This window comes from Mya arenaria, chromosome 11 (assembly GCF_026914265.1).
Source record: "Mya arenaria isolate MELC-2E11 chromosome 11, ASM2691426v1".
Classification (NCBI taxonomy): domain Eukaryota; kingdom Metazoa; phylum Mollusca; class Bivalvia; order Myida; family Myidae; genus Mya; species Mya arenaria.
In genome coordinates, this window is record NC_069132.1 from 64,109,516 (window position 1) to 64,243,054 (window position 133,539).

Here is a 133,539-nt window from a genome sequence, read left to right on the forward strand (position 1 = left end):
TGTACCTGCGAGCAGTCACATCACCTGCGTACGGTCTACGAAGAAAATGCATTTTTTTTAGTTTACTTGAGTAGTACCTGGCGCGCAGGTGCTACGCAGGCAAGACAAAGGGGGCAGTGGTGATCAAGTGGTCAGTGCGTTGGAAGTACGTGGTTGCTACGTGGGTTGCACTCGGTTCTCTCCAGCTTATACCCAGCAAATAACGGAAAAAACTACGTACCCCACGTACCACTCACACACCAGCCACGCGATAGTCCTGACAAAACATCGCTGACCAAGACTTAACATTGCATGTCCATTTTTTTCTAAATGTCAGAAAATTAATGCTAATAAAAAGAGGGGGGTCAGGTAGCTAAAAATCACTAGCGTAGTGCGCGCGGCCAACCTGCGGATGGCCATGTTCAACCCCTATATCTGCATGGACCCCTCGCTGCGCATACGCGGGTCGGATGAGACCACGGCCTTAAGCGCCAACCTTGGCCTAGCTAGAAACCAGGAAAAAAATAGATCATGTTTCAAATGTTAATTAAAAAAGCCCTCTTAGTACAAATTTTCGTAAATATTATGTGCCGTCCCAGGCCAACAGTGCATAATATGTGTACCTCAGTGCATGTATATAATGTTTCACAAGAATGTGCAGTATCATTCAGTCAACGTTCTACCCCTCTAAAATGGCTCAAGTTTACATTTTGGTATTTAAAGTTTAAAAAGGTGTTGATTTTAAATTCAAATAGTAAGCGCACGTGTTAAAAACGCTGGGAAAAACATGTCAGAAATCCCGTAGCGTTACGCCCAAGAGGTTTCGAAAACTCTGTCATTTTGAAGATATTTGATCACATTTCCGTTTTAAAGCTTTCGTCTCCCATGCAACGAGTAGAATGTATAACTTCATGCAACAATGTTTGGGTAAGCAGTATGACAATGTAATATTAAAGGGTATAGACCAGAGTATTGCAAGCAGTTGCCGATGTTTTTCTGTTCGTTAAGTTGATCAGGGGAAACAACTTAACATGTTTTCCAGTCAGAGTTAGGTGCCTTGTAAGTTTCTTCATGGTCTTCCTTGCGTGATTGGTGAACAGGAATAATGTATGATAAAGACATAGCAATGTAGTAATGTATTTACTACAAACAAAACACGCCAAGCGGGTGCAAAACCATTTTTCTATTTAACAGCTGATCAAGGGTCATAACTAAACATTGTATTTCAGTCAGAGTTGTGTGTTTTGTGAGTGGCTGGTAGGCTTAATCAAGGGAAATAACTGGACTTCTATTTCAGTCAGAGTAGGATGTCATGTAAGTTGCCTCACGATTTTCATTGCATGATTTGCGAGCAAGAATAATCTATATTAAAGCAATCGAAATGTAGTTATTAATATATGATAAACAAGTGCAGTTCAAGTGGGTGCAAAACGCTTTATCCCGTTTAACACAGATCAAGGGAATAACTCAACATGTTTTTCAGTCAGAGTTTTGTGTCTTGTAATTTGCTACATGATCTTCATTGCATGATTTTTGAGCAGCTAGAATAATGTATGATAAATAATAGCAATGTAGTAATTTATATACTATTGACAAGTGCACTCCAAGCGGGTGCAAAACCATTCTTCTATTTAACAGCAGATCAAGGGTCATAACTCAACATTGTATTTCAGTCAAAGTATTATGCCATGTGAGTTGCTACAAGATATTCATGGCATGATTCGCGAGCGTAAATAATGTATTATAAAGCCATAATAATGTAGTAGTTTATATAGTAGAAACAAGTGCATTTCTCTATTTAACAGCTGATCAAGGGTCATATCTCAATATGTATTTCGGTAAGAGTTATTTTTCTTGTGAGTGGCTGGTAGGGTTTATACGTTGAAAGCATTTGTTTGACTTCAAAGCCAGTATAACCGAATACGTTGTATCTGGCGAGTGTGTGCATATTGCCAATTTCATGTGCGATATAAGTTAAATGTTAATACCTTCAAAATGATCAACTAGCTACAACATGTTTTCAAGTCATGGTCAACTCTGATTCCAACCCATGCTATTAAATTACATTTGTTCATAAACTGAAACAATAAGAACTGTTTTCTTTTATATTCTTTGTAGCGATACATCAACAGTTGCAAGTCACAAATAAGCTAATAAATGTAAAAGTAAGAACAATCGTTATATAGAAAGTCATATACAGTAATAAACAAACGAATACATGTACAAATAAGGAAGCAATGTACAATGCAAAGAATTACAACAATAATGTTCCTACCTTATACAAAGAAAACAATGTAAAATTTGACACTATGCATTTTTTGTGTATATATCGAAGTTATACTACCGAAAAATAATTCTTATAAGCCAAATGGTTGATATCAAGCAGGTATTCTGCTATTCTGAATTGCTATTTTCAGGGTTTGGGCATGTTGTTTAATATGTTTCAGTTATTCACAATAACAAACGAATAATATTAACATGTTTATACACAAGTGTGCATCCAATCTTCAATTAAACTAATAAGATACACATTATTGAAACACTTACTTAAGTGTACATTTATATTAAATTAAATACTTGTCACACATGGGTGCCGCCATTCTATTTTTAGCCACAGAAAACTGGGACTCGGTGTTTTCCACTTACATCATAATTATCATGTGACTTATTACATGTTTATACTAGCAATTGTCTTTGGCTTTATCAAAAATATACATGTAGTAAATAGTGTTACTTAGACAATGTAGATTAAGAAAACTTTTGAATAACGACTTTTGATTGCCCATATTATTTGAATGTACAGGTAGCTTATATCATAACTCAAGGTAAATAATCAAAAAGCTTTTGAATTACGGTTTGACTTTTGATTGCAAAAAATACTAGAATATACAGATAGTTAATATCACATATATTAGTATAATTATATATAGTATATACATGTAATAGTATACAGGTACCTTATAGTGTACCTCAAAGTACAGGTTGAGAAAGCTTTACAAATTATGACTTATCAATCCAAAGAGGCTCAGTTATTTTACTTAAGTATTATATACATACTCTTCATTGTTTTTTACACAAAGGCATGTCATAGCTTGTATAAAAAGAAGTTTACATACAAAATTCTCACTTATGTCATGGCGAATGACATTAGATGGGAAAGATAAAACTAGTGTTGATATTGAGGTCCCAGCTATTGTTCACAGAGGGACCAGAATTTGGGCCCAGCTATTGTTCACAGAGGGACGATAATTTTGGCCCAGTTATTGTTCACAAAGGGACAATAATTTGGGCCCATCTATTGTTCACAGTGAGAATTGTTCCTTCACAACTTCAAACTTGATGTTGTTTTTGATGAGTCTTTCAATCAGACTTGTTTCTCGGAAAAGCATGGCTGTTGTGTACACACCACCCCTGAAAGATATTTAAAATACATAACAAACTAATCTCTTGTAAGGTCTTAATGGCATCTATTAGCCTGTATATAAAAATAGTATGTATAGAAATTACAGGATTTTATTACTTTTTACTTTTTGCTTTGTCTTAGAAAATAAAATATTAAAAAATACAACAATATTTGGACTTCCCCCTTAATTGAAAACAAGATTGTAACGGTGTATTTAATAGCTAAAATGCACAAATGTTAAGTGACTGGTGGGTCCTCAAATATTTACAGCGATCAACGATAGTCTCATAAGGTAGACAAATCGTGTCATATGCACCTTTCTTTCAAATGAATCTCTGTATCCTTTATAAGAACCATTGATTTCGATACTTTTTATCATTTCTAATATATTTAAACAGTTGCATAAATTGTGGTACTGCTCATTTGGTAGTTAGAACACAGTTTTAATCATACCTAAATTTGTCTTGGGAGATTTCCTTCAGCAGAGTACAGGCACACTGAACCATTACAATGGGCGTGGCAACATATCCCGCTTCCGGGCCCGACACCCGCACAATCATCTGGGTGTCAGGGGCTGTGTCATGCTCTGTGTCGGCATCAGGAAGCTTTTCCTTCCAACCCTTGCCGACCACTGTGATGCTAAATGTTCCTGTCTCCATCTGTTGGGGAATCACCAATCAGTTTTTTATTACAAGAGAACACCAGAGAGATAACAACTCTTGTCCAACAATCTTATTTTAATAGTAAAAAAAAATGTTATAAATTTCGACAACCAGATCAGCCAATATAAGGGACATTGCTGCACATTCTAATGAAGTTACAGCCGTGGTCCTTCTGATATAAGGCAAACTCTATGAGCATTATATATTGATAAGCATGACAGACCAGAAAGCTACGATTAATGTGAGGTCATGTTCTACATTCAAAATTGACCCTCACAACAATACAACATTAATCAATCTTTGGAAACTGTTCAAGGATCGGTGTTAAATGTTGATAAATCATGGTGTAATATTTTTTTCACCAAATAAAATTGAAGATAAATGCCACAGACAGACTGTCCAAAGAAGGGAAACATCTCTGGTTACCCATGCTAACTAACTTACCTGATAGATTTACTACATGTACATTTCTCACCAACAGACATGAAACAGATTATCATCATCATCATCATCATCATCATCATCATCATCATCATCATCATTATCATAATCATCAATGAATAATGTCCTGTTATCCGACCAACATGAAAAATGTAAAAAATATGACCACAGGAGAAGCTTAAAAACAGGTTCATGACGCCATTTTTATAAGATAGTTCATTTGAACTCTTTATTAATTGTGGCATAATAAACGTTATAGTTAGGCAGGCTCTGATTTCATTAGACGGAATCTAGGCCCAAACCTTCACTCTATAACTTGCATATTATACACGTGAGGCCTTGTAAATGGATGTATTTTATAATGAATTTGAACTCAACTATTAATTTTCTACCTTCGTAATGCACAAGATAAGGAAACATTTAATTTATTGGATATATAGTCATATTCACTATGACCCTTTGTTTCTATAACTATATCACTGAAATGATCTTATCCCTCATTGGCTACCAATATCACATCTTACCTGTTTCTTTGAAGGTCCTCCTTGTTTGAACACACCAAAGGTAAATATGTGTGGATACTGTGGAAAGAAAATGAATTAATTAATGACCAGCCTTAATCATAACATATTTTTACATGAGTACTATCTATACATACATAGGATAGGATATAAATACAGCTGACTAACCAAGTATTTTTCTTTCAGTAAAAACAGGGATCTGACTCAATAGTTATAAAAGCTGGAGATCATTATGGGCTTTGCTATACAAGTGCATATGTCTCTGGCAACATGGGTATACAAATTTTAAAAACTAATTTAAGATCTTCGACAACAATTCCAACGATGATAAAACCAATATTACATAATAGTTTGATGACATGCATATAAATCTTAATGAAAAAATTGGTCAGAGTGAACGTTGCAAATTCAGGTCATCTAAAGAACTTAGAATACAACCTCATTTGCCGACACATTGTCCACACAAAATCGGATTTTAAACACCTGTGATAGTTAAAGGTTGAGCCTGAAACTTAATGATTGCCTATCTGCAATTTCATTCGCTGTAAATTTAGGTTGTATTCTAAGACAACATCTTAACCCTTTCCTTTAAAACACACACAAGGTAAGAAATGAATTGCTTAATATCTACCTTAGACAGGGAATGTTGACAGTGCTGTATTTCAAAAAATGTGTCAAATAGAACTCCTCTAATCGTTCATGATTAATTTGAGCTAATCCAACACAAAGTTGCAGCTTTACGCCATGCTGCACAGTGTACTTACAGCTTAAGACTACTTACTTTCAGAATGAGAGCTCGTCCAAAGCTGAACTTTGCCAAGATGCCAACGATGAGTCCAAACAGCAGGGTGACCGCCAGATAGAAGAAATTCGGAACACAGGCATAAGCTGCCACTTCAAACTGGAAAAAAAACGAACAGTAACGAACAGTATACCTTAATGTATACATATAATCTGTTTTAAGTTGTCATAAAATACACATATTTATGTAACAAGTTCAAGAAATATTTATTAAGTGAGCCTTTAGCATGAAAACTAACAAAGGGCAATAACTCTAAAACTAAGAAAGCAAGAGTTACTGTTAATATGCACTGCACTTGCACTCCATGAAATCTATCTACATATCGCGGGCTTAGCGCAAAACGGTTGTAACTGACATTTTTAAAATTGTTCAGGAGAGCATAAAAACTGATTTATTTTCCTAGTTCCTATCATTTTCACTTTGTTTTTTTTATTAAAGCTTTATATTTGTGTACTTTTCATGAATAAATCACAATAACATTTTGCATTCAATTTCTAAAAGAGATATTTGTAAAACAGTCAGTTACAACCATTTTGCACAAAAAAATGAGGAATTTTCTAAATTTATTTTTGCGCAAAAGGGTTGTAACAGTCAGTTACAACTGTTTTGCCTGAAAAATTGAAGATATTTCTAAATACATTTTGCGCAAAAGGGTTGTAACTGAATCTTTTTTATTAAAATTTCTTTGACAGCTTTAAGATATTTGACTTTAAAGCACAATTACTTGCAATGTAAATTATACTTAAATACATCAACTGAGGATAATAGCTATGATATTTTCCACTTTTTTTTGAAAATTTAGTTGTGTATAGAACATCTTATATTCTATGAATATTTTTGTTAATATACTTAGCACAAACAGGGGTTTGGGTAAAATTTTAGTTTAATATCACATTTATAATACATAAAAAACAATTAAATTATTATATATATGAAAGACAATTAAATAATAAATTTATTTAAACAACAACAATATATACTGCAGTTATCTTCAACATCATATTTTAAGTTAATAATCAGCTTAATTCAAACTGTTAATGATGAATATCAGCATTTTGTAAGTACAATTGTGAAGAAAATAGCAATTTCATTCACTAATTAAGATATGCATGTATATTTCTTATTTCTAGTTTTTAAGTTAAAATGATATCCAGAAACATTTTTATAAGTCATCATAGCATTCTCATGACATATCAGCTCTTATAATGACCATCAATCTGTACAAAATATACAAGAACTTGAAATTTAAAATAATCATTTAGTAAAATCATAGGTAATAAATGAAAGCTATTTTAAAATTGACAATGACCAAATCCGGTACCAAAACATCATATCCCGATGAAATCATTTAAGGGCTAAGATATTTCCAAAGCTCATAAATATCAGACTTCCATCTTCCAGTACTGCTTTACTCAGCACAAATTCCATCTACTTGCCCCATGAATATCAGAACTTTCCATCTACTCTTAACAAATCCTTAACCCTAGCATGATTTCCATCTTCTTGGCTCATGAATATCAGAATACTTTCCATCTACACTAAACATCATTAACACCAGCATGATTTCTATCTATTTGGCTCATGGTAATCAGAATGACTTCAATCTACTTTCAACAAATCTATTAACCCAGCATGATTTCCATCTAAATGGCTAATGAATATCAGAATTACTTCCATCTTCTCGAAAGAAATTATTAACCCCAGCATGATTTCCATCTAATTGGCTTATGAATATCAGAATACTTGTCATCTACTCTTAAACCAGTCATCAACCCCAGCACAATTTCCATGTTAGCTCATGAATATCATAATTACTTCCATCTGGTACTCTAAACAAATTAACCCCAGCACAATTTCATTCTAACTGGCTCATGAATATCAAAATGTCTTCTATCTTCTCGAAACAAATCTTTAACCCCAGCATAATTTCCATCTACTTGGCTCATGAATATCAGAATGTCTTCAATCTTCTCAAATAATTAACCCAATCATGATTTCCATCTACTTGGCTTATGAATATCAGAATACTTTCCATCTACTCTTAAACAAATCATTAACCCCAGCATGTTTTCCATCTAATTGGCTCATGAATTTCAGAATAACTTCCATCCATTCGAAAAAAATCATTAACCCCAGCATGATTTCCATTAACTTAGTTTATGAAAATTAGAATGATTTCCATCAGATCTGATTTCTATCTATTTTTTATCCAGTAGTTACTTGTAGTAGTGACCAGTAGTAACCATCATGACAACCATGACAATGATTATTTTATGACGCTATTTCGGTGTCGGACTACAACCCGACGACGGCACAGCGAAGATTGCTAGAGGGGGTCGTCCCTGTGATATTATAAGATGACAAGTACCCAAATCAGACTTCCGATGTTTATTGTCCAAGGTTAAATGACAACCTGGACTGGAAAGTCATGGGTTTAAATACTAAATTTGAGTTTAAGTTGCCAACAACTGGCACTGTCATCTTAAGAGTTTTACTCGGCTAAGGATTAAGAGTTTCCTTTAGATAATCTTTGTTTCTTTGATCTAATATATGCTTATCACAACTTGCATAGGTGTTAAAGCCTTATTCTTATGATTAGCAAAACTATAGAACAAAAAAGGTGCTAAAATGTAGTGACAACAGTCAAAAATAAGAATTAAGTGTTTGCTTAAGAAATTACTGAAGTTATGCAAGTTGCAAATATGATGACAAAAATACAAAATATAATATATAATGTTTATAATATCAAGTTATGATATTGTAAGTTATCTGAGTCAATTCTATATCAATAGACAATCATTTCTATACTAAATATGATAGGCCAATTTTAAGTTTAAATTTTTATTTTTTATTGTACTTAAAACATTATTATTTAATATTTTGCAACAAAATATAATGCAAAAAGAATGATCATAATAGTTACACCAAATACCTACTATTTTACAACTATTCATACTGCCTACCCAGTCAGTTAGAAACACCAGCATGGCTTAACTGACATCGCTTATGAATACCAAAATGACTTAAATTGAGTTACTTCTTCGCCAGTCATAAACACACCAGCATGACTTCAAACTGTATAGCTCATGAATATCAGAATTACTTTACATAGGTACTTCTCGAAATTTATAAACACCAGCATGAACTTGACTACGGAGTTCATGAATATTCAAATGATCAATAGATCTACTTCTTCCTAGTCAAAATCATCAGCATGACTTCAAACACCAGAGTTCTTGAATATCAAAATGACTTCACTAGATCTTCGCTAGTCATAAACACCACAATGGCTTGAAACTATATAGCTCATGAACTTCAGAATGGCTTGAAACTATATAGCTCATGAACATCAGAATGGCTTGAAACTATATAGCTCATGAACATCAGAATGGCTTGAAACTATAAAGCTCATGAACATCAGAATGGCTTGAAACTATATAGCTCATGAACATCAGAATGGCTTGAAACTATATAGCTCATGAACATCAGAATGGCTTGAAACTATATAGCTCATGAACATCAGAATGGCTTGAAACTATATAGCTCATGAACATCAGAATGGCTTGAAACTATATAGCTCATGAACATCAGAATGGCATGAAACTATATAGCTCATGAACATCAGAATTTCATCCATAAGATTTGATTCAATCTTCAGAACTCACGAATGTCGAAATGACTTCAATAGATCTACTTTTTTGCTATTGAAGATCATTCAATCAAGCGAAAGCTCATGAATATCACATGAACAAAAAGAAAGAAGGAACTTATTTTTGACTCAGAGAGTGTCAAGAAATGCAAAAAATCGGTTGCAAAATAGCTTCCATTGGATTAAGTTTTCTGCTGGAAATAAGCGTGTTATAGGATACGAAATATTCAGTTAAAGTATATAACATTCTTCTAGAATTGGTAGGGGAATTAATTTGTGTTTTCACCAATAATGATGTACCTTAATAATTAGATCAATTGCCTTTGGTTTTCATTAGTTTATAAAAGTTATGATTCTGTGTACAAAACATGTCAATATTGCCAAAATATAAAATTTTAACATGCAAATTTATTTTACCATAAAAAGCCCACGAAATATAAATAAATAATTAATATTTACAAATAAAAACTACTAAGAGAAACAATATTCTTGTAAAACACACACATTCTTTTCCTGTTTTAAAATCATATCCGAACTTTACACAGAAAACTAAATAAAATTTTAAAAAGGGATATTTAATTTTAAACTTAAATTTACTTTCCTAATCATATTTTTTTCATAAGCAAGAGCCTAAAGATACTATCAAATTCTTCAATTCTTTTTCCTAAATATATGACTTTTTAATCTTATCGGACAATATATCATACACATTATTAATATAAATGAATAAATAGGACTAAAGGAATAAAACATGAGATATTGTTCGTAATTGTGATGTTTAAACATGCATTTTTTTCATTTTATTGGGAGTTTATTTTAAAAACAAATCATTTTTCATCAATATGACTGTCTCTCCTCAAAAACAATGTTAAATAATCATGATGTAATCAATGATGTCATCATGATATTGGAGTTACATCCCATCCCAATGGTTTATTGATTCAAAGTTTTCTGTGCAAAACAGTTGTAAGTGCAGTTACAACTGTTTTGCGCTAAAATAAATTGCCATTTTCAGATCGAGGGCTCAACGCAATACTGTCGTAACTCCATTTTTCAAAATTGTTCAGGAGAAGGAAAAAACTTTCTTAATTTATTTCTGTTGGATATATTTGAAGTATTTAAACATAACAATGCTGTACTGTATGTTAGTTTGAAACCAAAAAATATCTTATCTTCAAACATTGAACACAAAAGATGAATTTGATGAAAATTTGACTTACTACAGTTTTCCACCTCAAAAGTCAGATTTCATCAAAGTATATATTTATGCAACAGTGTCGTAACTTGACTTACGACAGTTTTCCACCTGATATTATTTCAATTTGAGAAAATATATTTATGCAACACTGTAGCACTTTGTGTCTTTGTCATTATTAATGAGAAATATGGTTTATAATTAAACAGATAATAGACAACTAAGGCTGACCCTTTACCACTAGGCCACGAAGACAGTTTAAGCTTTAACAAAGCATATAGATTCATGATTTAAACATAAATTCAAAACAGCTATAGTTAACATCATTTTCGCAAAGCTGTAAAGCACATTTTCAATACTTATAATCATTCAATTTTGAAATAATGTACATTTATTTTATATTTTTTACTTTATAACAATCATTCCCTTATTTAACTGACAAAATTGGCAAATTTCTTGATAATTCCATCTGACTGCCCAATTAAATTTCATTAAAAAAAATGTCAGCAAAAATGTTTTTAAAACTATCAGAAAAAATGACCTTCAAAGGAAACTAATAATTACAATATTGACCATTGTTTTCAAATAGTTGGTTTGTTTCCACGAAGGGGAAATTCTTATTAATACACACAAGTTCACTTGTCCTTATAGCTCTACTCAACTGGTTCAGAAACACTTCAGGTCATTACCAGAAAATATGTTTTAGCCAAAGCAGCATTCCACCAAGTCAAACAAGAAAAACAAATTAACTTTTTTTTTCGGATAACTTTTAAAAAAAACTATTTTCAGACTATACAATGTGCAGAATGCGTGTGTTTTAAGCATCAATACAAAACAATCAAGTTTTCTTATTTGCGATGACTACCCGGACCATTGTCACTGTAGTGTCATATGGGAGTAGGAGGAAAAAGGGGTTGTGGACATCTAAAATGATTTGCTTTATGCACAAGCTTAACAAATCTGTTTATTACATTGGTCGGTTTTTAAATTGGGCTTTGACTTTCATTAGCTAATGAAATTTCTCCTTTGTCAACAAGATAAACTAATGGTATATCATCATCTTCTTAAAAAAAAAACCCACTTCATCATCAACATCAGCATCATTGCCAACCACATCAGCATCATAACCATTAACATCTCCCCCATCAACATCATTGCCATCAACCACATCAGCATCATAACAATTAACACCTCCCCCATCATCATCATTGTTGCCATCAACCCCATCAACAGCATTCCCACCAACCACATCAGCATCATAACCATTAACATCAACCCCATCAACATCTTTGCCTTCAACCACATCAGCATCATAACCATTAACACCAACCCCATCAACAACATTTCCATCAATCACATCAGCATCATAACCATTAACATCTCCCCCATCATCAGCATCATAACCATTAACATCTCCCCCATCATCAGCATCATAACCATTAACATCAACCCCATCAACATCATTGCCATCAACCACATCAGCATCATAACCATTAACATCTCCCCAATCAACCACATCAGCATCATAACCATGAACATCAACCCCATCAACAGCATTGCCATCAACCACATCAGCATCATAACCACGTACATCAACCCCATCAACAGCATTGCCTTCAACCACATCAGCATCATAACCATTAACATCTCCCCCATCAACCATATCAGCATCATAACCATTAACATCAACCCCATCAACAGCATTGCCATCAACCACATCAGCATCATAACCATTAACATCTCCCCCATCAACCATATCAGCATCATAACCATTAACATCAACCCCATCAACAGCATTGCCATCAATCACATCAGCAGCATAACCATTAACACCTCCCCTATCAACATCATTGCCATCAAACCCATCAACAGCATTCCCACCAACATTATTTCAATCAACAACATTACTATTCATACCATTTCCTTCAACATCACAAATCTCAACATCACCCCAATCAACATCACCATCATAACCATCTACATCAGCTCCCTCAATATCATGCCCATCAATGCTGTCATTCATGATGTAAACTGTAACATCATCATTGAACCAGCTCTCACAAACATCTACATTATTTTCACAAGCATCTCTATTCAAATCAAATGTTTGAAAGAATTCTGAACTGTTATTTAAGTCTGTCATTGCTTCATTTCGAAGCAACGCATCTAAAATGTAGCTGTCTGTGTCCTCATCATCTATAAAACCTCATTCTTCACTGCTGACGTCTGATACATCTGACACTTCCTGAGCCATGCCTTAGCAAACATGCTCATGAGCTAAATAGGGTTTGCAAGTTATTTCTCCCTCCTTCATCTCACTAAACCCCGACCAATCTGAATCAGTATCTTCTTCAGTATCCATTTCATTTTGACATTAAGTACTTCAAACAGTACATTTCCACTTGTCCCAGGCTCAAGAGACTCGGCTAACTGGTCAATAAACTATGTCATGCTCTCAATATCTGCATGGCCTATCAGGACAGCTGACCCATCACATACTGGCATTCCTTTATTGGACCTACTATGGGGATCAAAAAAGAAGATGCTTTGTCTTTTTTTTTATGATTGCACATGTGTATGCTGGACTGGAACACCCCATGGTAAATATGCATTTGGAAAAATCGAATTCTAATGTATCTGCTAGGGCATCTTATAGAGACCAAAAGGGAACTGTGGAACTTTTTCTATCTCAACTTCCATGCAGTGAATGTTCCTTTACAATGTTAACAAAGGCCAGAACATCAGGAATGTCATCAGTTAACCACTATAGCCTTTTCAAATTGACATCCCTATAAAGTTTGTCACCACCACGTGTTTGTGTGGTTTATTTTATTCACCCATAATTAAAATTTCATCCATCGTTTTCTCATTCCAGTTTGTTGGTTGAATTGTATAGGATGTTACTAATGCGCACACCAAATTTGCTACACATTGTGTACCTCTGCTACAAAACACTTTGCTTCCTTGATGCCTTGTAGCTTTTGCTAAGAGCACGATGTGAAATCTAAAGATTGATAACAAAAAAATGACAAAAACTTATTTGAATTAGCATTATTTGATTCCCAACCATTTTTACTTATCAAATTCAGGGAGCAAAAATTCTTATCCAAATCACAATATTTTGCCTTAAAGCTGCACTCTCACCGATTAAACATTTTGACAACTTTTTTATTTTTTGTCTTGGAACGAGCCATTTTTTTGCAAAAATCCATGGCAACAAGTAATATGAGACTACTGACAAAAATATAAATCACAGATTTTTATATTTCAGTTAAAAAAAAAGGTTTTATGCAGTTTTCTTAAACCGTTAGTAACGGTTTAAGCCATTAAACATTAATTTTTGAACGGAAATATGCAAATCTGCGATCTGATCCTTTGCCAGCAATCTTTTATCATCGGGTTTGCAGATATTAACGCAAAAATTTGCTCTTTCCAAGACAAAAAATAAAAAAAGTTGTAAAAATGGGAAATCTGTGAAAGTGCAGCTTTAAGTATTTTTTTCTACAAATATTAGTTTTCCAATACCACATTAAAAATGCAAGCTAATTGAACTACTATGGTATAGAAGTATAGTAAGACTCATTTATTTATCAAAATGCTACCATAAATATCCTTTAAGTTTGATAAATAAGTTATGGAAAAAGTCAGTTTTATTAGGATAAGACTTCATTCACTTAAGATGCTAATGCAATAACTTAAATCGCCTCAGAATATCAAATATTAAGGTAATCATTTAACTTCTTTAAGCACAAGTTACAATACATAACTAGGATAAGGAATAGTTCATAAGTACTTAAAAAACAAAAACAAATAAAAACACTTTAAAACTGTTATCTTCAGATGTGGCCTAAATAAATCTTCAAAATTCTTTGGATTTCATAATTTTTAACATGTACATGTATATATTTACTGTTGTTGTTTTCTTTTCTGAGAAAAGTGACATCACAGCACTATTACATCATTAGTATGACATCATTTTGTTGAAATTCATTGAGTTACTACAGTGTTGCACAGTTTTTTAAATCAAACTTGGCATAGTTTTCAGTGCAACACTGTATGTAACTCAAGTTACGACAGTGTTGCATAAATGAAAATAGTCAATTTAAGATACGACTTTTGGACAACTTTTCATTTTAAGTACTTAAAAATCAATATTTTTCAAAAATATTTTTATTACAGATGGAAAACTGTTAAAGCATGTAAAAAAATGCAAAAACATCATTTTGTGAAAAAAAATGGAGTTACGACACTATTGCGTTGAGCCCTCGAGATACAAACTTTTGACAAATATGGCTTTATATACATTTATCCTTATTACAGAGCTATTTTTTTGGGATATTATGGAGGCTTGTAAAAAAGGTTAAAAAATATGAAAATATCACCTTTGGAAAAAAAGTCAGTTACAACCGTTTTGCGCTAAGCCCGCGATATGAAGTTTCAAGTTGATAACTCTTATATTCTACAAGATATGGCCTGGACAAAACTTAAAACATGAAAATTAACCAAGGGCAATAACTCTGAAAATATGAAAGCAAGAGTAACAGTTCTTAAGCAATGCTCTTGCCCTCCATGAGATCTATCTACATATATAATTTGAAGATGACACCACTCATAGTTTACGAGATATGCCCCGGACGAGTGAAAACGGGACTCGACCACCACTGCCGCGGACAAAAGTAACCCCTTAACCCCTATATGTCGCCTAGTCAGGCGACTCAAAAATTAATGTACTTGATCATTGCTTCACTTAGTATGCTGCAATTATTAACATGGACCTTGTGCAACTAACAATGAAAACTATATACATGTTTGCATTATATTTCATCGGGTGACTTAGCGTCATTCCAATTGTCATAAGTCAATCTGTTTTAAGTGAGAATTATGTAAGAATAACCTTTTTGTTTTACATTAGACGCTTTATTCAAGGTGGAGTATGACCAGTTTTAGCAAACAATGCAAATTATCGATCAAGAATTCTTTAATGTGATTTAGAACAAATGAATGTATTAGTATAAGAATTTAGTATATCACCGTGTGAATCAAACATTATGTTTAAATGTATGGCAGTCATTTTTGAAAACAGCAACACCCTTTGTTTGAAAGCAATGTGATACAATGTAGATCTATGGAAAATCGAAGCATAATCTTACACCAAGATTAAAACAAATACAGGCTAGATTACATTAAGCGGGGAAAATTATGTCACTTTACGGTGCAGTTGGCTATTATACAAGTAGCAATCTAAACTTGGGGTTATATACTGAGTGCTTTAAAATTGGTTATCAGATAGCTTTAAATGCTTATTATGAATTAGTTGTAAATTAGTCATCATTGCTGTGTCATTAACTTATGAAAAGTTTTGTCTTTTTAATGATTTACTAATATTACTACAGGATTGATCATAAGTTCAGATACTACACAAAAATTCTATTCAAGAGACATTTTGTACTTATTGACCAATCATACAGTATCAAAAGAAATCAATGTACAGGTGTTATTTCATTTTCAAATCAAACCTGTGATAACATTTGGCCATTGACAATTTAAAACATCTAGACAAAACAATTGCATTATAAGTGCCTCATATGTGAAGGTCAGTGAAAGGCAAAAGTGTGTGTGTGCGTGTGTGCGTGTCTGTGTGTGTTTGGGGGGGGGGGGCGTTCGCGCGTGTGGGTGCGCATTACCGCACGTGTGGGTGGGCGTGTTTATCTGTTTGGCAGTTAGCATTTCAGTTTGTCGGCCTTACGTTGTTGCAAACATTTGTTGAGCAAACTACTTCTGCGAACAGATTGAATGGATTGTTGCAACAAATTACAAAGAAGCAAGTGCCTTGAACATTTGTGTTAGTTGCATGATCAATTCGTTTTATCGCCATGGCGATAGGTGTTTTAGGTTTAATTCTACAGATTATAAGAGATGGTCTGAAACTTAGTACACAGGCTCACCATGAAGTATATTAGTGTCTGACATTGGTCTCATAAATTGCGGCAATGTGGTTTAAATTAACTTGCCCTTGTAGTTGATCTACACATTTACGGCTATAATATGAGTGGCGCAAACTACTTCCACAGTTTAGAAGAGTTGTTTCTATGCTTTGTACACTTGCTCACCTTGGGTTCGAGTGCTAAATAAAGTTTCAATCAGTTTCAGCAAAGCCATGTAAGAGAAATGTGCCCCTTAACTTAGATTAATTCACAGATTACTATTGAAGTTTCTGGAGCAAGCAACTTCTACAATTAAAGAGAGATTGTTCTAAAACTTGATACATCTTGTCACATGACAGGGTGTACTAGTACACTCTACTACTGCTTGGTGTATTTTCAATGAAATCTTGTACTAATAATTTTTGATTATCAATATTTAGTCTACGCACAAGAGAGTGTTTACCACTTTACAATATTAACGTCATCTACCCACAAGATTATATTGTCTGTTTAAAGACTTCTTTTTGTGGCAACATTTTTTTCTTAGAAATAAGTGAACAATTTTCTAAAATGTTGTTCTTCATCTTTCACTATTAAGTGGGGTTTCATACAATTAAAACACACAAACAAAATAAAGTTTTACATCTGTAAACATGTATAACCGGTAAGTGGTGAAATAACACATTAAGGCAATGCATTAACACGTTTAAAAGTAGCAGTTATGTTTGAATGTAAAAACTTTTTGAGTGTTCTGGCTACATGCCAAATTGAGACATTGTTAGGTATCTTCAATGATCTGCTGTAGCACATCTAAGCATTGCATGTTATGAAACTCATGTCTAAGAATGGTTAAGGCTGTGTCAATGTGGATATCAGCTTTGTAAAAACTGATGTAGGATCCTGGCTGCATGCCAGATGGAGACATTTTCTCTGTCATAGATTTCCATTGATCTGTTGTAGCACATCCATGCCAGGTCCAGCCTGTTCTGAAGTTCATAGCAGTGGCCCAGCATGTTGTGGGCTGTGTCAATGTGGCCATGTGGTGGTCCCATTGTATACTCATGTAGGTTATGTAGGGCTGTTTGTGCTCTCCTAGGTTGGTGTAGCTCCCAATATGTGAGATGTTGTAAGTAACAAAGGAATGGGACACAGTCAGTGACTACATTGTTCTTCCACTTCTCATGTCCTAATCTGTCTTCACCTTCTATCCTTCTCAGCATTTCAAATGCAAGATGTTGTGGAATACAGTTTATTTCTTCCTTTGTGAAGGATATACACATCATTGTGTATTTCTTCCGCATCTCTGTGTTTGAGTTGACTATCAACTTTTTCTTATACTCAGTGCTTGGTTCTCGGCATTTCCTTCCAAAATGTCCACAGTACTGAAACACTTCTGGTCCCAGCAGTCCTTCACAGAAAGTCAGTACTTCTGCAGCTTCCTCATACTGCCCTCTGCAGTACAACATGGAGGCAAATTTCAACCTACTGGACATAAGGTCTGAGTCAAGAGACCGCTGGTACCAGTTGAAGATATCCTGTGTGATTGGTTGTCCCAGATAGATGCACCTTGAAGCCAGCATGGAAGCAAGGGTGCTACATAGGAATGGGGTCAGCATAGAAACTACTTCCTGTTCAAGGTCACTTGATGAATCAGACATACTCTGTAGGATAAAAAAGTGCCTTTCAATGTCATCAGCTGAACAATCAGTTATCAATTCATCTAAACCAACAGTCAAAACACCTAATTCATCAAACAGTAGTTTCTGTAGAACAACACTATAGTTTTGGGTTCTTGTGCCCACATGCTCATATGATACATTTTCAAGATTTGACCATTGAAGCAATCTCATATCAATATTGTCAATATGAATGCAAAACAAACACTGCAGTTTTGTGTTGATGAGATGTGAAATAATGCTGCATATGTTTGGAAGTTCCCAATTATGCAACTTTCCAACAAACAGATTAACTCCAGATATTGTGAAATGGGGACAGTATTTTTGTTTAAACCATCTTTTCAGTGTTGTCAGAAGTAGACACACACATTTCACAATCTTGTTTTCCCTCCATATTTCTGTAGGATAGTTTTCTATTGTAAATAGCATTGCTGTTTTAATATGAAATGTGCTGAATCTGTCATCAAACAAAGGTTTGAAACACGTTTTTCTCAATATTTTTGTCAGTGTATATACCTTCACTTGAACAGTATTAAAATCAAACATTAATAACCGTTCCATTAACGAAGTTGAAAACCTCCACTGCCATTTTGAATAAGGGTAACTGGTTAAATTTGAAGGGATCATTAATGCATTAGATCTACACAATGATTGTTTAGATGGGCTCTCCGTGTAGCCCTGTGGCAGTAAGAATACTCCAGTCTCCCTGGCACTGGCCAATGTTTCAGGTCTTGGCCAGTGTCCAGGGCGTGTTCTGTGGAACATGAACTTGCATTCTTCTGGCAGTTTGCTACAATGGTATCCATCGACTATGTCAATCCTTTCATCATGTGACATTGATGGGCCATGTCTTATTATTTCACCAGATTCACTTTGTTGCTGTACCAAGTCCTGGTATTTGACTCTCATATTAGTCAATATTATTCTCCCTTCCCCATCTAGCACATCATCAGGACCTTTTGGGTGAACTGCTGGCAGTGGGCAGTCACCTCTCAGTCTCTGTAAGTAGCAGTGTTGAGGAGGAGTGAGCTCATTCTTTAACACCAGCAGATTTGGCTTTCCATACTGCCAGGTTGCCAAGTCAAGAGCCACATGTTCTCTGTTATCACAACGCAAGAAGTCAGTATCAGATTCCATCCCAGGCGTTGTGGTGCCTTCACTCTGACTGCCAAATATGTATGAAGTTGTATCTATATCACTTAACAAGAAATCAACACTGTGCATAGTCTCAATCCTCAATTGTGTTCTCCTCCTCCTTCTTATCATCCATCTGTTGACCCCTATATCACCCATCACCCGGGACAGCCGCAGTGAAAACAGTCTCTCACTCTCCCTATCACTATCCATAGCTTGATGTTTTAAACTTAGTTTATTAGAGTCCAGCAGCAAGGCACATACAATCAAAATCTTTATTATTTCATGTCCATCATGTTGCTGACAAAATGTAAACTATTAATTCAGGAAGGTCTACTTTCTTTTTTAAACACAATATTTAACCCATCCCACTTCATTGGCTGTTAACCATATACTGGAGAGGATCAAGTATTTACATCGAAATTATAGTTTCTTATCTGCAATTGAAATTTACTTTACGGTTCAGAATTTAAACAATCTTGTACATGTCTATATATACATCTGTCAAAAAGGAAGCATTTAAGCATAGTAACTGTTATGTATATTATCATTTATAGTGCATGTGTGTGGGTCTTTCTTTACATACAAATCATATTTCTTATTTGCCATTCAAATTTATTAGACCTTGTACCATATATTTTCAGTATATTGTAAAATAATTACTTATTGGTCATCTTTATCTCAAATTCAGCTTTTCTTCTTTAAAGTATATGACCTACAATTACTTATATGACACCCCATATTATTTTTAAACACATATGTCATTTCATATATGTCCAACTTTAGTTGAAATCATTGGCAAAAATACCAATTACAATATGTAAAAATTAATTATATTAAAATGATTTTTAGTCATGTATCTAATATAAAATACACCAGCAAGCAATAATAGCTTTTCAATTAATTAAAAATTAAAATGGCAAAATAAATTAACATTGTTTATAAAAAAAACTAGCTTATATGTTGGTCAGAATATAAAGAACATAATTTCATCGCAAGTATTAAATGTAAAATTATTAATTTACTAAATTTAAAGAATCATGTACATTTATCAACTTTCCAAATATTTAAAATCCAAAAATCACTGATTTGTATTGGTGTTTACCCATATATACCCCATCATACTGGGCAGCGACAGCGAAAACAATCATTTCTATCCAAATACACCCATCATACCGGGTAGCGACAGTGAAAACAGTCATCCATACCCCAATACCCCCATCATACCGGGCAGCAACAGCAAAAACAGTAATACCTATCGCAATACCCCCATCACACCGGGCAGCGACAGCGAAAACAGTCATTCCTACCCCAATACCCCCATCATACCAGGCAGCAACAGCGAAAACAGTCATCCCTACACCAATACTCCCATCATACCGGGCAGCAACAGCGAAAACAGTCATCCTTACACCAATACTCCCATCATACCAGGCAGCTACAGCTAAAACAGTCATCCCTACACCAAAACCCCCGTCATACCGGGCAGCTACAGCTTAAACAGTCATCCCTACACCAATACCTCCATCATACCAGGCAGCGACAGCGAACAGTCATCCCTACACCAATACTCCCATCATACCAGGCAGCTACAGCTAAAACAGTCATCCCTACACCAAATCCCCCATCATACCGGGCAGCTACAGCTAAAACAGTCATCCCTACACCAATACCCCCATCATACCGGGCAGCTACAGCTAAAACAGTCATCCCTACACCAATACCTCCATCATACCATGCAGCTACAGCTAAAACAGTCATCCCTACACCAATACCCCCATCATACCGGGCATCGACAGCTAACAGTCATCCCTACCCCAATACCCCCATCATACCAGGCAGCTACAGCTAAAACAGTCATCCATACACCAATACCCCCATCATACCGGGCAGCTACAGCTAAGACAGTCATCCCTACACCAAAACCCCCATCATACCGGGCAGCTACAGCTAAAACAGTCATCCCTACACCAATACCCCCATCATACCGGGCAGCTACAGCTAAAACAGTCATCCCTACACCAAAGCCCCCATCATACCAGGCAGCTACAGCTAAAACAGTCATCCCTACACCAATACCCCCATCATACCGGGCAGCTTCAGCTAAAACAGTCATCCCTACACCAATACCCCATCATACCGGGCAGCTACAGCGAAAACAGTCATCCCTACACCAAAACCCCCATCATACCGGGCAGCGACAGCTAACAGTCATCCCTACACCAAAACCCCCATCATACCAGGCAGCAACAGTAAAAACAGTCACCCATACCCCAATACGCCCATCATACCAGGCAGCTACAGGTAAAACAGTCACCCATACCCCAATACCCCCATCATACCAGGCAGCAACAGTGAAAACAGTCATCCCTATCCAAATACCCCCATCATATCAGACAGCAACAGCGAAAACAGTAATTCCTACCCCAATATACCGGGCAGCAAAAGCGAAAACTGTCATCCCTACCGCAATACCCCCATCATACCGGGCAGCAACAGCAAAAACTGTCAACCCTACCCCCATACCCCCATCATACTGGGCAGCTACAGCAAAAACAGTCATCCCTACCCCAATACTCCCATCATACCGGGCAGCTACAACAAAAACAGTCATCCCTACCCCAATACCCCCATCATACTGGGCAGCTACAGTAAAACAGTCATCCCTACCCCCATATCACCATTATAACAGGCAGAAACAATCATCGAAATCAGTCATTCCCTACCCACATACCCCCATCATACCAGGCAGCATCAGTGAAAATATTCACCTATACCCCATTACCACCATTATAACAGGCAGAAACAGGGAAAACAGGCACCCATACCCCATTACCACCATTATAACAGGCAGAAACAGGGAAAACAGGCACCTATACCCCATTACCACCATAATAACAGGCAGGAACAGGGAAAACAGGCACCTATACCCCATTACCACCATTATAACAGGCAGAAACAGGGAAAACAGGCACCCATACCCCATTACCACCATAATAACAGGCAGAAACAGGGAAAACAGGCACCCATACCCCATTACCACCATAATAACAGGCAGAAACAGGGAAAACAGGCACCTATACCCCATTACCACCATAATAACAGGCAGAAACAGGGAAAACAGGCACCCATACCCCATTACCACCATAATAACAGGCAGAAACAGGGAAAACAGGCACCCATACCCCATTACCACCATAATAACAGGGAGAAACAGGGAAAACAGGCACCCATACCCCATTACCACCATTTTAACAGGCAGAAACAGGGAAAACAATCATCCTTACCCCCATCATACCAGCCAGCGACAGCACAAACAGTCATCCCTATCCATGATTTTTTTTTTAAAATGGGTTAAATTTATGGAATTAATAGTTCCTTTAAGATGTATATTGCATGTATATATCTTGTAGTGGATTATTGTTTACTTTCTTATTCAAAATATACACATGTTTAAATCAAGCATTTATTTGACTTCATTTCTGATACATAAACTACTTGTGTGTAAGATCATGAGTTTCAAAAGGTAATTGTTAAATGAGATCAAATTTCAAATCTTGTATTCAAATTATTTTAAGTATAATAGGCATGCCCATAATGTATATAATGATCTGGTTTCAAAGGGAATTCCCCATACTTGTTGTCTATGTAATGAGTTGAAATGAATGCAAGATTTTAGAATGCTGGCTTATTTCTCAACTTTGTACGTATACAAAATTGCTTTTCGTTTGTGCTCTTTCAATCTTTGGAAAAACAAAGATTTCGGCCTTAATGATTCACCGAGTGGTTTTCAACATTTTTAAACGTGACTGGGATCAGATAGAAATTAAGACCTCTTCCAAAAATACAATGATGATTTTTTTAAATACATTTTCCCAATTAAAGGGTTATAATTATGCAGTGCCAAAGAGGAGGTTTATCATACTTACGGATATTATGCCTTTTTAGAGAGTTTCTATAGTCAAAGGGTGATAACTCTCGAGTAACTTGAGCAATATGGCTGTGTGCCAAATTTTTCAAGTTATGATGTCCATACACATTCTGATCAAATTTGGTGATGATTTAACAAAGACTTCTAAAGTTATTGATCGTACAAGACTGAAATTAGGTTATTTCTATAATCAAATGGCCATCATCTTCAATTGCAGACATGTGAACTCTACCAGCAGTATGTAAAATCAACAGTATGTGAGACCCACTACCGCTCTACTGCTCATCCGACGGAAACTACCGCTCTTGATAAAAATAATCTGATCAATTTTTGGCCTTAAAATTTCATTTGAAAACTCTCAATATATATCAACCATGCCTAAATACCGCATAATCTGTCATTTTAAGAAAATGGTGCAATAAACAACCTGTCAAATAACTTGACACCTAGGCCGAGATCGTTGCTGAGTTACATCCACCGGCATCCTACTATTCAGCATTCTTTGTTAATTGGCATCCTACTATTCGAAAATTAACATACACAATTTTGCAGTCGTCTACTCTAGACCTGTTTGGCAGTCTGATTGAATTATCAAGAGCTCTACTTAATATAAACTTGAGATTTCACTAGCCAGACGTAAAACATTGATATTTGACAAGACCCTGAACAAATTTAGTCATGACGTATTTAAAGCGTATTTTCGTAATATCTAAAAATATTAACAACCATCAAGTTTTTGTTAACATTATGTCCATCATTGTTTTTGACTTAAAAATTAGAAAGGGATTAAGAAACTCTATCGCTTTTGAACCCAATCTACCGACTTGTAGACCCAAATGTACCTCTCTGTCATTGCCAGAGGTTCAAATGTCTGCAACTGACCTAGGCAATATGGCTTGATTTAACTTATGCCATATATTATGGCCATCCACATTCTGACCTAATTTGGTGATAAGTGGACAAATGCTCCTCAAGACACAAAACATACTGGACTCTAATGATTCAACGCCCTTACACTGCAGGTGAAACTATATGTCCTGTTCTATGAATGCAGGTGAAACTATATGTCCTGTTCTATGGATGCAGGTGAAACTATATGTCCTGTTCTATGAATGCAGGTGAAACTATGTGTCCTGTTCTATGAATGCAGGTGAAACCATATGTCCTGTTCTATGAATGCAGGTGAAACCATATGTCCTGTTCTATGAATGCAGGTGAAACTATATGTCCTGTTCTATGAATGCAGGTGAAACTATATGTCCTGTTCTATGAATGCAGGTGAAACTATATGTCCTGTTCTATGAATGCAGGAGAAACTATATGTCCTGTTCTATGAATGCAGGTGAAACTATATGTCCAATTCTATGAATGCAGGTGAAACTATATGTCCCATTCTATGAAAGCAGGTGAAACTATATGTCCCATTCTATGAATACAGGTGAAACTATATGTCCCGTTCTATGAATACAGGTGAAACTATATGTCCAATTCTATGAATGCAGGTGAAACTATATGTCCCGTTCTATGAATGCAGGTGAAACTATATGTCCCGTTCTATGAAAGCAGGTGAAACAATATGTCCCGTTCTATGAATACACGTGAAACTATAGGTCCAATTCTATGAATGCAGGTGAAACTATATGTCCCATTCTATGAATACAGGTGAAACTATATGTCCAATTCTATGAATACAGGTGATACTATATGTCCCGTTCAATGAAAGCAGGTGAAACTATATGTCCCGTTCTATGAATACAGGTGAAACTATATGTCCAATTCTATGAATACAGGTGAAACTATATGTCCAATTCTATGAATGCAGGTGAAACTATATGTCCCATTCTATGAATGCAGGTGAAACTATATGTCCCGTTCTATGAAAGTAGGTGAAACTATATGTCCCGTTCTATGAAAGTAGGTGAAACTATATGTCCAGTTCTATTAAAGTAGGTGAAACTATATGTCCCGTTCTATGAATACAGGTGAAACTATATGTTCAATTCTATGAATGCAGGTGAAACTATATGTCCCAAGCTATGAATGCAGATAAAACTATATGTCCCATTCTAAGAACAGGCATAGAAAAGTTCCATGAACAGACCTATGAAAATGCTAAAACATATTATACATATTCAAAGAGAACAAAATGTTGTTGTACTTTTTGTTATAATTCTATTCCAGAATTTTATATTGCTCTTTTCATAAACACAATAAAAGTCCAAAAGCGCTTAATTATTTATGAATCTCATGCATAAACATGCCACTCATTTCATCTAGTCAGTTATCCTTTACTATTTTTTAAATAATATGAATGGATAAAGCTTGATGTAACCGAAGCGAACCACAAAGCGTGTCTTTTCTCCCTCGACAATAAAGGGCATAATTGACACATATAGAAGCAAGAATTGTGGGCCTGCTACACATAGGCACATTCTCACTGGTAAGTGTGTACAAAGTTCCATGTGAATATCTTGAATGGTCATTAACTTACAGCCAAGTTTTTGCAATGCTATCTCAGCTTTTACAAGACAATAATAAAACAAACAACTTTTTTGGGCCTTTATGTTCATAAAGAGTTATGTAACCTTATTGTGTGAAAGCCTTGAACAACTGTGTGTCCATGGAGTCAATGATTTTTGAGATCAGAGTTAAAACCCAAAAATATTGTAAAACCAAATCAAATGCCAAAATTTATTCACGATTATATGGAGTTATGTAACCTAATTGAGTTATAGTCTTGAACAACTGCGTGATGTATGAAGTCCATTCACGGCATTGAATGAACAGTATGTGTGATCCGAGTTAAAATCCCTATTTGCCCCAAAATTTTAACCAACCTATCTTAGACAGTCAATGGCCTTGATTCGTATAAAGGATGATATGGAGTTATGTAACCTAGTTGTGTGATGGTTGTGAATAACTGTGTGAAGTATGAAGTTCATTGAATTAACTGTATTTGAGATCTCAGTAAAAATCCCTACTTGCCCTTAAACTTTAACCAAACTTTCTTAGTCCATCAAGGGAAATAATTTTTGTTTAGGTTTACATGGAGTTATGATACCTATAATTCTTTGATGGCAGTCAACAATTGTGTAAAGTATAAAGTCAATTGAATAAGGGTATATAAGTTATAAATAAAAAAAAATCCCTAAAATTTTAAGCAGACTAGATGTTCCCATAAACCTTAACTGAAGTTCTGAAGTCAATCAGGGACCATAACTTGAATGTAGAAGGATATGGAGTTATGTAACCTTATTGTTAAATGGTCATGAACATCTGTGTGAAGTATGAAGTACAAAGTAACTTAGATTACATCTTGAACAGTAAAACATAAACATACCGGTCTTTGCAGATTAACTTCATAGTTGTATCTGACGCTTCTGTTCACGATTGCTCGATCGCTGCCTTGGAATATCAGACACCATTTCTGAATATCTGGCATGAAACCAGCCATCCTGTTAATAAATGCACATGTATTTTTACAGTATATATCATAAAAATTATAAAACTGTGTCCAAGATTAACCTCATTATGTAGCCTTGGGCTGGATTTAAGAGTTAGTTTTGTATGGGTCCACGTTAACATATGGGCTAACGATTAAACTAACATTTATTGCAATGTACAGTTTTTCAGTTTGACACAGTCATTCAATAATGGTCGTCTTTCTTTGAGTTGACAAAATTTGAAAAACCTGAAAGCTTTACACAGAGGGATACATGTTTTACGAATCTGCAACAGTTTAAGTGAGGATTTTGTGTCTGAGCTGCAAGATTGGCGCAAAATGTTTTGAAAAATAGATATTTTGGAATCTGTTTTCACCTGGTAGGTAGTATATATTACATAATATGTTCACCTCCCAGAGTGTAAGGCTTGCAAGCTATAAATTGTGATAATGGTCAATTAAGCCTTAAACTCTCCTATGCCAAAATGGAGATCTCACCTATTTTTAAGCAGGAACTTGCTTGGTATTTTAATTATCAGTCGCTTTCTTAGCTGTAACTTTTAGCCGCCATTTTGCAGCTCAGACAAAAAAACTCAATTAAACTGATGCAAACTGTAATATGTTTACTCCCTTGACAGTGGTAAAATGCCTTTGCAAACAAATTATGTATGTCATATAGGAGAGCTAGTTAACAACAAATGCCAAGCTCTAATTTAAATTAAGGCATGTTCATCCAATGATGGTCACCATTGTAAGTTGACAAAATGGGGTTTTATTTACATTTACATTCACCTTGGCTTACAAATGAATGTCAAAATGAAAATGGTGATAATTTTCAATGAAGTCTGAAGCACTCCTGTGCCAACATGCACTATTATTAGTTGATATCTCACCTAGTTTTTAGCGGGTATTTGCTCCTTGGCAGACGGTTTGGGTAGAGAGATTTGCGCAGTGGTTTCAGCTCGGCCGCGTGGGCAAAACCATGCAGGGCACTTTCCAGGGTTGTCACATTGCCGGCCAGACCCTGAATGGATGATATACTTGTATAGTGAGTATGAATCTCTTAACAAGTTTTAAGGTGGAAACAAGAGCTATGACGAAAAAAAACCTGACTGGGGCTAGTCTGTCTTGATGTAGAACAAATATTATAAATTACGGGGTTAGTAGGTGACCCGATATGGGATAATCGGGGCAAAGGAACCCATATCGGGTGGTAGTGAAGCTTGAACACAAATATGGTTTTCTGTGCCCCGTATATCCCCTATAACATATATATCACGTTGACAACCTGTTTACATGTTTAAATGTTTCATATATTCATCGGAATCAGAAAATAGACGCCATTTTGGTTCCATATAATTTTGGTGAGCCAATATGGAAAAATATGGGTTCGCTGTGTGACCAGTCCTGGACCAATGGCATTGCGTCATTTATGTTGGAAACATGATACATTTATATGTATAGAGAGATATAAAATCATATTCTTCTTTTAATATTTGTTTAAGCAATATTATATCTTAATTCTTTACCATACATTATTATTGGAGACATTATGCATGCAACCTTTTGATTTTTAAGCAAATTATCAGCAATCTTTATTCAAACCAAAATTCAAAATGCCTTAAGCCTTACATCTGGCCCAGCTTCCAAAGAAATGAACAGTTCAACAGAATTCAGATCTCCTGCAAAAAAAGCATGCAAAAATGTACATAATGCAATATAAAGCAAAATTTATATTTTTAAAATTGCTGGCAGAGCAAAATCGAAGGTTTCAGGTTCCGGGGTAATTGTCAAACTGATTGGAAAACCCATAATATAGAAAACAAGCAGAACCAAACAACACAATTGTAATCAGAGTGATCACTTACTAAATTTTAGCAACTATTACCTTTAAACTGTTCAGTTGCAAAGGCTACACCCATATCTGCGGGCACGCTGTCAAACCCACATGCCCCTACGATGTAAACACCTGCCTCCCGGGCTTTTCCACTGTACAGTAGCTGCATCTTCTCAAGGTACTGAAGCATTATTCAATTATTTCACATCTATGAAACAGTTGCTTTTAAAAGGACTCCCTCATTGAGTTTAGGTTAACAGTTTGTGCAGAAATAAAGCATTTCCATCATATTTTCAAAATAAATAAAAGAAGGTCTGATATGAACTTTTGATGGTGTTTTATCATTGAAACATGTTTTCTTCAAAATTCACGCATTATTTTTTCCAATGTCTGACACTAAAATTACTGAACAAGTCCCTTTAAATAGGCAAAAAAAATCAGATACATTTCAATTTTCACATTCATCTAGTCCTTTGTGTAGACAAAAGTTTACATTCATATTGTATAACAGTAAAGGGGTTATGACGTCTTTTTTATTTCAATTTTGTGTTCTGATTGGATAAGCACGACATCATTAAACCCCTAAAATATGACATGACTAATATCAGCTACTCAAGAAAAAATGTGATACATCCTTTATTGACAACAATCATACGAATTATCAAGCCCCAAGGTAATTTTTGTACATGTACCTTGCAATAAACAATGGACTTCAGCTGCAGTTGAGAAAGTTGTAAATAAAACACATTTGAAAAAGAGCGCTAGAGCAGTTTACCTGAGGCTCCCCACTGATATCAACATGATGGGCACCATTTTCTATGCAGGCTTTAACTACGTCTTCACCATAGAAACGATACTGAAAGAATTATTATAAATAAACATACATGTACTGCTACCAGTTCATGTGGTTAAAAGACCAATAAAATATTTGATCATTTGAGTTCCAAATAAATCAATGATAGCTTCTTGTAGGTAGCATAATGTGTCTAAATCATGCAATCTCACTTGATTCCTGTTTCATGAAATAACAACTTAACACTAGTCAAACATTAGACATACAAAAGCATTATTGGGTTGAATAAACTTTGAATCAGTTGTTTCAAACTACATGCTAATCAATGGAAAGCAAGTGCCATATTATAATAATGCACCAGTCAATTGTAACCACTGCCCCCCTAGGTCTGGGGAATACCAGGAACTTTGACTTTCAGTCCACCTTCTCCCTGGTAAAATCACCGCGCTGCGGGAAAAAACTGCTGGTAAAAATCCCCGCCAAATGCCCCTGCACCCCGGACACATCCTAGATAAGGCCCATTCCATGCTATTTTCACCGGGAAAAACAAAACCACCGCATTCACTAGGCATTGCAGGGTCATCTGAAGGTAAACGCACGGCCCATTTCCCCCCAATATAACCCCTGACCATACATGCCATATTTCTGAGAGGCTTCCCAGGGGATTTTGGTCTGAATTCCAGGGGATTTTGATATTACACCAGGGGATTTTTACGCGACGAAATTTGCTCTATATCTGCATTTATGCTATAAGAATAAATACAAAAATACACTCAAATTACAATAATTTTTGGACCTGGTCATCATGGTCCTTCATGGAATTTCACACTCATAATATTATTGATGCTTTCCATTGTCAACCTTAAGCAAGTTTTTTTTTTTTTTTTAATTCCAAGGGACATAAATCCCCCGGCGGGGGACCAGGGGATGGGTCGAAATTCCGGGGGATTTTTCCCCCCGCCGGGGGATATGGCATGTATGCCCCTGACCTTGGGGGGCCACGGTTACAATTGACTAGTGCATACATGTAATACAGAGACTTACAGGGCCTACACAGTTGAGAACCACTTTTGCTTTTTTGCACATTTCTTCCAAGGAAGAAACATTCTTCACATCAGCAATAATGATGGGGGTTTCCTCTAATTCTTTGCCTAAAACATAAAGAATAAGGAAAATAACAAATGGTTAATAAAGGTATGCCAATATGCCATTGTAACATACATGTAACCATGTCAGTTTTGCGCAAAATTCTACAGAAAAGTTTGACAATTAAGACTGATCTTAAAATTAAAAGAATTGCAAATTGGATTAAAATATTTAAAAATAATTAGATTAAAATATTTAAAAATAATTAGAGTAGTAGTTTATGGTTGCCCAATGATGTGACATGTCTTTACTCTTAGCATGTAACATTTAATGACTGATCTGTTCTCTCTTATTCTTTTAAGGATATTTATTTAGAAACATGCATAATTCATGCAGTTTAACAGGGACACTAGACAAAACACTTGTGATCTGCTTTACCTGTCCTTTGTGACGATTCCGTCAAGACCTTCTGCAGTTTTTCCATGGACCTCCCTGCAACTGCAAACTTGAGTTTTTCTTGGTCTGCAACTCTTGCTACTTCGTCGACAACAAACTGCCCCGTAAACCCGGTGGCACCCAAAACCACAAAGTCATATCTCTCGTCAGACATGTTTTTCGTTTATCCGCTACCTGGTCAAGGCTACACAATTGCGCGTTTAAATGTTTGCTTGCTATTTTATTGAATGACTCACGTATACGGCCCACGGATACAGACGTGTAGCTTGCCGGCTGGAACCTGGAGAGATCGCTTACGTTCACAAGTTGACGTAAAAAAGATGTCCAGATAAATCGGTAAACCACAACAAAACACAAATTCTGCTGATGATCAATGAAATAATAATTATATATCGTGATACTTTCTTCATCTGTGGGTGCCTGTTCCACAAAGTTGAATTATTAATTAACGTTTTTATCGTAAGCGACAGTATTTACCCGGAAGTGGACATTTCTGTTTTGTTTTGGAGAAAGAAGAACACCTAATTGTAGTTAAAAATGGATCTATATGATCAACACGATGATGGTCCTGGATTCGTTGGAATCAAGTTTTGTAAAGAATGGTATTCATTTAGTTTCTGTCACATATTTGTGAAGATTATTAGCCACCGATTGCCATGTCACACAATTTCGCGATACGTCATATCCAATGGGTTAACTTGTCTATTAATCAATTGTAAAGTAATATTTATGGGCAGAATAGTAATTTTTGCATATAAAATATATAAATGTTTTTTTGATTGACATATAGTTTTGACTTCTGCTTTGGTTGTTTTATGTGAACATTTATATACTAAATGAAAATGTATTGTTCTTAATAAAGTATTGCACAACACTCTCATTTAGTGAAATTAGTCATTGTATTTTAATCTATAAATATTTAGGTTTGTACATTTTATTTTAGCAATAACATGCTGTATCCAAAGGAAGATAAAGAGAGCCGAAATCTTCTGTATGCTGTAAGTATTTTAATTAAGAATTATCAAGTTATCCCCTGACCCCAGATACATGTATGTACATATATGTATAACCTAAAAATCTCTTGGCAGGATACACAAGAGAAATACAGTCTAATATTCAATCACGTTTTATTTGGTAATCCCCTAACAGAGTGTCATGATGTATATTTACTCAATCCAAAAACAATTCTACTCTCAAAACATAGTCCTCTCCTTTTATATATATCGTAACATCCAATAAGTCCATAATAATCCAACAATCCCTTAGTTCCACCTAATCCAATATATCCGAAACATCCATTTCCGTTAAATATATATAAATATAAAAAAACACAATAAGTTGTAAACAGGTTAACTTTTGGTATGTTAACAGATCTATTTAAATGTTTGGATTGGTTCATTTTAGGTTATTTGACGATACATATTGACCATTAAAGGTTCAATCAATAAACATTTTGGCTAACTTGCACTGATCCATATAACTAACCAGTTTTATGCAATTCATTGCCAATGTACAATTAAGCTTTTTCATTTTATTTAGCCATTGTAAATAACATTGAATTTTACATAAACATTGCTGATTTACAATATGCAAGCGTGTACCTGCCTATACGCGAGTACGCAGCTGAATCCATATGATTCAGACAAAAAAATCAGCCAAAGTTGCAGTATGCATACTATTATTAAATTTAATAAATAGATTAATTCATATTTTAGTTATTTATATCTTTCTGAAAAAAGGTTTAGAAGTTATCTATTTTGCAAAGTTTAAAGACCGTAAATGGTTTAAGTTTATTTAAGTTTTACATATTTTCTCTTGACTCTTTAAATATTTTCTCTTGTCTCTTAAAACATATCAATAATATTTATTGTGTTGTAACAAGAACAAAAAAAAGGGGTTTTGCTTCTAGACAAGTTTATTTACAGTTGTTATAGCAGGTATTTAGGCTTTTAAAAGATTGATCGTTGCTTAATTTTTGAAAAGTATCAACAATAATATGAGCCCCAAATTGAATTAATGGTACATCAAAAAACCCTAACTAGGTTAAAGGTTAAAAATTAAGACCAAAGAAATATTTAATTAAAGAGTAAGACCATTTGAAAATGTTAAGCATATATATTTGAAATACATTTTCTTTTTCAGTGCAGAAACTGTGACTACCAACAAATTGCAGAAAACCCTTGCATATATGTGAACAAAATCACTCATGAAGTGGAGTAAGTATTGTTAAACTGTCACATATTTTGCCTATTAACCAAGGGCTTCCACTTAGAATTTGAGAATGGAATTTTGAACTTTATTGCCATGAATTTTAGATTTTTTTTTTGAAATGTGGTTTAAATCTCATAAACACTAAGAACGTTTCCGTTTATTATGATAAGAATTCAAATAATGTGCAACCAAAATTTATTTCAAACAATTCTTTTTAATACAAGCCTTATTGCAAAATAATGCAATAAAGTAGCATTGGGGCTACTAAGGGGTTGATATATCTTCACATTTTGAAGTTTTACCCAAAATAATGGAAGTTTTTATACTTCCAAGGACTCAATTTTGGAACTTTAAGTCCATTTTAGGGAGTTATATACTTATAAACTTTTCTTAATGACTTCCTTAAGGCCTGCTTAAATAGACTCTGTTACAAATCTAGGGGTGTTGGCAGTAATGTTTTAACTAAAGGAAATTAAAGAATGACTCACATTTTCTAAGGTCTTGCTGGCCGTTCATCTCTTGGGAAAAATGTAACAACATATTGGTTGTTAATATTTAAAATTTTAATCAATGAATTTAATGGTTTTTTTGTCTAATACAAATCATATTTTGTTTTTGGATAAACTGAAGGCATCATTTTTATAATCGAGATATTTTGAAAGCATATAGGCATTGATATTTTATAAACTGTGACAGGTTAGTTGTAAATGTAAAACTATGTTTTATAGTGAGCTGACCCAGATTATCGGTGATGTTATCGCTGACCCTACACTGCCTCGGACAGATGACCATCCATGTCCAAGATGCGGTCACAAGGAATCCGTCTTCTTCCAGTCTCACAGTACCCGTGCTGAGGTTTGTTTGTTAATCCAATCTTAATATGGTATGGATTACATTCATGGATTATGAAACAAGTTAAACAAAATTGTGCCTTAGTGTTTTTACAAGGCTTTTTAAATTACCCTGAGCTGCCATATATATGGCTCCACAATTGGAATTGAAAAAAAAATTGTTTTTAAGACTGTAGTTTAATGTTGATGAAAATATAAGGGTATAAGTCATTTTTCCAAAAAAAATGGGAAAAACAGCCTTAACAAAGGACTCATTTTAAACCAATGTTTATATGAGAATATAAGAGGTGTGTGGGTGGGAGTGTGTGGGGGGGGGAGGGGGGTGCATCCCAAATTTCCTATGCGCTATTAACTCATGACAAAGATGATATGTCAGATATATATGACTAAGGTGCCCTTTGATGAAAGTGTAGACAGTGACACACTTCAGTTGTGCCCTTTTTCGAAAACAAACTAATGACTTTGTTATTCTTGTTAGTCATTCTAAAATGCTGTCCAGGCTTTTTTTTTAGCTCACCTGTCACTTTGTGACAAGGTGAGCTTTTGTGATCGCCTTTTGTCCGTCGTGCGTCGTGCGTCGTCCGTCAACAATTTACTTAAAAGACATCTCCTCCTTAACCGCTGGGCCAATATTAATAAAACTTCATAGGGATGTTCCTTGGGTGGTCTTCTATCAAAGTTGTTCAAAGAATTAAATTCCATGCAGAACTCTGGTTGCCATGGCAACCAAAAGGAAAAACTTTAAAAATCTTCTTCTCCCAAACCACAAGGCTTAGGCCGTTGATATATGGTAGGTAGGATCACCAAATGGTCCTCTACCAAGATTGTTCAAATTATGGCCCTGGGGTCAAAATTGGCCCCGCCCCGGGGGGTCATGGGTTTTCTCTATATGTTTATAGTGAAAACTTAAAAAATCTTCTCCTCTGAACTTACTTGGCCTAGAGCTTAGATATTTGGCATGATTCATCGTCTAGTGGACCTCTACAAAGTTTGTTCAATTTATGGCCCTGGGGTCAAAATTGCCCCCCCCCCCCCCCCCCCCCCCCGGGGATCATGGGTTTTCTCTATATGTTTATAGTGAAAACTTCAAAACTCTTCTCCTCTGAACTTGCTTGGCCTAGAGCTTTGATATTTGGCATGATTCATCGTCTAGTGGACCTCTACAAAGTTTGTTCAAATGATGGCCCTGGGGTCAAAATTGGCCCCGCCCCGGGGGGTCATGGGTTTTCTTTTTATGTTTATAGTGAAAACCTTAAAAAATCTTCTCCTCTGAACTTACTTGGCCTAGAGCTTAGATATTTGGCATGATTTATTGTCTAGTGGACCTCTACAAAGTTTGTTCAAATTATGGCCCTTGGGTCAAAATTGGCCCCGCCCCGGGGGGTCATGGGTTTTCTCTATATGTTTATAGTGAAAACTTAAAAAATCTTCTCCTCTGAACTTACTTGGCCTAGAGCTTAGATATTTGGCATGATTCATCGTCTAGTGGACCTCTACAAAGTTTGTTCAAATTATGGCCCTGGGGTCAAAATTGGCCCCGCCCCAGGGGGGTCATGGGTATTCTCTATATGTTTATAGTTAAAACTTCAAAAATCTTCTCCTCTGAACTTACTTGGACTAGAGCTTATATATTTGGCATGATTCATCGTCTAGTGGACCTTTACAAAGATTGTTCAAATTATGGCCTTGGGGTCAAAATTGGCCCGGCCCGGGGGGTCATGGGTTTTCTCTATATGTTTATAGTTAAAACTTCAAAAATCTTCTCCTTTGAACTTACTTGGACTAGAGCTAAGATATTTGGCATGATTCATCGTCTAGTGGACCTCTACAAAGATTTTTCAAATTATGGCCTTGGGGTCTAAATTGGCCCGCCCCGGGGGGTCATAGGTATACTTGATATGTTTATAGTTAAAACTTCAAAAATCTTCTCCTCTTAACTTACTTGGACTAGAGCTTAGATATTTGGCATGATTCATCGTCTAGTGGACCTTTACAAAGATTGTTCAATTTATGGCCTTGGGGTCAAAATTGGCCCCGCCCCGGGGGGTCATGGGTTTTCTCTATATGTTTATAGTGAAAACTTAAAAAATCTTCTCCTCTGAACTTACTTGGCCTAGAGCTTAGATATTTGGCATGATTCATCGTCTAGTGGACCTCTACAAAGTTTGTTCAAATTATGGCCCTGGGGTCAAAATTGCCCCCCCCCCAGGGGGGTCATGGGTTTTCTCTATATGTTTATAGTTAAAACTTCAAAAATCTTCTCCTTTGAACTTACTTGGACTAGAGCTTAGATATTTGGCATGATTCATCGTCTAGTGGACTTCTACAAAGATTGTTCAAATTATGGCCTTGGGGTCAAAATTGGCCCCGCCCCGGGAGGTCATGGGTATACTTGATATGTTTATAGTTAAAACTTCAAAAATCTTCTCCTCTTAACTTACTTGGACTAGAGCTTAGATATTTGGCATGATTCATCGTCTAGTGGACCTTTACAAAGATTGTTCAAATTATGGCCTTGGAGTCAAAATTTGCCCCGCCCCGGGGGGGGGGGGGTGTCATGGGCATTCTCTATATGTTTATAGTTAAAACTTCAAAAATCTTCTCCTCTGAACTTACTTGGACTAGAGCTTAGATATTTGGCATGATTCATGGTCTAGTGGACCTTTACAAAGATTGTTCAAATTATGGCCTTGGAGTCAAAATTTGCCCCGCCCCGGGGGGGGGGGGGGGTGTCATGGGCATTCTCTATATGTTTATAGTTAAAACTTCAAAAATCTTCTCCTCTGAACTTACTTGGACTAGAGCTTAGATATTTGGCATGATTCATGGTCTAGTGGACCTTTACAAAGATTGTTCAAATTATGGCCTTGGGGTCTAAATTGGCCCCGCCCCGGGGGGTTAGGGTATTCTCTATATGTTTATAGTTAAAACTTCAAAAATCTTCTCCTTTGAACTTACTTGGACTAGAGCTTAGATATTTGGCATGATTCATCGTCTAGTGGACCTCTACAAAGATTGTTCAAATTATGGCCTTGGGGTCAAAATTGGTCCCGCCCCCTTGGCGGGTCATGGGTTTTCTCTATATGTTTATAGTGAAAACTTCAAAAATCATCTCCTCTGAACTTACGTGGCTTAGAGCTTAGATATTTGGCATGATTCATCGTCTAGTGGACCTCTACAAAATTTGTTCAAATTATGGCCCTGGGGTCAAAATTGGCCACACCCCAAGGCTGATGGGTTTCCTTATATATGTGTTATAGTGAAAACTTAAAAAATCTTCTCCGAACTCACAAAGACAAATAACGTCTTAATTTAAACTGGATAACATATTTAGTACACATACCAATTTTCAATATGGGCCACATACAACAATTAATAACAAATATACATATATAGATACACACGTAAAATCAAGTAGTGACAAGAGCTTAGATATTTGGCATGATATATCATCTAGTTGACTTGTACCAATATTGTTCAATCTTTGGCCCTGGGGTCAAAAAATGGCCCCACCCGGGCGGTCATGGGTTTCCTTATATATGTATATGATGAAAACTTAAAAAATCTTTTTCTCCGAAACCAAAAGGCGAAGGCCTTAGATATTTGGTATGAAGCATCGTTTATTGGACCACTATTAAGATTGTTCAAACTTTAACCCTGGGGTCAAAATTGGCCACGCCCCGTGTTCATAGGCTTAGGTTTTCAATATTTGTATATAATAGAAGCATAAAAAATTTTTATCTCCGAATTCAAAAGGACTAGAGCTATTTGGCATAATACATCATTAAGTGGACCTCTACCTTTATTGTCCAAACTTTGGCATTGTGGTAAAAAATGACCCAGACTTCTAAAAAACCTTAACTACTTTGAACCATCCAGATTTCTTATCAAACCAATGTGCAATATATGACAGGTGAGCGATTCAGGGCCATTTGGCCCTCTTGTTTAATGATGCATGTCCAGGCAACCATCATTAAAAAAAAGCCTGGACGGCATTTTAGAATGACTATTCTTCATGTTAGAAACAATAAATTGCTATGGTAAATCATGTTATTCTAGCTTCAAAAACTGTCTTAAAGAATGCCTCAGTGACAACCTGCAAAACCCACCAGTTACCATTCCAGAAGTTAAATGAATGTGCTGGTCTGGTTTGCAGATTGTTGATTTTAGTCTGGAACTTTCTTTAATTTTTTTTTAAGAAAATCGTCTTTGACTTTGCAGGATGATTTAAAAGTTTGATTATTTAGCTTTTGAGCTTAAGGCATGTATTTGGCTTTTAAATTTATGATAATAGTCTATTATGAATTAAGGCTTAAATTGAAGGTTCAAATGAGCTTTGTGTTTTTTTACAGGAGGGGATGCGGCTCTACTATGTGTGTACTAACAGCCAATGTATTCATCGCTGGACCGAATGATCGCTTTGTGGATATTTGTATTGTTCATTATTCCTCACAGACAGTTTCATTTTAGCATTTGTCATGTTGTTTTCTAATCTTTAATGATAATAATTACATAAGTTGTGATTTTTGGTATTGAAAATGAGGACTGTCATTTAATTGTAAAATGTGTCATATTTTTTACTATTTTGTTTCATTGTTTTCATCACCGATAGTAGTAAAATTGAAATGAAACAATTTTTGGAATGGAAAGAAACAAAACAAATTCCATTTTCATTGAGCCAATTAAAAAAAAATTACATGTAAAACGTGTTGTAGTCCTGTTTTGTTGGTGTATTAAAATAAAAATGAAAGGTTTTGGTTCCAGAATGGTATTCTTGTAATGAATTGTTTTTTTTGTGACGATATGATCTGGGCAGTGAAGGAGAGTACATGTAATATCACAAAAGATCATAATGCATGAAAGGTAGACCAGAGGCTTTAGGGGTCAACTTTTCATTAGAAGTTCATTTTTAAAACTGTGAGTGCAATTTCATGTAAATAAACATATTCTGATGTAGAATAATGAAACTGAATTATATTGTTTGTATTTATTACTCCTTGTGATCAACAGATCCCCCATTTTATCAGTAGATCCAAGGTCAAGGACACAGTCAAATTGAGAGAAAATGGACTCATGATTTTATATATCATGCTTGTCTTGGTACACAGTAGTCAAATTTAGCACAAGCCTGCAAGCCCTGCACTTGTACAATGGTTTTGGGCTTTAAAAAAATCTGGAATTTATGAAGCAGGGCCTGTATTTTTAGCTCACCTGTCACGTAGTGACAAGGTGAGCTTTTGTGATCACTCTTCGTCCGTCCGTCCGTCCGTCCGTCCGTTCACAATTGCTTGTGAACACAATAGAGGTCACAATTTTGACCTAATCTTTATGAAACTTGGTCAGACTGATCATCTCTATAAAATCTAGGTCAAGTTCGATATTGGGTCATCTGGGGTCAAAAACTAGGTCACTAGGTCAATTAGTAGAAAAACCTTGTGAACACAATAGAGGTCACAATTTTAGCCTAATCTCAATGCAACTTGGTCAGAATGGTCATCTCTATAAAATCTAGGTCAAGTTCGATATTGGGTCATCCGCGGTCAATAATTAGGTCACTAGGTCAATTAGTAGAAAAACCTTGTGAACACAATAGAGGTCACAATTTTAGCCTAATCTCAATGCAACTTGGTCAGAATGATCATCTCTATAAAATGTAGGTCAAGTTCGATATTGGGTCATCCGCGGTCAACAACTAGGTCACTAGGTCAATTAGTACAAAAACCTTGTGAACACAATAGAGGTCACAATTTTAGCCTAATCTCAATGCAACTTGGTCAGAATAATCATCTCTATAAAATCTAGGTCAAGTTCGATATTGGGTCATCCGCAGTCAATAACTAGGTCACTAGGTCAATTATTAGAAAAACCTTGTGAACACAACAGAGGTCACAATTTTGACCTAATCTTTATGAAACTTGGTCAGACTGATCATCTCTATGAAATCTAGGTCAAGTTCGATATTGGGTCATCTGGGGTCAAAAACTAGGTCACTAGGTCAATTAGTAGAAATACCTTGTGAACACATTAGAGGTCACAATTTTAGCCTAATCTCAATGCAACTTGGTCAGAATGATCATCTCTATAAAATCTAGGTCAAGTTTGATATTGGGTCATCCGCGGTCAATAACTAGGTCACTAGGTCAATTAGTAGAAAAACCTTGTGAACACAATAGAGGTCACAAATTTAGCCTAATCTCAATGCAAATTGGTCAGAATGATCATCGCTGTAAAATGTAGGTCAAGTCTGATATTGGGTCATTCACGGTCAATAACTAGGTCACTAGGTCAATTAGTACAAAAACCTTGTGAACACAATAGAGGTCACAATTTTAGCCTAATCTCAATGCAACTTGGTCAGAATGATCATCTCTATAAAATCTGGGTCAAGTTCGATATTGGGTCATCCGCGGTCAATAACTAGGTCACTAGGTCAATTAGTACAAAAACCTTGTGAACACAATAGAGGTCACAATTTTAGGCTAATCTTAATGCAACTTGGTCAGAATGATCATCTCTATAAAATCTGGGTCAAGTTCGATATTGGGTCATACGCAGTCAATAACTAGGTCACTAGGTCAATTATTAGAAAAACCTTGTGAACAAAATAGAGGTCACAATTTTAGCCTTATCTTAATGAAACTTGGTCAGAATGATCATCTTAACATAAGCTAGGTCAAGTTCCATATTGGGTCAACCCAGGTCAAAAACTAGGTCACTAGGTCAATTAGTAGAAAAACCTTGTGAACACAATAGAGGTCACAATTTTAGCCTAATCTCAATGCAACTTGGTCAGAATGATCATCTCTATAAAATGTAGGTCAAGTTCGATATTGGGTCATCCGCGGTCAACAACTAGGTCACTAGGTCAATTAGTACAAAAACCTTGTGAACACAATAGAGGTCACAATTTTAGCCTAATCTCAATGCAAGTTGGTCAGAATAATCATCTCTATAAAATCTAGGTCAAGTTCGATATTGGGTCATCCGCAGTCAATAACTAGGTCACTAGGTCAATTATTAGAAAAACCTTGTGAACACAACAGAGGTCACAATTTTGACCTAATCTTTATGAAACTTGGTCAGACTGATCATCTCTATGAAATCTAGGTCAAGTTCGATATTGGGTCATCTGGGGTCAAAAACTAGGTCAGTAGGTCAATTAGTAGAAATACCTTGTGAACACATTAGAGGTCACAATTTTAGCCTAATCTCAATGCAACTTGGTCAGAATGATCATCTCTATAAAATCTAGGTCAAGTTCGATATTGGGTCATCCGCGGTCAATAACTAGGTCACTAGGTCAATTAGTAGAAAAACCTTGTGAACACAATAGAGGTCACAATTTTAGCCTAATCTCAATGCAAATTGGTCAGAATGATCATCGCTGTAAAATGTAGGTCAAGTTTGATATTGGGTCATTCACGGTCAATAACTAGGTCTCTAGGTCAATTAGTACAAAAACCTTGTGAACACAATAGAGGTCACAATTTTAGCCTAATCTCAATGCAACTTGGTCAGAATGATCATCTCTATAAAATCTAGGTCAAGTTCGATATTGGGTCATCCGCGGTCAATAACTAGGTCACTAGGTCAATTAGTACAAAAACTTTGTGAACACAATAGAGGTCACAATTTTAGGCTAATCTTAATGCAACTTGGTCAGAATGATCATCTCTATAAAATCTGGGTCAAGTTCGATATTGGGTCATACGCAGTCAATAACTAGGTCACTAGGTCAATTATTAGAAAAACCTTGTGAACAAAATAGAGGTCACAATTTTAGCCTTATCTTAATGAAACTTGGTCAGAATGATCATCTTAACATAAGCTAGGTCAAGTTCCATATTGGGTCAACCCAGGTCAAAAACTAGGTCACTAGGTCAATTAGTAGAAAAACCTTGTGAACACAATATAGGTCACAATTTTAGCCTAATCTCAATGCAACTTGGTCAGAATGGTCATCTCTATAAAATCTAGGTCAAGTTCGATATTGGGTCATCCGCGGTCAATAATTAGGTCACTAGGTCAATTAGTAGAAAAACCTTGTGAACACAATAGAGGTCACAATTTTAGCCTAATCTCAATGCAACTTGGTCAGAATGATCATCTCTATAAAATGTAGGTCAAGTTCGATATTGGGTCATCCGCGGTCAACAACTAGGTCACTAGGTCAATTAGTACAAAAACCTTGTGAACACAATAGAGGTCACAATTTTAGCCTAATCTCAATGCAACTTGGTCAGAATAATCATCTCTATAAAATCTAGGTCAAGTTCGATATTGGGTCATCCGCAGTCAATAACTAGGTCACTAGGTCAATTATTAGAAAAACCTTGTGAACACAACAGAGGTCACAATTTTGACCTAATCTTTATGAAACTTGGTCAGACTGATCATCTCTATGAAATCTAGGTCAAGTTCGATATTGGGTCATCTGGGGTCAAAAACTAGGTCACTAGGTCAATTAGTAGAAATACCTTGTGAACACATTAGAGGTCACAATTTTAGCCTAATCTCAATGCAACTTGGTCAGAATGATCATCTCTATAAAATCTAGGTCAAGTTTGATATTGGGTCATCCGCGGTCAATAACTAGGTCACTAGGTCAATTAGTAGAAAAACCTTGTGAACACAATAGAGGTCACAATTTTAGCCTAATCTCAATGCAAATTGGTCAGAATGATCATCGCTGTAAAATGTAGGTCAAGTCTGATATTGGGTCATTCACGGTCAATAACTAGGTCACTAGGTCAATTAGTACAAAAACCTTGTGAACACAATAGAGGTCACAATTTTAGCCTAATCTCAATGCAACTTGGTCAGAATGATCATCTCTATAAAATCTGGGTCAAGTTCGATATTGGGTCATCCGCGGTCAATAACTAGGTCACTAGGTCAATTAGTACAAAAACCTTGTGAACACAATAGAGGTCACAATTTTAGGCTAATCTTAATGCAACTTGGTCAGAATGATCATCTCTATAAAATCTGGGTCAAGTTCGATATTGGGTCATACGCAGTCAATAACTAGGTCACTAGGTCAATTATTAGAAAAACCTTGTGAACAAAATAGAGGTCACAATTTTAGCCTTATCTTAATGAAACTTGGTCAGAATGATCATCTTAACATAAGCTAGGTCAAGTTCCATATTGGGTCAACCCAGGTCAAAAACTAGGTCACTAGGTCAATTAGTAGAAAAACCTTGTGAACACAATAGAGGTCACAATTTTAGCCTAATCTCAATGCAACTTGGTCAGAATGATCATCTCTATAAAATGTAGGTCAAGTTCGATATTGGGTCATCCGCGGTCAACAACTAGGTCACTAGGTCAATTAGTACAAAAACCTTGTGAACACAATAGAGGTCACAATTTTAGCCTAATCTCAATGCAAGTTGGTCAGAATAATCATCTCTATAAAATCTAGGTCAAGTTCGATATTGGGTCATCCGCAGTCAATAACTAGGTCACTAGGTCAATTATTAGAAAAACCTTGTGAACACAACAGAGGTCACAATTTTGACCTAATCTTTATGAAACTTGGTCAGACTGATCATCTCTATGAAATCTAGGTCAAGTTCGATATTGGGTCATCTGGGGTCAAAAACTAGGTCAGTAGGTCAATTAGTAGAAATACCTTGTGAACACATTAGAGGTCACAATTTTAGCCTAATCTCAATGCAACTTGGTCAGAATGATCATCTCTATAAAATCTAGGTCAAGTTCGATATTGGGTCATCCGCGGTCAATAACTAGGTCACTAGGTCAATTAGTAGAAAAACCTTGTGAACACAATAGAGGTCACAATTTTAGCCTAATCTCAATGCAAATTGGTCAGAATGATCATCGCTGTAAAATGTAGGTCAAGTTTGATATTGGGTCATTCACGGTCAATAACTAGGTCTCTAGGTCAATTAGTACAAAAACCTTGTGAACACAATAGAGGTCACAATTTTAGCCTAATCTCAATGCAACTTGGTCAGAATGATCATCTCTATAAAATCTAGGTCAAGTTCGATATTGGGTCATCCGCGGTCAATAACTAGGTCACTAGGTCAATTAGTACAAAAACTTTGTGAACACAATAGAGGTCACAATTTTAGGCTAATCTTAATGCAACTTGGTCAGAATGATCATCTCTATAAAATCTGGGTCAAGTTCGATACTGGGTCATACGCAGTCAATAACTAGGTCACTAGGTCAATTATTAGAAAAACCTTGTGAACAAAATAGAGGTCACAATTTTAGCCTTATCTTAATGAAACTTGGTCAGAATGATCATCTTAACATAAGCTAGGTCAAGTTCCATATTGGGTCAACCCAGGTCAAAAACTAGGTCACTAGGTCAATTAGTAGAAAAACCTTGTGAACACAATATAGGTCACAATTTTAGCCTAATCTCAATGCAACTTGGTCAGAATGATCATCTCTATAAAATGTAGGTCAAGTTCGATATTGGGTCATCCGCGGTCAACAACTAGGTCACTAGGTCAATTAGTACAAAAACCTTGTGAACACAATAGAGGTCACAATTTTAGCCTAATCTCAATGCAACTTGGTCAGAATAATCATCTCTATAAAATCTAGGTCAAGTTCGATATTGGGTCATCTGCAGTCAATAACTAGGTCACTAGGTCAATTATTAGAAAAACCTTGTGAACACAACAGATGTCACAATTTTGACCTAATCTTTATGAAACTTGGTCAGACTGATCATCTCTATGAAATCTAGGTCAAGTTCGATATTGGGTCATCTGGGGTCAAAAACTAGGTCACTAGGTCAATTAGTAGAAAAACCTTGTGAACACAATAGAGGTCACAATTTTAGCCTAATCTCAATGCAACTTGGTCAGAATGGTCATCTCTATAAAATCTAGGTCAAGTTCGATATTGGGTCATCCGCGGTCAATAATTAGGTCACTAGGTCAATTAGTAGAAAAACCTTGTGAACACAATAGAGGTCACAATTTTAGCCTAATCTCAATGCAACTTGGTCAGAATGATCATCTCTATAAAATGTAGGTCAAGTTCGATATTGGGTCATCCGCGGTCAACAACTAGGTCACTAGGTCAATTAGTACAAAAACCTTGTGAACACAATAGAGGTCACAATTTTAGCCTAATCTCAATGCAACTTGGTCAGAATAATCATCTCTATAAAATCTAGGTCAAGTTCGATATTGGGTCATCCGCAGTCAATAACTAGGTCACTAGGTCAATTATTAGAAAAACCTTGTGAACACAACAGAGGTCACAATTTTGACCTAATCTTTATGAAACTTGGTCAGACTGATCATCTCTATGAAATCTAGGTCAATTTCGATATTGGGTCATCTGGGGTCAAAAACTAGGTCAGTAGATCAATTAGTAGAAATACCTTGTGAACACATTAGAGGTCACAATTTTAGCCTAATCTCAATGCAACTTGGTCAGAATGATCATCTCTATAAAATTTAGGTCAAGTTCGATATTGGGTCATCCGCGGTCAATAACTAGGTCACTAGGTCAATTAGTAGAAAAACCTTGTGAACACAATAGAGGTCACAATTTTAGCCTAATCTCAATGCAACTTGGTCAGAATGATCATCGCTATAAAATGTAGGTCAAGTTTGATATTGGGTCATTCACGGTCAATAACTAGGTCACTAGGTCAATTAGTACAAAAACTTTGTGAACACAATAGAGGTCACAATTTTAGGCTAATCTTAATGCAACATGGTCAGAATGATCATCTCTATAAAATCTGGGTCAAGTTCGATATTGGGTCATACGCAGTCAATAACTAGGTCACTAGGTCAATTATTAGAAAAACCTTGTGAACAAAATAGAGGTCACAATTTTAGCCTTATCTTAATGAAACTTGGTCAGAATGATCATCTTAACATAAGCTAGGTCAAGTTCCATATTGGGTCAACCCAGGTCAAAAACTAGGTCACTAGGTCAATTAGTAGAAAAACCTTGTGAACACAATAGAGGTCACAATTTTAGCCTAATCTCAATGCAACTTGGTCAGAATGATCATCTCTATAAAATGTAGGTCAAGTTCGATATTGGGTCATCCGCGGTCAACAACTAGGTCACTAGGTCAATTAGTACAAAAACCTTGTGAACACAATAGAGGTCACAATTTTAGCCTAATCTCAATGCAACTTGGTCAGAATGATCATCTCTATAAAATGTAGGTCAAGTTCGATATTGGGTCATCCGCGGTCAACAACTAGGTCACTAGGTCAATTAGTACAAAAACCTTGTGAACACAATAGAGGTCACAATTTTAGCCTAATCTCAATGCAACTTGGTCAGAATGATCATCTCTATAAAATGTAGGTCAAGTTCGATATTGGGTCATCCGCGGTCAACAACTAGGTCACTAGGTCAATTAGTACAAAAACCTTGTGAACACAATAGAGGTCACAATTTTAGCCTAATCTCAATGCAACTTGGTCAGAATAATCATCTCTAAAAAATCTAGGTCAAGTTCGATATTGGGTCATCCGCAGTCAATAACTAGGTCACTAGGTCAATTATTAGAAAAACCTTGTGAACACAACAGAGGTCACAATTTTGACCTAATCTTTATGAAACTTGGTCAGACTGATCATCTCTATGAAATCTAGGTCAAGTTCGATATTGGGTCATCTGGGGTCAAAAACTAGGTCAGTAGATCAATTAGTAGAAATACCTTGTGAACACATTAGAGGTCACAATTTTAGCCTAATCTCAATGCAACTTGGTCAGAATGATCATCTCTATAAAATTTAGGTCAAGTTCGATATTGGGTCATCCGCGGTCAATAACTAGGTCACTAGGTCAATTAGTAGAAAAACCTTGTGAACACAATAGAGGTCACAATTTTAGCCTAATCTCAATGCAACTTGGTCAGAATGATCATCGCTATAAAATGTAGGTCAAGTTTGATATTGGGTCATTCACGGTCAATAACTAGGTCACTAGGTCAATTAGTACAAAAACTTTGTGAACACAATAGAGGTCACAATTTTAGGCTAATCTTAATGCAACATGGTCAGAATGATCATCTCTATAAAATCTGGGTCAAGTTCGATATTGGGTCATACGCAGTCAATAACTAGGTCACTAGGTCAATTATTAGAAAAACCTTGTGAACAAAATAGAGGTCACAATTTTAGCCTTATCTTAATGAAACTTGGTCAGAATGATCATCTTAACATAAGCTAGGTCAAGTTCCATATTGGGTCAACCCAGGTCAAAAACTAGGTCACTAGGTCAATTAGTAGAAAAACCTTGTGAACACAATAGAGGTCACAATTTTAGCCTAATCTCAATGCAACTTGGTCAGAATGATCATCTCTATAAAATGTAGGTCAAGTTCGATATTGGGTCATCCGCGGTCAACAACTAGGTCACTAGGTCAATTAGTACAAAAACCTTGTGAACACAATAGAGGTCACAATTTTAGCCTAATCTCAATGCAAGTTGGTCAGAATAATCATCTCTATAAAATCTAGGTCAAGTTCGATATTGGGTCATCCGCAGTCAATAACTAGGTCACTAGGTCAATTATTAGAAAAACCTTGTGAACACAACAGAGGTCACAATTTTGACCTAATCTTTATGAAACTTGGTCAGACTGATCATCTCTATGAAATCTAGGTCAAGTTCGATATTGGGTCATCTGGGGTCAAAAACTAGGTCACTAGGTCAATTAGTAGAAAAACCTTGTGAACACAATAGAGGTCACAATTTTAGCCTAATCTCAATGCAACTTGGTCAGAATGGTCATCTCTATAAAATCTAGGTCAAGTTCGATATTGGGTCATCCGCGGTCAATAATTAGGTCACTAGGTCAATTAGTAGAAAAACCTTGTGAACACAATAGAGGTCACAATTTTAGCCTAATCTCAATGCAACTTGGTCAGAATGATCATCTCTATAAAATGTAGGTCAAGTTCGATATTGGGTCATCCGCGGTCAACAACTAGGTCACTAGGTCAATTAGTACAAAAACCTTGTGAACACAATAGAGGTCACAATTTTAGCCTAATCTCAATGCAACTTGGTCAGAATAATCATCTCTATAAAATCTAGGTCAAGTTCGATATTGGGTCATCCGCAGTCAATAACTAGGTCACTAGGTCAATTATTAGAAAAACCTTGTGAACACAACAGAGGTCACAATTTTGACCTAATCTTTATGAAACTTGGTCAGACTGATCATCTCTATGAAATCTAGGCAAGTTCGATATTGGGTCATCTGGGGTCAAAAACTAGGTCAGTAGGTCAATTAGTAGAAATACCTTGTGAACACATTAGAGGTCACAATTTTAGCCTAATCTCAATGCAACTTGGTCAGAATGATCATCTCTATAAAATTTAGGTCAAGTTCGATATTGGGTCATCCGCGGTCAATAACTAGGTCACTAGGTCAATTAGTAGAAAAACCTTGTGAACACAATAGAGGTCACAATTTTAGCCTAATCTCAATGCAACTTGGTCAGAATGATCATCGCTATAAAATGTAGGTCAAGTTTGATATTGGGTCATTCACGGTCAATAACTAGGTCACTAGGTCAATTAGTACAAAAACTTTGTGAACACAATAGAGGTCACAATTTTAGGCTAATCTTAATGCAACATGGTCAGAATGATCATCTCTATAAAATCTGGGTCAAGTTCGATATTGGGTCATACGCAGTCAATAATTAGGTCACTAGGTCAATTATTAGAAAAACCTTGTGAACAAAATAGAGGTCACAATTTTAGCCTTATCTTAATGAAACTTGGTCAGAATGATCATCTTAACATAAGCTAGGTCAAGTTCCATATTGGGTCAACCCAGGTCAAAAACTAGGTCACTAGGTCAATTAGTAGAAAAACCTTGTGAACACAATATAGGTCACAATTTTAGCCTAATCTCAATGCAACTTGGTCAGAATGATCATCTCTATAAAATGTAGGTCAAGTTCGATATTGGGTCATCCGCGGTCAACAACTAGGTCACTAGGTCAATTAGTACAAAAACCTTGTGAACACAATAGAGGTCACAATTTTAGCCTAATCTCAATGCAACTTGGTCAGAATAATCATCTCTATAAAATCTAGGTCAAGTTCGATATTGGGTCATCTGCAGTCAATAACTAGGTCACTAGGTCAATTATTAGAAAAACCTTGTGAACACAACAGAGGTCACAATTTTGACCTAATCTTTATGAAACTTGGTCAGACTGATCATCTCTATGAAATCTAGGTCAAGTTCGATATTGGGTCATCTGGGGTCAAAAACTAGGTCACTAGGTCAATTAGTAGAAAAACCTTGTGAACACAATAGAGGTCACAATTTTAGCCTAATCTCAATGCAACTTGGTCAGAATGGTCATCTCTATAAAATCTAGGTCAAGTTCGATATTGGGTCATCCGCGGTCAATAATTAGGTCACTAGGTCAATTAGTAGAAAAACCTTGTGAACACAATAGAGGTCACAATTTTAGCCTAATCTCAATGCAACTTGGTCAGAATGATCATCTCTATAAAATGTAGGTCAAGTTCGATATTGGGTCATCCGCGGTCAACAACTAGGTCACTAGGTCAATTAGTACAAAAACCTTGTGAACACAATAGAGGTCACAATTTTAGCCTAATCTCAATGCAACTTGGTCAGAATAATCATCTCTATAAAATCTAGGTCAAGTTCGATATTGGGTCATCCGCAGTCAATAACTAGGTCACTAGGTCAATTATTAGAAAAACCTTGTGAACACAACAGAGGTCACAATTTTGACCTAATCTTTATGAAACTTGGTCAGACTGATCATCTCTATGAAATCTAGGTCAAGTTCGATATTGGGTCATCTGGGGTCAAAAACTAGGTCAGTAGGTCAATTAGTAGAAATACCTTGTGAACACATTAGAGGTCACAATTTTAGCCTAATCTCAATGCAACTTGGTCAGAATGATCATCTCTATAAAATTTAGGTCAAGTTCGATATTGGGTCATCCGCGGTCAATAACTAGGTCACTAGGTCAATTAGTAGAAAAACCTTGTGAACACAATAGAGGTCACAATTTTAGCCTAATCTCAATGCAACTTGGTCAGAATGATCATCGCTATAAAATGTAGGTCAAGTTTGATATTGGGTCATTCACGGTCAATAACTAGGTCACTAGGTCAATTAGTACAAAAACTTTGTGAACACAATAGAGGTCACAATTTTAGGCTAATCTTAATGCAACATGGTCAGAATGATCATCTCTATAAAATCTGGGTCAAGTTCGATATTGGGTCATACGCAGTCAATAACTAGGTCACTAGGTCAATTATTAGAAAAACCTTGTGAACAAAATAGAGGTCACAATTTTAGCCTTATCTTAATGAAACTTGGTCAGAATGATCATCTTAACATAAGCTAGGTCAAGTTCCATATTGGGTCAACCCAGGTCAAAAACTAGGTCACTAGGTCAATTAGTAGAAAAACCTTGTGAACACAATATAGGTCACAATTTTAGCCTAATCTCAATGCAACTTGGTCAGAATGATCATCTCTATAAAATGTAGGTCAAGTTCGATATTGGGTCATCCGCGGTCAACAACTAGGTCACTAGGTCAATTAGTACAAAAACCTTGTGAACACAATAGAGGTCACAATTTGAGCCTAATCTCAATGCAACTTGGTCAGAATAATCATCTCTATAAAATCTAGGTCAAGTTCGATATTGGGTCATCTGCAGTCAATAACAAGGTCACTAGGTCAATTATTAGAAAAACCTTGTGAACACAACAGAGGTCACAATTTTGACCTAATCTTTATGAAACTTGGTCAGACTGATCATCTCTATGAAATCTAGGTCAAGTTCGATATTGGGTCATCTGGGGTCAAAAACTAGGTCACTAGGTCAATTAGTAGAAAAACCTTGTGAACACAATAGAGGTCACAATTTTAGCCTAATCTCAATGCAACTTGGTCAGAATGGTCATCTCTATAAAATCTAGGTCAAGTTCGATATTGTGTCATCCGCGGTCAATAATTAGGTCACTAGGTCAATTAGTAGAAAAACCTTGTGAACACAATAGAGGTCACAATTTTAGCCTAATCTCAATGCAACTTGGTCAGAATGATCATCTCTATAAAATGTAGGTCAAGTTCGATATTGGGTCATCCGCGGTCAACAACTAGGTCACTAGGTCAATTAGTACAAAAACCTTGTGAACACAATAGAGGTCACAATTTTAGCCTAATCTCAATGCAACTTGGTCAGAATAATCATCTCTATAAAATCTAGGTCAAGTTCGATATTGGGTCATCCGCAGTCAATAACTAGGTCACTAGGTCAATTATTAGAAAAACCTTGTGAACACAACAGAGGTCACAATTTTGACCTAATCTTTATGAAACTTGGTCAGACTGATCATCTCTATGAAATCTAGGTCAAGTTCGATATTGGGTCATCTGGGGTCAAAAACTAGGTCAGTAGATCAATTAGTAGAAATACCTTGTGAACACATTAGAGGTCACAATTTTAGCCTAATCTCAATGCAACTTGGTCAGAATGATCATCTCTATAAAATCTAGGTCAAGTTCGATATTGGGTCATCCGCGGTCAATAACTAGGTCACTAGGTCAATTAGTAGAAAAACCTTGTGAACACAATAGAGGTCACAATTTTAGCCTAATCTCAATGCAACTTGGTCAGAATGATCATCGCTATAAAATGTAGGTCAAGTTTGATATTGGGTCATTCACGGTCAATAACTAGGTCACTAGGTCAATTAGTACAAAAACCTTGTGAACACAATAGAGGTCACAATTTTAGCCTATTCTCAATGCAACTTGGTCAGAATGATCATCTCTATAAAATCTAGGTCAAGTTCGATATTGGGTCATCTGCGGTCAATAACTAGGTCACTAGGTCAATTAGTACAAAAACCTTGTGAACACAATAGAGGTCACAATTTTAGGCTAATCTTAATGCAACTTGGTCAGAATGATCATCTCTATAAAATCTGGGTCAAGTTCGATATTGGGTCATACGCAGTCAATAACTAGGTCGCTAGGTCAATTATTAGAAAAACCTTGTGAACAAAATAGAGGTCACAATTTTAGCCTTATCTTAATGAAACTTGGTCAGAATGATCATCTTAACATAAGCTAGGTCAAGTTCCATATTGGGTCAACCCAGATCAAAAACTAGGTCACTAGGTCAATTAGTAGAAAAACCTTGTGAACACAATAGAGGTCACAATTTTAGGCTTAACTCAATTCAACTTGGTCAGAATGATCATCTCTAGAAAAATATAGGTCAAGTTCGATATTGGGTCATTCGCGGTCAATAACTAGGTCACTAGGTCAATTAGTATAAAAACCTTGTGAACACAATAGAGGTCACAACTTAAGCCTAATCTAAATGTAACTTGGTCAGAATGATCATCTCTATAAAATCTAGGTCAAGATAATAGGTCAGAATGTTCACTTTATTTAGCAAAGCTACAGGTGAGCGATACAGGGCCATCATGGCCCTCTTGTTTATTTTATGTTGAGCAAAAAAGTAAGTATGCAGCTTGTTCATCCATCAGTCTAATTTCAAGTCTGAGTAGGAGTTGGTTGGTGGATAGGAAACAGGTCTTGCAACTCGCCTCTGGTGTTGGACATTTTGTCTTTGTATAGCATCATAGATGGATTTTCAAAATTGACAGACACAACTGAAGCACGAACAAACAACATACGATTGTCCAGTTAGCGCTCATTGGCCCATTTTCACAAATATAGCGAGTCTGAGTTTGACTCTGGCTCATTAATTTTGTTGTAATATTAAAATGCTTTTACAGGAGTAAATATGGTCAAAAGTGCTGTAACTGTTATAAATAATATGTCCTACAATCGGTCATGCATCTTTTGTCAAAATTAGTCATGGCATAGATATTTTGGAAAATTTAAGTATGCAGTTTTTTTTAGCCTTCCATCTTAATCTCTGATGTAAGTGAACACAGCCTCAGCTGAACACTAAAGTATCCTTGGTTTGATTCCCTCCATGTATTTTAGATTGGTTGATGCTAACCAAGTGGGAAGAGAGTTTTCAACGGCCACACCAGTTACCCCCACAACATGAGATCCCACGCTCACAAAACATCGTGCCAACCAGCATCACTTAACATATGTTTTTATACAGTCGAATCCTGTTGGCTTGAACACTGTGACCGGCAAAAACACCTTAAGCCTATGAAAATTCGAGCCAAGCATGATTGTTTACCTACAGTAAAAAGCAATCGGTTACAGTTTACATCAAATTCGAGCCAATGAGGATTTCGGACCAAGCGATTTTGAGCTTTTGAGGTTCGACTGTACCTTTCTTCACGATCATTGTAAAATACATTATTAGATAAAGTTTAAACTAACAACTCGTTCAAGCGATTGAAGATTTATTTATCCATGAAGAAAGCGGCATGATGCATATAGTTACAGATGACAAAAAAACACTGTTCAAATGAACGACAATCTTATCCTTAGCAAACAATAAGTTTAACACCAGTATGGCATAGAAAATGAAGCAGCAACATAAGTAATATCTATGTTTAGTATATATTCATAAATCATAATCTACATAAGGAAATTCAATGTAACAAACACAACTCTGTGATAATGATATCAATTCATTGTTCCTAAATTCTTTACATACAAGTTCATTCATAATTGTTTGACATACTGAAATATTCACTTTATCACTCGAAATAAAGCTAACCTGTACAGTCATGAGCAGCTTCAAAGTTTATTTATATGTTATGAATACAATTCATTTTCATTTATTGATAATATGCCTTATGTACATGCAGCAAGCTTGTGTCAGTGGTTTCTAACAGCTGTTAAATGTCAATCTTGAAAAGAGGAGTCTGTTTTGGTATAAGGAATTAATGCCTATAGCAGGGTCAAGAGGCTTAGACCCCTTTGAAATTGTTTATATTTATTTAAAGGTATTTCCTACTGCTTTTGATGTAAATTTCTGAGCTAAAAATAGTATTTACAACTGAATTGTATGAAGTCAAAAGCTCTCAATTTTCAGAATTAATCCTGGATTTAAGAAACCCATATAAATAAAGATGGACAGTGCTGACTCCAATTTCTCGAAACTCATTAAGTCCCTTATAACAGGGTTAAGCTAAGCTCACTATTTTTGTTTTTCAATAATTTGCATAATATTTACTTCTTAAAGAGTTTTTATACCTTGAATAGGAATTATGATTATGATGATTGCAATTTACCATTTTTCATGTATCAAAATTCAATTTCAGTATGTATTTTATCTAATTCAAATAAGCTACTTAAGCCTAGCTGTTAAGCTTAAGAAGTTTCGAGAAATTGGGGCCTGTTGTTTAAGAAACCTGTAGTGAATATGACTGGCTTCACTTCTAACCGAGAACATGTCTTCTGAAACTCAGTATAAATACATGTTCGTTTAAACAATATACTTATTATGCCTGACCCTGATCCATTAGCTACACATGGACTACCCCAATAGCACAAAAAAAGTTTTATAATTAAACATGATTTTTTTTGTATCATATAATAGTAGATATTAATGACATAGTAACAGTTGCATTTATGTATAGTGTATTCAGTTGCACACGTTTACACTGCATTAAAATGGGATTTTAATAAAGTACTTAAGGCTCTAAAGATGATGGAAATTAGGACAGATGTGGTTTTGTTTTCCAGTCTTATTTGATCAGAAACAATATTATATAGACACTTAAGGGAAAATTAAACACAATAATGCATGCGTTACAGACGTGTAATCATAAAGAACTATTTGTAATTTCACCCGAATCCTTCATATAATAAGTCTTTATTCTAAGCTTCCCCCCCCCCCCTTAGTGGGGGCTACAAGATACACTAGTTGACGATTAAATAAATTTTAAACAAGCACTAATGATATAACCTAAATACTACATTCTACAGTTGCTGTCTGCGTAAACTGAAGATAAAATAAACTTCATTTTGAGTCCGCTAGACATAATATAGTCCACTTACAACAGCATCTAATATAAATACATGTAATTTATGTATGACTAAATGAGAAATACCAGAAACAACTTAAAATAATATAATTCAAAAGAATTTCACAGCATTGTTAATCATTTATAGTTGTAAAGATATAAATTAATTAAGTATTTTCAATACCTTGTAATATAAAGAAAAACAACAAGTGTAAATAAAAATAGTGTAACACATTTATACCCTACTTTTGTAGTGTTAATATTGCACAGTTGTCTAACTTGGTTAACCTAAAAACACTTAGCCGAAATGTACTGAATTGAAATCGAAGAAGCAATTAAATGTTCTAGAGATTTAGTTATTTATAATCGAGGTTGCGAAACACTTCTTGTACGAGTACTTGTAGACTACTTTTAGTGCACAATGCTTAAATGCCAAATTCCTGAAGACTATCCCAGGGGATTTTGACATATTTTTTCCCAGAAAAAAGGGGGATTTTGACTTCCCCCAGAATTCCAGGGAATTTTGCCATTTTTCCCCAGAAAAAAGGGGGATTTTGACCTTTTTTTCCCCAGAATTCCAGGGGATTTGGACATTTCTTTCCCAGAATTCCAGGGCATTTTGACATTTTTTTACCAGAATTCCAGGGCATTTTGACATTCTCTTTCCCAAAATTTCAGGGGATTTTGACATTTTTTACCAGAATTCCAGGGCATTTTAACATGTTTTTCCCCAGAATTCCAGGCGATTCTGACATTAGACCAGTGAATTTTGATCAATCAACACAGTGCTACTGAGGGAGCATGATTTTTACCAGAATTATCTTATTTATACTTTTGCATAAATTGCTCTAATTTTTGGGAGACCCTGTGATTAGTACATGCCATTTACAAATATTATGTACTTGCAGAAAGAACTATTTCATGGAAAATTATTTGTTTGGTCAACAGAATGGGTTATGCAATTATCAGTAAGCCTTCAAGTTGATTCAATTCTTTTTTCTGCAAATGACTTTGAGCGAAGTTTAAATACTAATTTGCAAAGTGACTTAAAACGTGACTGCATTTTTTATGTACATAGAGCTACAAGTAAATGTTCACATTGTGTTTCGCAACTTAACAACTTAATCTTGTATACATTTTTCTATAGCAAGTACACAACATATATATATATATGAATATATTAATTATTTAATCAATTTTGAGCCAGAAAACAACCTTTTTGTGATAACAATAGGATACAAATTAGGTTATTTCTTTGGTTGTATGAAATAAAATAGTTTAGGCACTTTCTGTGCAGCTTACATCGAGACAATAGAAAAAAATACATATTGTGCGTCTGAACTTGTTGACTGCCACAAAAACATAAATGTTGACTGCAGCCACACAATTAGGAAGTCATAATTCAGGTTGATGCATTTATCTATAGGATCATTTGGTTGTAAAATTAAGCAGGATACAACATTTTTTAGGTAACCATTAGCAAGCAAGGCAATTTCAACGACATGATGTACAATAGTAAGAGACAGTAGACAAAAAAATTGTTTATGCAACTTTATTTAAGAGTGGTCATGTACACAGGAATGATACAATCCAAAATCAATCCTGAAATCTCAGTCATCGAAATTAGACTTTTGGATGAACTAGCCCGAAATCTTATACTAATGCTTGGCATCAAATTTTTGAACTAGCCCTACTATTTAACAGTCCAGGGCTTGCAGGCATGTGTTTATTTCTACCACCTAAATCTGTTTAAATGCTAGCATTGAGTCATAAAGTTGGTTAATATGCTGGATGTTTGCATCAAAATTTTAAGCAGTACGTAGAAATGAATGTTAAGGGTCTTGGAAACAATATTTCATCAAGGATCTTAGCCCCTTCACCCTGCTTCGGGACAGAATTTCACCCTGCTTCGGGATAGAATTTCACCCTGCTTCGGGATAGAATTTCCCCCTGCTTTGGGATAGAATTTCACCCTGCTTTGGGATAGAATTTCACCCTGCTTCGGGATAGAATTTCACCCTGCTTTGGGATAGAATTTCACCCTGCTTTGGGATAGAATTCCAGATTATTTTCATGTTTCCGATCATCATCCCTGTGTACAACTTCATAACAAAAGAGGAAAGAATACTTGCAAAAGTCATCACAATAAAGAGGATGGTAGTTCTTAGCCAATAATAAATCATTAGTTTGAAGACAAACACATTGAATTTGACACTGAAGACTACAATTGTGGTCTTTATAACTTGAAAATATGAGGTTTAAGTGTACAATTCACATTATATGACAGATATACCACAGAAATTCGACGAGATTTAAATTTATCACAGATTTTCAGTGGCACATAAAGATTATGACAAATCTGAGATATGTACAAATTTGAAAAGAATCTGTAAGGCAAGATGCAATATGTTCTTTGATTTCTCTTCCACGACCCAGATAGATATACTGTGTTGGTCAGAGTCGACAAATATTTTAATTAAAACAAGCTTGGTCAAGAATACAAAATCAAAATAAATAATCTCATTTTTAAATATAAGGATTAAAATCATTTCGGTCAAGCTCATTTTTGCAGTTTGGTCGTGGGAAAAGAAAATTTAATATTTTATTTCAGGCCTTTAACCTTGCGTTATTTGATGATTTGTATGAAAAACACCCTGTATAAATTAAAATTAGCATGTGTCACTATTAACTTATATTTTTATTCGTCTATAACATTTCTACATAAATATTTTTAATCTATAATAAATAAAAAGTTAAACTACATAACACCAATCCAAAATATTGTTAATTACCATATTGTTTGAAGCGTATTCATCATCTTATAAGCAAAAAAATCAAATACCTACACGTTTATTTTTACATTGATGTTCAAAAAGCGTCAATTTGTATCAACAGAAAATCGGTACAGTGAATATGGCTTTCATCATGCACTTTCATATCAAATTTTCAATGGATGATGATATGTTAGGACAGAAAATGCACAGAAAAATAATTCAGGTCAAGTATGATTTCATTTAAAAAAAAATGAATTTCATGATCTTTCTGAAATGGACTGGGGAGCAATTGTCAAGAAACATAACATGATCTATAGCACGCAGGCAGGGATTAGAATATTCTATGACGATTAACCCCATACTATCTGCAGTACAATTCTGTACTCAATGGATATTGCTTATGAAACATAACACTTAAAGGGACTAGACACCAGATGATACCATTGCAAGAAAAAGAAAATTGTCAAAAACTTAAATAGAATTGATTCTACACATTAAAACTTACTGGTGTAACACATTGCTTACAAAACATGATTGTATCTTTCGCCTTTTGCGTATTTTTCCGATTTGAAATTTACTGGCTTTGTCTACCACGTAAATCCGAATAAATTTTAAAATAGCGCCAATATATGCAACTGTTTTTATCGCATGCAAAATATACACACTTTAAACTGGGAAACCATTATGCGCTAATTTTAAACAGGTAAGACAATGACAAAATAGCCTTTGAATCGTGTGAAATTATGTATTACTGGCCGATATTGGGACCATCAGCTGTCTAGTCCCCTTAAATACCAAATTAAAATAAGGATTTTCTAAATTCATTTGCAACGCATGCTGCAGTCCTTAAATTTAATGCCAAACAACATCATGCCAGCAACATATAACTAAATCATTACATGTAATAAGTCATAAATCATAAACAGAAACTTATATCGCAACAGTTTGTGACAATAATCAATAACAAATATATATATCAAAATTCATGTTTCCAGGTTAATGGCGTAACTGCACGATTTTGTACACAAGACAGAACAAAACAAAATGATGCGTAAAAATGAGCCAACTAAGTAACAGGCATTATTGTATCCTCTAACAAAAGAATAAATGTAACAAAATATACATAAAATTGTTATGTTCCTTGCAATAGAAACAAATCTGAACTAAAATTTCCATACCCGAATTTTTTGGTCCCAATACAGGTTGAAAATTACCAATTAAGTAAATAAAACTAAATGTTTCATAGCCCTAACAGTTGATTCATCGATTGATTTCTAAGCAATTTCAAACCATAATTATATCACTGATTAATTAGTATTCAAAAATCAGAAGTCCAGTGTTTTCTATTTAATGTGGTTGAATATGTGTATTTTAAACATCAAATTGATTGATTTGACGTTATTTTCTATGATAAAAGAATCTTTTTCCTTTGCATAGTGAACATAAATATGGCATTTCTACATGCATTTATTGGTTAACATGACATGGACCACTTATAAAATCTGTAACAATGTCACACAGAATCTGTTTCACAATTAGAATAGACCACTAATAAGATTTGTAACAGTTTCACACAGAATCTGTAACACAATTAACAAAATCTGTAACAATGTCATAAAGGGCCTGTTGCAATTTCCATAAACCAGTTACCTACACACAACTCATTCAGGTGCATTTTAACAGCAGAATTTTCTAGCTCATTCACAAATTGGGATCATAACATTCCAGAGTTTACAAACGCCTTTAGATTCAGAAAAAAATTCGTCCTCGTTTTAACAGGTGGTCACTAGCTAATTGTTGTCATGGTAACCATATCACACAGATGTTCCCGTTCCTGCTTCGTTTAAGCTACTCTGGGAAGACGCCTGAAACACAATAAAAAGAAAACGTTAAACACTGCGTTTTAAAATATGAAAAAATCGAAGTTTCTTATTCATGATAAATATACTACCTTGCTAAATGCACATAACACTGATATTAGGAAAATACTCTGAAAGTAAACGAACTAAGTTCAAAGCAACATAATATTTGATACACAGTGGGATCATTTACATGATTGTGCACTTAAAATCATGCTGATATCTATCGAACTCATGTCTGCCAATCTCAAGACGTGACAAAGGAAAAAGAATTTACAAAGGAACCGAAGACATGAAACAAAAAAATGAACAAGAGAATCACATATATATAGTTCCCAGGTTTGACTGGTTTTCTCAATAGATCAATTTAGGTCATAACTTAAGAATTGTGTGACCCAAAGTAAGTGATTTGCTATAATAAATATGCACTGTAATTGTTAAAGAGTGGACCAAGTTTCATGTGAATTTCTTGATTTCCTTGACCTCATTTGTGCTTAAAGGCTATGCCGAAATGTTGACTTGAACAGAAATTTTAAATGGGTAAAACACAACACTAAACTGACCGGCTTAAATCAACAGAAGTTTTCTGTCTCCAGATTATATCAGAACCTAACTAGACATGAAACTTTTGTTAAATCAAAATTGCACTGGACTCATACAATGGCAGACATGAGCATATTAGCTTTATAATATCAAGTGCTAGCAATGAATCTCCTCCCATCTTCAAGCTGCTTGCTCTGAAAGTCCAAAATACATTTCCCACAAGTATTCTAGGCTAACTGCCACTCAAACTATCCAGATCACAAGGTCATTATTGTCTGTATCATTCAAAAGCATGTCTCATTTCAACAACTCTTGAATTCTGTATCATGATAAAAATGCAAACATCTTTAAAAATGGTAAAAGCAAAACAGCAGTCATTATCAACACACAAAGTTTATCAAGGGACATAACTCTACCAGAACTACCCTCAATGTGGTTTGGCTCACTTCAATTACTAGGTTGCATATATTATCACATTTGAACATGTGTACCAAGTTTCAAATGAATATGCAAACACTTGTCTGTTACCCTAAGTTTATCCAGAGACCATAACTTGACCAGAATTGCCTTCAATGTGGTTTGGCTCACATCAAATACTAGGTTGCATATTGTCACATTTGAACATGTGTACCAAGTTTCAAATGAATATGCTAACACTTGTCCATTCCTCTCTGGTTACCAAGGGCCATAACTCCACATGAACACTTCTTTAATACAAAGTGGGTACTAGTATGCATATTTTTAAATATGAACTTGTGTACCAAGTTTCAAATGAACATCATGAACAGTTTTTCTAAAAGAACCAAAATAAAAAAGCCACAAGGACAAGTAAACGAAACAAAGGCTATAACGATACTTCTGTTGTTGTTGTTTTAAAGAAATGTGAAGCTTATCATTAAGTAAATTTACAATTTTAATGTTTGTCACTATGAGAAAAACTTAAAGTTTTACTTTTAGTAAGAATCAATTTTAAAGGAAGATAAGAAAAAACTTTTCAACCTAACATAAGGTGTAACAAAAAAATATGCCATATCATAACAGAATAAAGTGCCCCAAATAAGCTTGCTTGTGCTAGATGTAGACAAAATATAACCTTGTGATCAGTTGAAAATAGCATGCACAATCACCTTAAAAGTGTTCTGTTCTGTTCTGTTCAAAAATATGTAATTCAATAATCAACATGACGCAAACTTGAGCCTCACTGGGCCTCGTCAGTTGAATAGTTAAAGGTTGTTAGTCAGAGATGTCAATTAATCTGTTGGATTATGCACCTTTGTACATTTATTTATTGATGATAATCAATTGAATGCGTCCTGTTAATTAAAAATTATTATCAAAACAAAAACATTCCTGTGTTGTTAAATTTTTTATATATAGATGTAAAATAGCGTTTGCAATTCAGCTGCAAAAATGAAAATCGAACGTTATAAATATAAAGCATTAATATTTGCAATCTTCGCTAACTGTCAAGAATATAGTAACTGTTGCTCTTTTTAACCCTTTGCATGCTGGGTAAATTGTCGTCTGCTCAAAAATGTCGTCTGGTTTATTCTAAATTTCTTTCAATTTACTTAAAACTTTGGGCATATATCGACTGAGTGGCAAACAGCTTGGAACCTGACCAGGCGCCGAGTTACTCGGCGTCTGGTCTGGTTCCAAGCTGTTTGCAAAGCCTTTAAAATCACCATCAGCAGCCTAAGGGTTAAGTAAAAAGTGTGTGCTTCACCAAGCAAGTTTGACTTGAAAAAGTGATATACCTGACCCCTGACTCAGATCTAAAATCATATGAAGGTCAGTGAAAATTAATCTTACCTACAAAATGACAATTTCTTAAATGATTAAAGTGGCACTCTCACAGATTTAACGTTTTGACAACTTTTAATTTTTTGTCTTGGAAAGAGCCAATTTGCGTTATTATCTTAAAACCAGTGATATTATTGACTGCTGACAAAAGATCAGATTGCAGTTTTTCATAGTTACGTTTAAAAATAAATAATATATGTCTAAAAGCGTTAGTAACGCTTTAGGAAAATGCATAAAACATAATTTTTTGGACAGAAATATGAAAACCTGCGATCTGAATTTTTGTCAGCAGTCTTACAAATCACTAGTTTCCATTCATTTTTGCAAAAATTGGCTCGTTCAAAGACAAAGACTAAAAAAGTTGCCAAAACGTTCAATCTGTGGGAGTACAGCTTAAAGCTGTAATTTAACACAAACAAGCCTTAAAAAAATCACATTCCCAAAGGCTGTAGCCGCATTCAAATACATGCAGTAGTTCCTAAATATTTGTTTATGCACTTGCCAGGCAGGAGAGCAGCTTTTACATTTTGCTTGTCCCTACAAGCATCTGGTTTCCATTTTTTTTATGTGTATCATAGATGTAACATAATATAAGTTCATTAACAAAAAAGTATGTTATCAGATTTTGTTTCAAAAATTATAGTCTTATATTAATCTACTCTTCGAGTTTATAAACTAAATATATTATTCACACTTAAAAGAATAGAACCATGTCAAAAACATGTGGCATTTGTCATTTTTCATCACAATAATGAGGCGCAATGACTGCTTCGAAAATATCAACCAAGGGAGAGAATTACAATGATAAGAAAGGAATAAAGGGAAGTAATTCTGTACAATATTATCACAACATGTATTGGACGTTTTAACTTGTTTATCCTTTTATAAACATGGTGATGATTGGTTTTCATATCGAGAGCTCAACGCAAGACAAACATCAATCCACTACCTTTATATGTATAGAATAATTTTGTAACTATCTTGCATTCAACCTTAAAGAATTCTAAAGGGTTCTACTACAGCCATGAGAATTTTGCACATACAAGGGGATGATTGTTTTCTATATAGAGGGCTCAGTGCCAGGTGGAAGTAACTGTTGTCTTTATTTGGAGTTACATAACTCCCATCTTTATATGGAGTAACTGGACCTATCTTGCACACAGACCTCGATAATTCTAAATGGTTCTACTCAAGCCATGAGAATTTGGCACAAAAAAGGGGATGACTGGTTTCCATATTAAGAGCTTAGTACAATATAAAAGTCTGTCTTACGCAATCGTGCCCTCGATAGTTCTAAAGGGTCCTACTCAAGTCATGAGAATTAAGCACATACTTTAAATTCATGATTTATGTCATATCAAATAAGCATGCATAAAGATAAGGTTTCTTACATATTTCTATGTATTAAATATGTACATATGTATTAAATACATATTTCTTTTATCTTTTCTAAAATTAGTCCACTTTGTAATTTATTCAACTTTTGCAAAGATTCGAGCATAAAGTTGTCTTTATGATGGCCTCAAACAAAAAAGCCTTTAAAAATTAAAACTTATATATGACATGAGTTTGTGTACCTATATTTACAGGGACTAGACACCAGATGATATAATTGCAAGAAAAACGAAAATTGTCAAAATCTTAAATAAAATTAATATCATTGTGTACAATGCATTGAATCTTACTTCCTGATTATCACATTGCTTACGACAAATGTATGAATTGAATTGTTTTTTAAAAAAGCATCGGTACATATTAACACCACTAAATTGGAAACCATTATGTGCTAATTTCAAACGGGTCAATCTTAAAGCTGAGACAGTGACAGAATATTATTCTAATCAAGTAAAGTGACGTATAATCAGGCTTATACTAGCTCAGACAATTCCAGGCTCATCTTTTGGAAATCATGTATTTGTTGATTTTGGTACCATCTGGTGTCTAGTCCCTTTAACATCTATGATGACTTTTAAAGTGCTTCATCTCATGACTGTTATTTTAAGTGTGTTGTGGAACATTTATGAAGGAGATATTTGTGAAATGGTGCACTAAGAAAGGTACTAAGGTATTAATGAGTTTGAGACTGTGGGATCTTTGAATATTAATGAGTTTGAGACTATGTGACGATGACAGGGAATTTGAGATCATTGAATATTAATGAGTTTGAGACTATGTGACGATGACAGGGAATTTGGGGTCATTGAATATTAATGATGTGACGACGACAGGGAATTTGGGGTCATTGAATATTAATGAGTTTGAGATTATGTGACGATGACAGGGAATTTGGGATCATTGAATATTAATGAGTTTGAGACTATGTGACGACGACAGGGAATTTGGGGTAATTGAATATTAATGAGTTTGAGATTATGTGACGATGACAGGGAATTTGGGGTAATTGAATATTAATGAGTTTGAGATTATGTGACGACGACAGGGAATTTGGGGTCATTGAATATTAATGAGTTTGAGATTATGTGACGATGACAGGGAATTTGGGATCATTGAATATTAATGAGTTTGAGATTATGTGACGATGACAGGGAATTTGGGATCATTGAATATTAATGAGTTTGAGATTATGTGACGATGACAGGGAATTTGGGATCATTGAATATTAATGAGTTTGAGATTATGTGACGATGACAGGGAATTTGGGATCATTTTAATATGACTGACAGGGAAGACATATTGGATATTTTACAACAGTCAATTTAAGTTGCTTTTTTTTAATTCATAAAAGTAACATTGAAGATTTTAGTGCTGATTTTTTTAATAAAAATTTCCAAATTACTTCAGGATCATTTTAAGTTTTATTTAATCAGCATCAAAGAAACGGTAATGCACTTCATATTAGATCAAAATAAAATAACAAATCTTTAATCTACTTTTTAACAGATAAAATTATTTCTATTGATATATTACTATTATTATTATTATTATTATTATTATTATACTTTAGATGTGCAATAAAATACATGATGCAATGTTAAGTACGACAATATGACAAGTGCATTAATACAATTCTGTCTGCGATAAATGATAAATAAAACAATAATACTGCCAAGAGTATACTCTTTAAAGCTACCCACAGGATGATAGAAATAAAGACATTTCGACACTAATACTCACCATAACACCTAATTGTGCCTAGAGAAATAATAATAGATGGATAATGGATTAAAACCATGCAAAAAATACGAGAGATTTGGTGACTTTGGCATTGGGATTTATCATGCATTAAAAAAGAAGTTCTTTGAAGAATTTTTTACTTAACAATAAATAAAATCCGGACGTTAATATCTAGTTCGTTCCAGTGTATCTTGACCTCAATTAAGTTAAATCGGTTTATTTTTAGCTAAAAACAATTTTATTTTACAAATTTCATTCATAGCAAGTGTCCGATTCCTTTGATTTATTTTTTTTAATTTAAAGTTTAACATTTTTATTTTTTTTTATTTTTTTTATTTTATTAAATGTTACATACCAGCCTCTGACTAAGAAGTTTATTAGAGTTTATTTCTTTTTCTAGCAGTCTTTCTTTCTCTGCTAATGTCTGCCTCAACTGCGAGTGTTCAGAAGGTAAAGTGAACATGAAAATGACAATGTTATGCATCGAATGCTGGTGATTGTGATTTATAACTATTATGCTGCATACACAAATCACAGCAAACATTATAGGCTACAAAGAAGACATTTTTTATTTAAAAGCGAGACTTCCAGGGTTTAATTACTGAAGAAATAGAATTGACATGACGCTGACCAACCCTGATATAAATATTCGTAACTGTTTAACCAATCAGGAGATTTACTGGTCATATGATAACATGAGGCTGAACTACCCTGATATGAATATTCATGACTGTTCAACCAATCGAGAGAATTACCGGTCACATGATAATCCTTAACAAGCAATTGCATTTAGACTTGGATTTAAGATATTCTTTTGACAAAGTCTATGAAATTGGTTTTAAAGCCATCTGAGCATCACGTCAATTCTTTCTCATGAAAATCTTCCATCTTGCCAAAACAGCTTTCTGCTATTTTCTTCAGCAGTTATAATAAAACCCTGCAAGTTGTACTTTTGCTCGAAGAATAAAACAAGCAAGCATGAAGTTAGCATACAGTAAGACAAATACAGTTAAAACACTTCTATATAATAGCAAAATCCTCTATTTAAACGGAAGACTTCTTTATTTTAAAGTCAATTACTACTGTTTGCAATTAAAATTAGCAAAGAGTACGTGGAAATCAGATAATATAATTACATTCACAATGTCATTTTGCAAAAAAATATTTTGTACAGCCCAAAACGTTTCTTTCAAAAAATATTTGTTTGTAACCATGAGGTCCTTGAGAAGGTTGTTTAAAGCTATGATTTAATTGCCCTATTGATGTTAAACCAATGCAAGTTGTTTACTATGGATGCTTTGCAGGGGTACCTCGCATCTTCAGTAGATAGTTCCTGGTGATAAATCAAAGTATATGCCAAATTGCTGATGCGGGAAGTCAATAGACAGGCTATAGATGTTGAAGTTGATTTGAAATTCTCTGGTCAGATTTGGTTGGACCTAAAGCCAGATTTGAAATTCTCATGTCAAATTTTGTTGGACCTAAAGCCAAATTTGAAATTCTCTTGCCGAATTTAGTTGGACTTAAAACCACAATCATTCATTGAATAAATACTTGAAACGCCAAATTCATTTGCAAACAGTAGTATTAGCTAGTATCAGACATAAAAACATCTCTGTAAACAGAAATTCCAGTCAGACATTTACAGAAATCATTCAAGACCAAGCATACACATAGAAGAAATAACCATTATACATATAGTAAAAACGGTAAACTTACTAGCTAGGCTAAAATAACAAGCTGCAGAAGTGTACATGTCTTTAGGAATATGCCAAAAGGATCTAAAAATTAACATTTCGGATCAAATTAGATAAATGTTTAAAAAAGAAACATTAGTTCATTAGTCCTAACAAAAAGATTTGTTTAGGCTAACCCGGCCCTACCCAAAACCACCGCCTTGTGGTTTTCTTACCATTTCTGATAAAAAAAGCCATTTTTCCCTAACACTTTTTTTTTGTCCTTTTGTCATTTTGTTATTGTTCAGTTTACATGTACTAACAAACAATAGCGAGGTTGCGAAAAGCTACATGTGCCAATTCATCCAATAATGCGAAGTCGGTTTACCAGACACATGGCAAATTTGTGATCTACATCACACACAAGTATGAGTAGGCACACGCAGATCCAGGGTGGCACCATCTTGGACTAAAAATTAATTAATTTTTCAAGGGGGAATACCCCCAAGCCCCCTACTAACGCTTTAAACCAAATACATTTCTGTTTTTAGGGAGGGGCACAAATAAAATAATAACATCACTAAGATACGCCCCCTCTAGCCTCAAACATTGAATCCGCCCCTGGTAGGCTCAACTTTAATGACAACTACAAAATCGTAAGAAATGCATTTATATATGAGCGTTGAAGAGACCGCTACACATGAAAATAGAGATTCTGCAATCAAATTTTAAAGCCAACTGCCTCTAATAAGTACAAGTAGTGTTTCGCAACCTGGCTAATTATTCAAACCTAATAAACCACAGTGACGTTATACCTGATCTTCTGTCTGCTTTGGCACACTTGTGGAGTTCTGTAAACATAAGAAAAACCTTCTTATTGATGTCTTATTTTACATCGACCATGACAGCTTATTTGAAATTACTTATCGTTAACTATTGATTTTCAAATTTCCAACATAACCTTACAATTAGGAAAAATATTAGCCTTTATAAATGGGTTTTCCAAATTCACAGCTAAGTAGCCACAATTTCCCCAATTAAAAAAAGCGTCAAAATATTGCAAATATATGAATATATATGTTCATAAATCATATGCTTTTTTGTTTTGATCACTGAAGTCAAAACGAATTTAACATCATAATGCATTAAAATTATTATTTTATGGCCTCAATCCATATTATGCCCTTTTAAGTAAAGGCTATTTTGTCTGCCATCCCTGTACCGACCTGATCAGTCCCGTTGGACATCTGTTCCCGAAGTTTCTTCACCAGGTTCTGTTCCTGAGTGAGAGCATCATGTCCTGTCTTGATGATTCCATTCAACTTCACAATCTGAGATGCGAGATCCTTGTTCTTTTTCTGCTCCGCAGCAAGAGAGGTTTTAATCGTCTCTAGCTCCTGTTGCATAAAAAATGTAGCATTTTTAAAACACACTAAGATTAGATGGTAGTCAAACTTCATGCTGTTGTATCCCTTTTTGTTCACAATGAGAATTGTTGAATTTGTTTGTTTTTTTCGGATTTCATTTACAGGTACAACTGTTATATACATCATGGCTTTTTTTAGCAAAAATTGGAAAAAAGCCTGGCATTTCATATCAGGAAATTTTAACACGCAAACACTTCAAATTAAAAAAAATAACAGTGTAACACATAAAAGAATAACAAATATTATAACATGTGCACAAACAATGATTCAATGATTTAAAAAATAAAAACACTAACCAAATTTGTTTACTTTTTATTCAATAATTTTTGGAAAAAAAGTGTCATTAAATTAGGAAAAATATCCTCAAAATAATGGAAACAAATGCCTGCAGCCAATTATGTAAGACCGTTTAATTCTTTGGTTTGGTTAAAGTTAGTCAAAATGTTTATTAATTGGCTAATATTTGTGCAAACAAACCAAAAGATAATCTGCATGTTTATTAATTGGCTAATATTTGTGCAAACAAACCAAAAGATAATCTGCATGTTTATTAATTGGCTAATATTTGTGCAAACAAACCAAAAGATAATCTGCAGAGTAAGTTATCCTGTTAATGCAATCGGCAGCAGATTTATCAAAAGTGCCAAATTTCGGGTCATTTATACTGAAGTATACTTACTGTATTTATTTCGACTATGGTTGAACCAGATTTTTCTAATTCCACTATTTTAATATTGTATTCTGTAACCTTGCTCTCAGTCTGAAAGAAGAAGTAACAATTCTTAAATCAATGTAAAACAATGTGACACTTAAAACGTTACACATAACTGTGAACACCAGCACCTGTGGTTACTCATGTCATGAGACCTACACTACCCTACTCTTCCTTACTCTACCCCTGCCCTGCCATACCCTACCCTACCCTGGCCTGCCTTACCCCCCTGCCCTGCCATACCCTACCCTACCCTGCTCTAACATGGCCTGCCTTACCCTACCCCTGCCCAGCCATACCCCTGCCCTGCCATACCCTACCCTGGCCTGACTTACACTAGCCCTGCCCTGCATTACCATACCCTACCCTGGCCTGCCATACCCTACCCTACCCTGCTCTACACAGGCCTGCCTTACTCTACCCCTGCCCTGCCATACCCTACCCTACCCTGCTCTACCCTGGCCTGCAGTACCCTGCCCCTGCTACCCTTCCCTGCCCTGCCCTACCACACCCTACCCTGCCCTGTTCTGCCCAGCCCAGCCCTGCCCTGCCCTATCAAACAGTGAACACCCTTCTCTTCATGCTTGTAACTCAAAATCAATCTAATTAAGTGTCCGCATAAACATCATCTGTCTTCCGAGACCTTTAACTGAAATTTACAAGCCAGAGTACATACCTGCTGCAATTCAGACTGTAGCTGTGAACAGCGGTCATCTGATGCTTGTAACTGGGTTTCTAGGTTAGCTACCTTTTCTTTCATCTGAAATAAACAAATTCCAATGTTACCAAAGAAACCAAAATCTGTTGCAATTGAACAACTTTTATTGACTTAATTACAAAGGTTATTTTGAAATCCTCAGTGATTTTTTTTCCAGCTTTCAAACAAAATTTAGTTCACTAAAAAATATGGACATGTATATACATGATTGTATTATATTAGTCATTTTAATTAACATACTTCATATGATGAACAAGAACCTATTTTTCCAATACAGAGATATATATTTCATGCACCAACGCCATTTTGTATTGTTATACGATATATCTGACATAAGCAAACTTAATAGACAGGAATTTCTTGATTTAAATGCGTTGCCTATCTAGAGCATTAAAGCTGCACTCTCACAGATGGACCGGTTTGGCATTTTTTTTATTTTTTGTCTTGGAATGAGCTGATTTTTGTGTAAACCAGTCATATAAGACTGCCGACAAGAAATCAGATCACAGTTTTTCATATTCCAAGACAAAAATGAAAAAAGTTGTCGAAACGGTCCATCTGTGAGAGTGCAGCTTTAAAGGTCTCCATGACCTACTAACCCAAAATTAACTTATATACCAAGTTTAAAGACTCTACATCAAGTCACCTTAAAGTCATTGATTGTCAAGTAAAATGTGAAGCCGCAGATCATAATGTTGACAGACAAAGTTAAACCTCTATGCTCTCTCCACCCATTCTTAATCATAAAGATTTTAATTCATGTCATCTAAAAATAACATGGGGTTTTAATATAAAGACTATCAATATCATATGCATATGAGTATACAGCTTTACCGGCATGAGAAATTAAGAATCTTCATGCATCAAGCAAACGATTTTTATTCATATTATAGGATACCATTTTAAGTTTTTAACACTGCATTAACTTATTTTGTTAGCACAAACAAATACATGTTTTGTTAAAGTCCAAAAAGTTAACAATGTATAAGGTAGCACTCAATACTTTCTACTTCCTAAACACCAGGCTATTGATATTTCTTGTTATGAAAAAATCTTACTTAATACATGTATGTATATTGACATAAACTAATAGAATATGAAAAATAACACATCAGGTATGGAGGAACGAGTTTTAAACCTACTGGGCCCCATTATAACATTATAATAAAGGATCTTAGCCGTTAATTTAATAGTTAAATGAAGTCCAAATATGAATCTCCACTTTGTCTTCAACACGCAATATTCTTTCAATATATTGAAACACAACTAAAATATAATATGAAAATAATTTCTCTTTAAGACCTAGATCTCAAATTAAGTCCCCTGTCAAACTTTGTATTTACAACAAGAAATATATTGTGTTTTTTTCTAAACCTAATAAACACAGCAAGCATATAATGAAAATGAATGCACACATACATGTGAATAAATGAGTCTTCGAAATAACCCCCAAGTCGGAACCTCGCGACAGGTAAAATTAAGTCATACAATTAAAAGCTCAAATGGGTTGCCCAACAGTGCATTTAACGTTTGAGTTCCGGTTTACTGATTTTTACACACTTAAAGTCTTGCTAACTTTTTTCGTAAAGCTGTTAAGCTGTCACAAAAATTAATAACTTAGAAAGTTAAATTAGATTATCATGGAAATCATTGATTACATGTTTTATTTCTAATACCATTACCAGATTATTTGTTTTTAATCAATTATTTAACCTTGTGACCTTAAAGTAAACATTGCGCATGTATTTAAAAACAATGTTTCATTTTTGCTGCACTGAGGAGATTCAGGCAGGTAAGGAAAGGCCATTAATTCTTGGAATGAATAAAGCTGTGGAAAAACGCTGCATTATTTCTTAACTTTATTCAGGCAAATACAGGTTTCCGGCAAGTTCGTTTTAAAAGCAACTTTCCTGATTGGGCAAATTTCGCAAGAGAATTATTTCGAAGGCTGTTAATAATACAATAAATACATGATATATATATATACTATAATATAATAGCAGTTAGTGTAAAAGTTAGTGTTTTCCCAGAAAAAAGTGAGCTGCGTACCTCATCTACAATTGTAGATAAACTTTTCTCTACACAGCGATATGCAAATCCTATATCGGATACATCCTAAAAGGGGATTTTAAAAATTTGAACGATTATAAGTGAAACATTCTGGCTTTTAATTAGCCTACTCACAAATGAATAAATGTCAAAAAGAATAAACACATATTTATCACACAACAAACTTTTTTATGGAGATTGCATTTCAAGCAGTGAAAAAAGCATGCCAAAATCGTGTAGCCATACCAGAAAGAACAACAATACACTTTTTAAAATAAACACAAAATAACTTGGATGATAAAAATAATTATCATATCTAATCTCATGAATTTATTTCTTACCTTTTCTAAATTAACTGGTACACACATGTATTATATATTAAATTTCAACTATAAGCTGTTAGTCGTACTAAAATATATAATCACAAATTAACTACCAATTTTTAACAGATTTAGAATTCAACTAAAAACTGTTCAAAATAATGCCAAATTATGCTTCAGAGTATAAGCTACATAATTATAAGGTAAGCATGCAGTATGCACAGATAAAAACAGCAGTTGTAATTTTGCACAAAGCGTACCTCCTGACTATCTGGCGCCGTGCTCGACTGTTGTTGTAATGATGCAATTTCAGACTTCAACTGCAACACAATTATAAACAAGAAACGTTGACATTTCCCTATGAATTTTAGCCATTTAAATTCGATATAGTGGTGATCATTGGTCAATTGATCTTGTGAGCTATAAGCTAATTGGAACACAAACCCCTATGAATTAAATAACACTTCATGGGCAATAGGCATATAAAAGGACACATTTAAGGAATGAATTGCGGGGCTGATGTATTATCAGGGTATGCACGCAGTTGGGCTGGTTAAAGTATGTAGAGTCCGTTTTAGTTTATTTGAGGAATGGAAGTTGAGGTGTAAATAATATATTGTAAACTGAGCTGATGGATAATTTATTAAAACTCATGCTATAAGTCAAGGGTAAAGAAAGTTTGCAAGTGTATAACTCGCTTAATTTTGGTTAAAACTTCTCAAATCAAATCCGGAAGCCCTGATAAGCCATGAATGTTTATGAGATAATTAGTTCATTTAAGCGGAATCATTTGCTTGAGCCTACATAAAGTAGGTTATTGTGATTATCTTTTTTAAAAATCCTTTAAATGTCTCAAAACTAAAAAAAGAATTAAAAAATTTAACAATACAGTCAAACCCTGTTGGATCGAACTCGCTTGGCTCAAATTCCTCATTTGCTCAAACTGAATGTTAAGGAATGATTTCTTCATACTGAATGTAAGCATTCACACTTGGCTCAAATTTCTCGAGGCCCCAGGTATTTTTGTCAGTCCCTACGCATTCCAGCCAACGGGTTTGACAGTATTGTTAAATGTATGTTCTCCTTTTAGGAGTTTTGAGGATTTTTTTAAAGATAATCACAATAACCTTATTTATGTTCAGTAAATTCAAGCTCAAATAAGTAGTTCAGTTTAAATGAACTTAGACACTTATTCTTAAGCGTGAGAAATTAAGACCAGTATTGTACCTGTGTAAGTTCATCTTGTTTAGCACCCAACTTCTCCTGCCACTTCTTCTCCTCCTGCTCAACGCTCGACTCCAGCTGAGTCAGCTTGTTCTCCTGGAAACAAATAGTCACAATCATATAATTTGTCATCCTCACTATTTATTTACTTTATTTATCCAATGTTTGAACAGTCCTAAAACCTGGTACCAATTCATGGTCACCAAGAATAACATATATCCCCCTCTGGAATTTTGATTCATACCCCTTTCTCCCTGCGGTGGATATTTATTTCCATTGAATTAAAAAAAACATCCTCACTATTAAATAAGCTAATTTAACCAACGTTTGAAATATCCTCAAACCTGGCACCAATAAATGTCCACAAAGAATAGCACCTGGAATTTTGATTCATCCCCTTGTCTCCCTGCAAGGGATATTCATTCCCCAGGAATTAAAGAAATGAAAATACTTTTGTTTGTGTGGCTAGGAAAAATGAAGACTAGATTGATTTGCCCAATATATTTTTTAACAGAATCTATTCTCAATACACTGATTTTAGGTAAAAAGAAACACTAGTTAAACAAGCATTTTCAGTGAAAAGATATCCCCCGCCAACGATGGCTTGTTTGTGCTTGATGGCTTGTTTGTGCTTGAAGGTTAAAAAAAATCTCAGAAAGAATAAGATTAGCACATTGGTTTATCCCTTTCCGAGCCAAATTATAAAATATCGACCGGGACTACTTTTTGATAAAAAAAATTAACGAAATAAATCAGAGGGATGATTAAATAAAACTGTCTTTTCCGAAACTCTTACTCGGAAACATAAATCATTGCAAAATAGTACAGTATAAGATAAGACGCCACCTTTTAAAGCGGCGTCTTATCTGGAACTGCACTATTTTCAACAGCATAGGTTATGCAGTGAATGGGTACGGCTGCAAACAATGATTTTTTAATAAATCAAGGGCAATAACTCTAAGGAAAATTGACCAATCCAAAAGAAAAATAGACAGGCATCATCACAGTATGTTGGTTCTTATTTATTCCAAGTGTCATGAAATTCTACCAGCTAGTTGCATAGAAAAGGCTGCAAACATGGATCTTTTAATAAATCAAGGGCAAATAACTCATATGGAAATTACACAATCCAAAATATAAATAAACAGGCATCATCGCAATATGTTGGTTCATATTTATTTCAAGTTTCAAGAATTTCTACCAACTAGTTACTGAGAAATGGCTGTAAATGAGTTTTTCAAAAAATCAAGGGCAATAACTCCAAGTACAATTGACTAATCCCAAAAAAAATGAACAGGCATCATCCCAGTATAGTAATTCATATTTATTTTAAGTTTCATGAAATTCTGCCAGCTAGTGACTGAGAAATGGCTGTGAATGTGCATTTTTCAAAAAATCAAGGGCAATAACTCCAAGGACAATTGACCAATCAAATTTTTTTTTGGACGGGCATCATTCCAGTATAGTGGTTCATATTTATTTTAAGTTTCATGAAATTCTACCGGCTAGTTACTGAGAAAACGCAGGTGACGGACGGAAGGAAGGACGGACGGACGGAAGGACGGACGGACAACGCCATTTCAATATCCCCCTCCCTATTTCATAGGCGGGGGATAATAAAAGGCTTCTTTAAAAGCAGAACACGCACACAAACATGCCGGAGCTGTGTGATTATTTTAAATCAAATGGGGAGCCTTTTAGAAATATGGAACGTACAAGATACTGATGCGGTTATTTTTAGTCTCGTTAAAATCCCCTGGGCTAATGTCAAAATCCCGTAGCATTTAAACAAAAAAAAACATGCCGAGGTTTCCACAGTATGACATGTATTGAAGACTATAAATCTTGATTGTAGATAGCCAGGCTGATATGTTACAAGAAGTAAAGTAAGCAATCCAGAAAATCGATTTTGTTGACTTTATACCAATATAAACGCAATTTAAATGTTCATTTCAGTATTTCAACACCTTTCAAAATCTCAAATTTAATATCATAAAACATGTTTTACAATTTTCAGAAATTTATTCTCTGTAATTATAAATGTATACCTAAAGCAAAAAATATTTATTAGAAATCTTACAGTTTCTCCGAGCACATTCCTGTACTGCGCCACCTGAGTTTGCAGCTTTGAGCAGGAGCTCTCGGACTCATCGAGGGCAGATTGCAATCGGTCACGGTTGGCTTCTGCCTCCCGTAACGCGGTTTCTATCTCATGAACACTAATATCTGACTTGCTGGTTAGAGCTTCAGCCTTCTGTAATTCAGATTCAGCAGTCTCGACCCTGGATTCCAACTCAGCTGTGTATGCCTCCGCACTCGACAACCTCGATTTTAAATCGGAGATCTCAGTTTCAAATTTGGCACTCTGAAATGGAAAAGAAGATTTGTTTAATTCCTTCAGAAATACACAGCATGAAAGTTATCACAACACTGCACTAAGTTTGTTAGATTAGTGTGAGGATTAAACATCTGGAATGCATTCTTTCGAAAATAAAAAGCAGCATACTTTTTGTTTTTTGGCTGGTTGCCTAAAACTGACACAAACAAATATGTGTTAACATCAATATGTTTCTTGACGGTTATGCAGAAGTTAATGCCACTTAATGCATACATGAAAACACTTGATAAAACAAGAGCTGTCCTAAGACAGCGCGCTCGACTTCGCCGCTATGACTTAGAAGTGAATACAATAACAATGTAATATTACCAAGTTTGGTCTATGTCAAACCTAACTAAAATTACTCAATACATAAGGTGACTTTGATGCTGCCCTCCCACCACAACTGTGTGAAGTATTAACTCAATTGAATGAAAAGTATTGGACTTTTAAGTGAACATCCCAACTTGCCCTAAAACTTTAACCGGACGCCAACGCCGACGTTGGGACGAGTAGTATAGCCCACCTATTCTTCGAATAGTCAAGCTAAAAATGTGGGATAAATAACCAAAGAAAATTTCCTCACACCAAAACATTTAAATAGGTATAACAAACTTGTAAGGCCACAATAAATAAAATACTTTAATGAAAAAAAATTATAACCACCAAAAAGGCTTAGCGCTTAGCACAGTGATATGATCCCTCGCTTCTCACTTTGGTGACCTGGGTTCGTTTCCTGGCCTGGGCGCATTTGAGTTTGGTTTGTCACCAAGTCAAACAAGTGGGTTTTCCCGCAGCACAAGACCACACTCTCGCACAACATTGTGCCAACAAGAGTGAATAATATAAGTTGCGATGACTTTTGTTACATTCGTTGTAAAAAAAAATAAGTTTAATCTAAACTAGAGCAGCTTAAAACAGTAGCGTTGGGAAGGGCCAAACAAACTATTTATATATTATTAATTGTGGCCTAAAAACGGAAAAATAAACAAGAATATCATAAACCTGAAAAAGAATTGTGCTTAAGGACAAAATAATCAGGATATTTCAAATAAAATAATAATTAAACATTTTGCATAATAAATAAATATTTATATTATAATTTGAAATTCCCATCAACCAATCACCTTTGAGTTAGATCCGCCATGTAAAATCCTTGAGAAAAGCTGGCAAAACGATGCAGACAAATGAAATGAATGTTTTGAACAATACATTCCAGGGATGTGATTTGGAATTCCGCGGATCTATTGGCCCCAGAGCCCTCCCCCCCCCCAAAAAAACAAAAAAAAACTGAAAAAACTATTTGGTGGCTTTCACTTACATATAAGTTTAAGTTAATATTCCAGTTTGCTTCAAATTTAAAGTATAGAGAGCCAACAAAAGAGCTTCTAAAAAGCCAATTTTTTCTTCTACAGAAGTGCGCTTTTGACCTCAAGAGCGCCCCATTACCCATGGCTGAAAATGTTTCAGCCCTCCAGCTGCCAGGTCAATCACATCCCTGCATTCAGTGGTGTCATATTCAGAAGTTACCTAACCTTAATCATTTTTTTTTCATAATATCTTTAGAAGTCGCAGTTTATACTATTTCCTTACATTATGGCAACCTTATCTAAGAACATTTTGACAAAATATATAAGGATCAAGAAATTCAAAAATCTATTTGTTTTTAAAAGATGCACTCTTACTCCAAAGTAAGCAGTACCACAATTAATACAATTGTTTTAATTTACCAAAAAGGATGAATAAACATCGAAAAAGTTAGAACTAATAAAGGATACCATGTTTTATTTGATAGAAAGGTGTAAACAACACGGCATTTCTACCTAATGTATAGATCGCTGTAAATCTTTACGGACCCACCAGTTATTTAATATTTGTGCGTTTTCAGCTATTTAATACACAGTTACAATCTTGTTACTAGTAATTAATATTTCAATAAATGTATTTTTTAGTAAGTAGTTGACGGTTTATCACTCAAAATGTATGTTTGCCATAAATATGTATGTATTGATTTTTAATATGAGTGCCACTTTAATATATCTCATTAGGACCACCATTGTACTTACATTTTCACTAGACCCAGACGGAGCTTGCTTGAGGGATTTAAGGTGACTTGAGACTTCCTTTTCAAATTCTGTCATCCAGTCTTTATGGTTCTGAAAATTGAAGGCTCAGTTAAAATAACAGTACAGTAAGGCAGTATGCAGGTATTAAATTACGGAATTGGATGTTTAAGGAGGACTACATTTCAAGCCAGGAACTTTCCTGTAAAAAGTGGACTACATTTCAATCTACGGACTTTGCAGTTAAAGGTGGACTTCATTTTAAACTATGGACTTTGATGTTAAAAGTGGACTACATTTCTAACTACAGACTTTGCTGTTAAAAGTGAAAGTTACATTTCAAACTACAGACTTTGCTGTTAAGGGTGAACTACATTTCGAACTATGAACTTTGCTGTTATAAATGGACTACACATCAAAATACAGGCTTTCCTGTACAAAATTGACTACATAACAAACTATGGAATTGTCCTCACTTCAAGGTCTAAATTTGTTTAATAATATATATGAGATAAATTCTCTCCAAGATGCTTAGATTCCCATGTTTATGTTATGATGCAATGTATCAATGGTATGACATTTTAGACAAAATTCTCCAGTGTTTCATATTTCCGGTACAAGTTTTAACATCTTGTCCAATTTGGCTTTACCACCATCGCTAATCCATTTTTCATGGATTTGTTACTGCCTGACTCACAGATTTGTTGGACACCGATATGTCTGGGAACAGTCGAGTGAGAACAGACTGGTCGTATTTTTCAAACTCAGACTGGATCACTTGTACCTCCTCCTGTAAATAAATAAGGGGTGATCAAGAAACGTAATATTTTCCTTAATTTGATTCATTGCTGTCAGTGAATTTTGTAAATCTGATCCCATATTGATCACTTTTGATGTAATTGCTTCCAAAGTAAAATTACAGCACAATAAAATATGCGAATGGGAAAAAGGCTTTCAAATGCAGAATTATAATGTATGGTATTCATGAAGCTCCTTGTAATGCCTAAGTTATTTTTAAAAAATCAGTTTAATTATCAATGTGTCTTAAATGAAGTTTGCAATAAAAAAATTATTCTTATTTTTCCGATGATCAATAAATAAATCAGAGAATTTTGTGAACTATTTAAGATTTCTGGATATTTGCTCATGCGTAATTCGAAAAATCATCAAAATGTCACAGACAACATTATATGACAAAAATCAAAATTAGCATACACATAATGTAGTCTATACTTGTATGTTAAAATTTGTTTTAATCATCAACTTAATCACGGTAACACTTGAGAAGTAATCTGATTTAATAACGTGCACATTGTATATTTTAATATCTTCACAATTAGCCTGGTATTTTAATGGCCTGAAACGAAGCTTTTCAAGTTTTATTTTACAACCTTATTTAACATACAAGTTTTATCTCATGTCAGAAAAGCAAACCACAAACTACTTTTTAAGCAGAAAATTGATGGTTTATGCATGACAGGGAGTCTAGTTATAAACGCCTACGAGCAAGTTAGTATATTAAAGGAACATAACTCTTTTTTTTACCTACATATTTGTTGATCTCTTTAAATGAATATATGAGCTACTGGTTACGTAAGGTCGCCTTAACACTTTGTATTAACCCTTTGGCCCAAATTTCTCCAAACATCTTAAACTCCTTGTTACAGGCTCAAGCTGAGCTCACTATTTTTGCTTCGGTATAATTTGTGTCATATTTACATTCTTAAAAGTATTTCAGACTTTATAAGGAAAATGTCTTCATGATCATCATGGTCAACTTATTTTCAAAGCAAGATCAAGTACAAAAGTTGGCTCAATGAAATCTGTTATTTAAGCTTGTTATGCTTCGGAACTTCTGAGAAATTGCGTCCAGACTAAGTAGAAACATGACTGCAAAGATAAAAACTGTTCAATAATTTGTTCATTTTAAGGAACCCACATAAACAAAACATAAACATCATGTTGATATTTTAGTTTTCAAAATTGTTTAGATATATTTTATTTTTTATTACACTTAAATTGCAGCTAATGCCCCTTTAATGTGTTTTACTTCAAAGCATAAAAATGGCTGTAAAAAAATGAATGTGGGATGTTTGAATACAACAGCCATGCATGGTCGTAAAAGGATGTTACGAATAAATTGGGAATTTACAATAATGCTGGTGTTGGGTTAAAAATAATGTTTAATGTGATAAAGATGTTTTATTTGACATTGCAAAGCAATAGAAGAAAGGCAGTGGGGCGTTACATATTCACAACATAAAAAGGGTACAAAGAATCATTTTAAACTAAATTTCATGCAAATTAGCAATTTATCAACTTATTTTGAAATAAAAATTTGTATATAATAGGAAACCATTTATGCTATAACTTTGAAGGATGCAATAGAAAGGGGATGTTTATAAAAATAAATATATGTATTTGAAACATTTTTCTCGACATTTTTCAGGCAATAAAAAAATATATTGAAAACAAAAAAACACATTTCACAATATGAAAGGAATGATTTAAGCTATAATTACCGTTTTTGTCTTAATTGCACTTTGTACTTTTTCATTGAGAGATTTTTCAGATTTATCTAAAGCGTCCATTGCCTTCCAATTCTTTTCTCGTAAGTCCTAAAACCAGAAAAAAAATCTCTAAGTATCTTTACAGTCACTAAGTTCGCAATGGTGCATGGTGTGGACAAAACATTTTCTTTTTAAGGTGCTGCTGTTATCAATTTTTGCATACAAACTGTTTGATAAAAATCAAAAATTTCTATATTTGAAATTATTTTTTTTCAATTACTTGTCTTCATTTTGTTTGTGGAAGGAATGGGTAATCTTTTCAATATTGTTAGACCGACTCCATGCAGGACCTGTTGTACAATCTTGCCCAGAAAAACTAGCAATCTGATTAAGGGCTTTTACTAGCAAGTTCATCCATGAAATGCTAGCTATTCACTTACATTATTTTTCTTCTTCTGAGCTTCCACCTGTGTTCTCAGGTCCTGCAACTCTGTAACTTTGTTCTCTATTTCCTTTGCAAGGGAGGCAACTTCTGTTGTCTTCTCACTCAATCTGTTCAATGAAATTGCTATTTTTTTTAAAGTATTTACAAGACACAATAGACCCATTGTTCAGAACTTAATTAAAGTTAACAATATGATAAATAGGGGCTGTACTCTGTATGATAAAATAGCGAAAAAAAGAAAGAAAATTGTCGAAAACTGACATAAACTTAGCATCGATGTGTACAATGCATTGAAACTTACTAAGGCCAAAAAAAAAAATAGGTTCGTTTCCGGTCTCCTTCCCAAAAAAAAGAGGGTAGGTAGGTAGGCATTTTTTTTTTTTTTTTTTTTTTTTTTTTTTTGGGGGGGGGGGGGGGGGGGGGAAGTGATCTAGAATAGAAGGCGGCTGACTTTTATTCAAAAACAACCATATTAACTGCGTATGAGACAATTTTAAAAGGTACTAAAGCATAAAATGTAAATACAAGTCCATTCATTTATTAAGAACTGTATAATGTGTATTAATTATAATGTATAGATATACATTTTCTAGAATATAAATGCATGTATTGTTGAACATGTTTGTCTGTATGACAGATGTCGAAAAAGAGTGCCTCAGATTTGTCAATTTTTCATATTTACCAATTTCACATTTGTGCTATAATGCTATTCTTATATTTGATAGAATATTAAAATTCTAAAACTCTCCTGAAAACTTTGGGAGAAGTGACTTCTCCCTTCAGTCAATTTAGGGAGAAGTGGGGAGACTTTAAGGAGAAGTGATACTTTCGTAACACAAACTATGCCATAACACACACCTCAGTTTATATTCACATTCAAACTGATTGCTATAACTATATAAAATGTTCATAAAAAATGTATCATTTTTGGCTCAGCAAAAGTGTATGTGTCAATGTGACATAGTTTATCTCCAAATAGCATCTAAAAATGAAACAAAAACCAAGACAGCTAAGGATTTTAAACAATCAAAATGACTAATAAATGACCTGTCAATATAGTAGGGGGACGAATCTTATTTTGGTACGTTCGGGATAGGGTACGAATGTCACATTCAGCTATGCTGTTATTTACTTGTCTCTGGCTAAATAATATGCTGACATTTAAGAACCAAATGACATTTAAATCACTGTCTTTGATGAAAACTTTACCAATACATAATGGGAGGTTGAGAAATTAACTCGGAAAATTGTTCTGACAAAATGGCGATCTCGCCGATATTTTTGACATCGTAAACAGGAGAAAAATACTGTAAGTATTAAAACTCTACATAAAGCAAAAAAAATAATATGTTTTTGTGTTTACAAATCAATTTTTTATCATGAACATTTCACGAAAACCAATTAAATATTTGGTGATACGTCATGTTTTTGATTTTCTTAGCGCCACCTTGCCGATGGCCCGAGATGGCTATGACCGTCTGCTTCAAAAACATCAATGTTTAAAATGTCTGGCATTGTTTGTTCAATACATATAACAATTACTTTTTAATTTCATCAATGCTTGACACGATTTTTCATAATTATGTCGCCTTTTCTATCTCATTTTAATGAACGTATATCATATTATCAGGTTCTTCTCAATGTACATTCTGATTGGTTAACTTTCAATAGCTCCGCCTACCGGCGATGTTTTGGTAATTGGATGACACGGCCCAATTATCGGATTAGGGGATTACCCTATGGCTAATTGCGATGTTTTGACTAATGGGACAGTGGCCAAATACTCGCTGATTGACAGATTTACAATGTGTTAAAATTTCGGCGAGGTCAATGTCGCTTTGATGACACAAATGGGCGATTTATTTGTTTTATTTATCATCAAAGGCGGCTCTGTCAATGAAAAGGGCACAGCGGGGCGTTTGAAAAGGCAGCAGGGCGCCATAAAAGGGCACGGGGCGCCCCGCCACGCTAATTATGCTTAGCTGGAGCACTGTGACCAAAGAAAAGAAAATTAACGGAAATAAAGTACCGAAAAGTACTAAATATGCGCGCAGTTAACTTTTACACCAATAAAAAGTATAGGGTCGGCGCGGAAATAAGAGGGTCGGTCGGGCGACCGGAAACAGACCTATTTTTTTTTTTGGCCTAACTGAAGTACCACATAGTTTACAATTTATTTAAGTTTAGCAGTTATTTCGTATTTTTCCATTAAAAAAGATTACTGGGTATGTCTACCAGGTAGAATTCATTCCTTAAGCGTGATTGGCTAGTAGGTGTTATCACGTGATATTACCGAGGTAGGTGTATAGCTTAAATATGTCACCCAAGTAGAGTAAGCCACCGTGGCTCAGTGGATACGATGCTGGATAGCAATTTTGGAGACACGGGTTCGAACCCGGTCTCCGACACAATAATTTTTATTTACATTTTTTTACTTTTTTTTACAATTATGATATCAAAGCGTAACACGTTCTATTAGATAATTGTCCTGAGATTCGTAACAGAAAAAAAAAATTGTTGCCAATCTGGTGTACAGTCCCTTTAATGACATTGTTCAATTGTTGTTAGCTCTTATAGTGAAATATTTTATATATACATTTAAAAAAACAATAACTGTTGAACCAGTTATCTTAAATCTTGTAAGATATAAAGCCTATGACAAGTGTATCTATTAATCTTCCAGAGCAGAAATTATTTGAAAGTAAACAACTATGACGTTGTTTTTTTCACAAAGTTATGAACAATCGGCCCATTGTGTCATTGTTTCTAATGTGTAGACTATTCACAACATTCATGTACTTAATATAAATGACAAAGATATATTTATTTATTCATTTCTCTTGTTTTATTCATGTCAACAATTGAGAATACACATTTAATGAAGCTTTTAAACAAAAAATTTTCAAGTTCAGAGCTTCACATAAAAAATAATATTCATTATTGTCCATCTTGTTTTCAAATTAAAATCCTGAGTAGAAATATGATTTGTTTCCAAACACATTGTAAAACTGATCACGAACAACACAGATTGTTGAAATTAACAAGTAATTTGTGACCATTACGCTATTTCAAACTCTTTTTTTTATCTTACAATATTTTGATGTGTCATTGTGAACTGGCACCTATAAATATATAAAACAAAACTAATATGCTTTAAGCTACGTCTCATAATCTCATTACACCATGTTTAGAAGACTGAGTTTCGAATAATTTCCACTCACTGTTTGTTATGTTCATCGAGGCTGATCATGTCCACATCGCCATTCGGCTGAGCAGCCACCGTCTGAACTGTATCCTTGCTCACCTTCAGTTCGGTGTTCAGACTCGTGTTCTGTTGTTTCAGTGACTGGTAAAAAAAGAAAGCAAAAAATTTTACACATTCATCGAAACTTTTGAATGATCCAGCCCAAATTCTTACACTATTACTTGGCTTCAACTTTTTAATCAAGCCCTGCTATATAAAATTCAGAAATTTAGCAAGCCCAGATGACATTTTACCAGTGCAGGGCTTGCAAACTTGTGTTAATTTCGACTAATGAGTATGTGGTAAATTTAAAACTGCTAGTAACTCCTTATAACATATAGTGTCACTTTTGCTTTCATCAATTCTACTTTTTTTCGTTTTTACATGGGATTGTTTTCATATCCAATTGGTCAACAACTTTGTGAATTTTTGATGTTTATTGATTCCATATTATTAGCAGGATTTTATATGGCTTGGAAGAGTAGAAAAAAGAATATGTAAAATTCTGTTATTTATATATTATGTTTTTTCCTAAAGTACTTTACAGAAATGGAGAAAAAAAAGTTGATATCAACAGAAGTATGATGAATTTCTCGTCTATTCTTTAAATTCATCATTAATATCAAGTCATTTTAAGGTTTCTGAATACAGACATCGCTAATAACAGCAACAAGCTATGATAAAAAACAAAACATTTTTTTTTCAGGCAAAAAAAGTTACAAGTCAATAACATTCTTTTCAAGCAAGTCTTACAAAGGGATTTTATTTGAATTCCTTACAATACAATAAAACTGATTTTCAACAAGTGCACGGAGGGAAATTGGTTAGGAATACACATATAGGTATGGGGATGAATGGGATTGAAACACCTTCATCAACATGATAAGATTCAATAGCATCATCCAATACTGACAGCATCTACAAACTTAGTTTTACACCAACAATGCTTTTTGCTCTCACTAACTGTTTGCAAATAAACTAAGCAAAGCCTACTTGTTTATCAGTTTATAAAAGCATTATAATTATGCCTCTTTGCAAGATCAGACTGTCAATTTGTACCGCCTCAAACGCGATTTTGAACTGTAAGTTTTCTCCATTTCAAAGCGTGTAATTAAAGGCTTTGGCCGGTTGATGTGAAACCAATTCAAACTGTCCATGTATAGAACTATTTTGGGTGTATGAGACGGTCCCTGAGTAGTTACTTCTATGCTGACTTGACAGCCGGCTTTCTGTCTTGTATAAAGTCGATTGATAGACTATAGATGTTGCACTTCATTCAAAGTTTAGTTGGAGATATTGGAATGAGTCAAAAGGCCATGGTCATTCAATGCTCCCTTCAAATGCTGAGTTCATTTGCAAACAGTAGTTCTAAATTAGGGTTTTAGCTCAGGAGTCATGGAAGGGTGCAGCACCCTGTCCTATTTCTGTAGCACCCCCCTGCCCTCATTGAGACTAGCACGGTTACCCTTTAGTTCTGCATTCATAGAATTAAATGCTCAAGGCTGTCAAATATTTCTTATGCTTTGTTTAACATTAATAATAAGATTATAAACACATACATATCTTGCAGTTTCAACCCGATATTACTTCAATAGAACACAATTTCAAAAAAAATCTGCCAAATTCATAATGTTCCAAGTTCTTCATAGCCCGATTGAATGTGCCCTTTTAACCCTAACCATCCTGTCCTTTTTCTGCAGCACCCTGCCCTTTTTAAATTCTGGCTAAAACCCTATTCTAAATAGACTATTAAATACATGCAAGAACTACATACTCTGTTTCTACCAGTTATTTACCTGTACATCAGTCAAGAGAGCAGACTTCTCTTTTTCGAGACCAGATTTTTCTTGTTCTAAACTTTCAATTTTCTTCTGTAAGTTTTTTAAGTTTCCGTCTGTATCAATCTTTTGTCTATCAGCTGCCTGTGTAATTCATCAAAAATAAACAAAAAACATAAATACTATCACCCATAACAAAATTTAACTCCCAAGTCACAGTAGCGTTAATTCCATATATCCAAACTTTTCTTGTAAAATTTGAGAAACCATCTTTTTTATTCAAATGTAAGTTTTTGATGGTTGTTATTAGATCTATTGACAGTATATAGATTTTGGAAACTTAATTTAGTCAGATATTTAAATACATGTGCTTGGCCAAACACACAAATATTTGTAAAAAAAGAAACCATCTTTTAAATAAGATGCTAAGAATATGGAATTAAAGCTACTTCAAAAGCACAGGGGTGTGAACCCCAACACTTGTCTGCTTAAAGGGGCATAGCTCTAAAATTGATTTGGGCTAGGGTTATGGGCTTTGCTATAAGTTAATAACTGGTCATATTGTTTCTGGCAACATGTGTACTAAGTTTCAATTGAATATCTTTAACAATTGTGCCAAGTTTCATTTCAATATCTTTATCATGTGTACCAAGTTTCATTTAAATATCTTTAACAGTTGTACCAAGCTTAAGGTTATATTTTTTTGACACCGACCTCATCGACGTCGATAATGCCAACAACAAGACTATGACAATACCTCAACTTTATGTCTTAAAAAAACAGACGACCATTAAATTAATCCATGGTTTAAGATTTAGTGAGGAAAGGGTTTTGTACACAGTGTTCGGTCAAGAAAAATAAGGTCAAACATGAGGAGAAAACATGGGAAGGGGATATTTGAACATAATTGAAAGGGATGAAGGGATTAGAGTTCCATCTGCATCGATTTCCGATATCACCTCCACTTCCAATCCTCAAGTTGTTATAATTTTTTATTCCTTCCAATAAAATTTTGCTACGGTTCGATAGATTTTAATTTTCATTATAAATATGAATATAGTTTTCCAGTTTAATTTTTCCAGCTTAAAATCAATACAAAATTAGTCTTGTAGTTAATTTGTTCAATCTTAACAACTTATAAGGTAGCTACACAAATTCTTAGCAAAAAAATGAAGTGCCCTCGACAATTCAAAACATTTTCAGTTAGAAAAATAGACTTTATCTGACCCCTAAAAACAAGAGCAGGTTTTGGACTTATACAAACAAAACACACAGAAAAATCCATACCTTAAGACGTTCTACTATTTCCCGTGAAGACATATCGCTCGCAGTTAAGGCTGTCTCAAGCTCTTGTAGCTTTGTACGCAGACTGGCGCATTCCTTTTGTGCCATATCCACAGCTTGTTCTTTAGTCTGAAGGTTCTTGGTCAGTGTTGCATTCTGGGCCTCGCCTTTGCGTAGTTCCTGGCTAAGCTCATCCAAGCGTTTTTCTAGGACATTGCTGGCATTTGACTGGAAAAAAACAATAATTCAACCATTTAAAATTATATGTGATCAATATGTAATTCTGTATCAAATGTTGAATCGTTGTTCCTTTTTTTGGATTCAAGGTGCTTGACACCAGATGATGCAATTGCAAGAAAGTAAGATTATCAAAAAAATAACATAAATTTGACATCATTGTGTATACAATGCATACACGCCATACAATGTTCCTTATTGATGTATCACTTGCTTACAACACTTGCATCATTTGTAGTTTTTGCGCATTTTTCCAATTCAAAATTTACTTGTGTAGTCTACCACGTAAATCCAAGTAAGATTAATAAATAGTGTCAGTATATTAACCTGCACTCATAAACAGATATGATTTAAACTGGGAAACCATTATGCATTATTAGGGGAAACACAGATAAGACATCAACATGATTGGTGCGTTTATTATTTTAGGTATATTAAGTGATGTTTTATCAGCCTCCTACTGGCTCGCATTAACAATTTTAGGCTTGTTTTCAGAAAATACTGTATTTCATTTTTGGACCATCTGGTGTCTAGCCCTTTAAAATAAAGTCTGATATGAAGAAGTAACCTCTATTTACCTGTTGTGAATCATATTTCTTCAGCTCAGCTTCGGCCTTTTCCAGTTTCTTCTCCATCGTCCTCTTGGTGTTCTCGCTGGCATTCAGCTTCAGGGACAGGCTCGACATCTCCTTCTCCAAGATGCTCACCTTCTGTTTCAGGTTATTGGCATCAGCTGCTGGCAGAGAATCCGCTCTGAAAAATCAGCAACAAAAATTGTAGGGAAACTTACTAATAATCTAGTGGCACACCCTGATGCCTTTAATCATTAATGTCAGCCCACCAGAGTCTGGCAGTTCAAATTCAGTGGTTTTGTCATCTAAATCTTTTACATCTATTACTTGGCGGTCTTTTGATATTCCCGAAACTTAGTTTTTTCAAAAGTCAGTCATAGATTTGGTGCCACTTTTCAACGATTCAAAAATTTAAAATGCTTATTCCATTTGCAAACATCAGTAAATATTTAATTGCTGTTATATAAGTTACATGTAATTTTAACACCAAATGTGAAGCAAAACAATGCCTCCAGGGCAAGGAACAAAACTACATCATATGAAAAATAATTAGATTCAAGTATATTGACTGAAGCTTTTTACATAAATTTTACAAGCATTGAGACAGTGAAAATTATGAAACATTTTCAATACACTTTTTCAATTTGGCTCATGAAAGTAAATAATCAGTGGAATTCCATCAAAGAAAATCATTGATGATTCAATGTATGCTAAAAATGTAAATCAAGTAGTAAAACTATAAAGAGGATTACAATATTAAGGTAAAAAATAAATTATCATTTATCAAGCTGATCTTGTTAAATGCTTTCCAGGATTGCTTTAAATCTGCATTTCATATAATAGGGCTTGTTAATTTTTTTATATTTATGCCAAGCAAGCACAAGTGTATGACTTAGGGCACATTCTGTCTGATTTCAATAAAAGCTTACTGTGTTTTAGCAAGTGTATCGCGCAGAGTCTTATTTTCATCAACAAGTCTTTGCATAGTTCCTGGATCAGCTTGGCCCTCTAGTTTCTGAATGTGGGCTCGTAACTGCGCGACCTCGGTCATGTGTTGCTCATGAGTCTGTTGTAAACGCTGGTGGAAAGCGGCAACCTCGCGAGCCTGTCACGGAAATATATACTTGTTTGGGTCCTTGATATATTTCCTGCTAGCATCTTTAATATCAGGGGCCATATTCATTTTCAGATAAATATTATGTACATGTAGGCCAAAAAATTGGTTTAGTTTGGGTACATCCTTTTAAGAAACAGGTGCATTTAGGGTAATTAGGCTTTTTTGTGTGCCATTTTATTTGACGTTTTGTAAGAATGTTCTTTTCATCATTGGAGAATTGTGTCAAAGTTCTTCTTTATAAAGCTGTCATTACATTTTACACATTTAAAAAAAAACATTTATTTTTATTATATACTGAGGTAACCTCAACCAAACTTTTTTTTAAGGCTTTATCAGTTTAAATGACCGCAATAAAGTCAAATGAGTTTTAACATAAAATAAAATCATTTTTGTATCATCCTATATTTGTGCACCTTTTTAAAAAACACACGCCATTTTTACTGTAACAAAGGCCCCCCACCATTCCCTTAAAAGTGAAAAAAACAATTACCTGATATTCTATTTTTTCATTGAATTGTTTTTCTTTAGCTTGAGACTTGGCTGCTTCATTTTTCAACTCCTGTTTTAATTCTTTAACATTTCTCCTGGCGTCAATAACCATCTCTTGTTCTGAAAATAAACAACAACATGGTTTATTGAGATAATTATTTCATAACATCTACGTACAGTCGAAACCAGTTGGCTCGATTTCCTTATTGGCTTGAGCTTGATGTACAAAAAAATGTAAAGAACCAACTTGTCTTTACTCTATGTAAGCATTCCTGCTTGGCTCGATATTCGCAAGGCAATGTATTTCGGCCGGTCCCTGAGATATCGAGCCAACAGGTTTCGAATGTACATGCATGACAAAGTTACAACTTCTATATGAATTGCTTAATCAAAGGCTGGCCCAGTATTTATAATATCAATTTAAAAGTGTATATATATAATATAACGTTGTTTTTTTATTAAGTCAATGATATTAAAGTATTTGGAAAATTAGCAAGTATTAGGAAAATGACTTGAGATGTTTTATGAATCCCTGCTCAGAAATGTGATGTCTTTAAACAAGGTGTCTTAACAAAATGATATCTTAAATTTGCACAATCTTAGATATATCATAGCAAACCAGATTTGTAAGCCATATATATATATATATATATACATGTAAGGGACTTTATTATTGTTCGCTGTTTTTAATGTTGTTTTTCATATAATTTTATCATATATGTATATAAGCTGTCTTTGGTTTTGTTAATAACTTTAAAAGCAACCATTGTGACATTGTCCATTGATCAAATTAATTTGGTGATAGATGGGATTTCATAAAGATTAGTTACATAAAAGGGCCGTCAATCCTTTTAACACAAGCACTGAATTATCCTTTGTACATGACTTATCAACAGGAATATCCTTATCAAATATAAGATAGCTACACAAAGGCTTGGCTTAATGGAAGAAGGAAACACAGAAGAGTGAATCATCAATAGGATAGTTTTGGAAATGGGACGGGCCAATCATTTAACCTATATTTGATCCAGCTATCATTACTTAAAGCTGCACTCTCACAGATTTAACATTTTGAAAACTTTTGTTATTTTTTGTCTTAGAACGAGCAAACTTTTGCAAGCATGCATGGAAACGAGTGATATAAGACTGCTGCGAAAATATCAAATCGCAGGGGTTCATATATATGTTCAAAAATTAATGTGTTTTTCAAGCAATAGTAACGCTATCCGTGCTAGTGCAGCATTAACTCTGTAATATTTGTGTGAAATCAAAGTATAAACATTTTAACTGAAAACACACCTATTCCAACATTTTCAAGCTTTTTTTTAATACATACCATTCAAACTTTACAAATGTCACATATGCATAATTATAGTTGTTTTCAGTTCAACACATGGTAATGGTAGTTGTCCAGTTTAGAACTATCTTTCGAAATCTTAAAAATCATTTAGTTCCAGTTTAGTCAATTACAATTCAATTATAGAAACTCATTAAATTAACCAGAAAAATCCAGATATTACATTAAACTGTAATAAATGCACTGCAATGTACCTTGCTGGAGAGCCTTTTCCTTATCGTCCAGCTGTCTGCGTAGAGCAGCTTCCTGGTCACCTTTCAAAGGTTTCTGAAACAACCGGCAGTTACAGATATATAAAGTTTATATCCCTTCATGATTTTATAACTTTCAAAACATCCGGCAGTTACTTATAATAAACAAATTCTCTTCATGATTTTCCAATAAACTGTCCTTTTCAACTCATATTATTACTTCTTTTAATGTACAAATGCTATGCAACCTTTGAAATATTCTATATAAAACCATTAAAAGCCTGTATGTCAGTGCAAATTTCAAAATTACAATTAAGTTATTCTTAAGAAATGGAATTATTGCATACAGACATATATGAGCACGATTATGAAACATACAGTATTTATGCTGTGTAAATGAAAGTAATACACAAAAGTGTTCATAAAAGTAAACAGAAGTTCTGCACGTATACCTTATTCCATCCACTTGACGCCCCCACAGAAGCTCCTCCCTGCTTATTAAGGAGAATTTCAACCAGCTGCTGAGTTTCATTATCGCTAAGATTTGCCGTCTTCACTGTCGAAATCAGCTTGGTATTCCCTCCCTCTGCAAAATTATAAATATTTGTTCAATGTTTATTTTAAAATTAAAACAATAGGTCAAGGTAAACAGTATTGGGACCTTCCGACTATATTTTATATTCACATTTTAGATCAGATAGACATTCATAGTTTTTCATCTGAAAAACAAATGCTGAGTGGTAAAAAAACATGGTTGTTTGGGTAACCAGAAACACAACATTGTGACATTAGGGGAAATAACATTAACATAATCAATTACTTAAAATTGCACATTTGTACTTGATGTTCAATGAGCTCACTTATCTGTTTATAAATGCATACAATGTACATGTACATAAGCAGGCCTGCAAAGCTTTTGCTGCATTGTTTTCAATGTTCATGTTAGTAACTTAGAGTAAAACCAGGATTGTAAATAAGAACTTCCCCATCTTCAATCTAAATTTGTTATAACTTCAGATCGGAGGTTAGGATAGTTGAACTGATCTTTAAAATAGATTTTAGAATGTTTCTTCAAGGTATTTAGTATATTACCTTTAAAGTTCACTTTACTTTCAGCTGCAGGAGGAGCGGCAGCCTGCACAGTGGTTTGTTTTATCTGGATAATTTCTTCAACCACTTGGACCTGCTTCTGTTTGTCTTTCTTTTTCTTATCCTGTTTAATATGACTGTGTTTCAGTTCAACATCATCCCTGGGCACAGGGCCATGAATGAACTCTTCTACATTATCTTCAGAAACAACGGGGGTTTTCTCATCTCTGTTATGCAGAATAGTCTTCGTTGGCCTGTCCTTCTTCTTGCCCATTTTCAGGGGAACTTCTGGAGCAACTGGCTCAATAATTTCAGGCTCAATTTCAAGATTGACCATCTTGTGCTCAACAACTGTTACAGACTCAGTTTTACCAGATCTTGGGGACTGATCTCCTTTAGATTTTTCCTTGGGCTTTTTTCGTCTACGTGCATCCTTTTCAGCTTTCTTTTCTTGTTTTATCTTCGCCTCTTCCAGCTCCTTTTGACGTCTTTGCTCTTCAATCACTTCTTCAAATGTTTTCTCCTTCATGGTGAATGCTGATATAAGATAGATAAGAACAGCGGAGACAATGAAGACCACTGCTCCAACCATGACAATTTGTGCCTCAACCATGATTGCAAGTGTTTGTTTTTATTCAAATTTCAATATTTATTGCTGACAGTTTGTTTACAATGAAATCCTGCACGTGGGCTTTACCACGCCCCTAACAGGCTAACAGGTTTCCGAAGCTTGCACTCACTTTCAATAGAAGAGTTCGTCTGCAATGGAGAGAGGATAAGAAAATGATGAAAATGCAATTAGTTGAGTTATTGTGTGTGTTTTCGTTGAAAAGAAAAAGTCATTCATGTACATTTTGAGCAGAAACCATGTCCACGTCAACAGTTCGTTTTTGACAGCTCAGGGTTTTGCGACTTTTACCATTGCTATTCTGACAATTAAGCGTGACTTTATAAGATTAATATAACAATCATAAGATCAAACGAATATACGGTCATTTCGCACCTATTACCGACATATACTAATGTAATTTACTTACTATTACAAACTTTTTTCACACCTCGAACCGGCGACACTTCCATTCAATGGTGGATGCTTTAACCAGTCTACGCTTTATGTAAGAAGCATTCTCATTGGTCAATCTTTGACAGATGAACGGCTGTTGTTTTTACTCCCACGTCAGAAGACAATAGTTTCTACACACTTAAACGACAAAAGTATTTTTATCATACAAGAAAAAGAACACTAAAAATACAATAGTTTGACACCATGTCTATAAAATGTCAATCTTTAATTCTTATAAAATTTGAAATATATACTCGATCCATTGGATGGAAAAGCCAAGTTGACCTACATAGTAAAAGCGCCACCTATTAACGCACCTGCTTATTTCCTTTTGTTAACCGGCGTCGGTCCGTTTGAAACAGTGGTTTGTAATTGTTTTCGGTGTTGATCTGAAAGTATGCCTCCTCCGACAGAGAAAAGAACGCTTGAGGAAGCGGAATCCATTTTGGAAGGGGTAAAAGCAGTGGTTTTGGACATAGAGGGAACGATCACGCCCATATCATTTGTGAAGGTAATGTACATTTCTAGCATCACATGGAATGATGGTTGTTTACCAACCGCAGAACCCTTTGTCAGTTGTTTTAAATGGCTTTGTTGATACTTTTTTGTCATAGCTGTTGCTTATCTGTTATATGTAATTTGAAGGAAGTTTTATTCAAAGGTGTCATGTTGTATTTCACGTGTTTCCACGTTCACTTCAGAATGCCAGAACACCCAGCATCCTCCACACAAATTTGTTACAAAATTAGACAAGGGGTCATCTCAAAATACTTTTGTTTGGAATGAGACATTAGTTAAAAATGAATCAGATGAAAGATCAATGATACCAGGTTCAAACATACATTCCACAACATGTTAGTTTAAGTAAAAAAATATAAATATAGGTCTATGCAATTATCAGGATTTTGATAAATTTATTGGATTATTTGCTTAAGTATTTGTGTGTATTTTCAGGACAAATTGTTCCCATATATTAGAGAAAACATTGAAACCTACCTGACCAGCAAGTTTGATGATGATGAGACGAAAGCTGATATCACAGCTCTTAGAGATTTGGTAAGATAATTATCAACGTTTATATCAGTGCAGACTGATATAACATTTATTTTACCCATTGAAGGTTATCACTTCTTCCTTAAATTGATTGGTCCACTTATTGATAAGATGAATCTTTATGAAAACAAAATATTTGTTATCTTCAGGATTTAATACCATAGCATTTTAATAACCCATTTCATTGTAATGCTAAAAACAAACTAGTTCAAAGGTTAAAAATGACACATATATTTTATTTTTAGAACTCTGTTTGTTAATGTTAAGTTTAATGTAACAAAAGTGTTGTCTGTTCAAAATTGAGAAAATTGTGTCTAAAGGATGTTTGACTGTATTAAACATAAACACATGTCTTTAAATGCATCCAGCAAAACTTAATGAAGACTTATATTACATTTAAGGCCAAGAAGGACAAGGAAGGTGGGGCAGATGTTGTTGAAATCCCGGACTCAACAGATGATAACGAGGATGCGGTTGTGAAGGCTGTAGTAAAGAACGTTATAGCTCAGATGGATGCGGATAGAAAGTCAACAGAGCTTAAACAGTTGCAGGGTCACATGTGGCGAGAGGCATACAAGACGAAAAAAGTTGAGGGAGAGTAAGTGAATATATTGTTATTTAGGTTATATTCTTGTGGACTGACCAACTTGTGATGTTTCAAATTTTGTTAAAGATTAACCAGGACAACCATGTTTAAAAAAATGTCTAAGATTGCTTTGGTCATAATTAAAACAGTAAAAACAATAAATTAAGTAGAAACATTTAAAAAGACGTTAATAACCTTCAGGTCAAACTTAAAGGATATTGTGATTCATGTTATATATGCTAAAAAATACAAGCGTAGGTTATGGAAACATTTTATGTTGGAAAATTATTTTATTGTGAATGAACTATGTATACTATCAGTTTTTTTTGGGGGGGCCTGATTCAGAAAAAGTATATATTACCCCATACTCATGTTTAGGAGCATTGACCTCTTAACATTTAAAAATTAATTGCCATTCATGAATATGTCAATAGGTTTGTTGTGGTGGGGGGGGGGAATCACCTATCTACCTAGCTATCTCTGTTTAATGTCAACTCCTTTTCCGAGTGTTACTGACATGAACGTGCGCGCCGGCTTGTTAGTGAAAAAATAAAACACTGTGCCACATGCTTTATATTTCCAATAATAGATAAAAAGGTTTGGGATGATCAGGAAACCTGAACCACAAAGTTATTTTTGTTTGGCCTGATATACTAACCAGGACCAGTATTCAATACTGGTCTAATCCTTATCCTTACATATGCCTCAGTGATTACATTCCACCTATTGGTTAGCTAAATATTTAAGCCAATCAAAACACTTAGTTTCTTATCTTAAATTTAAGTTCAATCTAAGTAGCTTATTAAATGTGGCCCCTGTACTTGTAGATTATTTGAGGACGTGGGACCAGTGTTACAACAGCTGTGCGAGGAAGACTTCCGTATCTATATCTACTCCTCGGGAAGTGTCGAAGCACAGAAACTTCTCATTGCAAACTCTACAGACGGTGACCTTACAGAGGTATGTGCAGGTTTGCTCATCCAGTGCACCATTTAGGCCTAAAAAGCAGGGTGGTGGACCCCACTCTTCTTTTCCAGCACCCAGCTGCCTTTTTACTTTACCTTGCTGAGCCCTTTCGTTCGACAGAGTCAGTTTGCAGAAAAGCGTATATAAAAAATAAATAAACATCATTTTGTCTCTGAAGTAAAGATATCAACTAAGGTATTCATAACAAACTATGAGTTTTGTAAGAAATTACAGCACATTCATACGCAAAATGAAATTGAACATTGACAATTGCTAGTGCCCCATTTAAGGATCATTCAATGCCCATTAGAAGTGCCCTTTCTGACATATCACCCTGCCCTCTAATCCTGGCTGGAGCACAGCTGTCATCCACGATTGTTAGTTAAGTTTTGCTGGTCCTAAATTGTTTTGGGGAAAATGGATTTTTTTTGCTTATCATGACTGGTATGGAAAACACAATGGTCTATTACTATAGTCATTTGTGTGTGTTTATTGGTCACTAGTGTGCAAAAAATGCAGCAAGGAAATGCCCAGGAAAATCTAGGCCACATCTTTAATACAATTGTATAACTCAAATGTCAAACAAAATATCCAAAAATCACTTTCTTATTACATTTTCTGCTGTCCAAAAAATTATGATAATATCCAAACACCATTAATGTTAAAAGTCCTCTACAGGTGGATATTTGTCTAATGTTGCTGTTTGATTGCCGATGTAACATCAGTTTGCTTAAAAAGAGATTTTCACCTCATTAAATCAATGATGCATAACAGATTGACCAAAAATTTAAACCATGTGTAAACAATGTAACATGTATTCTATTTATTTTATTTATACATGTATTATTGTACTATAACATGTTTTTATAGTTTAACTAAAAAATGTTGGCTCGATTTTGACGAAAGTTGTAAGCTTAAAAAACACTCACAGATCTGTTTCCTGGGTGAAAACCAGTCTGGCCCCAATTTCTCAAAACTTCTTAAGTCCCTTATAACAGGATTAAGCTAATCTCACTATTTTTGTTTTTCTATATTATGCGTAACATTTACTTCTGCGAGAGTTTTTATATGTTATGAAGTAAATATTTGTATGATAATCACAATTAACTATTTTTCATTTACCAAAATCGATTTTAAGTAAGTATTTTGGCTAATTGAAATAAGCGGCTTAAGCCTGTTAAGCTTAAGAAGTTTCGAGAAATTGGGGCCATGTGTTCATTTTGAGAGGCCACTAGAGGTATTCCTGGTTGGGATTGAACCCATGACCTCTTGTGCAAGAGGTTAACACTACCTTTTTAACCCACTCTCACAAGTACTTTTACAATTACAATTGATATATACAATTAATACACACTGTTTCAGATATTTTCTGGTTTCTTTGACACCAATGTTGGACCAAAGACTGAGGCTGAGAGTTATAAAACCATTCGGGCAGAAATCATCAAGGACTTTGACGGAGAATCGGTTGACGTGGAAGAAATACTCTTCCTTACTGATAGCCCTGATGGTATGAGACATTATTCACTGTAATTTACCTACATGAAACTGACCAGGCCTTTTTCTGTAGTTCCCACGGATCGGACTGTCTGACCCATTCCTCTAGCAAAATGATATATTTCCCAATCTGGAGATACTTGTAGAATCACTTCATGAAAATTTATTTCCCTTGACATGCGCTGTGTGTTTTATATTGCAATGCAACCGCCATTTTTAATCGTTATATATGCGCATGTCCGCACATCAGTATGCCAGTAGACTTTGACAATCGCCACTATTCTTAAGTTAATGAAACCAAGGTGACCAATACACTTTACAAAATGACACATTGGGGTACAACCTTACAACTTTATTTAAAACGTTATATATTATAAATTACGGGATAGTAGGTGACCCAATAAGGAATATGCAGTGCAAAGGAAACTCTCTCACACCCAAATATGGTTTCCTGCGCCCCTTATATCCCATAACGTGTCACCTATTAACCCTGTAACGTACAATTTATGTTTACAGCCTGTTTACATGATTAAATGTTTCATTTATTCATCAGAAAATAGAAGCCAATTTGATACAATATAATTTTGGTGACCAAATAAGGAAAAATATTGGGTCACCATGTGACCAGTCCTGGACCAATGGCGTTGAATCATTTAGGTTGGAGGCGTCATATGAAGCTTGATTAACATTCATACAAATTAATTTAACATATCTGGTTTATGTGTATCTTCAGAGGCTAAAGCTGCAAGACTTGCGGGCTGGGTGGCGATACTTGTGGACAGATCTCTCGAACAGGAAGACAGTATAGAAATCGACGAGGCGACTCGACAGTCTTTCCAGGTTATTGAAAACCTGCACGACCTGTTTGGAGATGATGATCTCGACGAAATGGAAGGATTTGATGGACAGGTAGGGTGTTGGGAAATGGTTACAAGTAATATGATACAGGCCTGTTTTTTCTTCAGATTTCTGTTCATGCCGCCTAAGGTAGGCATATTAAAGTAGCACCATCTGCCGATTGTTGATTCTGTCTGTCTTTCCAGTTTTCTATGACAATACTGTATTGTGGAGATATTTTTTTAAATAATCTGCACATTTGTTTAGTAAATAAAGGCGATGTGTCACATGCAAGACCCTTGATTCTACCTCAAAGGTCAATTTCACACTTAAAGTGTTTTAATCATAATGGATTGCTGCACATTATGATATATGTGCTCATGGATAGAGTAACTGTATAGTTGGTCAAGTCAGGGCTGTTACTTTGTTATGCATGGAGAGGTTTTAGAATTACTTGGTGCATGTGTACAGTACATAAAATGATGTTTCGTTTCTACCTCTTACTTACACGTTAATCACTCCCCCAAACTTGAGGTCAACCATCATGGGGTCTGGCATAAGGTTAAATAGTTTCACTTAGATCTTAAGGCTATTCCAGTAAAACATATAACCCAAGAGGGGAAGGCAATTATTTTATTAGTATATTGGTGGGTGTTTTTTTCTGCTAATTTGAACCCCAAAAGGGTAAATTTGCTTCTGTAGGGAGGTGGCATAATTCAAAAGTGCCTTCCCCCTGGGGGTTATATGTTTAAACGGAATAGCCTTTACCAAAATGTAGGACTAAATATAAATAAAATTCTTTGCCCACTCATTTAATCTTCAAATCAATAATATGGAGTGTCGAGACCAATATTTATTTTAATCTTAGGTTAAAAGAGTAAAGCTGGCTGCCAATGGAGAGTTTGATGATGATGATGAAGATGACGAAGACGAGGTGGATGATGATGGTGAGGAGGATGAAGAGGCAGAAGATTTCGCTGAGGATGAGGAGGCCGGGGAAGATGGAGAGGAAGAGGAGGAGGCTTAAAAAGGGAGAGGTGTCAGGGGAGATAACTATGTCTCATTGTATATCAATTAATGGGGGATAACAGGGCGAGAGTGCCTAGGGGAGATAAATGTGCTTTAAATAAATTGAATTGAATAATTCTATGCACAAGTGTTCAAAGTTGGCACTAGCTCCAAGATAAAAACTTATTTAATTGGGTTTTTTGGTCGTGGAGAAATCAAAACTTATTTATATATAGGATTTATACAAATTGGCTATAAAGTATATTTTTGGTTATACAGAAAAAAACAGGAGTTTGAGGCTATAGCTTAAATAATTGATCGTTTTTATGACATTATGAGAAAATAGAGGTTTTTCATTCCTTCAGCGTGGAATGAAAAGTACAGTTTACATCTACAGAAATTATAATATTTTAGAAATATTCAAACTTAACATTTTGTAATTTTAGAATGAAACGCATGGGAATTATTTTGTATCAATGATGGATGGATGCACTCTCAGTAGATTGATCGTTTTGACAACTTATTTATTTTTTGTCTTGGAATGAGCCTATTTTTACGTAAATATCTGAAAACCAGTGACTCAAGACTGCTTATAAAAGATGATATTGCAGTTTTTCATAATTACGTTCGAAAATTGATAGTTATGGTACTAACGCTTTAAGAAAGGTTAGTTTTTCGGCAGTTGCCAAACAATTGATATCTGATCTTTTGTGAATCATCTTATATGACTGAATTGAAGGCATTGTCAAAACTTTCAATCTGAGAGAGTGTGGCTTTAATGTCAGTTTTACGCCATAGAGCTCGACGTGCGTCATCCGATATCCAAATCCATTTTTTGTACAGAACTAGATGTATCTTGTTTTATATCCTCATTTTGTTAATGATATGGCCTAATATGGATATTACTGGTATGTGAATCTTGTTTTCATTATTTATCACATGTTTTGATCTTCTCTCTTACGCTGAATTAATAACTCGTCTGACATTTTGCATGCACCATTTCTACAGTTATAATGTCAATTCATTAGAATTAAATTTCATCTCAGATCTCAGTCATTTTGATACTCATTTGGAAAACTCTTATAACAGGATTCAACACTAACTCTACTTCCTGTGGGTTCTGAAGGGACACCACAAATTTAACCCAAGTTTCACTATTTAAAGTCAGGTGCCCCTTACAGAAAATTGTCATTTGGACTTGTTTTCTTCTAAAAAATTTATGTTTTTTTGCCTGTTGAAAAATTTCTTTAAAAAAAATTTGTTTATTTTTTTCAAATTCCGGGTGATCTCTATCCACTGCCGGAAAATGGGGGGAAGGATCAAAAATTCCGGGGATTTTTCCCTTTGCTGGGTGATATGGCATATATGGTTTTAATACTGAATTGTTTTACCAAAAATTTCATATTAAACTTGCTGTAGAAGGGCTCTTAAATTCTTCATATGTCATACCTACCCTACCTATTTTTTTTAAGGATGTAACCCTAACCAAACAAATTTTTTTTTTAGGCCTTAGTATTGTTATTGTCTTACAAAGATATCTATTAGGGTTTGCTTGAGAGTAACAAGTATTTTTTCCTTCTATCAAACGAAAGATTTATGGTGTCCTGCTGGGACACCTGGGTCTGTATTCACTAAGGCCTTAGACTGAGTTTGAGACTTGGGCTCAGAAAAATAAATTCTTAAATGTTCCAAAATATCTATGCTATGACTAATTTTGACAACAGATGTGTGCTTGTTTATAGAACAGATTATTTTAAGCAGGTAAAGCTCTTTTGACCATATTTACACCTGTAATATCCTTTTTACAGTAAAATTAAGATATGGCTTTTCTAAGCTGTAGTCTTAAACTCAGCCTCAGGACATTAATGAATTCGAGGCCTGACCTGGAAGTTCTTGTGTCCCCTCCATGAAATATAGTGTACACTGGTTCAAGGGATTCTGTTCGTGTCAGACTCGGAATATTGTCTTACAGATAACAGACGCTGTATTCTGCTGTATACTGATAGAGATTGGTTAATCGTTTTGCATCAAAGTCGCTAAATAAAGCTACAATATAGTGAGAACCAGTCTGATTAAATGGATAAAACGAAGAAGCACCAAATGCTTAGAAACATGTTAACAATACACAATGCTATCCAAATTTTCCGAAACTAAATCTATATATTTATTTTTAAATAAATAAACAGAAAAATTAAAATGAATATAGTTTTGGAACTGCATACATTTTTTCGCTATCTGCATAATAACAATAATGTCATATATGATATCTTTATTTAGTCATTTTCATATTTACCAAAAATGACGCAGCTATACAATGAGGAACATTGGTAAACAGCTCGATAATGATGCAAAAATCAAGAATCAATCAGAAAAACCATGTATTGAAATTATTTTTATTCAGGGATGATATGTTGTATTGTGTTGTAAAAATGGCAGACTGATTGGATGTATGATTATTACAAGTAACCCATGTGTATTTGTTACTATGCTTAGGATTAAGTGTCCATGCATTTATTGTTTGTTTATGTCATTTATATCATTGTTTTGAAGTATACATCTCTTATTTTAATTTGTAACTTATTCTTATGTATTTTACTTTCACAATCATTTTCAATTTCCTTTTTATACAAGTGTTACCATACAATAGTCATTTTGTATTGGTTTTATTCAATTACGTTTAATACTTGTTTTGTCTGTTATAAATGTTTTTGCGTATTTGTAAAATCCAAACTCAAGCACATTTAAAGCTGCACTCTCACAGATGACCGTTTGACAAAAAAATTAAAAAAAATTCTGTCCATTTTTTTCTTGTGTATATCTGAAAACAAGTGATATAAAACTGCTGACAAAAAATCAGATCGCTTTTTTCACATTTACTCTTGAAAATTGATGTTTTATGGCTAAAACCTAAAATCTGTGAGAGTCCAGCTTTACCAATTAACCTTTGCTTTTTAGTTCATTTAAAATCACTGCAATGTGGAATTTTGTAAGAACTGAACAATTGTACATATATTTTCATATCAAAACCAAGCACATTAAGTACCATATATTGTCAGTTATCATGTCCCAACTGTTGCGTGGCAGTTTATGGAAGCTGAACAATTGTATATAGCTTTTTTTGTCATAACAGAACTGAGCACATCTAGTACCATATATTGTCAGTTTATCATGTCCCCACCCTCGTGTGGAAGTTCATGATAACTTAACAATTGTATATAGCGTTTTTTGTCATTTCTTAACCAAGCACATCTAGTACCATATATTGTCAGTTATCACGTCCCCACCCTCCGTGGAAGTTCATGATAACTGAACAATTGTATTGAACAATTGTATATAGCGTTTTTTGTCATAACAGAACCGAGCACATCTAGTACCATATATTGTCAGTTTATCATGACCCCACCCTCGCGTGGAAGTTTATGATAACTAAACAATTGTATATAGCGTTTTTTGTCATTTCTAAACCGAGCACATCTAGTACCATATATTGTCAGATTATCACGACCCCACCCTCGCGTGGAAGTTCATGATAACTGAACAATTGTATATAGCGTTTTTTGTCATTTCTTAACCAAGCACATCTAGTACCATATGTTGTCAGTTAATTACGACCCCACCCTCGCGTGGAAGTTCATGATAACTGAACAATTGTACATAGCTTTTTTTGTCATATCAAAACCATGCATACAGGTATAAGTATCATCTTGCAAACAAACCACATTTTCAATGTGGCGGTTTGCCTCAAACGAGCATAATTTATAATATTTTCTGTGGCTTAATATGTACCTGAATGTCTGTGGTCTAACATGCACCTGTTTTGATGGGTCAATCCCCATTCACATACCTATAGCAGGGATGTGATTTGTGGCCCCAGAACCCCCCCCCAAAAAAAAAAAAACCTGAAAAAAAAAAATTTGGTTGCTTTCAGTTGTTTAAGCTAATATACCAGTTGGCTTCAAATTTGTAGTCAGGAGAGCCCTTAAAAGAGCTTCTAAAAAGCCATTTTTTCTTCTACAGCAGTGCGCTTTTGACCCCCAAGAGCGCCCATATTAACCCATGGCCGAAAATGTTTCAGCCCTCCAGCTGCCAGGTCAATCACATCCCTGCTATAGTTACAGGGGTTTAGCAGAAGAGTTATGGAAGGGTGCTAATCCCTGTCCTGTTTTTGGTAGCACCATTTTGCCTTCCTGGAGACCAGCATGGGCACCCTCCTGTCGTAATAGACTACTTAAATATTTCTTTATTTGATTTAAATTAAAAGCTGTTTATAAATTCATACAAACTGGACATATTTGGCAGTTGAAACCAAATATTTACTTCAATAAGGCACAATTCTTAACAATAACTGGCAAATTCATTAGATCCAATTCTTCACAGCTTGACACCATGTGCCTTTTTATACGCCCGAAGGGTCGTATTATGTTATGGCCTCCATCGTCTGTCCGTCCGTCTGTCTGTCTGTCCGTCCGTTAGCAATTCCGTGTCCGGGCCATAACTTGGTAACTAATAAAGTGATTTTCAAATAACTTTATACAAATCATCACTACATTAAAAGGATGTATCGCGTGCAATTTCCAGGTCCATACCTCAAAGACTAGAATCACCATGGGGGTGCGTTAGCAAATCCGTGTCCGGGCCACAACTTGGTCACTAATTAAGTCATTTTCAAATAACTTTATACAAAGCATCATTACATTAAAAGGATGTGTCGCGCGCAATTTCTAGGTCCATACCTCAAACACTAGAATAACCATGGGGGGGCGTTAGCAATTCTGTGTCCGGGCCACATCTTTGTTACTAATAAAGTGATTTTCAAATAGCTTTATACAAATCATCACTACATTAAAAGGATGTGTCACATGCAATTTCCAGGTCCATACCTCAAAGTCTAGAATCACCATGGGGGGACGTTAGCAATTCCATGTCCAGACCATAACTCAAAGACTAGAATCACCATGGGGGGGCGTTAGCAATTCTGTGTCCGGGCCACATCTTTGTTACTCGTCCGTTAGCAATTCCGTGTCCGGGCCATAACTTGGTAACTAATAAAGCGATTTTCAAATAACTTTATACAAATCATCACTACATAAAAGGACCTCAAGCCGAATCTTCTTCGGGCGTATAATGCTCCGTTTCGCGGTGCTCTTGTTCTCCCTAATAGCACCCTGTCCCTTTTCTGCAGAACCATGCCCTTTATATAACCTGGCTTAAACCCTACAGTTATCCAAAAATCAAATTTTAACCACTGGATATGGTAACAAAACAAACTTCTAACTATTTGTAAAATTCAATTAATGGAACCTTTTCTAAAATATCTCAAACTAGCTATGATCGCCTGCCTTAAACTGGCAGAAATGAACACCACTTTTTCCTCCAACAAATTCATTATTTGATTATGACGTCACAATATTATAAATCATGATAGTTCTCTGAGGCACATTTGTTTGCTTGTTATGATTGTAAATAGCATTTGTCGTTGTACAGTTGTCACTTTTGTTTTTTGATAATGTATATCATGTACTGTTTTTTATGTATTTAAACATCATTTTTGCACAATTTATATAAAAAAATATTATAAACTTTTTATTCTTAACAGCTGTATTTATAGTTTCTTAAAAAGAAAAAGATCTATGTATTTTATATTTTAATAAATTAATAATGGCTTAAAGTCAACTTATTCTAACGTCATGTAATAATCATAGTTTTGTTTGCAGCGCACTTATCACGTGGTTCAAAATCACTTTCTACTGTCTCAATTAACTTATTCTCTTTTTTTACTTATAATTGTATTATGAACATTCACATTGGGCCGATTGTTCAGAACTTTGATAAAGTTAACAACGTTACAAGTCATCGTTAATCGTTGTGAACTTTAAAATGAGAACTTTTTTATGATGCACGCATATATTTGCAAAAAACACAAGTTGTCTCAAACCATATGAGAAATTCTGCAGATCACGTGGGCATCCATTCAACTTCCAGTGCAGAAACAATTTTAAAGTTTACAATGATGATGTTAACAACGTTGATAACTTTAACAAAGTTCAAATCAATCGGCCCAATGACACTGATCATATTTCTCATTCAATGCGTCTTAGGGGAGTATTCAATATAGCATATGGTCTAAATTGACATGGCACTTAATATGCCTGCCAATGCCCTTAACTATTACCTACTTTGTGTAATAGTCCAAGTCCATATGTTTGTCCAGGGTTATCATGTGACTTCTATTAAGAACATTTCCCTATTGGTTTTACAGTTACTGTTTTGAATGTCGATTGTATCCAAGAATGATCTGGCGAGTCTGATTAGTAAATATAACACACCAATACAGGGAATGTATCGTAGTCTTTGGAACTCGACTGATTGATTGACAGTCACTCAGGTAGTATTTTAAATACCACCTATTGGCAGGTATTCAATATAATACTTAGGCAAAACAAATGTGTGGCAATTGTTACATCTTGTCCAAAAACAGGTGGGGAATCGAAGGAGCGATTTTTTTTATTTGTTTTATAAGGCTTTGTATTTTAATTTTCAGTATAACCATTTAAAAACTACAAATTAAATGGCAAAGCTCTAAAACAAATATGGAAAGAGTTTTTTAACTGATGGACTGGCCATGGGTAGGGTTGGCACCTTTCTTAGGTAAGGACGGGTAAGCTAAACCAGAGCTCTTTTTATAGGCCTTATCCATAGACGGACGTCAAAGTATCGGTGTATTGATTTTATCTTCCAATGAAAACTCTCTGATTATTTACTCCTGGAATTAATCTTAAGAGGTTTATTGAATACAGCCCCCTGGACATTTTTACATCACTAGTTCATTAACTCATACATGAGTTGTGCAATTGTATTTATTTTCAACATCTTGTGTCAGTTCGTTTTATATGTGCATGTCTAATCGGAAAATAATGGTATATGTGTCAGAAGGTTCAATGTTGAAAGTTTATGACAGTTAATGTTATTTTTTATAAACATAATTTCAGAAAGATTTTGGTAAGCAAAATATGTAGTAGGTACATATGTAAAAAAAATAAAACCTTTTTTATTATCAGTTATTGAATATGATTAGTTATTGAATTAATTTTAAATCTAAGCAAGTTTCTTTCAAATATTTGATCTATACATGTGAAATATGAATTTAGAACTTTGTGCATCACTCTGTCTGACATATTTTTTTTAAGACTGTATGTTCCTTGTTTTGATTTCAAATGGTGCAAATATGTGTTCAATGGGAGTTATTTGACTGTGAATAATTATTTGTAGTTCCAAGTTTTGTATAAGTGTGTATGTACTTTATGTGTAGATGTTGATGAATCGGTGAACTGTGTCACCACCTGTAACATGTGTATACACATGTTTTTGCAAAAGAAATAAAACTGTAGAATGATTTAATTGTTATATGTTTTGTTTGCAAAGTTATGGCACATGCAATACAGGACATATCAGGGATCACTATTATATAGCAAGCGGGTTGTTCAAACTCTTTACCTTTAGCTTAGGTTAGTCTACTAAACTGTATCTTCTTTACAATGATTGTAAGAAAGTATTATTAACTTAAGGTAAGTCACTCAGTATGCATGCCATTGCACCAGATCGTGGTCTCCCGTAAAAGTCTGTCTAGATTATCAAACTTCTCCCTTATTTGAGCTGAGGGAGAAGTTTTTCTTTATATAAACTTTAAAACAAAACATGACTAAATGGAGTTTTCTCTCGAAGTTTCAATGTCTAGGTGTATACAATATCAAATCAAATGCATCCATGCAACATCAAACACATTGTAGTGGTATGCATGAATGTCAGTGGGCAGGTACTGGATAGGTTATTTTCTTTGATGTTAACGCTGTATGGGACTGAGCTACTATTTAACCAGTGTTCCATTTATTTGGTAGAAACGCAGAACACCAAGAAAGCACAGTGTCAAGCAATTTTTCTCACTTTTCAACCAAATAACCCTGCCCAGGAGCAGATCCAGGAATTGATGTTAAAGGGCGTGCAACCTTTTGACATGCGAACGGCATGAACTTTTTGCATGGGAATTTTGGGTTACTCCCTCAACAATGGGTCTGACCAGAAGATGACCCTTATTGATTTTAAGATTCATCGGGTCAAAGGTCAAGTGCACAGTGCCCTTGAATGCGAAAATGTTTTGAGCCATAACTCGACAATGCCTGCACCCAAATTTGTAGTCGGAAATGGTGCATTATGAGCATATTTCATCATCTTTTTTCATCCCATATTGATGAAAAATGTAAACCGCGAAGATTTTAGAGGGGGCGCGAGCCTAATGCACCCGCCTCTAAATCTGCTTGTGCTGCCCAGTTCTTATTCAATACGTTTTCAACAGGTTTTATGTCCAGCAAGATCACTTCAGTGACTCTGAGTCATGCTTCATCAACATCAGGCGTCCACAACAACTTAATGTCTTTGATCACCAATATAGTTGACAATGTTTTACGCTATGGACATATTCCCTGATGTGCTAGAGTTACGGCCCTTTTGAATCAGGTAACATTTGTTTAATATTATAGGCAAAAGATCTCGGATGAACTTAATGAACATCTCAATCATTCCAGACATCCTAAAGTTATGGCCCATTTTGTATATTATTATCATTTTGTTTGCCCATGGTAAAATAATTTTAAAGCCCACAAATGATATTATATATTTTATTGATCAAATTTATCCACATTTAACACACGACACAAAATTGTTATCAAGGATTTTTCTATCTCGAGTCGGTTGCATGCAAATAAATTGGAACCCACGATTCAGTTCCGATTATGACACTGTTAATTAATTGATCGAAAATGACCTCTCCAATTATTGATGATCATCCATTTTGTCTGATTTTCATAAGCTAATGTTGATTAGCTTAGATAATCAAGTTTATACTTCTCTATTTTAGCTTGAATGTGCTCTTGATCTTGGTAAAGAAACGGAATTGGTGTCCTTCTTAAGAGGCCAAGAGAATGTGGCCCTGTTTCGGCTTCAACAAACAGCCAAAATCTTTGAGAGGCAGTCACCTTTTACACTAGACCACACTGACTGCACCTTCTATATATTATTATGGCAAAGTTATTCATATGACGAGAAACTATTCCTCATGTATCGACCAATGAAAACTGCTGAAGTTCCTTTGACACAAAATATACCACTAAATGTCCCATCACGACTGATACGGTTAAGCCAACAATGTTCCATTTTGGACACAACACTGAAACGAGAAATGGACAATTAAACCTTGGTGTTTAACACCACTCCAGGTTAAACTAGAGCTGTCACAGGAGTGACGAATACCCCCAAATGCCACCTGGACACAGGAATGGCAAACCATTCCTATGAAAAGAGGCCATAACTCCAAGGTTACTGCACATTGCATCTTCTTTTATCATGCATATATTGTTTGTCCGGAAACTGTTTTTCTATTTTTGTAACAGTGCACAAAAACCTTTACTCCACTGGCCCCATTTTCAATCACAAGCATTGTTTTCACAGAGGCTGCCTATACAGCAAGTTTCATCACAATATCTCATGCCCAATTAAAGTTATGAAGCAGAAACCATTTTTCTATTTTTAGTAACAGTGACCTTGACCTTGGCCCCACCAGCCCCAATATCGAACTTGACCTGTATCTTCTGATGTTACACCTGTGTACCAAAAAATGTTCAAATCTGTCAAGCCTTTCATGAGTTATCGTCCGGAAACCATTTTTCAATTTTTAGTAACAGTGACCTTGACCCCACCAGCCCCAATATCGAACTTGATCTGTATCTTCTGATGTTACACCTGTGTACCAAAAATTGTTCAAATCCGTTTAGCCTTTCATGAGTTATCGTCCAGAAACCGTTTTTCTTTTTTAGTAACAGTGACCTTGACCTTGGCCCCACCAGCCCCAATATCGAACTTGACCTGTATCTTCTGATGTTACACCTGTGTACCAAAAAATGTTCAAATCTGTCAAGCCTTTCATGAGTTATCGTCCGGAAACCATTTTTCTATTTTTAGTAACAGTGACCTTGACCCCACCAGCCCCAATATCGAACTGTATCTGTATCTTCTGATGTTACACCTGTGTACCAAAAATTCTTCAAATCCGTTTAGCCTTTCATGAGTTATCGTCCAGAAACCGTTTTTCTATTTTTAGTAACAGTGACCTTGACCTTGGCCCCACCAGCCCCAATATCGAACTTGACCTGTATCTTCTGATGTTACACCTGTGTACCAAAAAATGTTCAAATCTGTCAAGCCTTTCATGTGTTATCGTCCGGAAACCGTTTTTCTATTTTTAGTAACAGTGACCTTGACCTTGGCCCCACCAGCCCCAATATCGAACTTGACCTGTATCTTCTGATGTTACACCTGTGTACCAAAATTTTTTCAAATCTGTCAAGCCTTTCATGAGTTATCGTCCGGAAACCGTTTTTCTATTTTTAGTAACAGTGACCTTGACCTTGGCCCCACCAGCCCCAATATCGAACTTGACCTGTATCTTCTGATGTTACACCTGTGTACCAAAAAATTTTCAAATCTGTCAAGCCTTTCATGAGTTATCGTACGTAAACCATTTTTCTATTTTTAGTAACGGTGACCTTGACCTTGGCCCCACCAGCCCCAATATCGAACTTGACCTGTATCTTCTGATGTTACACCTGTGTACCAAAAAATGTTCAAATCTGTCAAGCCTTTCATGAGTTATCGTCCGGAAACCGTTTTTCTATTTTTAGTAACAGTGACCTTGACCTTGGCCCCACCAGCCTCAATATCGAACTTAACCTGTATCTTCTGATGTTACACCTGTGTACCAAAAATTTTTCAAATCTGTCAAGCCTTTCATGAGTTATCGTCCGGAAACCATGAAAACCGACAGACCGACCGACAAGCTCACTCCTATATACCCCCTCAAACTTTGTTTGTGGGGGTATAACAACTAAAATAAGTGTAATGTACAGGAAACAATACTTTTAACACATACTAGTAAATAAACTATGACATGTGTGTGTAATTGTGAAAGGCAGTGACTGACTGCTTTAAATAACAGGATATATAAAAAGATTTTTTCCATTTCATTAACAAATATCTTTTCTTCAAACAATTATTGTGAAAAATAAATAAATCTTTTCTAAAACACATGACATGTGAGTTAATAATTACTCAATTGCTAAAAATTCAAATACCGACCTCTCACTGCCTGTATATTTGCAGCAGCTGTAAAGACGTCACACAGCAAGGTATATACCGCACTGTACTTGTGACCCCACAGAATAGCGGGCAGGACAAACATCTTTCCGAACATCGACAGCAATATTCCACACAAGAATGTGTGCGCGCTGAAAAATAGTATGCATATTGTTACATATATAATAAACTCACTATTATATTCTTTAAGGTAATGCACCCATCATTTGCACAAAAAAATCCAATTGGTTAAGTTACAAAATGTTAAAGTGACACTTATACACAATCAATACATACACATGTATAACAAACATAAAATTTGAGTGATAAACTTTTAACTACTTCCTAAATAATGCATGTATGGAAAATATTCATAACTGATAACGAGATTGTAACTGTGTATTTAAGTCCTGAAAAACGCAAAAATATTAAATGATTGGTGAAGATTTACTGTGCTCTACTATCCTCTCATAAGGTAGAAATAACGTGTTTTCTGCACCTTTCTTTCAAATCAAACCCAGTATCCTTCATAAAAAAAACATTGTTTTTGACTTTATTCATCATTTTTGGTACATTAAAACAATTGTATTATTATAAATAGTGGTAAATCTTTTTTGGGAGCAAGAGTGCATCTTTAAGTTTGAATAGTTTTAAAGATTTCACTGAAAACTATATTGAAATAGGCATTTTGTTATTTAAGAAACACATTAATAAAATTGCTATATAATCATAGTAATATTTTGTTTTATTACCTCCCTTTCATATTACACATACATGTATACATGTACTGTAAAAATGGTTCATCTTATGCACCAGTCAATTGTATCCATGCCCCCCCCCCCCCCCCCAGGTCCGGGGGTATACCGAGGATAGCCAGGAAAATGGGCTGTGTTTTTACCTTTCCAGGTTGCCCCGCAGTGCCGTGTGAATGCGGTGGTTTTGTCTTCGCGCAAAATATAGCAGGAAATGGGCCTTACCTAGGGTCCCTTGGGTGCGGGGGCATTTGGTGGGGATTTTACCATCAGTTCGTCCCCGCAGGACAGGGATTTTACCCGGGGTTGGCTGGACCGAAAGTCAAAGTCCTCGCTATTCCCTGGACCTGGGGGTCCAAGGTTACCATTGACTGGTGTATTATATTAAAGATCTCTGAAAATCAGGTCCCTTGTGATAGATACCTCATTTTACAGTTAAACTGTTATCCTTACCTTGGCCATTCATTGCTAGAAGAAACCTTTTTGAATATACACATCATAGCCACAACAATAATCAGGAAACAGAACAATTCTGGAAAGATATGTGTCATAAAGATGAGTATAACATAATTAAAAACAACAAGACTTTTTCAGTAAATAAACTCCTTTTCTTATAATATAATAACATCATTCTTAACAAATTATAGTTTGTTTTTTTTTAAATTCCAACTAAATTGAACCCAGTAAACAATCTGCCAATAACAGGATTATACTTAAATTTGAAATTAAATAATGGCAAATGGTATCATTATCCAATCAAAAGGGCACCTCAGCAAATTGAGTTATGTAACAGAAAGATGACATGAACTAACATTTTAATGATTAAGAATGGGCGTAGTGAACGTAGTGAAAAAGCCCTTCTTTATCATTCAAATATTTCTTCAAGTCATCTTACTGTCATAGAATACTACCTAATTGACTGACAAATTATCAATGCAAAATCGAATTCAGAGAGTGTGTATCGGATGAATGGCACTAGCGAACATTTAAACACCCGCTGAAGTTATTCTTAATGAATAAGCCTAGTACATAATGGTTGCCGTTCTGCAATATCATTTGCTGCAAATGTCTGTTGCATTCAAAACCTTTATATGTGAAAACCCACCAACAGCTGAAGACACAAAGTTCCAGTACAGGTCTACTTCAAGGGCTGAGTACAGAACATTTTCTGGTGGCCATTCTGGTTCCCGGTTTACACTGGTCTGTCTTAACAGTTTCGTCACGGCCTCACATAACAGCAATACCAGACAGAATTTCCAGTGAGACTGAAAACATTGCTGTGATTGCTTAATTTGTATCAAAAGGATGAATGTAATTCCATTGAAATTATCTTTTCATCGTAGCGTACACATATATTGCAATGATGATATCTTGAAAGTCATACTTGAACATCAGTGATGACTATGCATTTATTTTTATCAAACCTCTCTAATGAATAAGAATGATGAAAGTCAGAAAACAATTTGACCTAACTGCATCAGGCACATACTTAAAATAAATATTAAATATATTTCTATAATACAAAAACCCAAAATGAGTCCATGTGCAAGAAAATTTTCCAATAAACATCGTTCCTCCTAAGAAAGGCACAGGCAACCAAGGCTACATTGAAATATATTAAAAAAAACTTCCAACTCATTTTAACCTAGTGTTAGAAAAAATGCCACATACACTAATATTATATCATGATAATATAAAAACTAGAAATGTGTCCATAGGACACGGATGCCCCCACTTCGATTTTTTGTCACAGAAAATAAGCCATAATGATTATTCAGGATAATCTGCACATATAGGATAAGTTGAGTTGAGTTGGGTTTTACGGCATCGCAAGACTGTATAGGTTATATGGCGCCATTCATCCTTTTCAAAAATTAGATCGGATAAGATATTTTTTAAGTATTGTTGGGAAATAAAGGGCCCTAACTCCTAAATGATTAAAGCGATTTCCATGGCTATCGAACTTGATCAAGATATTATGGTCACAAACATGTGTTAAAAGTTTGGTGAGGATTGGACAAACAGTTTTCAAGAATTAGATCGGAAACAATCTTCGGGACTTTTCAAGTCTTTTTTTGCAAATAAAGGGCCGTAACTCCTAAATGACAAAAGCGATTTCCATGGCTATCGAACTTGATCAAGATATTATGGTCACAATCATGTATGTAAAGTTTGGTGAGGATTGGACACATACTTTTCAAGAATTAGATTGGAAACATATATTTTTGAAGTATTTTGGCAAAAAAGGGCCGTAACTCCTAAATGACTAAAGCGATTTCCATGACTATCGAACTTGATCAAGATATTATGGTCACAAACATGTGTTTTAAGTTTGGTGAGGATTGGACAAACGGTTTTCAAGAATTAGATCGGAAACAATCTTCGGGACGTACGTACGTACAGACAGACAGACGTACGTACGGACAAGGGCAACCCTATATGCTGCCACTTTGTGGGGGCATAAAAATATCAAAAGTATAATATCAAAATAAGTGATAAATAAATTGTGTTCTCAATTTGTTCAATCTAATCTGTCAATTTCTGTTGAGGCAATAGAAATTTAAAATACATACAATTACCAATTTCCTTATCATATTTTATTTTATATTAATTAGTATATGACATACATGCCATATCCCCCAGCGGGGGACATGACAGTGTATCATAAGAATATGATAAATCATGACATAAAATAATTTTGTATAATGAAAATGTTAGAGGTTTCATGGCAAAATATATGTAAATATATTTTTTTGTACATCTTAAAATACTTTTTAATAAATTTGCCAACTTGGAGCTGCTAAAAAATCCCCCTGAATACTACCAAAATACCCCTGAATTTTCAGCCTTTCTAAACAAATCCCCCTGAATGGTCTCCAGAAAATCTGGCATGTATGATATGATGACGCATTATACTGCAACAGAAACATCCGACTGATTCTTACCTCAATGCCACTGTTGATAAGCACATGTCTGAATGCCTGTCTCTTTAACAACAACGCATCTAGACTGACAATCACCAGATCATGTTCTATGTATTTGTCCACTACGTTGCCGCATTTCTCCTGTAAGAGATTTGACAAATTGTTTATTGCATCCTTTCCCTTAGAGTGACAGAATTTTGGGTATCTTAGCATGCTTGATAGAATTTTGAAGGTTTAATACTTTATTTAGTTAAAGATATTTTCTTAAAGTAGACATATTCTTGTTTGGGAAATTTTATTGTCAAAGCAATAAAGTGGTCGAAAAGCAGTAGACTTTCCAACCCCCAGCTGAGTTCACATGTCTCGACCTCTGACACAAAGTAAACCTGTGGGAAAAGTGTGCCCAGCATAGTGTTAAGTCAGGGATGCCTACAACAACATAAATTATACATTGTTTATCCAAAAATTGAACATCAGAAAAATCAAGCAATAGTGTTGCAAATGTCTAATTGTCGAAAAACCGCATGACGTATCTTAGATTATGTTTCATCAGTCGCGAAAATGTATGACATACTCACACAAATCGAAATTTTGATAATGCCGCCCTTGTAATCATGATACAGCTTATCTGAATTATTTCCACATGTGATACAAACGTATTTCATATTTAGTTTCCTCAACATCAATAAAATGGGATTTGTTTGATACGGCTGCAGACAACACTCAACAGTTTGGTGTGACGTGTTTCTGTCTTGGTAGAGCTCGTTCTCTACAAAGCTTGTTTTAGGGTGATGAATATTCATTAACTTTCAAATAAACGTCGATGTCGTTTGAAATATTTATAACAAAATGTCAAAACAGACGATATTATAATAACTGTTTAAACGTCACAATATTCAATATAAACAAATGCAGTATGCCTGTAACTCCACTATATGTATTTGGTACGTGGTATTCAATCGCGACGAGTGTTTTTATAATTATATCATATTATAATATGTAATGTCTACTTCTATGCACATGTATAATGTGTTGAGCGTAATAAAAGAAAAAAAAGAAAGTGTTATTCCCATCTTACACTGATACCCCGTCACAACCCAATCTAACTTTGCTAGACCCAATAATGCGCGTTAAGAATTATGTTCATTATAATTCATTATGTTCCCCCAAGAGTCGCCAAAACAAATATCGTCACAGACTCTGAAGCGGCTATTTGAATTGACTATCCACCCTTCATAACTGGAATACATCTCCTTTTCCCGCTCGTTTTATAAGCAAACAATAACACTTATCTTTCTTAACCCATCAACATTAGCCAGGATTCGGTTTTAAAATGAAGTGATTTGTGATATGCAATGTAGGGTGGAATAATCGCTATTGCTTACGTTTGGTCTTCCCAGCCAATAGAACAACTTAAATTTTTGGGCAATGAAATTGTAGATATGCAATCATTATATAAGTACTAGGCTTCATCATCAAGAACTCCAACCACCCCGGCGATAGCTCACTGGTAGAGCGTTCGCTTTGGGTGCGGAAGGTCGGGGTCAAACCCCAGCCGCGTCAAACCGAAATACATTTGAATATGTATTGCCTAGTGCTCGGCATTTAATGGGTAGTACTGGGAAAATGGTGTACTCAGTTCTGGTTCAACTCAATAAATGTGTATCCCGTGTATCGATGCTTTACACCGAGCATGTTAAAGAACCATTAAGAGGTCTCTTCGCAAAAAGCTAGGGTATCGCACCCAGATCTTTTGTTTCACACTCTGTTTCTTCAAGAATTCCAATGTCTGGGTTTGAATGCGAATTCCTGTCGATTCTATCCCATATCACTTATGGCATTTAAACACAATATCAGTCGTGATGGCGTCACGGTGGGGTCAAGCCATAATGCAGCCAATGAGCACCGGCAGACCATGATAAACTCATAAAAAAAAAACAAAAAAAAAACAACAACAACAACAACACGATTTCAACGATTTCAACTTTCGCAGGTGTCTACTGTCACTCATTTGATACATACGCCCTACGTCAGATTTGCGTTATCATTACGTCAGCCACTATGACTTAACTTAAAATCTGCTAACTATAAATTAAATCGGCAAGTCGGGCGCAGACCGCACTAAATGAAACGTTTATAGGTCCGTGATAAAACCACTAAATGATATAATAGAGAATTGACGGTAAATGTTTTCGTCAAAAGCTTTCTTAACGATAACATCACAACCCGTCGATGCAATTGGCGGAGACATGGGCGTATGTGTAAACACTTAGTAGCCCGAACTTGCTCATGACCGACGCCCTACATTTATTATACAACATTTCCCAATATGTATACCAGATCATAAAGTTCTGCCACAGCTGGTTCCGAAGTTTCTAATGGTGCTGGGTTTGAAGCTGAGTTTTGAAAACACCCTGACATGACGTTAGTGAAGGGTACAGTAAATGTGCACTTTATTGACATTAAAACAAGTAAACTACCTATGAAACAGAATACAATAACAGTCAATTAACGAAATAGAAATATTGATATACAGTGAATTGAGATGTCTAGTAATGGTCGCATAATTATATGGACATATGTTTGATACTATTATAAGCATTTTGTCAGCATATCGTTCATTTTATTACCACTACATCATCTAACCTCATAAGGCCGCGAGCAGTTGTCACTCAGCTACTTTATTGTCAGTGCCTTTTTACGGTAAGTCTTGTTGAACATAAAGGATTATTGCATTCTACAAGGCCACTGGCCGATGAACCAAGGGGAAAACTGAGATGCTTTTAACAGTTTTACTCGACAACATCCATCTCAATAGCATGCAAGACAGCTTTTTGAATGGGACAGTTTAACGTGGTATTTAGGGTCAGATATTGAGAGTTTTAATTTTGTTATTAAAGCTGCACTTTCAAAGATTGAACGTTTTGACATCTTTTTTTTATATTTTATTTTTGTCTTGGAACGAGCCAATGTTTGCGAAAACCCATGGAAACCAGTTATATATGACTGCTGGAAAAAAACTTAGATCGCAGATTATATATTTAAGTTAAAAATTGATGTTTTATGCAATTCTCTCAAACCGTTAGTAAAGGTTTGAGCCATTAAACATTAATTTTCGAACGGAAATATGAAAATCTACGATCTGCTTTTTTGTCAGCAATCTTATATCATTGGTTTGCAGATATTTACGCAAAAACTTGCTCTTTCCAAGACAAAAAAAAAAAGAAAAAAAGTTGTAAAAATGGTGTATCTGTGAGAGTGAACCTTTAAGTTATGTGGAAAATAATGTAAAAACACACACTGTTGTACTTGACATTTATAATTGGAAGTGTATATAATGTATATATTACAATGTTCATTTTTTTTTAAATATTATGAAAAAAAATCCATCACTCTGCCCAAATTGAACATCGTCAACAACAAAAAAAGCAACAGCAAAAACAACAACATCATCAACGACAACAAAAAGACCACCGGATGAAAGTAGGTTGTAACTATTTTCCCAATGAAAAAGAAACGAATAAAGAAATGCAATGTTTTTCAAAACGATAAAAAAATTGTTTCGAATTTAGCCAACCCTTGCAAACAGAAATGAAACACTAACTCGTTTATTTCTACCATTTGAAAATGCTTGACAATGTCACGATTTTCATTGTGTGAACATACGCTTTGACACGTGCTATCTCTTTCAAATTAGTTGTCAGTGATGATGTCTTCTAGGAGCTGATTAATTAGTCAATTGAGATATTTATACCCACGTGGGCTCTCCGTATCCACAATAAACTGTTTACAACGCATCGAATCAATGGTGCTTTGTTTTAGAGCAATTGTTTAACAATTTACTACAAAATGATTAACTATATGAAAGTGAATTTCATACGTATTACTGAAATAACTTCATACCCAATAAATTTTTGACAAAGATAAACACTATTGTACATCAAAGAGTGTGGTCAAACCGCATTAAAAGCATAAATCAAATGAATGACTCAATATTTCTTAGAATCAGTTCTTTATTGACCTGATCGCCTCATAAAATGTTGTTGTTGCTTTTTTTTTTATTTCAAACCAATCCATCGCCTTAAACTTAATTAAGATTTTAAGGGCTCACAAATAAAGTTTAATGGTCGACAACAGCGTTAGATAGGTATTGATGGCCAAGTTCTACGTGTGAGTTAATGACAATCAAACAACGTCATTTGTTTAATAATAAAAGAACCATACATGTATAACTATTTCCAGCTGATATCGATTTTCGAACAAAACAAAAAAGAGGTATTGTAATACCCTTGTTGTCAGTGTGCGTACATACTACGTGATAAGTGACGTCATAATGCTACATCGGACGGCATTTTTTTGCACCGCATACGAACGAAAATAAAAGATAACTTTTTATTCCTTCATCATTTTAAATTTTGAACAGTGGCTTAGTTTTTTCACAGACTTGTTGTCGTTATCGGTCCGATCATTGTCATTGAAGGTCCGATTCGCGGTCGTAATCGGTCCGATTCGCTGTCGTTGTCGGTTCGATTCGCGGTCGTTGAAGGTCCGATTCGGTCCGATTCGCGGTCGTTGTCGGTCTGATTCGCGGTCATTGTCGGTCAGATTCGCGTTCGTTGAAGGTCCGATTCGCGGTCGTTGTCGGTCCGATTCGCGGTCGTTGAAGGTCCAATTCACGGTCGTTATTGGTCCGAGTCGCGAGATAAAACTGAATGTGTAGCAATTCAAAATCATTTTGTATACACGTTTCCACAGACAATACACACACATGTTAGTTTAAACATATTTATTTTTTACAACGATTGTGAAACAAGTTATAACAACATTATATTAATTACTCTCGTTGGCAGGATTAAACGCGAGAGTGTGATCTTGTGATGTGGGGGAAACCGTAAAAAAATCACTTGTCCGGCTTGGTGACCATTAACCAAACTCACAGGCACTCAGGCCGGGAATTGAGCCCGGGTCGCCTAGGCGAGAAGCGAGTGCGCTAACCACTGCGCCAACCGGACAACAAACATGTTCGAACAATGGCCATAACTCTAGCTTTTATAATTGTCGAGTTGTGTACCCATGCAGTTTGACTAAAAAAAAGACGAGGCTGTGTTCGGTTTGTGACAGTTTTGTTCTTGTTTAAGTATAATTATAAATCATGGAGAGGTTGATTTGAACCTGGGTCCTCTGCAGTTTAAATCTGCAAGCAGAAATAATCCACTGTGATTATTTCGCTAGAAACAAAAACAAAATCCATTGCTCTGATTTTTTTTTCTTTTTTATATTTAATAATTAATCAATACTGAACATAGAAACACATATCATAATAAGACATTTAATCGAAATTTACCATCTGAGTGTATGTGTTTATTTAAGGATTGATCGATTTTTTTCTTGCGTTTATGCTGTATGAACGCAGTAGGGCACACGAGCCAATTCCATGAAGCGCGCTACTAGCATGTTATACAATATGAACGTCAAGTTTTAGCTATACAAAGGACAAGGCGAATGTAAATATTATATAACAATGTTTAAAGAAATTGAACACATTCTAAAGCCAAGCTCATTTTAAGAGACTTTTTGCCACCAGGTATTATGGCTCTAGGCTATTTACAAAGGTTTTATTTATATTTCTTTTGCAAGTATAAACAACCGTTACCGAGATTGTGGGTTTAAACCCTTGAAATTGCCAAAGTTCTATTTCGATAACATATGAGAAAATCATACGAGTTCACACACAAAAAATGCACGCAAGGTTGAGATATTTCAATTTTACTTCCGCGCATATTTTTTTTAAAACCCAAAGTGTTTCTTTCCATAGCAAAACACAAACACAAAACGCGTTTATTACCTATAACCTCCTCGCTTCTTTGCTCCGCGGTCCAAATATCAACTCTATATTTTGATATCTATTATTTCTTCAACATGGCAAACTCAGTGCTCGTTTGAAAATAACCTAGATTTCTAAATATATTTCATTAAAATATTTGGGGTTGATGTGAAAAATGGGAAAAAACAGAGACATTTATAAATTCTCTTTTGTTTCATGTATTACTGAGAGCCGGCTTACATTTCAACCTGGATCACTTCGACTAATAAAAAATGTTTTACTACATGTACTTTAAACGTATCTTAATTTGTTAGCTTCATACTATTAATTTTTCATTCGTGCGAATGATAACGAATATAAAGTTAGGCACTAGATGCACCATGTATGTTTCTCGGCACAGTTCGTGAACCAGCGATAAACATGTTAATACCACATGTATGAACAAAGCTGGTCATACAAGTCCTTAATCAGCTGTGTGTTTTATTATCATTTTTTATTACACTTTTATGAGCTTAAGTGATGCATATTCAATTAACTGTCAGTCAGACATCAAACAAAGATTAATATTCATTATCGCTACTTTGACTGAGGTTATTCATATATAAAGTCTTTTCTACAACGTCTCGGACCTTCTATGGTAGCGTGCAAGGGCACGGGACACTATCTGGACCTTGATCATGCCGAAAACGGCTTATGTCGGATTATTCACTTTGGTATGTGTGGTGATAGTGTGGACGTTGCCGACGCCGACAGAGGGAACTGTCCGGAATTATTACCTAGCCGCGCTTGAGGTGGATTGGGATTATGCTCCGTACCGAAGGAATATGGCGGGACCAGATACTGAGTATGAGTTTTCTATTTAGGATATTTCATATAAATATAAGCACAGTGGTTAAACTTACCCGGTTTTCACTACCTTAGGTGGTCCGGGTTCGATCCCCGTCGTTGCTCATTACTAAATAAGATCCGATTAAGTTCGGTCGGTGTTCACTACTTAAAGTGACCCGGGTTTGCTCCCGGTCCGTGTTCACTACTTAGTGTTTCCCGGGTTCGATTCCGGTCGGTGTTAACTACTGAATGTGACCCGGGTTTGCTACCGGTCAGCGTTCACTACTTAATGTGACCCGGGTTCGATCCCGGTCAGCGTTCACTACTGGGTGTGACCCGGGTTCGATTCCGGTCTTTGTTTACTACTTGATGTGACCCGGGTTATCCCCGTTCAGTGTTCACTACTTGATGTGACCCGGGTTATTTCCGGTCCGCGTTCACTACTTGATGTGACCCAGGTTATTCCCTGTCGGTGTTAATAACTTAATGTGACCGGGTAATACTATGATCTCGATCGGTGTTCACTACTTGGTGTGACTCGGGTTATTTCCGGTCAGCGTTCACTACTTGATGTGACCCAGGTTATTCCCGGTCGGTGTTAATTACTTAATGTGACCGGGTAATACTATGATCTCGATCGGTGTTCACTACTTGGTGTGACTCGGGTTTGATCCCGGATGATTTTCACTTCTAACTATGACCCGGGTTCGGTGTTCAATACCTAATGTGACCTGGTTTCGATCCCGGTCGGTATTCACTATTTATGTGACCGGGGTTCGATCCCGGTCAGCGCTCACTTCTTTATGTAGCCGGGGTTGGATCCCGGTAGGCGTTCAGTAATATATGTGAACCGGGATTGCCCCCGGTCGGTGTTCAATACTTTATGTAGCCGGGGTTCAATCACGGTCAGCGTTCTCTTTTAAAATGTAACCCGGGTTCGATTTTTAAATGTAGCCCGAGTTCGATCCCGGTCAGCGTTCTCTTTTTAAATGTGACTCGGATTCGATCCCGGTTGGTGGTCACTTCTCCATGTGACCCATGTTTATCTTCATTTTCTCATATATTGTTTATAAACAAATCTGTACCAATGATTTTTATAGAAAATAACTGGCATGGAAACAGCGCATCATTAAATTGGCCTGCCTTCATCTTTCATAAAATTGGTTACATAAAGTGTTTAAATTTGTATGCATTTTTATTCCTGTTTTATAAACAATGTGTGTCTGTTCACTTTGGCTTTAGAAAAATATGAAGGTCAATCGTGACTGCCATACTTTACACACATCAAGGGCGGTACGATAATTATATGTATTTACATGTATGAAAACAACACAGTTTGAAGCATGTAATAATTATAATTTTAATGGCATTTTTAAAAATCATTTTAAAATCAAAAGTGCATCCTGATTATACATGTAGCACAAAAATTCAATTATTTCATATAATGAGACACATACATTTGATTATACCACCTATGCTACAGATACACATGTTCTTCACTATGATAATTTTTATTTGTTCGATACTAATAATAACTTTAACATTAAATATTTTACAACGATTGTGAAGAAAGTTATGATAGCTATGATTAACTAAGGCACACTCGTCGGCTCGATGTCGCTCGAGAGTGTGGTCCCGGAGAAACCCCACTTGTCCAGCTTGGTGACCACTAACCAAACTCGCATGCGCCCAAGCTGGGAATCGAACCCGGGTGGCCCCGGTAAGAAGCTAGTGCGCTTACCACCGCGCTAACCGGACAACCAACTAAATACAAAATGTAGTTACCTTAAAGCTGCACCCTAACAGATTGACGATTTTAACAACTTTTTTATTTTTTGTATTGGAAAGAGCAATTTTGTCCGTAAATGTCTGCAAACCAATGATATAAGATTGCTGACAAAAATTCAGATCGTAGATTTTCATATTTCCGTTCGAAAATTAATGTTTTATGGTTACTAACGGTTTAAGAAAAATGCATAAAACATCAATTTTTGAACGTATATATGAAAATATGCGATCTGATATTTTGTCAGCAATCTTATATAACATGTTTCCATGGATTTTGGCACGAATTGGCTCGTTCCAAGACAAAAATAAAAAAAAGTTGTCAAAACGTTCAATCTGTGAGAGTGCAGCTTAAAGTTCATCTAAAATTTGACAAAGACTAACACTAAATTCTCGACACAGCCTAACGTTGACGAGATATCGGGCACTGGACCCTGTTTCAATGATGTCCATTGGTCGTAAAAAAACATGTAGAACAGCCACAGAAGGCAACACGTCAATTGTTTTGTTTCTTCCGCTGTGTCATCAATGTTCATACTGGTCAATACTCATACTTTCATGAAAACACATCAAATACGAATATAAAACATAATGTATGGCCTGAGATACTTGTACTTTACGACTTACAGACATAGAACAGGGCTACGCGTGTTGAGCCTAAACATTGAATTTAGACGTTCATATTTAGGAAACAGCAATACACATTATGATTTTTTTCTAAAAGTACAAATATGTTAGATAGGTTTCGCTGTTATTTAGGCTTAATCAAACTTCATAAGGTATTTGCTAGAGCTGATAAATTTTGATTCATAGTAATGTTGATTTTGAAAGAGTGGAGGGCTGAGGGTCAAGGTCATGAAACCTAGTCTGAATGTCGCAGCGAAAATAAACACATTTTCAGTTATGTCTCTTTTCCATCAACGAAAGAAAAAGGTCATCTGCATATTTATTACTGATACAAGAAATTAATTGGCTACAATACTTATATGAAAAACTACAGAAACAAGCTCAGTAGCCAAAAATTTAAACACAAACCCCGTGTAGTGGCACAGGGTTAATGCCAAAGACATAGAACATAAAAACAAACAATCACCAACAAGAAACATGAAACATGAGCATAAAAACTCCACAAACGACACAATGCATTTATACTATATAAAAACTAGGTGTGTTTACCAAGGAGTGTTAGGTACCGCCTTGGAACGGTCATCAAAATGTAAATTTCTAATTGCCCATATGAAAAACATGGTTTCGTCGCATTGCGGCTGTTTTAGTTTTATAAACATAACTAAATTGTTGTTTCTTATTATTCCAATATGTTTTTTTCCAGAAAAACTCGATTACTGATCGACTCTGGCGCGGACCGGATAGGAAGCCTTTACCGAAAGGTGATCTACAGAGGATTCACGGACGCGAGCTTCACCAAACAACTTCCGGTTGAAGACTGGCAGGGATTTGTTGGGCCGCTCATTAAAGCGGAGGTCGGGGATACAGTGAAAGTTCATTTCCGGAATTTCGCTACTCTGCGGAACTTCAGCGTTCATCCTCATGGATTTCTATATAATAAGAAAAATGAAGGTGCGTACGTTAACCTTATGTTTTTAACGGTACATATTGCACATGATTTGTGTATTTGGGGCCGGCAATGGTCCTCGACTCCTCGAGTTATTTAGGTTTATATCCAGCGTCAGTATATTTATATGAAAATAGAAGGAACAATTGTCGGGACAAAACTATTTGCGAATATTTGAGAAATTCCCATCTACGAACTGGTATGTCGTTGGATATTCGCAAATACCAGCTTAATATCAATATCAACATCTGACTACTTTGTAATTAATTATTCGAATCCCAAACTGGAAACTAGCAGGTAGTTTAATATTTGAATCCCAAACTGGCAACTCGAAGGTAGTTGATTATTCGAATAACCAACTACCAACAACCTCCCAACATAACACTCATGTTTTACCACTACTTCTTTTAATATAAGCTTTCGTTTACACCCTGTCCACGTCCGCTAAAGTGCCTCACTGCGCGATTTTATCGGACACGGATCGGACCATTCGGAACTCCTCGGCCATTTTTTATCGAAAACAACCCCGGGTGTATATGGTTTACATACTCAGAAATCGGTATGTTTAAGTCCGCTGCAAGTAGATCGCATAGTTATTTAATTTAGCAGTTTAACTTAAAGACTTAACTCTTGTGAATCTTAAAAATGTTTGCAATAATACACTTCACTGGCAATCAATTTAAACTCAGATGAAAAATACAAGCTAAAACACTACATTTACTTAATGAAATAATTCGAAACATTACAATTTACTTCTACTGATGTACCGGCATACATCCGAGGTTGTTTTCCATAAATGGCCGAGGAGTTCCGAATTGGATCGGACGAGTATCGTACGCGCAAGCTGATGCGAACACATGGAACAGACCCAACAATTCTTAACTGACTCGATTTCATGGTCAGCATCCACATAAAATACCGGCCGAACACGCCCGACTGGATTCACGTTATGTGAATCTGTGTAAATCAAACTGAATGTACTGGCGTATTGTCGGTTTGACATTGAACTAATGAATTTCGTAATAAAATGTAACTCACAAATAAAAAACGGTATCATCTTTACTTGTACAAGTACAAAATGACAGCACTTCATTCATTTATAGCATTTCTACATGTTAACTGTACTTTATATCTTATACTAAAGAACAAAATAGCAAAGTTTGATAAACATTGATTTAACAATTGTCAACAAAGATGCTCGAAAAACATAAAACGATTTTGACAATCAAGATTTGTATTCATGTTTGTTATCCAGAATTTCTGTGTCGTCTATTATTTTAAACGGAAAAGCTACATATATCGAATGAAACGCGATCGCCACCCCCTTCGCCACCCCCTTCATTTTGAGATAGAAAATGTTTAAATTATTGCTATTTTTAAAAACAACTAAAACTAGATCGCTACATCGCTAGGTCCTATACTGCGAGTTAAGAGAAAATTCTTTTCACTAGGCCTTACATGTGTTGTGCTGCTGCCTAAAAACAAATGCCACTTATGCCCAAACGGTCAGCTGGAGCCAAGGTTGCGTGAAAGCTTATTTAAACTCGCACTCGGGCCTTGCTTTTTCGGCGAGTGCTCCGATAACATTATTATTATTTTTCGTTATTTAGAGCATAGTGCACATACGTAATGTAACCCTGATTAGAGCTACCCTTGTTCTTTAACGTGCACCAGTGTATAGTATTGTCACACGGGGGGGGGGGGGGGGAGGGGAATCGAGCCTGCGATCCCTGGATTGACAGTCAGGTGTGTTACCACATGATCATGACCCGCTCCTCTCACTGCAGCCAGTTGTATAAAACTGGATAAAACATCAACATGTCAAGTTATCTTTTGGCTAGTTTGCACATGAAAGCAATTTGATTGGTCAATAGCAATTATTGGATATGTACAGACCAAATGAATTATTATATTGGGAGACTTTAACCGAACCAAAAACATGAAGAACCAGTTTAATACAATTGATTGCAGAGTGGTATTCAATATTCAACTTCAGTTAACGTTATGGTCATACATCATTGACTACATTCACTGTATTGGTCAATTATCAATAACATGTAATCCGATTAGCTACATCATTCCTATATCAAATTAAGACCAATATTAAATACCAGCTCAGAGTCATAATAAAAATTGATGTACAAAAAATATTTTACTAATTACCAGACTTTTAATATACATCAAGATACAATTGTATATTTGCTCTGAATTGTTAATGAAATCCGACGTAAATATACCAATTTAGCAATATATAAAGACACAAAAACGTACTCGATATATTATGTTGGGTATACTATTAACATTTTCTTTTTCACAAACTCTTTTAAATGGTAACATTTTTATATGGTGTTACCGGAGATCCACAATAACGCTATTGGTTGTTGTGTTTATAATATCATGAATTTCAGGCGCTTTATACATTGACGGAACTTCCGGGCACGCCAAGTTTGACGATCTCGTTCCGCCAGGGGGCGCAATCACGTATGCTTGGGTGGCGGCGAACATTCACGCGCCCACGAAAGACGACGAGAATTGCGTGCCCTGGGGTTACCATTCCCACACGAACGGACCGAGGGACATAGCAACCGGATTAGTGGGGATTGCGCTTATATGTAGACCAGGTATATTTTATTTTTTATATAAAGTTGGTTTAATAAACTTCAGTTGACAATGGGAAAATTTAAACGACTTTTCTCTCAGGCGTACATTTCAATTCAGGTTAATGAATGTCCCCAGGTTAAAGTAGCAGCTGCAATATTTATGAAATTAAGCCACCATCCCCCAAATAATAAATAAATAAATAAATTAATACATAAATAAATAAATAAATACATAAATAAATAAATAAATAAATAAATAAATAAATAAATAAATAAATAAATAAATAAATAAATAACATAAGAGTAAAAAAATAAAAAATAGACAATAACTAAAATAAAAAGAAAAAAAGAATTATAGCTTTTAAACAAATCAACCCTTTCCAGGTACGCTGGGCCTTGACGGCGCACGGATGGACGTTGATCGGGAACTAGTCGTGTATTCGGACATCACTGATGAGACGAATAGCTGGTACATTAATGAAAACATCCGACGATGTGGCCGACCCGCCGAATGCAAACGGCTTCTGGTATGACTGTTAAATATTTTGAACATTTCAAGCTATTTTCCATTCGGAACATCTCAGCCATTTTCGAAAACAACCGCCTCGGCCTGATAGTCGTTATTTGAACTTATTTTAAAAAGTCATATTTTTGTTGTTCTAAAAACCTGAACTTTAGAAAGTTTTGTTTTCCAGTTTTAAACACAGTGGAGGGAAAACAAACAAATAGCTTGTTGCCTACTTAGAAATTGGGAATCTTAATTATTTATCCAATTTGACATTTCACTGACAATCAATTAATGTTCGAACTACTTCTTCCGATGTACCGGCATACATCCGTGGCTGTTTTCGATGGAAAATGACCGAGGAGTTCCGAATTGTCGTTTTCGGTATAACATTACTATAACTTACCCTAAACCCTGATCTCGCGACAAAACATGTTGCGATTGGTCTAATGTTCTTACAGTTTGATGCACTTTAAATCTTTGAAAGACCTCAGTCCCCCTTGTCCATATAAACAGCCGCTTCAGAGTCTGTGGCTACCAGTCCCCCCTACCCCATTAAACACTTACGAAAACGAACTGCATTATACAATATTTAAAGCACTACATATAGTTATCCCGTTTCTAAGATTATTTTGTCAATTCACCTTCACTCCAGCTTCATGTTGCAATAAGCATTGCTTAATAATCAGAAACACCACATGGCCAATCTTGAGGAACACTTCTTATTTTATAACATACAATTTTATTAAAACAATTTGTACAATACAGCAACAATCAAACAACATGGCCACTGTTGCGATGTCTCTTCAATAGGGTGCAGGGTTTTCTAAACCTGAAAGTGGTAAAAATGAAGGTAACATATGTATTTCTTGTTTTCATTTTTGCATTGACCGTTTCATCGTTTTATATTTTTAAATACCATTGTGGTCACAAGAACACATATCTTATTATGAATTCAATTTGAAATATGACTCTTATGACACACCACTGTATGTTGTTTTGTAAATTGTGTGTGTATCATTTAGTGTCTGTTAGGCCAGTGCCTTCAAATAGGACATTACTTATTTTAGGGCTACAAGGCCAATATTCACTAAGGTCTTGAGTCTCAGTTTAAGACTCAGGCTCAGAAAACTGATTTATTGAATGTTTCAAAATACCCATATACAATGTGAGAAATGTAAAGACTGGGCACGTTAAATATGGTACCTACCCACTCCGTGCCATTTAAACAAACACTCCTGACACAATGTTCGTCAGGGAAGCTGTCACAGCAGCTTCGGCAAGATCTGAAATATACAAAAAAGAACGATAAGCCTAATGTATTTTCTAACAAAAATTGTAACTTAATTGTATGTGTAGTAAGAACTTGACAACAACAAAATAAAACAAACCGAACCACACCATTTTGTCAACTCTTCGCTAAATCGGAACACACACGGCTTAGATTAAAAGACAATTGTTCCAGAGCTTGCCAGAGATGGCCACGAAGTTACGATGGCTACAAACTGTGCCTTACGTACCACTGATGATGCTGGAGGTCACGGAGACTGTGTCAAGTTTGCAAAATTCTTCCTCGATGTCATGAACAGACTCCTGAATGATCCGCACGGTAAACTCGTGCACTGAAACATGTAATACCGATACATAGAGATACTGAACTCGGTGGAAAGGACTACACTTACAAAAAGGGCTACACTTACAAAAGTAGTCCACCACAATTTAGTGTAATATTTTTTAGGCTAAAAAACATATCGAAAACCTGAATTTAATTATTACCTTTTCTGATTGAAAACGCATTCTTTATTTGCTATTTTTTAAGTTTAAATAGTTACATTGTAGACTACAGGAACAAGCCCAGAAGCAAATCTTTCCACAATAACATTGTTTTGAGGTCCAACAGACTCGCAGGCATGCGTGACCGCCACAATACACCAACACATGCATTCAAATATCTTTATTACCACATGTTCGTGTTCCCGCCTTTTTAATTTTATTGGATTTGAGTTTCAATATATGGTTAGTCATGTTTTCCCCAACCCACGTACCATTTCTCAGAAATTCTTTCTCATCCGTATCCTCGTCTGGTTTTAACGGTTTAATCCTATCGTTATTCAATGGCTTCTTACGCAAGCGATCGCGAAGTCTTGCACACTGAAAAAAATGTAAACATAGAATTTCTGAATACATTGTAATTTTAAATTCTACTTTCAAACATCATTCAAACATGTTAATTTGATGGTACCGTGGTATTATCTATTTGAAAAAAAGAAGATTATTTATGATGACAACAATAATATTGCAAAAAAGCTATTGCTACAATGTACATGTACATGGATTTAGCAAAATTAAAGCAAATCATCATTCATTTACACAAGCATGCAATCATTATGAAAACAATCTTCAACAATCTGCAGCTTGTAAAAAACAGTCATAGCGTACGACCATAAAATAAGATTCATCACTCGGTAAAATACTGAATGCTTTCATGTACAGAAATACTAACTTGTCTGTGGACTGAAATGTAGTTGTACACGTAACAATATAAATTTTTAAAAAGTGCCATCGTGAATACAAAGTGGAATAAAATTTCAGACAATACTGGCAATGCAAGAAAACGACCACCTTATTCGTACGAGACACCATTGTCTTTTCTCTTTTCCAAGTATTTCAGCAAAATTGATGACTTACTCTATTAAATGTGGCAGTCTTGAGCCGCCTCAGCCAGGCAAAACAGCCTTGACTTTCTTTCTTCTCCATTGTTGGTGTTTATAGCTTGCAAGTCAGCAAAGTTATGAAGTCGTTGCGTAGATACAACGTTTAAATGACGTCATTTGAACAGATATACAATGACATCATATTAACGTCATGTTATAACGTCGGCAACGAAGGGATAGAGCATTATTAACGATTATACTAGTTCTTATTTCACCATATCATGTACTATGTTGGACTATTCAAAACATTAAGTGCACATGACCAAATTACTGCAAATAGAACGACGAAATTGAAGGCAAATAATTTCTTATAAAACTGCCTAACAAACCTTCGGGTATCTATTTAAATCACTCCGCAAGGCAGTTGGTGTCTGTAATGAGCTTCTATGACTAATTTGAAACTACTTTCGTGTCCCAATGATAGCCAGCTTTACTCTTAAAGTAGCAAAAGAACAACACCATTTTCTGCCACTTTTAACAATTGTATTTAATCATGATATAGCGGTTCACTAAGTTTAATTAAATTTTTGAGAGATGGAAAATTCCACTTTATGATAAGATCGTTGTTGTTCTACGGCATAATAAATTAAAGAAAATTTACTTATCACTGGTATGTTGTGTGTCTATGTTGTTAAGTGGCGTTATGTGTCTATTAGTCATAAGCCGCTTTGTGTCTGTTAGTCATAAGCCGCTTTGTGTCTATTAGTCATAAGCCGCTTTGTGTCTGTTAGTCATAAGCCGCATGCTTCTAAACACTGCCTTTTTATGTTTAGCTCATGGGCTTCTTTAACAACTTGTCAGACATGGTTTGGTGACCCGCATAGTGAAACACGTTTACATACAGAATCAACTAAATTATATTAAATGTAAAAAAGGCCCCCGGTCAAGAATACAGCTTAAAACAATGCTAACAATATAATAGTGTCACTCTCCTTGCTTTACTGTTTTATCAATTTTTAATAGCAGTCATTATTTGTGAAACCAAGTATTCTACCTGTTTAATTGTACAAGTCTCATAGTTATTCATACGTTGAAAATAATATAATGAAATTTGACATCTCTGGGCACTGTACCCATTTTTCAATATGGTTTGTTCATATACTCGCATATTAAGGACACTCGAAAAAAGCATGACTCCAATTTTCAGTGACTTACACAAGTCAGTATGTGAAACAATACAAGCAAACTCGATCTTCACGATGTACATTGTAAGTCCGCCCAGATCTATATATAATATACGATATTAAAGATCATATAAAGTGTACAAGTGCTAGTCTAATCATAAAGGGTAGGTCGATTGTTAAACATTAATCAAGAGTTAGCAGTTATTTTAAATGTTTGTTAGTGTCACAGCGTGAAGAAGTATCTATATTGGCGTGCCAATTTTGCGTCATGCCATCAGTAAACCGCTGCTTCAACGTACAGGCGAACCCCGTTGGCTCGAACTCACAGGGACTGGCGAAAATACATCGAGCCTCGGAAAATTCGAGCCAGGCGGGAACACTTATCTTCAGTTTAAAGAAATCGGTCTTAAATCCAGTTCGAACCAACGAGGATCGAGCCAACGGGGTTCGACTGTTTGTACATGTAAAAACATATTTCTGTCCCCAACGTCCTGAGCAACCAACACACATTCAAACCCGTACTTAAACAGCAGATTTTAATACTAGTTGCCCATGTCTTCCTACATTGTCTAACGATTTCACCATTTTATAGCAATAAACTGGGTATCTATTAGTCGGCATTTGTAAAAAAGTGCACCAATAGTTGAAACATAGTTGAGAATGCAAAGCGGGAGACGGTCGCATCCCCTAAGGACCATACTAGTATTTACTGTGGAATTCAGCCCCTCTTGAGGAACACTTCTTGTTTTAGAACATATAATTTTATTCAAACAATTTGAACAATACAGCAACACTCAAACAACATGGCCATTGTTGTGTAGCCTCTTCAATAGGGTGCAGGGTTTCCCAAACCTGAAAGTGGTAAATATTGAATATAAACATTGTGTTTTCATTATTTTTTTCATTTTTTCATTTATCGTTTAATATCATTATAAAAATAATTTATTTAATAGATGGTATCACCTAAACACATGCCTTATTATGGTTTTGATCTAAACTATGACTCATATGAAATATTTCACTATGGTGTTTTGAAAATTGTAAATTATCTGTTAGGCCTCAGCCGCATTTTAGCCGTGTGCCTGACATTTCTTATATTCTATGGCTACTCGACGAATATTCACGTATTGTGTATGAATTTACGACTCCTGCTCAGAAAACCGATGAAAATATCTATAATATAACTTATATTTTGACAACAGGTGATTGAAGAGCAGATTGTTTTTACACAGATACAGCAATGTTTACCATCTTTGCTACTGTATAAGCATTTTTAAAACAGTATTTAAGCTTTGGTATTCTGAGCCTTAGTCAAAAACTCACATTCAAGACAAAAGTTAATTTATTTTTGTAAAACAAATTGAATTACATGATTCTTTGTAATTTAATAAAAGTTCTTTTCTGAATCTGAGTCTAGACTTGAGACTGTTCCTAATTATGACCCTTGTGCTTGTTCCTGCCGTTTTCAGTATATGATTAAAACCTCGTATGTATGTAATGTAAAGATTGGACACGTGGCATATGTTACCTACCCGCTCAGTGCCATTTAAGCCAATACTCCTGACACAATGTTCGTCAGGGAAGTTGTCACAGCAGCCTCGGCAAGATCTGAAATATACCAAAAAGGACGGTGTGTTTTCTAACAAAAATCGTAACTTAATTTTATGTGTAGTAAAAACTTGACATGTGATATGAGTAAGTCATGTTCGCCAATCACTTTAATAAACAAATCAATGACTTTATCCCGAGAAAAATAGCCCAACCACACCATTTTGTCAACTCTTCGCTAAATCTGAACACACACGGCTAACATTAAAAGACAATTGTTCCGGAGCTTGCCGGAGATGGCCGAGAAGTTACGATTGCTACAGACTGTGTCTCACGTACCGCTGATAATGCTGGAGGTCACAGAGACTGTGTCAAGCTTGCAAGATTCCTCCTCGATGTCATGAATAGCCTCCTGTAATATCCGCACGGTAAACTCGTGCACTGAAACATAAACAACCGATACATAGAGATACTTAACTTGAAACAAATATGAAGGAAAAGGTCTACACTTACAGTAGTAGTCCTCACAATAAATTGTAATATTTATTCTAGGCTCAAAAACATGTCGAACCCCTGAATTCAATTACCTTTTCTAATTGATAACTCATACATTTTTGCCATTTTTTAAAGTTTTTATATATATATTGTAAACTACAAGGACAAACCCAGAAGTGATTCGTTTCACAATAACATTGTTCAGAGGTCCAACAGACGCGCAGCCTTGCGTGACCGCTACAAAACACTAAGAACATTCATTAAAATATCTTTTTACCCACATGATGAAACTCCCGCCTATTTTACTTTAAATGGAATTGAGTACAGATATGAGGGTTCAATTATCAGGTTTGTCTTGTTTTCCCCATACCACGTACCATTTCTCAGAAATTCTTGCTTATCCGTCTCCTCGTCTGGTTTCAACGGTTCAACCCTATTGTTCTTCAATGGCTTCTTACGCAAACGGTCGCAAAGTCTTGCACACTGAAGAAAGAAAACACAATAGTTCTAGAGTACATTGTAATTATAAAATGTTTTTTTTCCAAACATTATCCAAACATGTTAGTTTGATTTGACCGTTATATTATGAATTTGAAATTTGATTCTAATAATAATAATAATAATAATAATAATAATAATAATAATAATAATAATAAACAATAATGATATCAATTAGGAAAAAAGATTAATGATAATAACAACAACAACGATATTGCCATTAAGCTACCTCT

General features: G+C 35.1%; 5 protein-coding genes across 10 annotated transcripts; 2 read left to right on the top strand and 3 right to left on the bottom strand.

Moving 5' to 3' along the window:
* Window positions 1-2,068: 2,068 nt before the first annotated feature.
* On the bottom strand, window positions 2,069-31,263 carry LOC128208874 (saccharopine dehydrogenase-like oxidoreductase). The gene is made up of 11 exons (XM_052912544.1): window positions 30,914-31,263; window positions 30,434-30,540; window positions 29,372-29,452; window positions 28,648-28,777; window positions 28,392-28,441; window positions 27,653-27,783; window positions 26,658-26,772; window positions 5,788-5,907; window positions 5,010-5,066; window positions 3,836-4,041; window positions 2,069-3,390 (listed from the first exon to the last, which is right to left on the bottom strand). The coding sequence occupies exons 1-11, from the start codon at window positions 31,083-31,085 to the stop codon at window positions 3,282-3,284; spliced, it is 1,278 nt and encodes a 425-aa protein (XP_052768504.1). The 5' UTR covers window positions 31,086-31,263; the 3' UTR covers window positions 2,069-3,281.
* A 125-nt stretch (window positions 31,264-31,388) lies between these two features.
* Window positions 31,389-38,965, top strand: LOC128208875 (DNA-directed RNA polymerase II subunit RPB9-like). Its single transcript, XM_052912545.1, has 5 exons — window positions 31,389-31,533; window positions 31,875-31,929; window positions 33,074-33,147; window positions 33,871-33,997; window positions 38,346-38,965. Exons 1-5 carry the CDS (start codon window positions 31,469-31,471, stop codon window positions 38,406-38,408), a joined length of 384 nt encoding a protein of 127 aa, XP_052768505.1. The 5' UTR covers window positions 31,389-31,468; the 3' UTR covers window positions 38,409-38,965.
* Window positions 38,966-53,370: 14,405 nt separating this feature from the next.
* LOC128207749 (ribosome-binding protein 1-like) lies at window positions 53,371-93,079 on the bottom strand. Of its 6 annotated transcripts, XM_052910875.1 has the most exons (26): window positions 92,986-93,079; window positions 91,952-92,707; window positions 91,312-91,445; window positions 90,863-90,935; window positions 89,313-89,431; window positions 88,635-88,810; window positions 87,712-87,886; window positions 86,900-87,124; window positions 85,631-85,756; window positions 83,812-83,936; window positions 80,586-80,697; window positions 80,158-80,253; window positions 78,333-78,425; window positions 77,639-77,728; window positions 76,700-76,738; window positions 75,276-75,560; window positions 73,199-73,291; window positions 72,232-72,291; window positions 69,561-69,644; window positions 68,852-68,932; window positions 67,972-68,142; window positions 67,561-67,596; window positions 65,425-65,502; window positions 65,070-65,087; window positions 61,889-61,906; window positions 53,371-59,594 (listed from the first exon to the last, which is right to left on the bottom strand). In XM_052910875.1, the coding sequence occupies exons 2-25, from the start codon at window positions 92,559-92,561 to the stop codon at window positions 61,901-61,903; spliced, it is 3,105 nt and encodes a 1,034-aa protein (XP_052766835.1). In that variant the 5' UTR covers window positions 92,562-92,707; window positions 92,986-93,079; the 3' UTR covers window positions 53,371-59,594; window positions 61,889-61,900. The 6 variants fall into 6 exon arrangements, with proteins under 6 accessions (XP_052766835.1, XP_052766833.1, XP_052766837.1 ...); XM_052910873.1 differs by lacking the exon at window positions 61,889-61,906; XM_052910877.1 differs by lacking the exons at window positions 61,889-61,906; window positions 80,158-80,253.
* Window positions 93,080-93,329: 250 nt separating this feature from the next.
* On the top strand, window positions 93,330-106,348 carry LOC128208245 (enolase-phosphatase E1-like). The gene is made up of 7 exons (XM_052911728.1): window positions 93,330-93,522; window positions 93,966-94,067; window positions 94,466-94,662; window positions 95,478-95,610; window positions 96,979-97,123; window positions 97,844-98,019; window positions 98,816-106,348. Exons 1-7 carry the CDS (start codon window positions 93,409-93,411, stop codon window positions 98,972-98,974), a joined length of 1,026 nt encoding a protein of 341 aa, XP_052767688.1. The 5' UTR covers window positions 93,330-93,408; the 3' UTR covers window positions 98,975-106,348.
* A 1,271-nt stretch (window positions 106,349-107,619) lies between these two features.
* On the bottom strand, window positions 107,620-114,541 carry LOC128209402 (protein ARV1-like). Its single transcript, XM_052913423.1, has 6 exons — window positions 114,391-114,541; window positions 113,834-113,953; window positions 111,994-112,153; window positions 111,342-111,420; window positions 110,140-110,288; window positions 107,620-108,175 (listed from the first exon to the last, which is right to left on the bottom strand). The coding sequence occupies exons 1-6, from the start codon at window positions 114,493-114,495 to the stop codon at window positions 108,063-108,065; spliced, it is 726 nt and encodes a 241-aa protein (XP_052769383.1). The 5' UTR covers window positions 114,496-114,541; the 3' UTR covers window positions 107,620-108,062.
* Between the last annotated feature and the right edge of the window lie 18,998 nt (window positions 114,542-133,539).

Excerpts from the sequence above, each read along its gene's own strand:
- LOC128208874 (XM_052912544.1), bottom strand. The coding sequence starts at position 31,085 with ATGTCTGACGAGAGATATGACTTTGTGGTTTTGGGTGCCACCGGGTTT. Across the intron at positions 30,541-30,913 it reads GGAATCGTCACAAAGGACAG|GCAAAGAATTAGAGGAAACC; the intron begins GTAAAGCAGATC and ends TTTATGTTTTAG. Across the intron at positions 26,773-27,652 it reads AAATACCCGCTAAAAACTAG|GATGGCTGGTTTCATGCCAG; the intron begins GTGAGATATCAA and ends ATTTATTAACAG.
- LOC128208875 (XM_052912545.1), top strand. The coding sequence starts at position 31,469 with ATGGATCTATATGATCAACACGATGATGGTCCTGGATTCGTTGGAATC. Across the intron at positions 31,930-33,073 it reads GCCGAAATCTTCTGTATGCT|TGCAGAAACTGTGACTACCA; the intron begins GTAAGTATTTTA and ends TTTCTTTTTCAG. Across the intron at positions 33,148-33,870 it reads AAAATCACTCATGAAGTGGA|TGAGCTGACCCAGATTATCG; the intron begins GTAAGTATTGTT and ends TATGTTTTATAG.
- LOC128207749 (XM_052910873.1), bottom strand. The coding sequence starts at position 92,561 with ATGGTTGAGGCACAAATTGTCATGGTTGGAGCAGTGGTCTTCATTGTC. Across the intron at positions 87,125-87,711 it reads AGAAATATGATTCACAACAG|TCAAATGCCAGCAATGTCCT; the intron begins GTAAATAGAGGT and ends GTTTTTTTCCAG. Across the intron at positions 72,292-73,198 it reads AACAAGATGAACTTACACAG|TTGAAGTCTGAAATTGCATC; the intron begins GTACAATACTGG and ends ATTGTGTTGCAG.
- LOC128208245 (XM_052911728.1), top strand. The coding sequence starts at position 93,409 with ATGCCTCCTCCGACAGAGAAAAGAACGCTTGAGGAAGCGGAATCCATT. Across the intron at positions 94,663-95,477 it reads ACGAAAAAAGTTGAGGGAGA|ATTATTTGAGGACGTGGGAC; the intron begins GTAAGTGAATAT and ends CTGTACTTGTAG. Across the intron at positions 97,124-97,843 it reads CCTTACTGATAGCCCTGATG|AGGCTAAAGCTGCAAGACTT; the intron begins GTATGAGACATT and ends GTGTATCTTCAG.
- LOC128209402 (XM_052913423.1), bottom strand. The coding sequence starts at position 114,495 with ATGTTGAGGAAACTAAATATGAAATACGTTTGTATCACATGTGGAAAT. Across the intron at positions 111,421-111,993 it reads CTTTGTGTCTTCAGCTGTTG|AATTGTTCTGTTTCCTGATT; the intron begins GTGGGTTTTCAC and ends ATATCTTTCCAG. Across the intron at positions 110,289-111,341 it reads TCTAGCAATGAATGGCCAAG|CGCGCACACATTCTTGTGTG; the intron begins GTAAGGATAACA and ends ACTATTTTTCAG.